This window comes from Malus sylvestris, chromosome 8, assembly GCF_916048215.2.
Source record: "Malus sylvestris chromosome 8, drMalSylv7.2, whole genome shotgun sequence".
NCBI lineage: Eukaryota > Viridiplantae > Streptophyta > Magnoliopsida > Rosales > Rosaceae > Malus > Malus sylvestris.
The window spans coordinates 9,573,770-9,717,948 of NC_062267.1; the positions used below are offsets into that span (position 1 = coordinate 9,573,770).

Here is a 144,179-nt window from a genome sequence, read left to right on the forward strand (position 1 = left end):
ATTCATCACATATACTAGCTTATAAGTCGGAGTCACCTCTAGTGACTTATACGGCACTACGCCTGCACACGAGTCGGAACCACTATAGTGGTCTGTACGACAGGACTGGGTGTAAATGAATACGCTCAAGTGCTACAATCACTTGAAGAGTCACCTACGAGTTAGAACCACCTATAGTGATCTGTATGACAGGCATGTGCACCTACCTTGAATTTAAGGTGAGCGTATGGTGCGGGAGATGAACATTACATGAATGACTATGCCCTGATGCCCCATTAGATGAACATTCACAATAATTAGGTTCAGGTAATACACATATGAATATGTCATGATGCAATCTAAAACTCAACTATAACATAGTATTTTCAAAGTATATATATATATAACATGGCGTGAAATGCATGATCTGTAACGTCCCATTTCCAAACTATTTATTTTCGGAAATAATTATCAGTGACAAGCCCAATAAAACACTAGTCTAAATTAATTATCACTACTTACGATTCTTTACTTCAATCACTAAATTTCTTACGTATTGATTCATGACCAACATTTAACCATCAAATTCATAAGGTTAAACCTTTCTTTTTCCACCAACCTTCTTCACATTGTTCAATTACCTAAATAAGGCTGTTGTCTCAATTATTTAGTTGCATTTATTGTATGGCTGCATCTAACGTCAAGTTAGATTACCTACGTACCCTAAACAGGGATCAAGTCATTCGTAGTTCACTATAATTATTTGTAGGTACGTACATAAATCACTTTAGAAACGCTTATGGAACTATCAATTATATACATATGATAAGGGGAAAAGATCCACTCACCTAGAGCCCACGCTATGATTCACTAGCACGTTCATCGAGGAGTCCCGAACAATTGGCGCCAGCTTGGAGTCCAAATGGTGGCCGGAGGTGGTCGGAAAATAGTCTGAAAGACGACTGTCCAATGGGAAAACTGGTAACTAGCTGGAATTTCTGGGCAACCTTACATGATGGCTAACTCGTCGTCATTTAGCCGGAAAACACCCCGAAAATGGAGGAGGTTGCCGGAAACTACTACTAAGGCCAATTGGGCCGAGAAACACCATGAACCGTACGAAACCCTTGAATTTGGGTGTGCTCCATTCGACCTCGAACGAACTCCGAGGCCCCAAAACTTGTATGGGCTTTATTCCAGACCTCATGAGGATGTTATAGGTGGTGGTAATTGGTGAAAATCGTTTCAATAATAGGAGAATCGACGGTAAAGGTTTCCTGCACCCACCAGTGCGGTTTTCATACCTTCATGGCTAAATTTCTACAATTTTGGGTTGTAATGGGTAGAGAGAAGGTCTTGGAACATTTTCCAGGGGGTTAGGTAACGTGGTTCGCCGGAAAAATCGACGAAAAACCACCGGAGAAGATGAAAATGACTGGGTAGACGGATCCCCCGCTCCCCTCTTCTCTCATTTTTCCTCCTTTCCTTTGTTTTTGATTGGGCCATCCTAACTCTCTCCTCTCCCTATTAGTCACACACTTCCTCTTTTTTTTTTTATCTTCTTTCCTTTACATCTCTACCATCCATTCCTCATTTCCTTTAATCTAGGCCACCCACATGGCACTCCAGATTTTCCCCTCAACAAAATATGAAATTAATTAATTTACTAAAATATCCTTAACTTTAAATATTAATAACTCTTTTGTTATAGCTCCAAATCACGTCCCGTTTGCACCCACACATCCGTAACGACGTGTAACATGAGAATACGCCAAGAAAATGAGTCTCACATGACACGATGCGGTAGTCAACACAAGTCAACACTTTGCCTCGAAGGGCATCTTCATAACTCACGTATTAAAATTGTTGATGCACAAAACCAGAGGGGTCTTGGAACAACGTAAATCCGACTGTAAATCTACAAGAAAGTAAATAACACAAGATGTATCGTGGTTCACCCCAATGTTTGGGCTACATCCACACTGATTATTGTATTTCTTTGAGAGTATTGTGAAGGAGAGAGCTCTGAATATGAGAGTGAGAGCTTTGAGAGAGCCTAGAGCTCAGAGGATGTGATGAGGCTTAAGGCCTAAGAATTGGCCTCCCTTAATGAGGAGAGTGAGGGGTCCTTTTATAGAATAAGGGCTCATCACTTATTACATATTTTCTCCTTTCTTTATTACATAATTACATTTAAGTCCCCCGAGTATTTATACGAGATCTAAATACAGAGGCCCTAAGTATGGTACAAACAGTAGTCCTCCAAGTCTTCAGTCAAGATAGTCTTTTGGCTGGAGACTTGAAATTCAGTCTATGTATGGGCCGAAGTAACTAGATGTCGTCTAAAACTGATATTCGATATGAGGCGGTGCCCAATCCGAAATAATGCTCAACCAGAAGTAGCACATGTTGCGAGGCTGCTCTTCTTGTGGCTTATGTTGCCTTAGTTGGCTCGGCTTGTGGCGTTGGAGGTGAGGGAGTCCCTTTTATAGAATAAGGGATCACTCCTCAATATATGAATGATGGGCTAAAGCTGATGCTCGTGGCGAGGCGGTTTGCTCAGTAGGCGGCGATGCTCTCTAATGATGGTGAGGGAGTCCCTTTTATAGAATAAGGGCCCGCTCCTCAATACATAAGTGATGGGTTAAGAGTGATGCTCCCGGTGATGCGGTTGCTCAGTAGGCGACGATGCTCTCTGATGATGGTGAGGGAGTCTTTTTTATAGAATAAGGGCTCACTTCTCAGTACATAAATAACGGGCTAAGTCCCCCAAGTATTTTTCATGAGTGCTCTCTAATGAAAGTGAGGGAGTCCTTTTTATAGAATAAGGGCTCGCTCCTCAATACATAAATAATGGGCTATGTCCCCCAAGTATTTTTCATGAGACCTAGTTGAGGCCCAATATATAGTGTATAGTGTAGTCCCCCAAGTCTTCGGTCAATAGAGTCTGTTGGCTGGAGACTTCAAATTGAATTCATGTATGGGCCGAAGTGGCGGTTGTTCGGAGGCGGTATTTGTATACCCTGCACTGAATCTTTGTAGGTGAAGCTTTGCAAGTGAAGCTTTGCAGCTGGAGCTTTTGTAAATGAAGCTTTTAAAGCTGGAGCTCTGTAAATGAAGCTTTTGAAGCTAGAGCTTTTGTAAATGAAGCTTTTGAAGCTAGAGCTATGTAAATAAAGCTTTTGAAGCTGATTGACATGAGTGATGCTCATAAATGTTTATGTTGATTGACATGAGTGATGCTCATGGATGTTGGCATGAGTGATGCCCATGAATGTTGACATGAGTGATGCTTATGAATGTTGACATGAATGAAGGTCATGAATGCTTATGTATGATTGACATGAGTGATGTTCATGAATGTTTATGTATGAATGACATGAGTGATGCTCATGTATAATTTTGGAGTACTGGGCGTACTTTTGATCACCTGGTGGGTGATAATAGCGGCAAGTTGCCGAATAATTTTAGAGTACTAGACGTACTTTTGATCACCTGGTGGGTGATAATAGCAGCAGACCGCCGAATAATTTTTGTAGTACTGGACGTACTTTTGATCACCTGGTTGGTGATAATAGAGGGTCTGGCTCTTTTGGGCATATGGGCCTTTGCCTTCCACATAACATTCCAGCCCATTATTTTGGGCTTGATGGTTTTTTTTTATTACCCTCTGATGGGGTTTTATATAGATGTCTCAGAAAGATAAGAAAAATAAATTACATCATTAAAAAATAAATCCAACCCTCTGCTCAATAGGTCACGCCCATAATTCTCTTTTCTGCATGCCATTACCACCACAATTATGTCTGCTTCTTTTTATCTTCTTTTGCTTTCTGCTTTTACTTTCGCTTTTCCCTTTTGCAGATGATAGACAAGGAAATCATGTGGAGTGTCTCTTTTCCCTTTCTGCTTTTGCCGACAAAAGCAGTGGAGACTTCATATTGCAGATGGTTTTTACTTTCTCAGGTGGAGTGAATACAGAGGCCTTTTTCAGCATCATCCCTCTGACCTGTAGAACCAATACTTCGATGAGACAGAGATGCTCCATGGGATGCTGGCATACCACTAAAACCGTGTCTTTTCATTCCACCCTAGAAACCTTTCCCTCGCGTGATTCCAGATGAAAATCGAGAAGAAGGTGAGGACCAGATTGTGGTGGAGTGGGGGCAGCAATGCCTGCAGGTTCAACTTTGTACGTGGCATGTGGTAGAAAGCCTGGGACAGGTGGGGTGGAAAATCTCTGCGTCGGAGCAGCCAACAGCTGCCTTGGAAAACATGGTGCTCCTGGAGTTGGTGCGTCCGGAGCACGCTGGTGGTGAGAGAGAGAGTGGTGCCAGTACGAAACGTCTGAAGGAGGTGGCGGACTAGGAGGCCATGCATGTGCATGAGCTGGTGGATGAGGTGGTAGTACTGGAGATGGAAAATGGTGGGGAAGATGATGCTTTGGCGGCCACATGTGCATCATGGATTGGTCCATGGTAGGGTGACCCCACACATGTAAGGGTCTGATCAACCGATGGTAGTGCTGAGCGTAATGCATGGGAGGAGGTGTAGTACTAGTTATCGAATGGAAACCCATGGTAGGTGCATTAAGCCAATTAGGGTTATTTATCATCATGATGTCCCTTCTACTCTTGGCTCTTGCTTCTTTTCTGGCAGCAGCTGTTGCCCCATACATTTGCCGTCTCTGGGTCTAGCTAGCTGCCTCTATCTCACAGGCTAGCAAATGTTTCCTGTGCGACCGATATTTTTGAAGGTGGCTAGCAATATTGTGGCAAGTGAGACAATCTATTCCCATAAGCTCTAGAATCCTAGAAGGGACTGCCTTATCCACCCCTAGCTAGCTGCCACTGCCTCACAAACAAATATCGCCTCGAATTGGTGCCCCGATTGGAGTTCCGGTCGTCTTTGCCTGCATTGCCGGAAAAATTATGGCTTTGCACATTCTGTTACGACGGTTGCTTCTGTTGGAAATTATTTCCATCGACGAACCGGTATTGGTTCAGATCTCGATTTACTCTGGACTCGGACGCGGATCTCCGGAGCTTAATCGGTTCAAGATTTGATTGTTGTATTGGTTCAAGTCTCATTAGCCTCGCAATAACACTAGACGATCAATGTTGCTTATCTCTATCGCTTCCTCCGTCGATGTTGGAGCTTCGACTCGTAGTTAGTATGGTGGCGTTTGTCCGGATCTCCCTCGGGTATAGGCTTCATTTGGCATCGACGGCGGCTCTGCTATCGAGTGAGAGCCTCGGGGCTTCTCTGGAAAACTTCCATGACGACCTCGTGCCTTCTTTGAACTCGAAAACTAGAAGCAGAATAGGAGATTTCGGATAAGGTTCCGGCGACGAAGGGGTGCGAGTTTTCAGTGACGGAGGTCGGAGATCCGTCATCAGAGATGGAGATTGCTTCGATCGGTCTGGAGACAGTGCCGTCTTGTTCTGCAGTTGTTTTTCCAATTCTTTGGATATCTCCGGCGATGTGGCCGACTCCGACTTGGCAACGACACCACCGTCGCCGAGGAAGGGAGGCGTTTGGCGTTGAGAAGCAAGCGGCGATCGAAGATCTAGAGGAAGTCAGCCGTGCACCTCATCTGTTTCTTTATGTGCTTCTCCAGGTTCTATTCTTGCACCATTCTTCCAATCGTCATTTTTTTTTATTTAGAAAATATAGCTGTCACTTTCCCTCTCTCCGAACAATACTTTTGTTTATTTCGTGGCTCTCCCTCTCTCACTCACTTAAGCTTAGATTTCTCCATAACTCTCTCTCTGTAGACTATATAGTCTTTGTGTTTTCAGAAATGTAGAGAGAGAAAAATGAGAGCTTTCTACAGAGAGAAAGAGAGAGAGATATATCTGAGAATTGTGAAGCTTGTTTGTAGCTGTTGCTGTGACAGGGAGCTGGAGCGGAAGGCATGGGTTTTGCGGTGACTATGTAGGTGTTTGGTTCTTGGGTTTCTGCAGATTCACTGTGGGGGTTGTGAAGTTTTCACGGTGGTGAGATGAAAAATTGAGAGAGAACCGACATAGTTTTTCGTGTCGTTTCCCACAGACGGCGCCAAATGTTGATGTACAAAACCGGAGGGGTCTTGGAACAACGTAAATCCGACCGTGAATCTACAAGAAAGTAAATATCACAAGATGTATCGTGGTTCATCCCAATGTTTAGGCTACATCCACACTGATTATTGTATTTCTCTGAGAGTATTGTGAAGGAGAAAGGGCTCTGAATATGAGAATGAGAGCTTTGAGAGAGCTTAGAGCTCAGAGGATGTGAGGAGGCTTAAGGCCTAAGAATTGGCCTCCCTTAATGAAGAGAGTGAGGGGTCCTTTTATAGACTAACTTATTACATATTTGCCCATTCCTTTATTACATAATTACATTTAAGTCCCCCAAGTATTTATACGATATCTAAATACGGAGGCCCTAAGTATGTACAAACAAAAATTATAAAATCATCATTTTTAGGAACAGACTGTTACATATAAGGGTCGACTTGATCAGCAATTACATGCATGAATTGATAGTCTGACCGAATAATACAATAACAGAATTATGTACCAAAAATGTTTAAGCAAAACTATGGGGATTACATATTCCCATAAGAATTGACTTGGTCTGTGATTTCCAATTGATGATCTCCAATATTGATAAAATAACAATTTGGTAGGAGCACAAGTCTGATAAGAGATTGTAAATTTGAACCACCAATCATGTTGATTCTTTTTTTTTATTTGAATGTTTATTTCTTACATTGCCACATATATAAGTCTGATAATTTTTTTATTTAAATTTTTATTTCTTACATTGCGACATATTCAAGTTTGTTAATTTTTTTATTTAAATGTTAATTTCTTACATTGCGACATATACAAGTCTAATAAGAGAACGCAAATGTAAAATTTACATTATTGTTATTTTCTCTGATGATTTAAGCTCTTGGTTGAGGAAACTTGATTCGACCCAACTACCGTGCAAGCAATTTATATTGGTGGGGTTGGGAGGTCCTTGTGGCTTTACTTAGCGGTTGATCAGTCGTATCAAGTCTCGTGTGAATTTAAAAGTTGCAGAATCAAGATGTTGATTTGTTTCTATATTTTGCATAGCATGCCATTTCAAGGGCTGGACTTTTGAGTGTATGCGCATACGAAAAGTAATGGATTTAGAGGAATAGACTCTATAAAAAGTTGTTTAGATGATTGATTAGATGATGGTTGTCACGTTGGGGTCACTTTCACCCCATGGTATATCTTAGCATACTAGTAATCAGTAACGAATCCAGAAGTTTAACAATGAGTGATTCTAATATAAAAGTTCTAAAAAAACTAGATGAAAATAACATTAAAAAATTAAACAATAAACTACCAACTTTTTATTTATGATCTTCTTTGTATAAACAAGTTACAAGTTACAAAGACTCAATTTTTCCATAATGGGCTTACATACTTTGAAACATGTAGTGATTCATTGCCAATACATGAAAATCATATTTATTAATGTAAACAACTAAGTTATCCCTCATTTTGTTGTGGAGTGGATACTTAATAATATTCATGGCAAAAAATGCTCTCTCCCTATTGAAACACTTGCAACTGGTATAACCAAAGCAAATTCAATAAGTAAATACACATATTGAAACACCAGATGCAACCCTTTTTCCATCATTTTTAGCAAGATCACAAATCCTTCGCAATTGAGAAAAATCACTGCTTGAACGCATAAAATGAAAATAAATATCAAGTTGATCAGAACACAAAACAATATCAACTGATGAAGCTAAAAAAATACATTGAACTAATGAACACATGATCCCAACAGTATAAAAAAATCATAACAAATAAATTACAACTAAAATCTATTATTAATTTAACATCCTCTATGATTAATTTATACTAAAATAGAAAACTTACTTAAATTTAGAAATTAGGGGATTAAGGTGGAGAGAAGTGAACCAGGTGGTAGTTGTGGAGAGAAGACGGGTGCTGGCCTGGTGATCAGTTGGGTGGGGATGAAAAAAATTTAGTTGTGACGGGAATACGGACGTTACACCACGTGTTTTTATGCAAGTGGTGGAAAATTTTAATTTTTAAGTTATTAACCTTTTAACATACATAACCCATCATTTATATAGAGACACGTGGTGTACCACCTCGTGTGACGGTCACACTGAAAAATCTCTCGGGTGGGGATAGCCAAGTAGCCAATTAGCAAATTGGAATTGGGAAAGTGAATGAAATTGGATTGGCTGAAGTGAAGTCTGGAGGTCTGGGGTAGAGATTAAAAATGATGAGGCTCCCACTTGGCTTAATAAGAAGCTGGGTTTTATGTTTTTTTTTTTTTAAATGGCTCACTCAAAACAACGTTTATTTTGGTCAAGTCATTAAAAAAATAATCTTCTTCTCCTTCTATAGAATCTGTAGTGCAGTCGTCCCCGTTCTTCCTTTTAACACATGACCAGACTTGAGTGATCATCGGAAGTCCTTATTGCCACTTATTCAGGCTTCCAGATGATGCCAAGACCATCCAGGTTGCTTAGTAGATCCTCCCATGCTAGCATTAGGAGTAGGTTCTCATTTCATTTCATAATCTTATAGAAAAATACATAGTTACCCATGCGTATTACTGATGGTATTTTGTGAACCTTACATGCATAAGCTATCAAGATCAATTCATTCTTCACGGAAGTGAGTGACCTTGATTACCGTGCTCATTCTTTAATTAGCTAGTTCTAAATGGCATTGTATGGCTTTCAAACAATCTTTTAGTTTTGTTCAGAAAAAAAAAAAATATATATATATATTAGCATACTAGAGTTATCAGTAGGTGTGGAGTTCATTTCTTACATGGTAAAACAATCTTTTAGCATAAGGTGGGTTCGAAAAACTTAAAGTCAAAAAAAAAAAAAAAACAAAAGAACTGAAGGCCAAACCAAAACTAAAAAAACCGAACCGAAAGAAAAAACTGAACTAAAATTAGAAAACCGAATCAAACTAAAAGTATATAAAATATCGTTTTTACCCCAAGGGTTGAGCGATGTCATTTTACCCCTGTAACCCTAATAAGGAAGGGAGTTTTAACAAAATACTTCTGATACTGTTCATTTTTAATGAAAAACCATACTTATACATTTCCCTGGTACTATTAACTATACCTTTAAAAATGGTTTTTCATTAAAAGAGAAGTTTTTTTGGACTTTTCGTTAATTTTCCTAATAAGGAAGCCTTTCCATTCATTCCCTTCCTTCTTCGTATTTTTATCCCCGCGTTGTCTCACATTCAGAGTCTACTCAAGCTCACCCAGCGGCTAGCCTCACTCACACCCGCAACCCTCGAGCTTCCTCTTATGAGGTGGAGCACGTGTAACTGCTTCACATATGAGATAACTTGCTCTGATATTATAAAGAAGTTAAGATTTCATTATAAAACTAATTAGTAATATAAGAAGCAACCCAACTTTTTATAAATCCTTGCAAAGTTTCTATTTTCATCAATGTAGGACTATTTTACCTTACATTCTCACAACATTGAGCGGTTGTACTTGGCTTAACTGCTATGAGGTTGTATATATATTATATGCAGCACTGTCATTGATTGTTCAGTAAGAAAATAACGTACAATTTTACTGTTTAAACACATAATTCTATGTGGGGAATTTAATTAGAATCTGGGAAAGTCCACAGCCGACTTGACGATGATGAATGATGAGAGAATAACGGATTCATATTTCAGGCACAAACAATAATAAACCCTTGTGAGAAATCAAATCAAATTAATGTTTACTAGTAGAACTTCATATCATCAAAACAAAACTGTCAGGTACTCTCAAAAGGACTAATGTATCTTGGCAAAGAATTGACCAGTTTCTACATGCAGGTAAGAAGTTAATGTGTCTTTAATTCTTTTGGTATCGAAACTAGGGCTGGGCAAACGGGTCCTGGACCCGCGGGTAGGGGCGGGTAATACGGGTACGGGGCGGGTACGGGCCGGTTCTTAGTTTTGTAAAAATAGATCGGGGCGGGGCGGGCCGGGTAATTGAAGGTTTAGGGGCGGGCCGGTTCCAAAATTATAGGATCTGCGGGTACCCGGACCGGCCCGTTTGTGTTAGATTGGACGGACAAGATTTAATAACATCTCTCCATCCAATCTCAACCGTCAGTTCAAGTTTTCAACTTTCAATTCAACCCTAGCCAACTTTCTCTAGTGGATTAAATTGCAAAATTTTAATTTAGGGAGCAAAGCATACAACTGGAAATCTTATTGTTATCATATTTATGGCAAGAAACCAATTGCTTTGTATTTCTTTGCCCTTTCCGTTTCCTCTAAGTTGTGAGAAAACCACATGGGTTGGTTTTTCGGGTTTTCGAAATTAAAGTCTTTTCGGGAGAGAAATATAATTCATAGTGAAGTGCAGGTAAAGTAAACTGTTAGTGAGATACCCATATGGTGAATTTGTGCAAAATCTGCACAAATGCAGTGTCACTGTGATTGTGCTGTTGCAAATTGCAATATGAGCAGTTTGCAATCTGTGCTGTTAAAATAAAAAAGAAAAAAAGAAAAGGGTACCCGTGGACCCGGCCCGAATCGGCCCGTTTCAACCGGGCCGGGTAATGTGCGGTTCCTATACTAGAAAATCCAATCCCCGCCCCGTCCCGGCCCGTTTCGTTTAAGCTCCGGTTCCTACAAACTTAGGTTTGGCCCGGCCCACCCCGGCCCGTGCCCAACCCTAATCGAAACACATATTAGTATGAACAAAAATCCCAACACTGTATCCGCGTTCTCTGCTGTTGGGGACTTTTTAGCTCATAATTTTTTCAAAGAACAAGAAAAAAAAAACCCTAGCTTTTTTATTTGTTTGTGCAAAAAATTCTAGCTAGCTAATGATTGCAATTTTACATCTGTTATGGCCAACTCTCATTCCACTGACCTGTATGATCTGTTGGATTTAAATGTGGACATGGGATGGGACTGAAGTGGGAAATGGGGGTTTTCTGCATCTTTGAAATCATGTGGCTTTAATTTTCATCTGTTATACGATTCCTTCACAAACCTCCCATAACTTGGATGGCATATTATAACTTGGTTCAATTCATTTCTATACATTATTCATTAATTACTTCATGTTTTTTTAATTTCTTACTATTATGTTTATTATTATTATTATTGAGAATTATTATTTGCCAAAATTATAGAATAGGATCAGTGACCCACAATTAATTATATAGATATTATTATAACTTAACCATTTACAAAACTATTAGGGTGCGTTTGTTGCACTGGACTATCTCGGACTGGACTAGCTTCAGGGACTAAGCTGGACTGGCTTAGACTAGACTAAGCTGGACTGATTTAGTGAAGCGTTTGGTGCAGTGTCGGATTAAAAAGCAGGACTAATATATTTTATTATTAAATTTATATTTACAATATTTTATCATTAATTTAATCTATATATACTAATATTTTATTATTAAATTATTATTTTCCTTTTATCTTCTCTTATTGTTTTGTCCGCCAGCTCTCCCCTCTCCTTTTCTCTGCCATTTCATCTCCTTTCTAGAACATCTTCCTCTCTCTTTTTTTTTTCCGCCCATTGCATCCCTCCCCTCTCCTCTTTCTCTACCATTTCATCTTCCTCTCTTTTTTTTTTGTCCACCCAAATCTTCCTCGGACTCCAAATCTGCCTTGCTCTGCACCAGCGACTCCACCTGCTGCTGGCAGAGAATTCAACGACTTGAGGATTTTTTGTGGGTGATGGTTGGTGGTGGGAAATTTGAGATGGGGGATTTTTTGTGGTTGATGTTGGTGGTGGAAGAACCCTCGCATGGAGGAGGAAGAAGCCCAGAACTCACAGAATGGCTCGCAGGGAGGTGAATCAAGCAGGATGAAGAGAGATGCCGTCGAAATCGAGGTCGATGAGGTGAATCAAGCATAACGAAGCGAAGTTCCTAGCTAATCCCGTGGTTTTTGGGGGGACTCGTGAAGACCGGCTAGCACGCCTCACAGGGACTCGTAGTCGAGGCGAGTCCCATTTATTTTAGTCCCACAACCTACCAAACGTAGGATTATAGTCCTACTTAAGGTAGTCCAAGCCATAGATGAAAATATCGATAATATCGGCGCGTTTTTTTCATATAACGATATTTCGCGAGTATTTCTTTAATTATCGCTATAATATCGCGATAATATCGATATTATCGATAATATCGCGAAAATATCGATAGTATCGCGATATTATAGATAATATCGCGAGATGAACTAAAAATATTTGAAAATTTCTTAAAAGTCTCAAACATGCACATAAAGGGATTCGAACTCCTCCCATCTAACTCCTTCAGCGCCTTGACCACTATACCACTTACGTTTTTGTGAAAACATGCTAAACTATTTATATATATGGTTTTGTTTTGAATTCTTTTTGCAAGAAACAAATTTGCACATATTCCAAATTTTTTGTGGTATTATATTTTAAATTGTGTCAATTAATTACTTAGTCAATGACATGTGTTTTTTAATTTTTCTATTTTTTATTTGGTCACTTACATGTATGGTTGGAAAAAATTCTCAAAAATCCCAAACCAAACCGAAAAAGTCCCAAACCAAAACCATCTCGAAAAATACCGAAATTTTCGATATGGGATTGGTTTCCAAATCCCATTTGTTTGGTAATCCCGAAATCCCGAAAAATACCGAAGTATTCGGTTTCCTATTGACTTTTGGGTTTCGGTTCTTGAAAGTCATTGTCATGGTTGCTGACTACTCTTCACAATACACTTACTCTACACATAGAGATGATGAAGATAGTGAAAATTTTGAACCTCATAGGAACTCTATGTGGTACTTAGTCACTCATGTATCTTACCATGCAATGTATAAAGTGTAAAATATTGTACTAATTCATTATATATAAATGATTATGGTGTGTTTAAACTTCTTTCATTAATTACTACATATTTTCTACACTCACAATATTTGACAGCTCGCTATATAATCAACTTAAATCAGTTAAATCCATCATGCAATGCATTTCATTCTAATTTTTTGTGATAAACTAATAGATAATTGACTAAATAAACATCCTGCAAAGTTTCAATAAAAATTTCCAAGTTTTTCTTACAATTTCCGTGGTTTCCATGTAATTTTTATCGATATCGATATTATCCCGATATTTCCATCGATATTTCCGTGTTTTCGGACTACCGATATTTCCGATATTACCGATATTTTCTTCCTTGGTCCAAGCCAATCCCTCCTAAGGAGGTGTAACAAACGTGCCCTTAAGGTTTACCACAAAAAATCTGTAGTCTAATTACGAGAAAAACCATCAAATATAAAGTATTATTACTTTGTTTTGTCAAGTTTCCGACTAGGATTGTATTCTCCAATATTAAATTATTATTACTATTATTATTATTATTATTATTATTATTAATCATCATCATCATTATCAATCTCTACACTAAATAATCTGGTACTTTCACGCTCTATTCACATGCAAATTGATGTGAAAGCGTGATCATGAATCTACACACATCAGACAAAAAATTAATCTCAAACATTGTGTGTGGGGCCTTATGATATTTTATTTTTACAAACTTTAACGAGAAGCTCTCGGTTCTATTCATTTTAATGAAAAAGTCACATTTTTACATTAAAAAATTAATTTTAGTACTATTCACTTTACTCTTTATTTTGTCTTTATTGTTAAAATTCAAAATTTTCAAATATTTTTCACTAGTTTTCTTTTTGTCTTTTTATAAACAGGGCCTGATGATATATATACACACACACATATATATATAAAGATTTCCAATTGGCTGATCATAGTTATTATCTATATATACAGATTTCCAATTGGTTGATAAAAAAAAATAATTGGTTGATCATATTTATTATTTTAGATAATAAAGAATATACGGTGAAGTGTCGATTTAGTCCCTGAATTAACACCTCAGTGAAAATTAGGTCTCTGAATTATTTTTTCTGTAAAATAAGTCTCTAAATTCATTAAAAATTATTAATTTCATCCCTACTATTATATTCAAAGCTATTTAATCCAATTTTTTGTCAACTTAAGTCACTTGAAACACTTTAGAGTGTAATACCGTCATTTTCTCATTTATAAACCTTTAACATTTCATATAGGTTACAAATTTAACGTCGAGTTTACCCTCCAAAGTTAATTTACACTATTTCTTATGAAAAACTACCAATTTACCCTCTAAAGTTAACTCCATACACTATTTTTTTATGAAAATGTGTATCACATATAAGTAACGTGACTTAAATTGATGGAAAATTGAATATAATAGTTTTGAATATAATATATTAGTGATGTAATTGGCAAATTTTTATAATTGAATGATTGAATTTTTCTGAAAAAAATAATTTAGGAATATAATTTTTACTAAAGTGATAATTTAGGAACTAGATTGACAGTTCACCCAAGAATATATGTACGTAGTTTCATGTTTAATTCACGTGCGGCTCAGCATACTAATCTGTCTTTGTGTTGATTTTAATTTACAGAAAATATGTATTGTATGACCATGCTGCTGCAGCTATGCACTGGTCTTCGATCACATTTAGAAGCATATATATATATATATATCATGCCCTTAACAAGAGGGATTCTTATTTTTCTTAAAAAATGGAGATACCATCTTGACCGTTGGATTGGCTTTAATGAAATTGCATGGTTGAGATTTAATCACATGTCACACAATCTCAACCACACAATTTCATGAAAGTCAAATCCAACGGTCAAGAGGGTGTCGTCATTTCTTTAGAAAAATGGAGATCCCTGTTATTAAAGGATTCTTATATATATATATATATATTTGGATCATCTCCTGAGCTTAGGAAGCTAAGCCTCTTGAGCAAAGCAAATGGGGCGTTCGATTTTGATCTAACAGCTACAAGCATGGGCCCTCTAAAAGTTATAATAATTATAACCGTTGAATCAAAATCCAACGACCCGTGTGCTTTGCTCAGGAGACTCAACCTCCAAAGACAAGAGATGATCCAAATCCTATGTATATAGCACTGACTGTGAATTAAAGACAGCCGATGGCAATGGGTGAGACTCCCCATGGGCCATGGCCATCAAAGCATGAACACAGTGACAGAGGACAGATAACATTACACACCCCTTATCGTCTTTGTAGTTGAAGATTAATTTTTAGCTCTTCTCGATTGTATATCTCATTGTTATCTTTTTCATATGTCATGTCACACAACACATGCATTACAGATCTCTCATATTAGTCGTTGATGCATGTAATATCAGTTTTGAGATTCTCGATCAACTATTTTTTGATGTATGCTCTTTTGTTTTATCTGTCATCACGTGATTAGTCATGAATAAAACTAATTCCTTCCAATCCCTAAAAGATGGTAGGATTAGAATGAGGATTGGAAGGGATAAATTTTAATTACTAATCATTCTTATACCTACAGAGCGAAACACATTTGGAAGTCAACATCCCTTAAAACCACAATTAATTTCCACTCTTGTTAGTTTAATCTTCATCTCTGTGAACTGAAATTAAATTGAAAAATGCCTCATAGCTAAGTTTACGAACAACCCTAACCCCTTGGCTTTCTCCAACAGGCAAGAACCAGAGGAGGTAGCCCTATTGGATACATGGAACAGAAAACAATGAATTTATACATCAGAGAGGTACACGGATCGGAAAAACTGCCAATCCGGTTATCCTTTGAGTGTTGGAATGGAAGCTTGAGATAAGTATCATAAGAGAGCTTAACAATAACATTAATTCTTCGGCTAATCAGCGTTTATGTAACACCGTTGATGAACTACTGACAAGTCGAAGAAATGAAACAGAAGTAAACTGAAAGTCTTTGCTTATTGTTTTCATAAGTTTGACAATAATAAAGAATGTAACTCTCTCACCTTGTCTGATATCTAAACAGTTCCCGCCTTTTTTTCCCGATCAAATAAGAAGCAATTCCTAAAAGTACACAGATAAGGGGTTCTTTTCATATTTTCGCTTACGCTCTCCTTCTCTTGGAACTTAAAATGAAATCATCGTCATCGTCACTCTCTTTGATAACTCTCTTCTTGGCTTTTACATCGCCATTCTTAGATGCCTGCTGTTGTGGCCTCTGTGAACTCTCAGGTTTACTTGCTGGTTTTGGTGTAGACTTAAGAGGAGTTCCCAAACGGAGTTGCTTTTGCTTTCTCTGCTTCTTCTCATATGCCTTTCTGGATCTTTCAGAGGACAATAGGCCATGCTCCATCATCCTGCAAATGAAACGGGCATATCCAATATTTAAAAGAAAATCCACGTAGCATCTAATTCACGGCGATAGAAATGAAAAGACTACCGATGCACATCAATCATTTACTAGCTTGCATCATCGATATCAACAAGACTGCTGTATATTTCCCCTTAAAAGAGACGGTTATTACAAGTTAGTCGGTTAGTTTTCGAATTTGTGTAGGGTACAAGTGTAAATAAGAAGTTCATTAACCACATAGTTTACCAGTGCAGCAAAGAAACAAAAAAAATCCAAAACATAAGAAACATCATCAGAAGTAAATGGCTTTCAGAGTTCAAATAAATATTTGAGGATAACATCCAAGAAGGATTCCTCTTGTATAAAAAAACTTGAGAGCATGTTTTGATCAGAGATTCAGAACTGTGATACGCACATTGCTCAGAAACGCTTGATCCACTAGCCCCAAAACATTCACACTCCCAGGAGAAGCAATGGAGATTGAAGAGAATATGAATTACTGTATTGGAGAACTGCAAATGCGTGGTGTCATGTTGAAGTGCACAGTTAAGGGACTGAGCACATTCTTTAGCAGCCAAATACAAAGTTGGCTGGTTCCACACTACGTAAGATTGGTCTACTTGTTCTTCTACAAATTACTATTGTTTTTCATGGCTCTAACTGATCAAACATGTTTTAAAGAAAAACTTAGAACGTAAGGCAATTTCAACAAAGACCGTTGTTAGATCAGACAAAAGTTATGCTACACAAAACCCATATAATCCATAGATAAATACGAGATCAGTCATGGTGCTTTACCGACATCCAGACAACTGACAACAACGTACTCAGGTTACACTGCTTTTCCTTACACCCAAACAAAAGTAATAATATGATGTGTAATGAATGATTAATCAGGTAAACCATAATGTTTTTAGAATCTAATTACACTGTCCAGGGTTCAGCCTAGTATCCATTCTCGTTAAGCTTCAAGAATAATCTGGCTGAGAAAAGTTTTGAAAAATTTTGACAAGAAAAAAAAAAAGAGAAAAGTTTTGAAAAATTATTATTTGGGTTGGCATTCAGTGCTTCAGTCGAATGGGGTCTGAATTGATCCTAACTCATAAGTTCATCAAACAAGAAAAGAGGGGGGTAGATCATCTGAAGCTAGCCAACCTACCAGGGTGCAGACTGGGGAAAAGCAGGGCTTGTACAAAATCACGAGTCATTAGCTGTTTTGTTGGTTCAATAAGAAAAAGATTATGCTACTTGGCCAAAGACCTCCGAAAATGCAAACAAAAGGACATAGCAGGCTGCTTCTCTGACTTTTCCTCACTTCCTAAAAGTTTAGACTCTTCACAATTCATTGAAACTCATATAATCAATCCCCACTACATATAGAATTGGAGGCCATCAAATACACAAATATAGACTAGTTTTGTTAGTGAACATATGTGGCTTAACTGGTAAAGTTGTTGTCCACATAACAATGTGTATAGGCAATTCTTCCAAATGGATATTTGGCTTAGGCATATCCAAGACAGTGAACAGGCACCATCGTTGGACAGTCGAAGTAAACTAAGTTTAAATTGTCTTTGAAGAATTGCTATTATCATTAGGAACTTTTGAATGGAAGTGGGCCTTGCGATACACAGTTTACTTCCAAGTTCCAATAATATAAACCTTGAAATCAAATTTAAGCATCTTACAAATTTGCCATATAATCAGATTGAAGGAGAAAGGCTTTCGTAACATAAGGAAAAATTTACCAGAATTCTGCCATTTCACTTGTTGGTATCTGTTTGGACAATGACTCGTAGAAGATCCGCAGAGGTTCTCTCTGGAAATTGGAAGCATAAAAAACTCAAGGATGAGTGAAACTTTATCCATATAGCCATTATTGTCTCAAACAATCATAGAAATAATCAAATAAATGTCATGGGGGAAGAAGTACCTCTTCAGGAGGATCAAATTTCTGGCCAGCCAAAGTGTACACTTTCTTCTCTCTCACTTTTGTGGTGGTTTTCTTTGTTATCGTCTTTGATGCCGAATTTGGTTTTGATTTTACCTTCACATTTGAACAAATAATACTGAATCCATCACATCTGGGGACGGGAACCCCTCAGAGAGGCATAGGTTGCACCGCAAATCAACTATGTCATTGCCAATTATCCAAAGGGTAGTGATTTTCACTCGCCTAGTTTCTCCTTCTGCACTCCTCCCTTGTTTCCGCCTCTTAATTCTCCGAAGATTTATTCAATCCTAAAACTATTAACAAGAGGCAGGGTGCAGAAGGAGAAAATAGGAGTGCGGAGATCACTTTGCTTGTCCAAATTAATTAAGAAACCCCCCAAACTAATATCACCTAATCCATTGGAAATAGATAAACCAATTCACCAAATTGAAAAACCTATCAAAAGACCATAACTTTAAGGTCAAAAAACTAAGAACAAGCAAATCAGAACCACAAATTTCACTATGTCATTGTCAATTATCCAAATTTAACATTCCAAATTAGAACATCCCCTAATTCATTAGAAACAGCTAAATCAATTCACAACCCCACAAACCCAATTCACCCAATTGAAAAACCAATCCAAAGATCACAACTTTAAGGTCAAAAAGTTCAAAAACCAATGAAATTTGACCTGGGTTTTACCTCAGTTTTTGTAACAGTTTGCACAGATTTCTGCTTGTAATCAGCTGCCTGCTTGCTTGAAGAGCTGTCAATCTTCTTCTTGGTAACAGAATATCCAATCTTTCCCTTTGAAGAACCATCCTGCAGGTTGCCGCCGCTCTTCACCTTCACCGAAGTAGCCATGGATTCCCACCACCAATCTCTGTAAATTAATTTAATTTAATCTCCTGCTGTTTGGTTTTGATCGGATAATAAGTGACTTTATCTGCTTTTTGTTTCCACCTACTCTTTTCATTGAAAATTCATCAATGTAATAAACTTTGATAAATTCAAAGGATTGAATTTTATTAAAATATCAAATAAAATAAAGGGAAAACTAATTGAAAAATCAAGGAAAGAAAATATGGATATTTGGATTTGGATATATCAGATTTGCAGGTTAATGTGTATCGTTTAACTGCTTTTTTCAGGTTTTGCAAACAGATGAAGAACAGCTTTTGTCCTCTTTTTTTTTTTTTTTTTTTTTATTATTTTATTTTTTGCTTGGTGACCTCATTCGTGCATCTTGAACGTATATCTGTGGACGTTGGATTAGTCTGAGTGCATTGTTCGTACAGAATCTTATGATCGAACGGTCATGATATAAAACTTGAGGATTTTAGACTGTCGAGGCAATGCACTAACTTTCACGTTAACGATGATCGGGCCACGTGTTGGAATGATAACTGAGCTTGCTTTGTAACTTCTAACGGTTGATTTAGGTTGTCCAAAACTCCAAAGAGATCAAACTATATGAGGTTGAGTTAATTCCATAATTAAATTGTTTAAATATAACACATGAAAAATTATCTACACTTTAATTATAAATGTAAAAAAAATTTGTATAAGAAAGTGTGCATGATGAAAATTTTTAAGCGACAACAACAACATCTGAAATATGATTGTAACAATATAAAAACTATTGAAACTACATAGTTTTATATTGTTTCCTATATACACATACTTGCTCCTAACCAAAATTTGTTTCCAAAATCGTGTGGATTTGTGTCTAGGATTTTCAACCCAAAATAGGATTTAGTGGTGTATTCATTTGAGATTCTAAAGAAATTTAAGAGTTTTGAATTTGGTATTCTACTAGAAAAGTTTCATTGGTTTTAAAAGTACTTTTTGGGACCATCTCTTACGAACGGTTTTTTATAAAGCTCAATTCAGTTTCTCAAAATAGTCCTACTAAACAAGAATTTTAGGCTTGAGTTGAGACTAAACAACTGTTTTTAAGTTAAAATAATTGAATTCGAGTTGAATACTAAACATGCCCTAAAGAATTTTACAGGAATCCGCCAAACTCTACTGGCGCTCAATTCAGATTTTATAAAGCTCTTCAAAGTATGGTGGTATTCAATTCAGACAAATTAGAGCCTTTCAAAATTTGGTGATCCAATATTGCAATAGCATAATATCCCAATAAAAAATACAATTAGTATTTCAATTACACATGATCGCTCAAGATCAAACCAATTGGAATTATTTACCAACTGAATAGTGGTTGAGCGCTATATCCCAATATACATGAGAGAACAAAGACCAGTTCTCTGCCTTGATATATACAACATACTTTAATAACAATTCATGTACCAAAAGTTTCTGAAATTTCAAATGCAACCTGCCACTACATTTGCTTGTTATTTCACTTTCTTCCAAAAATAAACAATAAAAAAAAATAATACAAAAACAGAATTTACATGACTAGAATGTTACTGTGTCAATTGGGTTTTATCTGATGGAGTCTATTGTACCAAATATTGTGCAGTGTCATATGAAAAATATCATACTTCTCAGGCTTAGCATGCCACAGAAAATGCTGTTGCACCCTTCTCACCCTCATTTGCATCTGTAGATATCTCTTCTTCGGGATCGAAAGGAGTATGTTCTTCAAATTCGGAATATCCTTCTCCAACACGAAAACAGCAAACGACTCCCACTGCAGAACTTCGAAAAATGGAGGCACGAAATTGTCTGAAATGATCACCGGAACACACTCGTAGAAAATGGCCTCTACCACTCGCGGACTGTTCACTTCGTAACCTTTTGCGCAAATACAGTACTTGCTGCTCTGCATATGACGGACGTAGTTCTTATTGCCCTTTCCCTCAGGCAATTGACCGAAGATCTGCATGTCAGGATCTTTGTTTTCCCAATGCTGCAACAGAATTGGCCTGACATAGCCATGCATGCTTCCAGCAAAGAAAGCGAGTATTGACCTCTTGGAAGGACGATTACCTCCGAGATCTCTGAGAGGCTTCTTATCATTCTTGATGTATGTTTCAGGAAGAGACACATCCTTGCCAACTACAAAACCTTCTTTGACATCAGCATTGCAGAGGGCTCTTATGCACTTAGCCATAATTTTCTTTGTTTCTGACGGGGCCTGAAGAAGTAGCTTTTATTAGAAAAATATAACGTTCTCAAAACTATCTGTAGTTTGAATTTGAAGGCTACTTAGAAATTAATTAAAAATAAATGCCCTTACGTAAATCGCAAAGCAAACTATACAGGAAACATGGAAAGCATACCCAGTCATGGCAAGCAACAAGAAAATGATCGGCTCCTCCAGTTCTGTTCCAGAAAGGATACTTCCCGGCAATCATGTCCACATAGTCCTTCAAATATTGTACAAGATTTTTATGATTGTGTGAATTGGGTACATACAAACTTTCCTCTAACCTTCGGGAGCTAAAAGGCAAGTAATACAGGTGGGCTTTCCGAGGGTTTTTAGTAACAAACCTCTTGTCAGCTTCCATCTGCTTCATGAACCATCCCTCGGAAGCATATATTCCCCTGAGAAATGGGGAGTGTAATATAGGTCTTTCTCCTTCCCGGTATATGTATACTTTAAGAGTGTTCTCCATTAGTTCATAGCTCCTGCAAATTAGATGAGAATTTACTTGAGCAGGAGTAACTACTTGAATAGTCACAACCCGCAGCTTATGAAATTTCTAGAATGAATTAAGATAATGCATATGCCAACATTTTCATTTGACTCTATCCACATAGGTTACCAGCTTGTGACAGATATCATCAACTGTTTTTCAGTAAGAACAGTGTCTTGTTCGCAATAACTTCTAAAAGTGACTCTACTGTAAGAGTTCATACATATAACGATTTCATCGACTGACCTTTTAAACATGGAAAGATTCCTGTATAGTGGAGCATAAAGAGTCTGATCACTCTTTAGAAGGGGTGCGTTTTCAATCTGTGATGCTGCATATAGCAACTCTCGGTCAACTGTTGAAGACCATCGTGGTTTCTGACCAAAAACAATACAAAACACGAAAAGTGAAAAATAAGAACAAGGAGTTGAAGCATTTTAAGAAAAACTTAATCAGATTCAAATAACATAAATCAAATCTTTAAAACGTACCACTGAATGGTACGAGGACCGACTCTTACGCAACAGCTGGTTCATATCAGATATTGAATATACATCCAAGGCTGGAACCTCTGGCTCTTTGTTCATTTCTGGGACCCTGGTCGGTGAAGAACTTTGTTCTGTTCGGCTGAGGTTACTATGCAATTGCTCAGAGCTTTTGGGTTTCTGGGACAAGGTTGTTTGATCTTTCTGAACCAAAGTCACATTTGAGCCAACGGCTATAGGGGGTGCTCCAACGTTTGATTCAATAATTGCTGGAGCTGCAATCGATGATGAATTTATCATTGGGGATGCAGGTGAAGCAGTTGGAAAACCAGCAGTAGAATTTACAACCTCATCTGTTGTATTACTTTCATTCCTAGTCCCACCTTCTGAAAAAGTAGCATCAGTGGTATTTTGCTTTTCAAAAGAGCTATGTCGCTGCTCTTGTTCAACGTCAGTCTCCAAGGGGTTGACATTTTCCACAATGAAAGTTCTATTTTGCTTTGCAAAATTATCAGATGGCTCCTCCTGATCATCACCTGTATCCTCATCGATTTCTAAAGTTCTGTTTGAGACTTCATTTCTTTCTAATACAAAACCAGAGGTCCTAGTATCGTTAGCTATCTTGTGAATTCCATATGTACCAGTGTAGTTCAAATCATTAGAAAGCGACACGTTACCAACAGCCTCAGAATCAGACGGCAAATCCACAGCTTGGAAGCGACTTTTCCCCTCTACTGGAACCTTTGCAGCAGAGAGCATAGATGATAAGACAGTACCATATGGAAGCTCAAGATGCTGGACAACTAAAATCACAGCAAACAACATTCCCACAATCCACAGCAATGTCCTTGTTTTGACTTGACACTGAGACAAAAGCTCCTGACCCATTTTGACAGACCGCTCTAGTGATTAGTGGGCAGTTTTCGACAAAATTATAAAAAAACATAATCCACCCTGCACATTTTCCAGTGCCACAATCACGAACTGTAATTATTAAGGAGGGAGCTATGTTCCTAATTGCCGAAAAAATTGAATACATTCTTCAATCAGTCCTCAAATGCACTTAATAAGATACCTTAAAAACAAACATATGCAACTGGTTGTTGGCAAATTACATCTAAACCAATCAAGAAATTTAAGTGCACCATCGGGAAACAGATGAGATTTAAGCTGCTCATCAGCAATTAAACAACAATCCTTGCATTTCTTAATTTCCAAGTGAATCAAATTACATTAAAAAAATTTGAATTATGTATTACAGCTGACATCTACAATTTCCCTCCAAGCAAACCACAAAGAACCCTTTTACTACCAAAAAAACAATAAGGTTGAATTTTCAATCAAAAATCTCAGCATGCAAGAACAAACCCATTAAACTATGATCATTTTGCAACTTGACTAAAACAGGAAAACATTCAAGAATCAAACTTTAAACTATAATCACAGCTGATTGTGTGAGAGAGAGAGAGGCAAAAATAAAGATTCCAAATTTATCCGGAACTCTACAAACTGGGTTTTGCTCGTACTCCAATTTCGGTTCTAACATTAAATTCCCAGCCTGGTACTTTCCTTCCATTTCCCACACTTTCTCAGCAACCAAACAGCTATTTTCTCGCTGTGAACAGAAAAAGGAAACGGAGTAGCTTAATGGGTTCAAGGAAATACCTTCGCTTTCAGAGAAAAGCTGCCGAGCTTCTTCGCTCCCCTTCTGCAATGGCCTTACCGAGACCAGGGAAGCTGTGAGATTTTCATTGACTTGTATTTCCAATTTGCCAAAGCCTCACACTTACTTGTCTAAATATTTACAAAAATGGCACCCCCTAATCGCCTTTGTTGACAGGAAAATGAGAGATTAGACCGACAAGACGGCGACTATTGTCTGATTGATTGGTTGCTTGCAACGTTGCATTGCAATATGTTAGTAAAGCCTGACCCTTTGGGCATTCCCTTTGAATTTTTATTTCGATAAAAGATAGGAGAATGAATGTAGCCTCACACTAAGTTAATAATAATATAATTTAAATTTATTTTTAATAATAATCGAACGTAAAATTACTCACACTTAAATGAGTATTTAGATAAATGCAGGGCCACATCTTTTGTCAACTTATGTCATTCTGCATTATATATAAATAGTTGGCAGACCAAAACAGAATGTCTAAAAGTTTAAAGGCATATTTTATTGCATATTTTAATGGGAACTTTAACGAAAAGCACCCGGTACTGTTCACTTTAACGAAAAACCACATTTTTACACTAAAAAGTCAATTCTGGTACTATTCACTTTACCTTTTATTTTGTCCTTATCATTAAAACTTAAAGTTTTCAAGCCCCTTTCATTAGTTTTCCTTATTTTAATTGAGTTTCTACTAAAATAATACATGCATGTAGATGTAGGTAAGGTTTCAATTTTCAAATTTTTATGTTGTCTTTTATCGTTATATTTAGACAAAGAAAGGAAGTCTAAATTCAGAAAGCAATAAGTTAAAAAAAAAATTCTAACTGTACTTACAAATTTTTATATTTTATGACAAGAGGCAGACTGATTGCATGCAAGACTAGGGGTGGGCACTTAGAATTGAAAACCGAAACCGAAACACAAACCAAATCTAACCGCACCGAACGGTTTGGTTTTGCGGTTTTGAAACGGTTTTGGTTTTGAAACCAAACCGCAACATAGAAAATGGCTTGGTTTCGACTTTGGTTTTTGAAAACCGCACCGAAACCGAACCGCACTGCAAATATTAATAAACATTTAATTAAATGTCCATATTATATTTCCTGTTTTAATTGATTGTTTGTTAGAATCCATATACTTAGTATGAGACTCAACCACACTAGAATATCATCATTCATCACTTTTTTTCATTCATTAACTTGAAGGACCTTTGTTATTTTATACCATCACACACACATATATGTACAAGGGTGGATTAATCTTGTTAACAAGAGTCGAACAATGATCTAATGAAGTCCACTCATTTGAAGCATGATATCACATATTCTAGTATCAAAGTTTCGCTCACGTTTAATGAATTCAAATTTATTCAACTTGTTTTATGATAAACATTGTAAGGGACATCCTTTTGTTGCACAAACATGTTTTAACATCACAACTGCATGCAACATGCTAATTGTTTACATAACAAATGTCTTTTTCCTATTGCAATTGGGAAATACTTATTAATATGTTAAATTGCAAATTGTACATTTTTTCTTAAAAACCAAACCGAAACCATTTGAAATCGTACCGAACTGAACCAAACAGTTTGGTTTCATTTCAGTTTTGGCTTCAAAACCGCATTGATCTGAACCACAAAACATTTTGGTTTCGGTTTCGGTTTCACTAAAAACCACACCGAACCAAACCGTGTCTATCCCTATGCAAGACTAGGCGTAAATTCATAAATAAATAAAAAAACTTGTAGTTTCACTTTATCTAAATACTTAAATTACGAGATTTGAACTCAGACGTAGAAAATAAATATATTATTATAGCCAACATAATCAGTTGATTTAACTAACGCCTGCAATGATTACGAGTAAAATTTAACAGATTCTTTCGTGACGAGCTGGGTGGAAGCATCGTTTTCAAGTCCTAGACAAAAAATTCCAGCCTACTTTACCTAAAAAGAAAAGATAAATATTCTTGGTTTGGCAGTGATGCAATAATTTGATTTGGTCCCTTATTGTGCGGTGGGACCTGTCACCTGTGACTTAGGCTTGATTGAGCATTTGATTAAACCTTTTTGGGCCGTTTGATTACGATCCTTTACAATGACATTCACGTGATGCGGCAGAATCATGACACGTGTAACGTGCACATGATGCATGCAACTGAAGCGTTTCAGGTCAGCTGGTAATAGTAATTCTCAATGGATTGCACAGTCACACTTTCCTTTTAATTTTTAACTGTAAATCGAATGAATTGAAGAAAATTAATTAATAAAATTTAATAAAAATGTGTAAGAAGTAAAAACGGAGGTATGAAAGCAACTAGGAGGATCCTCGTCGAATTTTCTTAGTGAGGATTTGAAGATTTTCCAATCACATCCGTTCATCGTACATTGTGCGGTTAGAAATTATTGTAATTTTTTTTTATTTAAAATTGAATATAAACAGTACCTGACAAAAACTGACCGTACGATATACGATGAACATATATGATTGGAGGATCCTAGGGATCCTCACAAAGAGGATCTTCTCTCTGAAAGCAATTTGCTTATTTAACTATGATATGATGTTACAAAATATTTAAGGAACTAACTACAATATTTAAATGTATTTAATACGGTTACTTAGTACTACAGTTCGATTCTCGTTAAAATTTAAATCATATTATTGCTAGTCCATTGTGAGACTAAGCGCATCCATTCCCTTTACTATAGACAATATTGTTTGTTAAAAAAATGTATTTAATACAATATCATCTAGCAGTCAAATATATTTTATGTATTTAAACATAAGTGTTTCGATTCTTTCGATTCTTGGCTTCATATATCTTTACTAATACATGAAATCACATCAACTAAGATCATAGACCCATTCATTCTTTCACTTGGGTGTGCTATTCAAACATTCATTTTTATTTCATTTACATTCTCTTAATTTGCGACCTTCGATCGACTGAATTAAGAAAATTAAAAGACAAATTAATGAAGAATGTGTGAGAAGTAAAAAGAGACGAATATAACACACCACTTTCCTGATTCCCAGCAAGTAATATTCCAGCAATTGCAATGCGACGGAGGTTCCTTCGTATGGACAAACAAATGGGCCTTGGACTTTGGGCTTCCTCTGGGCCCAATTGGTTCAAAGAAAGTGTATCAAATCCCTTCCTTTAGGCTCAAGTAAGAAAATGTAAAGAATATTTTACAAGTTGAATGTTTATATGTCATCTGGGTTTTATTTGATGGAGTCTATTGTGCCAAATAGAGTGCAGTATCATATGAAAAATATCATACTTCTCAGGCTTAGCATGCCACAGAAAATGTTGTTGCACCTTTCTCACCCTCATTTGCATCTGAAGATATCTGTTCTCCGGGATCGAAACGAGTATGTTCTTCAAATTCGGAATATCTTTCTCCAAAACAAATACGGCAAACGAGTCCCAATTCAGAACTTCGAAAAACGGAGGCACAAAGTTATCTGATATAATCACCGGAACACACTCATAGAAAATGGCTTCAACCACTCGCGGACTGTTCACTTCGTAACCTTTTGCGCAAATGCAGTACTTGCTGCTCTGCATATGATGCGCGTAGTTCTTATTACCCTTCCCCTTAGGCAACCGGCCAAAGATCTTCATGTCGGGGTCTTTGTTTTCCCAATGCCGCAACAGAATTGGCCTAACGTAACCATGGAGCTTCCCGGCAAAGAAAGCAAGTATTGGCCTCTTGGAAGGACGATTGCCTCCAATATTTCTGAGGGGATTCTTTGCTGTGTGGACGTAGGTTTCAGGAAGAGACACATCTTTGCCAAATACAAAACCTTGTTTGACATCAGCGTTGCAGAGGGCTCTGATACACCTAGCCATGTATTTCTTCGTTTCTGTTGGGGCCTGTGTAAGTAGCTTTTATTAGATAATATACTAATACATAATCTGAATTATCCCAGGTTTGTATATTTTTTATACAAGCGATATTCTACTTTAAACACTGCAGGGAGGATATTCTCTCAACAACGTCATGATAATGTCAGAAAAGTGGAAATCTGTTTTATTTTCTTGACAAATGAAACGCCTTGAAGTAATTCGGAAACTAACTATAGAGGAAGTATGAAAATCATACCCAATCATGGCAAGCAACAAGAAAATGATCAGCTCCTCCAGTTCGATTCCAGAAAAGATATTTAACCGCAATTGTTTCCACGTAGTTCTTCAAGTATTGCACAAGATTCGTATAACTGTGTGAATCGCGAACATATAAAGTTTCCTCTAACATTAGAGAGCTAAAAGGCAAGTAGTACAGGTGGGCTTTCCGAGGGTCTTTAGTAACAAATTTTTTGTCGGCCTCCATCTGCTTCATGAACCATCCCTCGGAAGCATATATCCCGGTTAATACTGGCTTGTGTAATATAGGTCTTTCTCCTTCACGGTAAACGTATACCTTAAGAGTGTCCTCCATTAATTCATAGCTCCTGCAGATTAGATGAGATTTTCACTTGAGCAGTACTAGTAAATTGTACGGTTGTCACACAAAGCTTATGAAATTAATTGAAATACATAGGAGCCTTAAACATACCTTTTAAACATGGAAAGATTCCGATAAAGTGGAGCATACAGAGTTGGATCATTCTTAATAATGGGTACATTTTCAATCTGGGAGGCTGCATATTGCAGCTCTTGGTCAACAGTCGAAGACCATTGTGGTATCTAGTACCCAAGCAAAAGAGAGGTGAAAATAAGAATGAGGAGTTGAAGCATTTTAATAATTTAATGACATTCCATGTAACGTAAACCAAAACTTTCAAGCGTACCACTGAATGATCCGATGCACGACTCTGAAGTAACAGATTCTTCATATCAGACATCGAATAGACATCCAAGACCGGGACCTCTGGCTCTTTGTTCACTTCAGGGGCTCTGATCAATGAAGAATTATGTTGTGTTTGCTTGAGGTCATTGTGCAATTGCTCAGAAGTTTTGGTTTTCTCGGAAGACGCTGTTCCATCTTTCTCGACCAAAGTCACATTTGAGTCGACAACTATAGTGGGAGCTCCAACTTTAGGCGATGAATTTACCATTGGGGACACAGGTGACAACAACAACAACAACAAAGCCTTTTCCCACTAAGTGGGGTCGGCTATATGAATCCTAGAACGCCATTGCGCTCGGTTTTGTGTCATGTCCTCCGTTAGAACCAAGTACTCTAAGTCTTTTCTTAGAGTCTCTTCCAAAGTTTTCCTAGGTCTTCCTCTACCCCTTTGGCCCTGAACCTCTGTCCCGTAGTCACATCTTCGAACCGGAGCGTCAGTAGGCCTTCTTTGCACATGTCCAAATCACCGGAACCGATTTTCTCTCATCTTTCCTTCAATTTCGACTACTCCTACTTTACCTCGAATATCCTCATTTCCAATCTTATCATTTCTTGTGTGCCCACACATCCCACGAAGCATCCTCGTCTCCGCCACACCCATTTTGTGTACGTGTTGATGCTTCACCGCCCAACATTCTGTGCCATACAACATCGCTGGCCTTATTGCCGTCCTATAAAATTTTCCCTTGAGCTTCAGTGGCCTACGACGGTCACACAACCCGCCGGATGCACTCTTACACTTCATCTATCCAACTTCTATTCTATGGTTGAGATCTCTCTCTAATTCTCCGTTCTCTTGCACGATATATCCTAGGTAGCGAAAACGGTCGCTTTTTGTGATCTTCGCTAGATTGCTCCGATCATTAGTGTGGATAAGTATATAAATGGATATAGATAGGAAAGCAAACACAAGATGTACGTGGTTCACCCAGATTGGCTACGTCCACGGAATAGAGGAGTTCTTATTAATTGTGAAGGGTTTACACAAGTACATAGGTTCAAGCTTTCCTTTAGTGAGTACAGGTGAATGATTTAGTACAAATGACATTAGGAAATATTGTGGGAGAATGATCTCGTAATCACGAAACTTCTAAGTATCGGAATGTGGTATCGTCTTGACTTGCCTTATCTGTCTCATAGGTAGATGTGGCATCTTCTCTGGAAGTACTCTTCCTCCATCCAGGGGTGGTATCTTTAACTGGTGGAGATGCACAAGGTAATGTATCAATTTCACTTGAAGCTTACTTGTAGTTTCAGGCTTGGTCAAGCGCGATACAAACCATGTAGTAGGAGTCCCTCAAGTTGCCGAGCTAGGGGATTTGCTGAAAGAGGTGACAGACAAGGTAAGCAATCAGAGCTCCGGCTGATTGTTCACATTCTCCCTATCTTGCAGGCAGCATGAAGGATAAAAAGAAGAAAAATGAGAAGAGATGATATGGGATACTTTTGCTTTTGAAGAAGTAACTTTCCACAGGCTTATTCTTGAACTGAGCTGGAGGGTTTTCTGGTTTCCTCCAGAGTATAAGGCCGACTGAAGAATTTGAGGGTCAAAACAAGTCCATCAAATCTAGAGTACGTTCGACCCTACTGATATGGGATACTTTTGCTTTGACAGAGTAATGGATGTATCGGCACGTGTGCTGTTACGCTTGTCTCCACATGCTTCCTTGTATCCTTCTCACTTGCCCTATCTGTTCCTCAGGCAGATGCGGTATCTTCCCTGGAAGCATAAGATGTTGAAGATGAGTACTCGAGAGCAATGCCAGGTAAGTAAGTTCCAGGCAGTCAGTTCCTGGCTGGAAGCTTGATTCCAAGTGCTGACTGATTGCTCTCTTTCTCCTTGTCTTGCAGGTAAGAACAAGGCCAAAGGAAAAGACAGGGAAAAAGCATGATATGGGATACTCTTGCTTTTAACCCTGATGATATGAGATATTCTTGCTCTAGTATAACTTGTTTGCAGAGGTATTATCGGGGGGAAAGAAAGCTGAATATTTCGAAAGGCTTCGTTGAGAGTGCCCTCTCATATATGAGGAAGGGTTGAGCATTTTTGCAGGTCTGTCTGTCCGTTGGGGATGGAGGTTAACATATATAGGAGTCTCCTTAACAACAAGTAGTAATGCTATTCCTTTACCCTGTCAGAGCACTTTGAAAAAGTGGTCTGTGGTATGTGGAAAGCTGATGTTGCGTGTGAAGATTACAGACAGCTTTATCCAAGGAGATCCGGCTCTTGTAGTTGGGAAAGTGTTGCCTCTTCGGTTTTCGAACAAGCAATCCTATCAGGGATCTGGCTCTCGAGATTCGGAGAACGATGTCTCTTCGATTTTTGAGAAAGCAATCATGCTGGGGGTCTGGCTCTCGAGATTCGGAGAGCGGTGTCTCTTCGATTTTTGAGAAAGTAATCATGTTGGGAGTCTGGCTCTCGAGATTCGGAGGGCGGTGCCTCTTCGATTTTGGAGCAAGCAATCTTGTTGGGAGTGTTTTCTCGAATGTGAGTAAAGGTTGGGCATGTTTGCTAGTCTACCTTGCCACGAAGCACAGAGGTTGACACACAGGGACTTTCCAATTATCCAGCAATGGTACTGTTCCTTTACCCTCTTTTCGATTTTTGAGAAAGTAGTCATGTTGGGAGTCTGGCTCTCGAGATTCGGAGGACGGTGCCTCTTCGATTTTGGAGCAAGCAATCTTGTTGGGAGTGTTTTCTCGAATGTGAGTAAAGGTTGGGCATGTTTGCTAGTCTACCTTGCCACGAAGCACAGAGGTTGACACACAGGGACTTTCCAATTATCCAGCAGTGATACTGTTCCTTTACCCTTGTGGGTAATAATATGGGGTAGCTAGACCTTCAAAATTTATGTGTCTAAACTTTGTTAGTGCTGTTTCTTTGCTATTCTTTTACCCGTCTTGGTCAGAACGATGTAGTGGAAGCTGCAAGCTTCACGTGCTCAACTTTGGCAGAGAACTTTGGCAAAGTTATCTGTGATACACATGAGCTACTATTGCGTGTGGGAAGTGGGTGATTGAACAGTAAGACTCATGTGCTTTCTACTTCACCAGAAGTCTTCGACAGAATGCCCATAATTTCCGCAAAGCTGAGTGTGCGTGTGACAGGTGCTGCCAAGGCTGGAAAAGTAGGTGCCTCTTCGATTTCTGAGATCGGCCCTCGTGGTCTCTGAGCAGCCCAACTTTTGAGAAAGCAAGCGCCTCTTCGATTTCTGAGATCGGCCTTCGTGGTCTTTGAGCAGCCCAACTTTTGAGAAAGCAGACGCCTCTTCGATTTCTGAGATCGACCCTCGTGGTCTCTGAGCAGCCCAGCTTTTGAGAAAGCAAACGCCTCTTCGATTTCTGAGCAGGCGCCTCTTCGATTTCTGAAGCTCCGTCGAGTGCAGATTTTTATAGGGGTTGGCATTAAGTTCCAAAGCACACTTGAATCTCCACCAGTAGAAGCTCCATTCTTACACTTCTAAGATCTTGATTTGTTCGACCTCTTCTCTCTTCAACACCTTTGAAAATGTCTGGCCCCTCCGACCGTCGTTTTGACTTGAACCTTGTTGAAGAGGCAGCCCCGCCTTCTCCAGACAACATATGGCGCCCATCCTTCGTCTCCCCTACTGGTCCTCTTACCGTTGGGGATTCCGTTATGAAGAATGATATGACCGCTGCGGTGGTGGCCAGGAACCTTCTCACTCCCAAAGATAACAGACTACTTTCCAAACGATCTGATGAGTTAGCTGTTAAGGATTCTCTGGCTCTCAGTGTTCAGTGTGCAGGTTCTGTGTCTAATATGGCCCAACGCCTATTTGCTCGAACCCGCCAAGTTGAATCATTGGCGGCTGAAGTGATGAGTCTCAAACAGGAGATTAGAGGGCTCAAGCATGAGAATAAACAGTTGCACCGTCTCGCACATGACTATGCTACAAACATGAAGAGGAAGCTGGACCAGATGAAGGAATCTGATGGTCAGGTTTTACTTGATCATCAGAGATTTGTGGGTTTGTTCCAAAGGCATTTATTGCCTTCGTCTTCTGGGGCTGTACCGCGTAATGAAGCTCCAAATGATCAACCTCTGATGCCTCCTCCTTCTAGGGTTCTGTCCAGTACTGAGGCTCCGAATGATCCCCCTCCGGTGCCTTCTCTTTCTGGGGCTCTACCGACTGCTGCGACTTCTCCTAAGCAACCTTTGTGAAGGCTCTCTCTTGTTTGTTTATTTTGACTCATGTATATGTACATATTTGTAGCTTATTGGGGATATCAATAAATAAGCTTTCCTTCATTTCAACGTATTGTGTTAAATACACCAAAGCCTTCTTCGCTAAGTTCTTTGAATTTTCTTTTGTTGGAGCTTTGTGAGTGGAGCATGTAGGTTGAGGTAGTGTTCCCTTAATTTCCTGAGTGAGGAAAACTTCTCGGTTGGAGACTTGGAAAATCCAAGTCACTGAGTGGGATCGGCTACATGAATCTTAGAACGCCATTGTGCTCGGTCCTGTGTCATGTCCTTCGTTAGATCCAAGTACTCTAAGTCTTTTCTTAGAGTCTCTTCCAAAGTTTTCCTAGGTCTTCCTCTACCCCTTCGGCCCTGAACCTCTGTCCCATAGTCGCATCTTCTAATCGGAGCATCAGTAGGCCTTCTTTGCACATGTCCAAACCACCGTAACCGATTTTCTCTCATCATTCCTAATCTTATCCTTTCTCGTGTGCCCACACATCCAACGAAGCATCCTCATCTCCGCTACACCCATTTTGTGTACGTGTTGATGCTTCACTGTCCAACATTCTGTGCCATACAGCATCGCCGGCCTTATTGCCGTCCTATAAAATTTTCCCTTGAGCTTCAGTGGCATACGGCGGTCACACAACACGCCGGATGCACTCTTCCACTTCATCCATCCAGCTTGTATTCTATGGTTGAGATCTCCATCTAATTCTCCGTTCTTTTGCAAGATAGATCCTAGGTAACGAAAACGATCGCTCTTTGGTATTTCTTGATCACTGATCCTCACCCCTAACTCGTTTTGGCCTCCATTTGCACTGAACTTGCACTCCATATATTCTGTCTTTGATCGGCTTAGGCGAAGACCTTTAGATTCCAACACTTCTTTCCAAAGGTTAAGCTTTGCATTTACCCCTTCCTGAGTTTCATCTATCAACACTATATCGTCTGCGAAAAGCATACACCAAGGAATATCATCTTGAATATGTCCTGTTAACTCATCCATTACCAACGCAAAAAGGTAAGGACTTAAGGATGAGCCTTGATGTAATCCTACAGTTATGGGAAAGCTTTCAGTTTGTCCTTCATGAGTTCTTACGGCAGTCTTTGCTCCTTCATACATATCCTTTATAGCTTGGATATATGCTACTCGTACTCCTTTCTTCTCTAAAATCCTTCAAAGAATGTCTCTTGGGACCCTATCGTACGCTTTCTCCAAATCTATAAAGACCATGTGTAAATCCTTTTTCCCATCTCTATATCTTTCCATCAATCTTCGTAAGAGATAGATTGCCTCCATGGTTGAGCGCCCTGGCATGAACCCGAATTGGTTGTCCGAAACCCATGTCTCTTGCCTCAATCTATGCTCAATGACTCTCTCCCAGAGCTTCATTGTATGACTCATTAGCTTAATACCCCTATAGTTCATGCAATTTTGTACGTCGCCCTTATTCTTGTAGATAGGCACTAAAGTGCTCGTTCGCCACTCATTTGGCATCTTCTTCGTTTTCAAAATCCTATTGAAAAGGTCAGTGAGCCATGTTATACCTGTCTCTCCCAAAACTTTCCACACTTCGATTGGTATCTCGTCTGGGCCTATTGCTTTTCTTTGCTTCATCTTCTTCAAAGCTACAACCACTTCTTCCTTCCGGATTCGACGATAAAAAGAGTAGTTTCTACACTCTTCTGAGTTACTCAACTCCCCTAAAGAAGCACTCCTTTCATGTCCTTCATTGAAAAGATTATGAAAATAACCTCTCCATCTGTCTTTAACCGCATTCTCTGTAGCAAGAACTTTTCCATCCTCATCCTTGATGCACCTCACTTGGTTTAGGTCTCTTGTCTTCTGTTCCCTTGCTCTAGCTAGTTTATAGATATCCAACTCTCCTTCTTTGGTATCTAGTCGTTTATACATATCGTCGTAAGCTCTTCATCTGTAGTATCCCTTTCATTCCTAGTCTTGCTATCTAAAAATGCATTATCTGTAGTGTTTTTCTTTCCTACAAAGCTCAGATCATTCAAAAGTGACACATTACCGACCATCTGAGAAGTAGACAGTGAAGTTAAGGGAACCTTTGCAGCAGAGAGTATAGATGATAAAAGATTACCGTACGGATGTTCAAGACGCTGGACAACTAAAACCAAAGCAAATATCATTCCCACAATCCACATCACTCTCCTCGGTTCGACTTGACATACAGATAAAAGCTCCATCCCCATTTGTGACACCACTCCAGTGATTCCTGGACAAAATCTCGACAGCCCTAACCTGTTAGACCAAGTCATAAAACAAGGCAGCTGCCAAATCAGTTACATTGGAACTCAAATAACTGTCGCAACCGATAGATTATAATCTGAGCTGATAAGTTTGTTATGTAATTCTGAACAGTTTTCGATTTCAGCTGCTTCCCTTTCCAGGAACAGCTTTTGCAACTCAAAATTTATCTTCTGTTCTTGGTTATTCAAATCCTCCCTATACAAATTCAACAACCACAAAATGCGATTACTGAGATTGAGAGGGCGATTTTCTGTTGTATAATTAATTATACGTTGGTTTACTTCACTCAGACCTCAAATGCACTTAATATATAGGAGAATCTAATTGTTGAAAAAATGACATCCAAATTAAGAAATCAAGAAATTCAAATGCACCAGATATCTATGAAAATAAAGAGTAAAAATTAAATTCACTTTCCATGAATAGCTGTGCACGCAGGAGCAGGAACAATTCCGAACTATGATAATGTAACAACTATTTTCAAATTAATAAACAAATTAATTCAGATGTAAATATTAAAATAGGAAAAGAATTCAACAATTTAAACTTCAGTAGTACTATAAACACAGCTTCTTAATTCCATTGCACCTGCTGAATAAATGGGGGAGGGGGGGGGGGAGAGAGAGAGAGAGAGAGAGAGAGAGAGAGAGGAAATGTGAAGGAAGAAAGATTTTAAAAACTGGGTTTGGCTTGTAAGTTTGAATTCTAACCTTGTATGCCAAGCTTTGTTTCTTTTTCCTTTAATTTCATCATTTTCCCACAGTTTCTTAGCAACCAAACAGTTCTTTTCTAGGCAAGGACATGGAAAGAAAGAAAATACCTTGTTGGGTTTAAGGAAATTAAAGTGCGTTGGTTTGAGAGAAAATCTGCTTGATTAGCTTCAACGTTCTTCTACCGTTACTGGTTTTGGCCTTTCCGAGAGAAACGTGGGAAGCTGTGTGATTTTTATGGCACTTCGGCCAATTTGCCAAAGACTACTCCTTATCTAAAACGGATTGTGGTCCAATTACTTTTTACGTAGACGCCACCACTACAGTTTAACCTTCAAAATACAGACAGAAAGAGTGCAACGACATAGAAGTCAAGTCACGTTACTGTTAGTGCGCAAATTGTGATCTGATGTAGCAGTTGTAATTCTAGCTCATATTGTTAGAATAATTAGCTAAGTGCTGATTTGGTTGTATCTTTCTTATTTGAGTCTCATCGGTCTTAAGTAAGTAAGGTGCCAAGTGTCTACATCTCATAGGGTGTAAGATGGAAGGCTGAGATTGCCTTGATGTATTTTGAATACTGCCAAAAGTGTATAACCATTAGAAGTAGAGTGATATTCCTTCATTCTCAAAGTCATATCACTACTAGAATTATGGCTATAGGACACCAATATTTGCACACTAAAGATAGCACTCTTGGCTTTGTTTTTTTGGTGTCTTTTTAGTTAATGCCACTAATACTAGTGACCTTCAAATTTGAGATTGGTGCCCTTTTATTTTTGGTGTCTTTTAAGCTGAGATTGGTGTCTTGCTTTTGCGTAAAAAGCTAAATCCTCTCTCTCCCCTTTAGAAATGTCCAACACCTCATTCGCTTCATTCTCTCTCCTCTCCCTCTTCTCTTCCCGTCCTCTTTCCAACTCCCAAGTTAGGGGGGGTGTAGTCAAACTAAGATTTTAGAGGATTTTAAAAGTGATCGATTTGATAGGATTTAGGAGGATTTAAGACTCCTACAAAATTCATATGGGTTTTAAAGAATTTGAATGGATTTAGTTTGTAGATTTTGGTGGATTGTGGTGAATTTTCATATAATTTTTTTATTGAAAAAAAAAAGGAAAAATCTTTCCCCTTGCCATACTGTACTCGATAGCCATTTTACCTCTCCCTTTTTGGGTCCCCTTTCACACAACCACGGCTCCATCTCTTTCTCAATTGATAGATCAATATAACTTTGGTGAGCTTTTGAGAATTACACCACCAACAACCATCACCACCGACTGCCCTTTTGCCACAGACGTACGCTGTGGTACTTCAGTAGTGCTTGTAGTACCACAGACATTAAAAAATTAGAATGGCAAGAGAGTAGTATTAACCAAAATCCTAGATCGATCATGTCCTTCGATGATTATACATGCCTAATTAAGGTCTAAGGGTCATAATAACACATGAAACTAGTATAAGAAACTGTTACCTGCACCCTTGACACCTTGCAGCCAACCAAGCCTGTCTCTAGCTTCATTTTTCCATTGTTGCAGACTACACATTTTGTACCACCTACCGGTCGCAAGTCTTAGTGATTGAAGTGGCAAAATGTTGAAAGAAATAAAAGAATTACTGAATGTTGAAATAAAGAAGCATAGCAAATGATGTACAAATTCGTATTTTACATGCACTACTAATATTTTTCGTTTGCAGCACTGTGATCCTAACCTATGCTTGATATATCCTTGAATGCTTCAAACTAATATTTTGTATAGTAGGGATCAACTATTATGTGTTGAACATTGGATTAAGTTCTAAACGTTGAGCATTAATGCGATTCCCCTCCGACTCGAGAATTCGTCCACCAACCTAGCTCAAACTATGTGCAATATTGTGAAATGCTTACAAAAAGAGGTTCCACCAAAGTATATGGTGGTTACCTGTGCGTGGTTGGGGTTGGTAGATACTTTAGGACTGCCCAGATGGAAAATGATTTGAAATCCTAAGGGGTGAGGTTTGATTCTTTTTAGTCTTGGTTATATATACTTCTTGCTCTCAAATCCCACAAAATTCACAACTTATTGAAATCCTCCAAAATCTTAATTTTTTTAAAACACTTAGATTTGGATGGATTTTAAAATCCTTTAAAATCTTTTAATTGACTGCATCTAGATTTGAATGGATTCTAAAATCCTTTAAAATCTTTTAAATGACTACACTAGGATTTTAAAGTCTTTTACAATCCTCTCAAATACGAGTTTGACTACAGCTCCCTTAGTTTCATCAAATTCGAAGCCGAATTTCCTCAATTTTAGATCTAAGAAACAGTAACCTCGAGTTTTCCGGCCAATTTACGGCCAAGCTTGCCGGAATTGAACCTCGACCTAGATAAAGATGATCCTCTTCTCGTGGGCTGTCCTTTAGTGTAAGTTCTTTTCCAAAATAAAAACGTTCAGTTTTTGGATTGATTCTAGATTTCAAATCTTAATTCCATTTTTTTGTATGCATGTCGAAGATTGGGGCACAAAACCGAGCGCAATGGCGTTCTAGGATTCATATAGCCGACCCCACTTAGTGGGAAAAGGCTTTGTTGTTGTTGATGTCGAAGATTGGGGATGAGGAAGGTGAATCAAGGTTGTTTGCGACCTGGGCCGAGAAGAATGGAAGGTTGTGGGTGAAATTAAGGTGAAATTCGAGAAACTTCTTATTCTATTTCGGTTTTAAGCTTTGGGTTTCACTGCACCTCGTAATCAGGTTAGTTATCAGCTTATGTCCTGTGATCTAGTATTTAAAAATATGGATGCTGTTTGTCGCAGAAGAAGTTTGGATCTACTTACTAGTTGTACAGCTACTTGTGTATGAAGTGGCTTTATAGTTTTACATTCAGTCTAATCTTGCAAGTGTAACTACTGTAAGCTTCATTTCTACTGCTACTACTGCATATGTGTCTGGTTTTAATAAGTTATTTTTGTAGGTATTAGTTGACAGTCTTGAGGTTTTGAATAGTTTGAAGCTTTCGTAATACGCCTGGTAAATTGCTTATTCTCAAAACTATGCTTGGTAGGATGCTGAACCAAATGACAGAAAGATTGGGAAACTTGTGAATATGCTTTGAAGAACCCATTGCGAATTCCCTAGGTAATGCTTTTGGTGAGCTTGATGTAAAGTTTAAAGTTCAAAGTCGATTCCACAGTGTGCTATGCATTTATAGAAAGTTGTTATCATCATGTAAGGAGCAAATGTAAGTCTTAAATAGGTTAATCTTGTAACAGAATTGTGATTTTAGCAAGGGAAGCTTTTGTCCTTTGGCCCTTCGTTGATTCTAACTTTTCAGTGTATTCGTCACCACTCATATGGGTTTCCCTATGGTCCATTTTTCTTTGAAGCAATTCAGTAATTATATTTGATGCTTACAGATCACAGAGAAGTTGATAGCAGATATGTTCTTAGTTGAAGTTGCAGAAGAGTTGCAGTGAATTTGTTGAGATTTTTGTATGGTAAATTATGATTGCAAACCCTTTGAAAATATACTTTTCCTGGGTATTTATATGATCATATCTCAGTGTTGTCCTCAACTCTAATCACTTTAATAGTTGGACTTGAGTTAACGTTATTCTTACGAAATTTGTGGGTTTGATTTTGGTTGCAGGCTGCAGCTGATGATCAGATTCAAGTTATTGAGATGATTAAGCTCTTGGAAACAAAGGGTTCGAAGACTTTTTAAAGTTTGTTTCCAACATTTGTACAGAATTGTATAAAATATCAGTTATGTGAATATATAGTGTATTCTTATATTTAATGATATTACAATTTGTTTTCTCACTAAAAACGGAAAAAGAAATATGATACTCCAATTTGGGTGCTCACACAGGGCATCCTTTTCTAAAAACACAATTTTCAACTTTGACACCAATGAATTAGGGTGGCATTGTTTTAGGTGGCACCGATTTATTAAGGGTAGCCATTGTTACAATAGAGACTTCTCTATAAGACATGTACACCTATTTAGTGGCTGCTTGGTGGCAATTAAGGTTTGCCACCAATGTTAGTGCCCACTCTTTATAATAGACACCAATGAAAAATGTGTCCTCTAGCCAAAATTCTAGTAGTGTATTCTCTGATGTTCTTTCTCTTTTCTCTCTATCATCATCCTTCATTCATGTACTGCTATTTCATCTAAATTATGTGTGAATTTGTGAAGTCATAACTCACATTGTACCATTTTCAGCTTACTTTAGCATGGCCTCAGAGCTATGTTGGGTCTGAATTTTTTGGGCGTCGATTATGTGAGTAGTAGTGAGTTCATTCTCGCAGCATCTCGTTGTAGAGAAACTAGTGAAAGAGAGGTCTGATCTTAGTTTGACATGGCTGGGTCTAGCGGAGGGGAGCTTTGAGCTCTGATATTCAACGGAGAGAACTTCGATTTCTGGAAAATTCGAATGAAGACAATTTTCCGATCTCACGAGTTATGAAGTATTGTTGAAACGGGTTTTACTTCTCCAGCGAAGGTGGAGAAAGAGATAACAAAGGCAGAGATGAAGCTACATCGTGAAAAGTTGGTCAAGGATGCAAGGGCTCTTGGAATCATTCAAGGAGCTATATCAGATTAGATTTTTCCACGCATTGCAACTCTAGAAACTGCAAAAGTAGCATGGGATATTCTGAAGCAAGAGTTTGTAGGAGACAAACAGGTACGACCTGTGAAATTACAGGGTATTCGTCGTGATTTTAAGTATACTTTTATGAGTGAAGGTGAGTCTCTAGCTGCGTATTTGGCTAGGTTGTTTGATCTGATAAATCAGATGAAGAGCTATGGAGAATACCTTAGTAATCAGAGAATTGTGCAAAAGTTATTGACCAGTTTACCAAAAACATATGATATTATAGTTTCTGTTATAGAGAATACTAAAGATATTGAAGTAATTGATGCTCAAGATGTGGTTGCTATATTGAAAAGGTATGAACTGAGGCCAACTAGACATGGAGAAAGTAGTACTGAGCGTGCATTTGCTAGTTTGAATATCTCACCTAAGAATGGTAAATTTGGTAATCAAAATAGCAATGTCGGTGGAACAAAATTTCAGAAGAATTTCAAGTTCAAAGGGAAACAGTGGAATAACAAGTCCACTCTAAGTGTAAGAAATGAAACTAGCAACACTGGTGGTGCTTGCAAATATTGTGATAGACTCCACTATGGAGAGTGTTGGATGAAAAGGAAGATTAAATGTCACAAATGTGGCAAGCTTAGTCATATTGCCAGGGTTTGTAATCTCAATAAGAATGTTCAGCAAGGGAATTTTGCAAACAAAGTGGAGGAACCTGGAAATCCATTTCTTGCTAAACAAACAACTGAAGTGAAAGCTGTGAGTGACATCTGGTATATAAATAGTGGATGCATCAATCATATGACCTCTAGAGAGGATTTGCTTGTGGACATTGATAGAAGTATTAAAGCAAAAGTGCAAGTTGGCATAAGGGTTCTAGTTGATGTGAAAGGCAAATGAACTCTTGTTATTGACACTGAGAAGGGAAAAAGGTATATAAGAGAAGTCATGCTAGTACCTGGACTTGTAGAGAATTTACTCAGTGTTTGACAGATGACTGAACATGGGTATTTTCTTGTGTTTGGTGATTACAAGGTGAATATCTTTGATGGCAGAACACTGACAAACTTAGTGATTAGGGTGGAGCAAAAGGAGAACATGTGATTTCCACTAGTATTCAAATCCAGTGATCAACTGGTATTAAAAGCTAATGTGCATCAGTGCGCTACAATGTGGCAAAAAGGTTTGGACACTTAAATTATAGGAGTTTGACGCAATTACAGGAACATAATATGGTTTTTGGATTACCTATGATGCATGACAATGAAGATGTATGTCAAGGATGTGCATTGGGAAAGAATCACATGGAGTATTTTTCAAAAGAATCAACATGGAGAGCAAAGATGCCACTTGAGCTAATACACTCAAATGTGTGTGGCTTTATGCAAACACCAACAATAGGTGGAAATAGGCACTTCATTACATTCATTGATGACTACTCAAGGATGTGTTGGATCTATTTCTTGAGACACAAGTCAGAAGTCTTCCATGTGTTCAAGAAGTTTAAGGCTATGGTAGAGCTTCAAATGGATATTCTGTGAGAAATTAAGAACTAATATAGGAGGAGAATTCACTTCAAATAAGTTTGAAAAGTTCTGTGAATCTTTGAGGTTAGAGAGGCAGCTCACTGTTGCATATTCTCCATAACAAAATAGAGTTGCAGAAAGGAAAAACATAACTTTAATGGAGATGGCTAAATGCATGCTTCATGAGAAAGACCTTTCATATAATCTCTAGGGTGAATCAGTGAACACATCTGTGTATCTACTAAACAGGCGTCCAACAAAAGCATTGGAGAATATTACACCCTTTGAGAAGTTCAGTGGAAGAAAACCTGGAATTAAACACCTGAGAGTGTTTGGCTCAGTGTGTTATTCCTTTATTCCAGGAAATTTGAGGCATAAACTAGAAGAAACTAGTGTCATTAGTATTGTCATTGGACATAGTACTTGTGAGAAAGGATATAGAGTGTTTAATCTTGAAACACAGAAGGTGATACTCTCAAAAGATGTGATTTTTGATCAGAATGGCAAATGGAACTGGGAGAAACATAAAGTCAATGAAGTGTGCATCCCATTTTCTACAAATGAATCTCTGGAAATGAATGAAGTTGATGAAGGTTCATACTTCATGGAACATGTTATATCTGAATGAGCTTAAATCCAAATTGAAGGTTTTCCAGCTACTGTCTCTGGTGATTCAACTAGTTCTGTCTCTATACCTCAGTATGATGATACTCCACTGAGATATAAAAACTTAAGTGAGATTTATGAAGGATGTCATTTGTGTATCATTGAACCAGAATGCTATGATAAGGCTGCACAGGATGAAACATGGAAGAAGGCAATGAAGGATGATATATGTATGATTGAGAAGAATCAGACATGGGAATTGGTAAGGAGACCATCTGATAAACCTGTGATTGGGGTAAAATGGGTGTAAACCTTTGCACATGTTGCAAGGTTAGACACAATAAGGACTCTGATTGCACTGGCTGCAAAGAACAAATGGAAGTTATTTCAGATGGATGTGAAATCAGCTTTCTTAAATGGTGTACTTGAAAAGGAGGTGTATGTAGATAAACCATATGGGTTCATTGTGTAAGGAGAGGAGGATAAGGTTTACAAACTGCACAAAGCTTTGTATGGTTTGAAGTAGGCACTTAGGGCCTGGTATGGAGAGATTGATTCATACTTTGCATAGTGTGGTTTCAAAAGGAGTACTAGCGAGGCAACATTGTATACCAAGTGTAGAGGAGACTCATATATGATTATAGTGTCCATTTATGTTGATGATATAATCTACACTGGAAGCTATCAAGATTTAATGGATGAATTCAAGGCTAATATGATGCTTAAATATGAGATGACTGATATGAGACTTCTACATCATTTTCTTGGTATAGGAGTAATGCAAACTAAAGAATGCATTTTCATACACCAGAGAAAGTATGCTTCATCTTTGTTGAAAAAATTTGGACTCCAGGATTGTAAACCTGTGAGAATACCTCTGGTACCAAGTGATAAATTGAGAAAGGAAGATGAAATGAAGCTGCAGATGAAGCTCAACATAGAAAAATTGTAGGTAGTTTGTTGTATCTCACATCAACTAGACCTGACATAATGTATGTTGCATGTTTGTTAGCAAGGTTCATGCATTGTCCCTCTAACAAGCACTACGGGACAACAAAGAGGGTTCTAAGATATGTTCAGGGGACTCTTGATTTTGGCTTGGAGTACAAGAAAGGCAAAGGAGCAATTCTGATAGAATTTTGTGACAGTGATTGGAGTGGTTCAGAAGAAAACATGAAAAACACATCTGGGTATGCTTTTACCTTTGGCAGTGAAGTTTTCTCTTGGGCTTTTGTTAAGCAACAATGTGTTGCTTTATTCACAGCTGAAGTAGAGTATATTAGTGCTTTTGAGGCAACAACACATGCTACTTGGCTAAGGTTTGTTATGGAAGACTTTGGTGAAGTGCAATCTGTTGCAACACCAATGAATTGTGACAATACTTCAGCCATAGCTATCACTAAGAATCATATTTTTCATCAGAAAACCAAGCATATAAACAAGAGGTATCATTTCACAAAGGAGGCATTGCATCAAAGAGTGATTGATTTGGTTCATTGTCCTACAAAGGAGCAAGTTGCTGATATCTTTACAAAGACATTAGCAAGAGAGCAATTCACCTATCTCAGAGAACTTCTTGGAGTGAAATCAGTTCACAATTTAAAGGGGGCTGTTAGTGTGTAAATTGTGATCTGATGTGGCAGTTATAATTCTAGCTCATATTGCTAGAATAATTAGCTAAGTGCTGATTTGGTTGTATCTTTCTTATTTGAGTCTCATTGGTCTTAAGTAAGTAAGGTGCCAAGTTTCTACATCTCATAGGGTGTATGATGGAAGGCTGAGATTGCCTTGATGTATTTTGAATACTGCCAAAGTGTATAACCGTTAGAAGTAGAGTGGTATTCCTTCACTCCATCTCTACCGAATGTCATGGTGAATGTGTGTGAATAAAAATCTCAGAGTCATATTCTTTGTTGCTATCTCTCTCTCTTCTCTCTATCATCATCCTTCATTCTCGTACTAGTATTTCATCTAAATTCTGTGTGAATCTGTGAAGTCATAGCTCACAGTGACCCATTTTTAGCTTACTCTAACAGTTATCACATTTGAATGCAGCATGAATTGTCATAGATTATGAGAGTTGGCCAAAAACAGGCCAGAATGGTGACTTTTTGCTACTAAACTTGCGTTATTATTTGGGACTAGATACTGTGTTAGTAGAGTGTGGCGGATTTTGTTATTTCCGTCTAAATTTGAAAAATTTGTTGTGTGATATAGGAAAAATGGAAAGGGAATATGAGATTGAAGAGGACCTTGCTAAGCATCTGCATTCTTGATCCAAATATCACAATCTTGGTTATTGTTCAGATGGGATGTTTTATTTATATGACAAAAATTATGTCTGAAATATATTAAGGCGGTGTAGGGCGCTTGAGATAATTGTAATGCAATGCATGTAGTCTGGATGCCTTTTGCGTTAGACACATATTTGTTTAATTGGAATTAAACCTTACAATGTACAAACATTTGTTTTGTCTTTCGACGCATATAACTTCGCAGAATCATGTATAGGATCACATTAAGAATATGTTGATGTTATTTTTGAAGCTGATGACTTTCAATGGGCTAGTGGTGGTAAATATGTTATGAATGTGTAGTTTGCAAGTGTTACAAAGACAGGTAAGAGTTTCTATGAAGTGTAGCTCTGGTTTTGCTTTTTAAGCCTATGCTTAGAATAGTCATGCCAATTTCAACCGCTAAGTTGTGTCTCATGGATTAAATTCATTTCCTTTATGTGTTAATAAAGTTCCATACTGCACAAGGGACAAGTAATTGTTTGTAGTGAATAACCTAGAGGCATATAAGTATATTGTTTGACGTTGCACATATCCAAATGAATAGGTTAGCTTCTTGCTTTCTTCTTTTTATCTTCTTTGCATGATGATATGAAAGTGTAATTAAGTTGGCTATTGCCTAGCAAATGTAAAGAGCCTGTAAGTTGGTTATTCCTAGTCTTAGGATTAATTGTAACATGCAAAGGTGGAGCTTGCGTGAAATGAGGAGCATGATTGACTAATGTTACACGGCAAAGCTCTTTTCTGGTAAGAATAATTTGCATTCATATATGATTTGTTTTCCTATTAAAGATTGATTTGGTGTGGGATTCTAGAAGTCTATACAAATCTGCATAGTGTCTTAAATAAGGAAGATGTTTAAATAAGGTAAATCTATTTGTTTATTAGGTAAAAGAGTTAACCTAGTATATAAAGGGTTGCGCTGGGAGTTTTACATGATACCTTTTGCACTCTAATCAAAATTGTGAGATTGTTTTATAAGGTCAAGGGGGAGAAACAAAAGGCTGTTAGGTTCTTAGATTTATATAGGTGATAGTCTGAGAGCATAACACATCATTCATTCATCATGGAACATTGTGTAAGCTTTGCCTGTGAGGAAGATCATCAACTTGCGTGAATTGGTATTCATCCAAGAGAAGGTGAAGATGGTGCATTCTACAAGACAATAATATTTGATCAAGCTTCTTTTGTGGTGTAAGAAAGTATCAATTGAGTCTTGTCGAAGTCCTTAAGTTTTTTAGTGAAATTGGTTGTGTGCCTTGAGGTTTTCCTCTCTTGTTTGGAGGGTTTTTTCCTCGTGCAAGATTTTGTACAAATACTCTGTCTTCGTTTATTTTTCTCAGTTTGTTGTGTTTTGATTTTTGTTGTGAAGAACCAGGATTGAATCACATATCAATCTTGCATATTGCATTTTAACATTGATCCATCAAGGTTTACAATTACATGATATAAGTAGAAGTGCCTTGACAACAACTTGTATAGCTTCTTCCATGAGCCATCAATGCAGCATGTGCTGCCCTTGTTGGGAGCAATTCCACCCCTAAAAAGCCCCCTACGCTATAAGCAATTCAATCCCCAAAGTGAACAGTAACTCCCTTTAGTAGGTTGGAGGGAGGGGGTGCGAGTTTCTTTACGAGCGACTTCTAACTCTAAATTGCACACAATTTTTAGTTCTTCGTTCAACGTACCCTTAAATTAGTAGTTTATCCATCCCAATTCAATCATCTACCAAACGAGGCCCATACTCTAAATGATAGCAGGTTTCACTTTGGCTTAATAGTTTCTTCCACTTTTCGCCGTACGTTTCCCTTTCATTATTTTACGCCAAGAGATAGTCGTATTCAAAACTGCATGTGAATGCACATATTCCCTTGCCTCCTTCAGCACCTATAATCATTTAACTAGTTCTGGACTGTTGTATATGTAACTCCATGTTCAAGTGGAGCTAGTTTCCGACTTCTGTAACTTGATATGTCTACTCCTGCTCAATATACGGCTCTTTAAATAGTCTTTCATTTAGAAGTCTCTACAGCTTCGTCAGGCTTGTTACTGATACTCGGCATTCATTTCATACGTTGGTTGTGCTCGTAACATTTCTGATACTTGATCTCTATATTTTTCTAGTGGACGGCTATCTTCACTGTTTAGAACAAGAGCGTGCTGCCGCTGCAACTCTCCGGATGAAGCTCGCAACCACAACCTCCGATTGATTAATCTAAAGCTGGGTGATTTCACATCTACTGACAGTAACCAACGTAAAGTCTCTGTAGCTAGATTTCATAGCTATACTTGATAATAATGAAACCTTTGTGTGGAAGGTTTCTTGTAATATCTTGAAAAAATGATCCCTCCACTAGATTTTAGAACACCCCAAGATCAATGTAATACAGTAACTTTCAATATAGCCCAACGAATAAATTTTGTGATCATAAAAATTAACTGTTGAGAATAACCTTCTCTTTTTCAAGATTTAGAATTATATCCACTGGTGGCCCTCTCAAGGACTGCACGCTCCCGAGTATACGCGAGTTCTGCTCAAGTGGTTTAATTTTCAGAAGTCTAAAAAATAAGATAAAGTTGTTCGAAAGTATTTTTAAGATAATTAGAAACACTTCCAAGTATTTTTTGAAAAAATAATTTTTTATTAAAAATAAAGTAGAAGCCCAAAGTTTTAACATGTCTACTTTTCAAAGTGTCCGTGTTTGTCTTACTGAAGATTACATAATTAAGAGCTTCATCATCTTTGTAATTTTCGTATAACTGGCACATCATCTTTGACTTCCCACCGTTCTCAGCCAGTTGGCTTATGTCTACAGCATATTCCAAAGCTTTCTAACCACTAATCAAGGGATTGGGATGTCTGGCCATTCGTAATAGATCATGAGGCCAGAATCAAGTTACAATTTTTTCTTCAACTTTGCACCAGAGAATTCTCTCTCCCGTTCCACGGTTCCATTCGTCTTTCTCTTCCCGTCTCCTTCCGTTCCACAGCTCCTTGGAATCAGCCGATTCTAAAACACTGAAACCTAGCTCGTTCCTCCAATCCCCAACTAAAAGGTACCCAACAAAGACAACAAGGAAGAGAACCAGATCAGATGGCGGAGATGGGGTTTACCAGTCGGCCATGGAAGTCATGAAAATATGGATTCGCGGGAAGCTGCATCAGTCCCTACGAATGAAAATAAGGAAACTAATGAAAATAGTTTAAAATTTTTGAGTTTGAAAAAATAAAAAGTAAAGTAAATAGTATCAGTATTGACTTTTTAACGTAAAAATGTAATTTTTCGTTAAAGTAAATAGTACCGAAAACTTTTCATTAAAGTTTTCTAAAAAAAATATTATATCAATTCATTTCCAACTTTTTTTAACCTTTTCATTTCAAGTTTATCATCAACGAGAAAAATTGTGAAAGAGAGAATGATGGAGAAAAGAAGCAGGTAGAATATACAAAGATTCAGAAAAGAGAGAGATAAGATGATCAGGAGAAGTCCAGAAAGAAGGGGCTGGGCTTCGTTAACAAAAACAAAATGAAAATTAATCCTCACCACACGATTTATTATGAAAGGATAGGATCGGTTGACCCCGGAATCCGGATAGATAATCCGACGAGGATTACCCCTAATCGATTAATTCATCCAGCTATGATAGAGATAAATGTCCAATAAGCAACACTAAACGAAAAGCATTAGACAAGGAAAGATTCTTTTAAGCTCAAACGAATCTTCATCTTTTTTACTTGGTACAATGAAAATGTTGCTAATTTATGATCCAAAGATTATGGGTTTAAGTTATAGAAAGTCTTTTTGCAAAGGATAAGACTGCGTACGATAAACATTTCTCCTTCCGACCTCGCAAAACAAGGAGCTTTGTTGGCTTGTGATCGCCCTTAATGCTATGACAGAGATTAATGTCCATTAAGTAATCACTAGATATTTTCTTTATACTTAATCCTTAACATTATTATTAAGATTGGTGTGCAGTTGATTAAGAGTACTGGTGTTGTTTTTAGCTTCTTCCTTAGGGGTGGTTTGGGAGTGAGGTGATTAAAAAAAAAGCACCCAGTGTTTGGTAAACTAAAAAAAAAGGGCTTATTTTGGAAGCTGCTGTGAGAATAAGCTGAAATCAAAGGAAAAAGCTGAAGCTGCTATTTGCAGCTTTGGAAAACTGGTTTTTTTTCAAAGCGCACGGAGCTACAGTGCTCCTTTAATGAAAAGACCCACTATCAGACTGCTTTTTTTTTTCCAAAAGCACTTTTACAAAAAAGTTTACCAAACACTCTACTGATTTATTTCACAGCCGCTTATTCTCACAGCAGCTTTTTTTCAAAGCACAGCAATACCAAACCAGCCCTTAATCTCCCCTCTATTTTTCCTCTCTAGTAAAATCATATGGATCACGTGGCATTTGTCTTGAGGCTCTGACGTCGTGTATCATGTGAATTTAGGGTTTCAAGGTTGTTTGCTTTGTATGTACTTGCTAAGAAGACCGAACGAATAACATTAGGGAATATATTAGATATATTATATTGAAAATATAACTTTAGCTCCTACACTTAATTTTCTTCACATAAAATCCGACATAAGTTTTTTACTCAAATAAAACCCATTTACTAGATTCCACATCAACAAATTATTAATTATGTTTGACTTAACACATTTAAAATTTTCTAAATGCCTAAAACACCCCTATTTGAATGTTTGATGTACACAATAACTAGTTTCTCACAAATTAATGTTGTATAAATTTCAATTTAATTAGTTTGTAACTTTCTTTGTTGATTAATGTAGAGCAACTTCAGGCCGGTTGTTGAGTTGGGAGGAGTAGTTGCTGTCACCAACAGCATCAGAGGGAAAATCCCAGATGATTTTCCAGAGGGTGTCTACATAAGAAGTGGTTAGTACCAGTAGGGGTGGAAAAAAATACCGAAAATCCCAAACCATACCGAAATTGAACCGAAATCAAACCGAGAAAAGCCCGAACCAAAAATCTCAAAAATTTTAGTACTGAAACTGAACCGATCCCGAATTATTCGGTATGGGATTCGATCTCACATCTTAACACCATTCGGTATCCAAGTCCCGAACCGAACTTTAATAAATATCTATAGGGGTGTGATATCCACACACCCCCTTTTACTTCTCTCACACCTTTTTGATTTTCGGCCGTCAGATCGAATGAATTGAAGAAGATCAACGGACATAAATTATCAAGGGGTGTGTGAGAAGTAAAATGAGGTGTGTGGATAGCACAACCCTTTCTATAATGGTGTAGAAAAGTGTGTATGAAAGTGCTTAAGCACATGATGTGTGCAGAAAACCCATGTCCTGAACCGAACTTTAATATATATTATATATTATTAAAATAAGCAAAGTGTACAGAAAAGCACATCAAGAGCTGTCTAAATTTCTATCAAACAAACTGCAAATTGCAAACATATCAAGAATAGCCTATTATATAATATTAAAATAAGTAGAGTGTGCAGAAAAACACATGGGTGTTGTCTAAAGACTCAAACTCTTTAGACAAAGTCTCTCCTATCTCACTCTCTCCCATCTCTACCTTCGCCAAAGTCTCAGTCTCTTTCTGTCTCTCCTCTCGAATTCAAAGCTCAAAGGCCACCCACCCACCAATCCTCTCACAATCTGACTTCGACCAACACTCTCCACCCCGGCCACCACAACACCTTACTACTTCATCCTCACCTCTAATTCTCTCCAGCGATTCTCTGTGTGTAGGGTTTCAAATTAAGGTTAGGGTTTCAAATTGGGGCTTAGGGTTTCGAATTAGGGGTACGGGTCAGGAGGAAGACGAAGGTCTGACTATCTCTTCACTCTGTCTCTTTCTCGACCTTCAATCTTGAACGATTCACTCACAGTCTCTGATTTTAAATTGGGGTTTTAATCCAGGTTCGGATGAGTTCAAGTTCGGTTTCGAGAAATCCCGAAATACTAAAAATATTTTGGGAATCCCAAACTTCAGGAATATCCAAATTTTGGTTTAGGATCGGTCGTCAGATTTTCATCCGAAAAATAATTGGTTTGGGACTTGATATGCAGTTTTCGGTTCGATATCCCATACCAAATCTGCCCTAAATATCCCATACCAAACCAGCCCTAATTACCAGTCCTGTTCTCAAGGAAACATTAACATATAACAAAATTATGCCGTACATCAACTTAATATTTAACACTTGCTTAGATTTTTTTCTGGTTTTATACATTTAATTATGTGTACACAATGTAGCGATGGTTAATACATGTCCTCCTCTCTTTAGGTTCTTATTTTGAGAGCATGTGAGGACTAAATGTATATTGACCACAAGATTATATTAGCTTAAATCTAAGGGAGTTTTAATGAAAAACTCGCGGTACTGTTCACTTTGACGAAAAATCACATTTTTACACTAAAAAGTCAATCCTGGTACTTTTCACTTTACCCTTTATTTTGTCCTTATCGTTAAAACTCAAAGTTTTCAAGCCATTTTCATTAGTTTTCCTTAGATCTAAATGCTTAAAATATTTCACAACTTGATAAAGGAAAACCAACTTAAAATCCATGAATTATTAAAAACCCATTTTCTTATTTTGCTTTATTAATTAAGTTGTTAAATATTTGAAGCCATTAGATATAAACCAATATAATCTTGTGGCTAATATGTATTTAGTCCTCATCTGTTCTCGAAATGAAGACCTTAGGAGAGTAGGACTAAGGTTAATACATGCACATAAAGCTAAGTTTGGAAGATTTTTTTTTTCACTGTGTTTATGAGATTTGAACTCGTGAACTTCTCAAACAAAGTCTAACGAATGAACTCGGCTGACTAATTAAGTTAAGTTTGGTATTATATTTATACTAATCAAACTAAGTTTTCATTTGGAGAAAAAAAATAATAAGATTTCAAATAGTGTTGTAGTCATATTTAGAATAGGAATGTGATTGTCTAAATTCTAGTGTATGTAGGGATATCTTTGAATACTCCCTTCAGTAGTTAATATCATATTACAGTTGTAATCCTAAAAGGGTAAGGATTTAACATATCCTACTACTATAAATAAATGCACAATGAAGTGATACAACATACACCTCACAATTAAATTTATCGCTTCTCTCTCTTATTGCCACCGGCCTCCCCCTTTCTATTCCCTTAGAATAGTTTAGTCAAATAGGCATACAACACGTTATCAGCACGCTCTTGTCAGAAGTTAAGAAACTGAAGGATCGTAGGAGGAGGCTATCTTCTACAAAATTCAAAGGCTTCTATTTGTTTTCTACTAATTAAGTACGCTTAAAATAAAGTAAGATTTTTGAAACGTCCATGAAGCATGAAAACATTCCCCATGATGCATGAACCCCTTATATTTATATTTTCCCTCCGATATATATATATATATATATATATATATATATATATATATATATTGCATATGATTCATAAATTTGTCAATATATATATATATATATGTATATATATACATGTTTCATGCATTACGCAATTATTTGTGCTATGTGGAATTTATGAGTCAAAGCATATAAATAAATTAGAAGCTATTTAGGGTTTTTTCAAACCCTAAAGATGTCAAAAAAGAACAAAAAAACAACAAATCTGGGATTCTACAACACTGCAGTCGCATTGCCGAACCATCGAACTGGCTTGCAACCCAGCCACGTGGAGCAAATCATGGAATTGTGTTGTTTTGAAACCTTAGACCACACGGTAACAACCCTTTGGGCCTTGCTTCTCATGCACATACACCCTAGACCTTCGACCTGGTAGGCTTACACCGGCTTGAAGCCCCCCAGCCCAAACCGAGAAGTCTGCAGCCTTTTTGGCTCTGTCCCACATGTCCCTAGCCCATCTCTAGCAGCCCAGAACTGTTGGGTTTCCCTTGACCCATGACAGGCCTGCCCGCAGCAGCCTATTGCTTATTGGGCTTCGCCCTAGCCGTTAGCCCACTCGCCCGTAGCTTTTTCTGTTGGGCTTGACTTGGCTTAACCCAAAGACCCAAATCCCAACTTCTACTGGGCTTCTCCGCACCAACCCGTAAGCCAGCACACGCTGGGCCTACACTCGTGCATGGTTTTCTGGCCCAAAGCCAGCAACTTTTGCTGCTAGGCTCACTAGACCACACGGCCCAGAGGCCTGTAGCCTTCCTCGATGCCTAATAATTCAGTAGCCGAACTGTAGAGCCTATTCTCGTGTTATTTTTTTTCGACCCAATGCCAATTTTTGGCATCCTTGCATTATAAATCATGCCCAAATATTTTTTTGGGGTACTTTGGTTTACGCTAATTAATTCTAATTTAATTATCACTTGGTTTATCACCAACTGAAGCTAGTATGACCCATTTGTCATTATTTTGCTTCCACAATCGACCTTGTTTGGTCCCAATTTATTGAATTAATTAAAAGTGACATGCAATCCATTAATTTGATAATTAATCCAAAATTATTGACCTGAAGATCACTTTTGGACATTAACGATTCAATAATTTATTTACATACTTTGAACCGTTGACATCCTTTCGTAGTCCTAAAGCTCTCACACTTGAGTTCCCGAAGCAACTTAAATCCACTACACTTCAATCAGTATATTGCATTTTATGTTCTTGTAGGAACCTCTCTTTTATGAACTAATCGTTCATAAAACTAAATTGAACTTGTAGTTTCATATTTAGTGCCTTTGAAACTTGAAGTTTTCATTCAAAATTTACCACATGAAACCTGTAGCTTTCATGCTTAAATTAAACCAATACATATATATATATAACCTGAATGTTCTACGATGTAAGTCTATAGATTACCATATGACTAACCACATTTTGTTGTACCCTCCATTTTAGGTACATGTTGAACTTGAACAAGCTTGATTTCACCGCTTTGTAAGTATTTGGAAGAAGCTACCTGAAGTGGGTTCAAGACTTGAATCTCCATCTTATTGCAAAGGGTATTAGAGCCACCATCGAGTCACCTACCGACGACAAACTCGTCGATGAAGCTCAGAAAGCTCCTGCAATTATCTTTATTCGAAGACATATCCATGATGCATTGCAGACCGAGTACCTTTCTGAGGAAGACCCACCCACCCTCTGACTTATTCTGGCCGATCGTTTCGATCACCAGAAAGACATTTACTTGCCAGAAACAAGACACGACCGGCAACATCTACGCTTCCAAGACTTTAAGTCCGTGAACGAATACAACTCTGAAGTTTGTAGAATCTGATCATTACTTAAGTTATGTAAAGTGAACTTAACTGAATCAGATCTCCTGAAAAAGACCTATTTGACCTTCCATGCCACTAATATTTGTCTTGCAGAACCAGCTTTTGATGAAAAATCATCAAGCTCGACCCACTGGCTCGAACGCTACGCCTGAAGCCCATGCAACCAATTATAGCAACCATAAACGACGAAAGAATCATCGTGGTCTTGACAATGGGCGGCAAGCCCAACCACATGCCTAAGGTTAATAGAGCCAAGGTCCATTTAAGGGAGCAAATTTGACCCAGAAGCCCCAACCCCTTGCCCTCAAGGCCCCAAACTTCAAGAATAAGGGAAAATCTGCCGTTCAATCGACTTCCACTGAAATGGACATATGCTACCGCTGTGGATCAAATGATCATTGGTCACACGTATGCAGAGCTACCCCCGAGGCTATTGCCAAGGATCATTCCGGTCGTGAGCCTAACTTTGCCCATGTGGAACATCCCGAAGATACTACTACATCCATGGAGATATTAGATTTTTAGGAGGCATCAACTCCTATGGACGATAATTTTTATTCTTCTAGACATGTTTTTAGGGTGTTTTTACCCCTAGTGGAACCACTAGGAGTGGCCGGACCCCCCATCCCCTAATTTTTAGATTTCTGGTTTAATTTTTCGACAATTTTTCTAAGTATTTGGAATAATTTGTTTGTTTTTGGTTTGTTTTGAATTATGGATAATTATTTTATGGATATTATTTCTCGAATTGATTAATTGAATGAATAAAATTATATTTATGCATGTGACCAATTCAATCAATTTATTTTTAGGTATATCTAGTGGGGAAGTTAATTGTTTGGCTGATAGTGCTACCACGCACACCATATTGCATGAGCGACACAATTTTACTAACTTTGTACCTAAGAAAGCACATCTGACAACTTTCTCAGGCTCATCCAACTTGATTGAAGGATATGGAAAGGCCCATATCATGTTGTCTAATGGTACTGTTTTAACCATTAAAGAGGCCCTCTATTCTCCACGTTCCAGAAAAATGTTGCTGAGTTTTAGAGATATTTGAGATAATCAATATCATATAGAAACCACTGAACGGAATGGTTCTGAATTTCTTTGTATCACTTCTTACAAGTATGGCCAGAAGCATATTCATGAGAAGTTGGAACATATCCCGAGTGGGTTGTACATCACAAATGTGGAGTAAAAAATAATCAAGAAAATTATGGAGGCGACACATGTACTTTTAGGTGAAAAATGACAATATTACCCTTGAGACACACCGGAACTTCTACGCATTTGTGGAGTAAAAAGTAATCAAGAAAATTATGGAGGCGACACGTGTACTTTTGGGTGAAAAAGAACTATATTACCCTCGAGGCACACCAAAACTTCTACGCCCAAGCAGCGGACAATTATGGCACAATCAAGGTTAAAAGTGATCAAAATAGGTATTGATTCAAAACCTATTTCATCCATCCTCATCAAATCCTCCCCACAAGGTAACCTTCAATTATTCATTCAAAATAGGATTAATTACCTAAATTAATTGATTAATTTCCTAATTAATTAATTAATGTTCTAATTAATTTCCTAATTGATTGCAAGATATTATTTTGACATAATATCTTGCAATTACACCCAAAAACCACCATAGGTGGCTGGTTCCCATCTCTCCAAAGGGGGTCGATCACACCCCTATAAATACCACCTCATTTCTCCAAAAACCTAATTTCAACTCTCTTGCAAAATTCTCCAAATTTCTCTAAACACTTTTCCCTCAAATTATAACTTTGGTATCAGAGTTTCTTCAACCAAAGTACCCCCATTCATCGTGAGCGCGTGAGGCTCTTGGCCTTGACCTAAGATGTTAATTGTTTTGCAGGTGCATTTTCGTCCAAGAAGAAAGAGGCAGAAATTTGCATCCACAAATTGGTGCTTTCATTGAGAGTTTGATTTACACGCTCGAAGAAGACTCTCACATCCAAGGTTTTCCATTTTTTTGTTCATTTGTAGATTTTTCGTACATTCTTATTCCTAGAATTTATTTTTATATAAAAATTCTTCAAATAAACATAAAAGAAAAGTACAATGACAAGAAATTTGAAAACCATGACGAGCGAAACTTCATACGTTCAAGGATTTGGACCATGGCAATCCATAAAGCTTAACGCGACAACTAGTGGAGCGGCACCATCCCCACGGGGCACCACCGTGGCAACCACCGTGGTAGCAACCACGACAACGACCCTTGGTGAGCCCAAGCCCATGCCACAAGGCAGCCAACCTATATTTAACGGGCCCAAGCAGTTGTGGCAATTGGAGCAACCCACACCTCGCAGGCCCAAGCTTGTGCTATAAGGCAGCCATCTCAGATTCAATAGGCCTAAGCAGCTGCGGGAATTGGAGCAGCCCACACCTTACGGGCCTAAGGCCAGTGAGAGCCTAGTACACCCCAAGGCCAAGCCAAGTTTCTCCAGCCCACACAGGCCCAAGCCTAAAGCGAGTCGTGATCCGATGTGAGCCCAGCGTGCTTTCGAGCTGAGCTAGGAGCAACACCCACATGCGCTGCATACAGAACAACCAACTTCTGTGGCATTCCAAGCAATCCAAACCTGTTCGACCGGTTCAATCATCTTGGCTTTAGATTTCTAGGTCAACGATTGAACTGGGGAGGTATTTTCACCCAATTTATTTGCAGATTTGACATTTCCCAACATAAATCTCGCACCCGGAGTCCACTATACTTTTACCACCTATGGAGATACCTACCATCCAAGCCCATCCATCCCACATGGCGAACAACACTTGTCCCGACAAATCATAGAGTTGACAAGCGCCCTCGCGCATCAGACAACCTTGGTGAATTAGCTTTTGCAGCATATAAAGATGTAGCGTGCCTCAAATAAGGTGTTGGCAGATGACGAACCTCTCTAATAGCGTCCCGACAAGAAGCCCCTTAACCAGCCACGATCCAAGTGTACTGGCAATTTATGCTCATCCTGGGCACTCGAGATAGCATATACTTTTGTCTTAGTGCGCGCAGGAGCGTGTACTTTTTATTAGGCCCATAGACGAGCATACATTCATGGTTGGGGCCACATTCCAATAATCAACATAAGCAACTTTCCAAGTGAAGTGTTCATTCGTGGCTAGGCCCACAAGAAGTATCGTCCACCTTACATCAGAATAGGCAACACGACAGACGGAGAGAAACAGTGACTCAATCCAGTTCAAGTTCAACCGGTAGTTTGTGAGGAATTTGCTCGCCTGCTAGGAACATACCACATGCACCGCAGCTACAACATAGACAAGTTGAGCAGATGGAAAAGAAACCTAGACCAACAGGTCACGGCTGCTGCCCCACTAAAGAAAAATTCAACAAGAAGTTGAGAGGCTCTTAACTGAATGATTGTGCGATTTCCAACGCAATGAAGTTACTGACGAGGCGCTTTAACAAGACATAACCAACATAAGTGAGACACCTTTCATTGACAAGATTGAGCAGACGAGACTATTCCACATAGATTGTCGAATACAAAGATTACTTTTACTCCGACAAACGCAGCAGCTTAGCCTAATGGCATGCTAAGGGCAGACGAGTACCATAAGGACACACCAGCCCAACTACCAAAAACCGGGGGCATACTTTATTGTCAACATTCCAGACGATTCAATGCTGAAGCACCATATAACTAGTAACTGAGCATCACATACCTAGTGGTCCAAATCTTCCTGCTATGCACAACTTGGCCCAAGTTACCCCAGCGCTGCTCTCATAGCCATGCCTACCTGCTCCATGGCTTATGGTAACCCTTGATCTATCATCATGGCTCATAACTGTGTCGATCGTGTACCACGACTCCCAGCCCTGTCGATCTCGCCATGTGGCTCATAATCGTGCTAACTAAGCTCATGGCACTCCAAACTTCAAAGAATTCCAACGATGGAACAGAAGACAAGGCTTTATTAACAGCCTCTGCTACCGAAAGACTTAGCGGTGAAGAAGTTTGCAATCGATCCAGATTCTTAGCTGATCACCAACCAAGCCTCAGAATGGCACACAACGAAACATTTAACAATGGCACAATACTTGAAGAAAGTTTGGGAGAAGCTCGATACCCTTCCCGCTTACACCCTTACACGGGTTCCACAAGAAGTTCGAAGTCTCAAGCAGATGGGCAAACAAGACCTCGTAGGCTGAAGATTATTTCAGTTGTCCAGCAGTCTAGCCTTCCTCAGCTGCACTCACGACAACGAATTCTATGCTCTCCAGTGCGAGAGGGTAAACCAATCCCCCGACATCCATCTGGGTCTACTTTCTAGTGCGAGATGATAAACTAATTACTCTCTAGTGCAAGAGGGTAAACCAATTCCTCGACACCCATATGAGTTTGCTCTCATGTGCGAAAAGATAAACTAATTGGTCTCCAGTGCGAAAGGGTAAACTAATCCCTTGACACCCATCTGGGTCTGCTCTCCAGTGCGAGAGGATAAACTAATTATTCTCCAGTGCAAGAGGGTGAACCAATTCCTTGACACCTATCTGGGTCTGTTCTCCAGTGCGAGATGATAAACTAATTGCTCTCCAATGCGAGAGGGTAAACTAATCCTTCGACACCCATCTGGGTCTGCTCTCCAGTGCGAGATGACAAACTAATTGTTTTCTAGTGTGATAGGGTAAACCAATTCCCTGACACCCACATGGGTAAGCTTTCCAGTGCGAGAAGGTAAACTAATTGTTCTTTAGTGCAAAATGGCAAAGTAATTCCCTGACACCCATCTGAGTAAGATCTCCAGTGCGAGAAGGCCACATAGCTTAAAAGATTGAATGCTTGAAGACCAACTAGGCAACGACTGGTCAGGGGGCAACAGCCACTTTGCACTCAACAGTTTGCTCATTTGAAACTTTATCTTTAATAGCTCTAATCTTGGCAGCTCTATCATTGACTGCTCCATCTACGGCAGTTAAGAAATCAAACTCAAACAGTTTCCTTATTTTTGGAAGTAGCCCAGACGAGGCAGGCTAAACCGTGGCCCATGCGACGCCACTTCCTCGGCCTATGCTAAGCCGAGCAGCATAAGCAATGACCTCTACCACACCACCTCTTTAGCCGATGCTAAGCATACTCCTAGCCTATGTTAGCCGACATTTTTCTTACATCGGTGTGGTACAGAGAAGACAAATATCCTCTAGTTTTCTCTCTCTCTTGTAGGGACAAATAATTGCCCTCCGAAGTTGATTTAATCCCCTACTTAAGGTAGGCTTAAATAGGCTTTGGAGGCTATTTATTTCCCTTTCCTAGAAGAATCTAATTCCAAGTCCAAGTGAGAATTTGCATGAAAGCTGGAGATCTCTACACCTGCTGCATTTTCCTACAAGCAGCCTAGCAGGTGTGGAGGCATTTGTGGAGTAAAAAGTAATCAAGAAAATTATGGAGGTGACACGTGTACTTTTGGGTGGAAAATGACTATATTACCCTCGAGGCACACCAAAACTTCTACGCCCAAGTAGCGGACAATTATGGCACAATCAAGGTTAAAAGTGATCAAAATAGGTATTTATTCAAAACCTATTTCATCCATCCTTATCAAATCCTCCCCACAAGGTAACCTTCAATTATTCATTCAAAATAGGATCAATTACCTAAATTAATTGATTAATTTCCTAATTGATTGCAAGATATTATTTTGGTATAACATCTTGCAATTACACTCAAAAACTACCATAGGTGGAAGGTTCCCATTTCTCCAAAGGGGGCCGACCACACCCCTATAAATACCACCTCATTTCTCCAAAAGCCTAATTCCAATTCTCTTGCAAAATTCTACAAATTTCTCTAAACACTTTTTCCCTCAAATTCTAACTTTGGCATCGTAGGTTCTTTGGCCAAAGCCCCCCTCCCATTCATCGTGGGCGCGTGAGGCTCTTGGCCTTGACCTAAGGTGTTAATTGTTTTACAGGTGCATTTTCATCCAAGAAGAAGGAGGCGGAAATTTGCATCCACAACAACCATGTGGCTGGCCCTATTCTTGAGTTCCAGAGCACTTTGCTACTTTGGCATGACCGTATGAGACATCCCAAACATGACATGATGTACCGTATCCTTAAATCATCACATGGGCATCTTTTACCTCCCTACATTGGATTCCTGCCATGCAAAACGTGTTCTTTGGAGAAGTTGAATACTCAACCCTCAATTACAAAGATTATTCACAACCTTCATAAGTTTCTTCAGAGGATTCAAAGGGATATTTGTGGACCTATCGAACCAACATACAGAACATTTAGATATTTTATAGTGTTGGTTGATGCATCGACACAATGGTCACATGTTTGCTTATTGTCCACACGCAACGCTGCATTTGCGAAACTCCTAGCATAAATTATTAAGCGAAGGACTCACCACCTTAATTATTCGATCAAGTGATTCGACTTGATACTGCTGAAGAGTTTACGTCACAGACTTTTGATGATTATTGCATGTCAGTTGGGATTGAAGTCAAACATCTTGTACCCTATGTTTACATCCAAAATGGCTTGGCAAAAGCTTTCATAAAGTGCCTTCAATTGATAGCTCGGACCTTGGTTATGCGAACCAAACTACTGGTATCTGTCTGGGGCTATGCAATATTGCACGTAACTATGTTACTCCGCCTGAGGCCCACTGCTATCCAACCTCATTCACTGTTACAGTTAGTTACTGGATACAAGCCTGACGTCTCGCATTTACATGTGATTGGGTGCGCAGTTTATGTGCTAATAATGTCGTCACTAAGTACCAAAATGGGTCTTCAAAGAAAAATGGGAATCTATGTCGGTTATGAGTCGCCATCAATTATTTGTTATTTAAAGCCCTTGACAGGAGATTTCTTTACCGTAAGTTTTATGGATTATCACTTTGACGAGACAGTCTTCTTGTTGTTAAGGAGAGATAAGCATGCTAAAGTTCCTGGAGAACGCCGTGAATTATCGTGGTATGCTCCCATTATTTCTCATTTAGATCCCCGCATTGCCCAATCTGAAATTGAGGTACGACGAATTATAAATCTTCAGAGCATTGCTGAAAGCAGGCCAGATGCTTTTACTGATCTAGTTAAGGTGACAAGTTCACATATACCTGCTGCAAATGCACCTGCAAAGATAGACGTACCCCTAGTATGCTGTAATACTGTCTGGGAAGGCCGAACCGTCCCTGAAGGTGGGGAAGCCGCACCCTCCACGCGGCTCGGTACATCTGCTCCGACCCTGAAGGTAGACCTCTTGGTTCAAAGGATTCACAACCCCGGAAAAGGAAACCGGCATAAATTAGTGACCCTAGTCTGAATTTGACCATCACTCACTTATCTATTCCAATGCATGAGATTATTTTAGATTACGGTGATGTTTTAAACGAGACAACTCAACCACTCAGGAATCGCAACATTTCAGTCCACTATGCAGTATTGGATGAGGTATGGAATCGAAATGAGATGATAATCTATGATGCATTTGCGTACACAATAGCTACTGACATTATGCTTAGCGATAACATTGAACCACATTTTGTTGATTAATGCCGACATAGAACATATTGGTCAAACTGGAAACAAGCAATCCAGGTCGAACTCGAGTCATTTGCGAAACGTATAGTATTTGGACCTATAACTCATACCCCATCATATGTGAAGCCTGTGGGCTATAAGTGGGTTTTCGTGAAGAAGCGTAATGAGAAGAATGAAATAGTGAAATACAAAGCGGGGATTTGGAACTAATTGGTGACCACTGGGGATTTGGAACTAATTGGTGACCACTCAATTGTTTGAATTATATTGTGCATGTGGATGTTTGGCGTTATATTTTCAATTTATATTTGTTTTTGGGTCTATTTTTCAAGTTATATATATGATATAGGGCCAAACCCTCTATTTGTAGGATTTTAATCGACAAGATCTGTGTTTGGAAGGTCAAGTCAAATATGGGTTGAAGGAGAAGGTATGCTATATGTTCGTCTGGAGGAATATCTAGTGGGGACGTTTCCTGGCCAACAGGCACACAGCTTCCCGAGAGGTTGGCGCCGGTTGATATCGAATGTCGGGCTTCTACTTATTGGCAAGCCGTATTAGAAGGACATAGTTAATTCTGAAAGGTGCCTTTGTAGGGCCTTAGGTGTAAGCCTTGAGGCTCGCAATCAAAATTAACTTCAAGTGTTCAAGCGTGCCACTGCCATCTTTAGCATGACAGATGCAAAACAAATGTTCAGTTGTTTGATTATATATGCCCGAGGGACTAAGTTAATTATGACAAGTGCTTTTGTGGGGCCTTAGGTGTAGGTCTTGAGGCTTCTAACTAGAACTAACCAAGTACTCGAACATATATTGGTTGTTTCATTGTTGCGAAAGTATCACAACCGTTATACTTTAATCGCCCGCAGAGCAGAACAAACTCAGATAGGTGCCTTTGTCGGGCCTTAGGTATAGGCCTTGAGGCTTCCCATTAGAATTAATTCTATACTCAAGCGTTCTGTGGTAATCATGATATAATAAAAGTAAAACTAAGAAATAGGCTAATTACTTGCGCCCTAAGTAACTTCGGATTTCTTGTTATCAAGGACTGTCGTAGATGGGTTAAGTCCACATAAAGTTCTTTTTTATGCCTTGAGACCAAGGACTTTTAATTGATCAATCTTGTATGCCCGAATGGTTAGAACTTAGAAGTCTTTTAATCATAAATTGGCTAGAAATAACTTGGATGCAGATGGAAATATACATCATATTACTAGATTTATGATTGAAAAAACTAAAACAAAGGAGGTCGGGTAAGGCTGATCGTCTTGCAACTTCCTCTTTTTGTGATTTACAAAGGGTTTGAGGGCTAGAAGGGAAGATTGGGAGATGAGTTTATAGGAGAAAATCGATACTATAGCAAGATTTAAACAGGGTAGCAGAGCTTTTACAAAGGCTTTTCTGGTGAAGGTTGATCCCAAAAAGGATGAAGGCTTGGGGGCTGACTACAGCTTCGTGAAAGCAAATCTGGTTTGAATAAAATTTGTGCTTGTATTTTTTTGTTTGATTGAGTGTCCTTATCTCTGATTTTTCTTCCTCTTTTTATAGACGATTTGGCTTAGCTGTCTGTAGCTTCAACTTGCTCGAATGCCTCTGAAGGGTAATGACTCATCAGCTTTTTACTTGTACTGCCATTGTAAAGTACTTTTGGGCTGATTAGCTGGCTAGTCTACACCACTTGACCTCTAGGTAGGTGAGCAAGTAGCTTGAGTGATCTGCACTTAGTCAGGAAAAAGGCTCATTCCTTCTTCTGGGCTTCGGCTGGGTCTTGGACTTTTCCTCATTCTGGACCTTCTTTTGGGTTAACCCCTTTTAAGCCCAAAGTTCAAGTTTTATCCCAAACAGTGCCCCCTTCAATTAATATTCAGGCTGGAATTCCAGGCGCCAATATTGACTTGGGACTCGCACCCTTTAAAAAACAACCGTCACTTACCTACAATCTTTCCACTAGCCCACGAATCATTAGTTATCCCTAATACGAAATTCCCCATTTTCAGAATTTCCTACCTTCCCAGATATTTTATTTCTTCCAAATCTTCAGACTCCCTTTTGCTTTTCATCCCATTTCTTCTGCCCTCATCATCTTCTTGTCGCGCCTCTTCTAAATCAAATGGCTTTAGGATCCGGCCAAGTCCAGCTATCATATGAATTTGGTGAAGACATCGCTACTTTACGTCATTTACTTAACGGATTACATCGTCCTCGGGCAAGTTTGTGTTCTGAACTTTTCTTTGAAGCACATGGGGTACAATCGTTGGGTCCTGCATGGATTTCTTGCATCCCTGCTGTGATAGAGAGTAACATGCCCAGAGGTAACTGGTTTACCCCAAATCCTTTCTTGGCCGAATCGGGCATTTCTTCCTCTAAGTGGTCATCATATCGTCGTGGCTTTCCTCTAATGAACGACCCATCTTGGGCTCGGTGGATTGATGAATTAGAGCCCACCTTCAAGAAGAAGTGGATGAACAATGGTATTTATGAACTAATAATCCTTTCAAAGACTACCATTATTGGCAAGCCCGAATTGCTTGCTACTTCTCTCATTTTCTGGAACTCGGGCACAAATACTTTTGATTTTCGCATGGGTCCCATGTTTCCAACTGTTCTAGACATGGCCCAGGTCTTCGGGCTAAGACCATCGGGCAGGATTGTAGATGTTACCCAAGATTAGGTTCACTCTTCCTTTTCAATTGCTGAAAGCTCCGGTTCTTCCTCCTCTTTTCTTCAATTAGAATACAACTCTGCGACCTTTAAGAGTTACGGGACTTCTTTCAAGGGATTCATCCCTTTTGTCAAGGAGAATTTTGGTGCAGATTCCTCTCATGCTAACAAAGATCAGGAACATATGTATTTCCTGTTACACCGGCTCAACAAGCATGGTTTCCCAAATAAATCTAAAAGGGTGAAGGTTGAATGGATCCCCTTAGTGGAAGCCCTTCATAACTTTGATGATGTAGCCACAGATCTATTTCTTCTTTCTCATCTTTATCATATCCTCTTTGAAATGACTCAATGTGAGCCATTTGAAACCAATCTAAATGGATCTATATGGATGATCCAAATATGGCTCCAATGGTATTTCCCAGAATTTCAGGCCAGCAACTTAGAATTCCCAGAAGGTGTGGCCCCTGCCCGAATCTTAGCTGAAACTACTCCCATAGATCACTCTACTTTTGCCTATTTTTATTTCTTCAAAGTTTATAGAACCCGATCTTACTTGGAGTGGGGCGCTTCAGTTTTGAGGAGATATCCTTGGTTCTCTGACCAAGCCTTCCAAGACGCTCTTGGGTTGTAGGGAGAAATTCATCAGTTATATTAAACCAAGAGACATAGCTTGGGGAGTTCGTGGTAACCGTTATGATTATGGGTTGGAAGTGTATCACCCTAATTCTTGTAACAGGCAATTAGGCTTTAGGCAAGCCACTCCTATCCCATTCTTTGATTCTGTCCACTGTGGCACTTCCTTCCGGTTGTCACCCCCTTCAGAGGTTACCTTTTGAGTTGCTCGACGAAGTCTTGAAGTTATGAATTAGGCTGCCCGAAAGTCCATAGTTCTTAACTTCGAATGTACTTCACTTTTCTTCACCTGGTGGGAAGCCAAATGGACCAAGAAATATGGAGGGGATTTGTGAGAAACTCACGACCGTCTTTTTAGTCAACTTTCCCTCAAGTCATACCCCAGCTCGGGCGAACTTGAAAACTGGAAGGAAATGATTCAGCAGAAGAACCGGTTACTTTTGATAGGTATTTCTTTTCCCAACTCGACTCTGCCTTCCTTTGAAGTTATTTAAGTCTTATTTTTCTTGATCCTGCAGCCCAAGTAGATGTTGAATCGGCATCCCTTGAATCAGAGGATGATTCAGTTGATACAGCAGTTCTTCATGGAGCCACAATAGAGGCTCAAATATGAGAAGCTGGAGAAGATGAAGATGTTTCAGAATCTTTTGGAGATTCAGAGGCTGAAGAAACACTTGAAGAAAACATCAGAGTGCTTAAGCGAAGAAAAGTAGTTGTGGTCGAGACCTCAGAATCCGAGCCTGCACCATCACCCAAACCCAAATGGCTAATTCCCACCAGAAAGAGTAAAAGAATGAAGAATATCCAAGCTTCTAAGTCTTCAGCCTCATCGGTTCCAGTTTCTAAGGCAGGCGTAAAGAAGCAAAAGTCTTCAAGTAAGTTTTTACCCTCTTTTATCAGACTGCCATCATTCTTCCTTATCTAATTGTCCCGGTTCACTTTGAAATCAGGGCCTCGGGCTTCCAAGAAACCAACTATCGCATCCAGGGAGGATCCACTGGGAGCTGAAATGCATCAAAAGCTGAAGATCTGCAGAAGGCCACCTTCAGGGAGTTTGAGGTATTTGCTTGTATTTTTATCTGCATGATTTCCCTTGCTTTTCTTTAAATTTTGAACATGATTGTTTGATTAGGCCGTAAGGGAAGAAAAGATTCTTCCGCCCGAGGTCTCTGGAACTAATGACCGAACTTTTGTTTTCCTTTCTTTTTATCCACGTTGGGGTATTTGCCTCCTTGCCTAGCCAAGGTTCACCTCCAAAGTCTTCTATTTCTCATTTTGCTCTGGAGGCAATGATGCGAGAATTACTTGACACACAAATTAAACCCTCTTTTTGACAATTGTAGTATAGATGTAAGTAGGGTATCGTTCTAGGCCGGGGATTAGGAGGGATTGCTAATCTATTCTAAATTAATTTAAAAATATTAAACAAGACTCAAGGACACAAAACTAGGCTAAAAACTCTAATAACTCGAAACACACTTAGAATGACTCAACATAATGAAAACAATCAATTTAGACACTAGGAACTGAAATGGACGGAAATTGAATTAAAAGACTAACAACAATGAAAACTAACTAAATAATATAATTTAATAATGGGGGGGGGGGTTTGGTTTTGACGAGAAGTAAATTAAACTTAAATAAATTACAGAATTGACAAAAGCATGAATTAAGGTGAAAGGATAGGTGACGGACTAGCTAGAGGGTTCTTCTCCACACATGACACATATGCAACCTAAATTGATTTTCAGTTGTTCTTCCAATAAATTGTGAATGACAATGTTCCAAGTTAATTAGGTCCGCTTAAATTAACTCTTAGATTTCCCTAGATTCATTGGATTGAATGGAATACGCATTACAACCAAATTATTCCTCATCAAAGTCCCTAACTATGGAATACGCATGATAGAGACATTCAACAAAGATCATTAAGTTCAACGGAAATCATAACATTGACTAGGCATTCATAACTATGGAATACGCATGTTAATCCAGCCTAGAGTTCACTTAACACGATTGTGGATAACAACCTTCACTACTTGTGAATATAAGTTCATAACGATTAGGTGAAATTCACTTATATTCTAGCATCAAATTCATGCATGTAAATTAAGTATGCATTCTTAATCGACATACAAAAATAAGTTATCAATCAAGCAGTTAAGCAAATTAAATCACAACTCAGAAATCACAACTGAAGGTAATCAATTCATATTACAAATATATTCATGGCTTTGAACTTCCCCCTAGCTAAGTAGGGGATTAGTTCCTCATACTTGCAATTAAACAAAAACAATTGATATTAAACATAGAAAAACAAAGTAGAATACACCTAGAATGCTCCAACAACTCCAATGGAATGGCTAGCACAACTCCAAGCACTCCTCCTTCTTTGCAAGCCTTGGAACTAATGTAAATGTGTATGAATTTCTGTGTGTTTTTAATGAGGTTGCCGCCATGGTATTTATAGGAAAAGGATGGACTTGTTTAACACAAAATTCTGGTGGAATTGAGCAGGTGAGCAAGGCAAAGAGTGGGAATTGTTGGTGGGTTAGGTATTGAGTCATCCATTCACATGTCATGGTGAGTTAAGCATTGCATCATCCACTCACATGTCATGGTGATTTAAGCATTGCATCATCACTCAAATTTCTGGTGAAAGTGAATCAATGCCCACGGCATTGAAGAATTTCTTGGTTTTGAGTGAAGTTTTGGTCAATCCTTCTAGAAATTTATCCCTTCTTGCAACTTGTATTTGTTTCACCAGATTTTTAGCATGTTCATAGCCTCTTTTGTCTTCAAATTCATCCATCCTCATGCCTCCATGCTTGCACAATCCAATCTTGGCCCAAAAATGCTCTAGAATGTTCCAAATTGCTTCTTTTTGCATACTTTGACACTAAAACCTGAAATTGCACGAAAATAACTTTAAACACTATAATTATCATAGTTTAGCTAATTAAAAGCAAGAAAACAAGCTAACTAAGTCGTATAAATATGCTCCTATCAGGCAACTCCATCTTCTCAATTTAATCCAGCAACAGGAGTTATGTTGCATTTTGTGAATGAGGATAGCAGTTTGGTGAGCAGTTGTCTTGATATTGAACTTCTATACATTGTGCCCGTATTAACTTTCCATTTACATTTCCTCCAGCCATCTCTAATACATGAATCACGATGACCATCAGTGGTAACACTTGAAATTCCTGTGACCCCAAGGGTAGCTATTTTGCAGGTGTTTCCTTACCCAATAGCTACTGCCGATGAACCTCTTTCTTCTCCTCACACTCAAATATGGATATATTTTTCTTTCTGTTTTCTTTTCATAACCTGTTTACTAACAATTTTTGTAATCCCTAGATGCTCCTAGGGCATTGGTGAAGGTCCGGGCACAGTTTTTTCTTCCCCTGTTGGTGGTAGTGATTCTCCTCCTCAAACAGGAACTGATACTCTTCCTTTTAAAACCCCAGGGCCCATTCAGGCATTGATGCGTAAAATATAAGCAGACAAATTAAACCCTATTTTTATCAAATGTAGTAAAGTATGTAAGTAGGGATCGTTCTAGGCCGGGGATTAGGAGGGATTGCTAAATCACTTGAAAACTGACTCAAATACGTAAAAACAAGTTTAAAACACTAAACTAGACTCAAAGAATGAAAAACTAAACTTTAAAACACCACAACAAACCAAAAGACTCAAAACAGCAAACAAACACTCAAAACTGTCTTAAAAACACTTTCTAGGCAGTTTTGAACACTAAGGAAGAATTTGAACGAAAATTGGTTTTAACTTGACTCAAGACACTTAAAAACACAAACTAAATTGATTTCTAACTAATATGACACTTGAAAATAAAGGGGGGTTTGGTTTTGACGAATTTGAAAACAGAACAAAACTTTGTAAACTAAAACAGATTTTAAAACGAATTGGGTTGAATTGAATGGATGGAAGGCTAGCTAAGGGGTTCATCTCCACACATGTCACACTTGCATATAAAACGATTTCCAATTGCTTTTCAATAAACCATGAATTCTCAATGCCACAAGTTAATTAGGTCCGCTTAAATTAACCTTCAGATTTTCCTAACGTTATTGAATTGGATGATTGCATACGACAACCCAAAGCATTCCCCACAAGCCCCCTACATGATTGCAGAATAGAGATACAAGCAAGAATCATTAAGTTCTATGAAAACCATAAGCATTGACGAAGCACTTGTTACTATGATTGCATGAAACTTATGCCAAGAATTTACTTAACGCGATTGAGATCATCAACCTTTACTACTTGTGAATGTAAGTCCATAACGATTAGGTGAAATTTCCTTATATCCTAGCATTCAATTTATGCATGATAATTAAGCGTGCACTCTCAACCAACACACACAAATCAATGTAATTCACATAGATAAGTAAATTGAATTCACAACTTATGAAACGCAATTAGAAGTAATCAAATCATATAACAAGCATAAGCATGGTTTTGAATCCCCCCTAGCCAAGGGGGGTTTAGTTCCTCATACTTGCAAAACAAAGATACATAAAATTAGACATTGAAATCAAAGATAGAAAACACCTAGAAACGCTCCAACACTCCCAAGGCTTGGGCTTAGGCACGGCACAAGATGTTCCTTCTCCTTCCTTACTTGCAAGCTGCGGCACTAGAGGTTTTGGACGGTTTTGGGTGGTTTTTATGGTGTAGAATGGATGGGGAATGGTATGGAAAGGTTTAGGATTGATGGGTGGTGTGGCTAGGGGTGGTTTTTGGCTGAAATTAGAGAGAATGGTGGTGGGAAATTTCGGCCAAAGCAAGGAGAAAATCTGTTATGACTTTGATGAATATGGAAGGTGGTATTTATAGGCTTGAGATAGGACCACTCCATTTCCTTTGCATGTGAGCTTGTGTGGGTGTGTGTTGGCATGTTTCCCCTTTACATTTACACACACATGCTTCATCATTTCAACCACAAAACACACACAATTCCTTCCACTTTGCCGTGAGTTTTGTATGTGTATGCTTCAATGCTCTTCTCTTTGCCATGTGTTTGCTTTCTTTGCCATGTGTTTGCTGCCATGTTTTCCCCTTTACATTTACACACACATGCTTCATCATTTCAATCACAAAACACACACAATTCCTTTACCTTTGCCATGAGTTTTGTCTTCACTTTGCATGTGGGCTTCTTTGCATGTGTTTTCTCCCTCTCTTGCCTTGAGTTTGCATGTGGGCTTCTTTGCATGTGTTTATCCTTGCAATTACACACACACACTTGCACACACATATGCCCAAAACGTCCATCCTCATGCATGTAATCCATTTGAGCCCAATATTGATCCAATATGCACCAAAATGCACTTTTCTTGCCAAGGTTGTTATTAAGACCTACAAACAAACAAAAATGACTTAAAACACTAAAATAACTAAGGAAACACAACGTAAACGCACGAGAACAAGCTAATTAAGTCGCATAAATATGCTCCTATCAGGCATATTTCTTCATCCCAAAGTTTATTTCAACTTTAAATTGCTTAAGTGTTTTTCTTGCCTTAATCTAGTCTTCTTTGGTTCTTGCAGCATGCCCTAGGAGAGGCTTCGGGCAAATCTCCCCCACATGTGGTGTATAAAACAGAGTTCCCCCGGCCTCCTTCAACTTCTGGAGATACAGGGATTTCCCTCCCTGGAATGAAGAGGACTGGGGTTGAAGTTGCCTCATCAGTGGTTACTACTCCATCAGAAGAAATTGGAGTACGAACCCCTCCCCCTTCTTTTTCATTTTCAACAACTGCTGATTTGCTCAAACTTTTTAAAGAATTCGGGCAACTTGAGACAAGGCTGAAATCTTCAAAGCGTTCTTCTGAACCTTCCGGCTTTCAAGAGTAACATCGAGCTTTCCAAGAATGGGTGAGGAAGGACTTCTTAGCTTCGTTCAGCCTTAAGGTTCTTCATGACATAGAGAAGGTTACGATAGAGCTCTTCAAGGCCGGCTAACTATCTAAAACCCAACATGATTCCTTTCTCTCTTTCTTCGAGAACCTGATGACTCTCAAGGATCAACATCAGAGAGCTGAGAGACAAGCTAATCGTGTAAAATGCTTAAAGGAGAAGGAATCGAGTACTTCTGCTCAGGTCGAATAGTTGATGGATGAGGGCTTGCTGACAAAAGAAAAGATTGGAGTGGTAACTTCTAAAATCCAGAAGTTGGAAGAACAACTTGTTGTTCTTAAGGCTGAGCAAACAACTCTTCTTGGCACCCTTAAACATCAAATTGAAGAAGTGAAGAAGTCAAACTTAGAGCTAGAACACACTAGATCTCAACTCGCTAGTAGCAACGCTGTTCTGGCCGAATCTGGTAGAATTTTTGCAATCATGCAGACTTATCATTCCTGAATAATTACTCTGAGTGAAGATGTAAATTTGTTAGACTAGGATCACTTGTAACCCTTCTTTTTATCAAAATGAACATGTGTTTTGCTTCTACTTGCCTTGCTCATGGCCCTATCCAAATTAAAATTTTAAATCCCATGTTCTATATCCGGGCAACTCTTTGCCCCCTCTTTATTTTCTTTTCTGCTTCCCTTACTAATACCAATTTCAGGACCTGATCATGATCAATTGGTCATTCTTCTGGTGCTATTATTATTGATGTGGGGGTGTTGGGGCAACATGGGATCTATCTTCCTCTTCTTTCGCAACAAATGATGACCCCGGCTTCTTTACCCAAACCAGGTTGATCGTGTTGATAGGGGCCTCCTGGAAAGGGTTTGTGTTAACCATCATACTAGCTTAGGGTTTGTCAAGCAACAACTTTCCCTTCACTATAAGGTCTTGTATCTAATCTCTGAACTGGACACAATTGGCTATAGAATGGTTGAAGGTATAGTGCAACTTGCAATACTTCTTCCCCCTTAGCTCTTCTGGCTTAGGCATCTTTTTAGTACTATCGGGCAAAATTATTCTTGCCCCAACCGGCTCTTCATAGATCTCAGGTGCTTTGGCCAAGTCAAATGAATAACTCTGGTACTTGGGAGGTTTCATAGGGACGAACCCTCCATCGTTCATTACGATTTTCTGGTCTTTGATGGGTTGAACCAACCCTTTCACTATCAATGGTTTGAACGGCGTGGTCATGTCAGCAGCACAAACATCAATTTCTTCTTTACCATGGTCATCTTCATGCTCTGGCCTTACTTCTTCTACCTCCACACAATGAATTGCAGCTTTGTTTTTGTAAAAGGGAAGAACCTTGGAAGTATGCTTCACTTATTATTCTTCTAGCAGCAACCTTTCATACTTTGTAGCGGCGATTACCAACTCATGTAACTCGTTAAATTGCGTATCATAGAACCTTTTCCTCAAAGGTAATCTCAAAGCCTTTTAAGCAATCAATATAAGCTGAGCTTGGTTAACAGGGAATTGAGATCTCATTCTTGTCTTTCTGAACCTCATCATGAAATCCTCTGTGGACTCGTGATCATATTGTTTGACTTCAACCAGGTCATTGATAGTCATTTCTGGTTCTATTCTGTAAAATTGTTTATAGAAGGCCATCTCCATCTGCCCCCTGTTGGCAATAGAGTTAAGGGGTAATAGAGAGTACCACTGAGATGCTAGCCCCGCCAATGAATTTCCAAACAATCTCAACTTGTAGTTCGGGTTGTCTTCATATGCCACACAATGATTGGAGAACTTGAAAATATGATCTCTAGAAGACACACTGTCATCTTCTCCTGTGAATGTTGGGAATGCGGGCATTTTGAAGTTAAGAGGAAATGGGGTTTGCTCATCAATATATTCAGGATAAGGTTTTTAATAGGTAACCCTGAATACTGGAAGAGCTCGTGGCTAAGCATTATAAGCCACCGTCTTCCTTAATTCAGCCAACTCCTCCCTCAATTGTTGAGTAGCTGTATTATTATTATGAAAGATAAGAGCAGCCTCATTCTTTGGGCTTCGGTCATTGCCCGCACCTGCTTCCTTTTTTTATTCGGGCTTTCTCCAGTTGACTCCTTCTCCCTTATTAGCCAACGGAGGTGGCCTATAAGGAGGAGGCTTATCTGAGGTGACGAAGCCTTCTTTTCCGCTAGATTCTCCGATTATTATGGGCATCCCATACCTCGTTCTTTCTTGTTCGCTCTGCTTCCTATTATTAAATGATAATAATGGGAAGCTAGGGAATTCTTTTTCTAGAACCGGTTCAATTATGGGTTAACTTCCTTCAAGAACTTCCTTTTCCTTTCCCCTATCCTTTTTTTTCTTCCAATAATGGAAATAGGGGGATAACTGGTTCACTTTCGGAGGTAGCCTGGCTCATCACACTTCCTTAAGCACCTTTTGGGGTAGAAAACTCCAGATGTAGTTTCCTCTGTAGATTCCCCATTAAGGTACAAAGTCTACTTACTTCTCCCTTAGTTTCCAAAGAAATCATTTCCATGCTCTTCAACACTTGTATCATAGTAGCCTGCAGTTCTTCATTAGTTCATTTTCCTTCAGACCTTCCAGATGAAGTTGGGCTTTCCAAGACCACCTGTCCTAATGGAGAAGAAGGATTTCCTAATTGATTTGTCATTTGTAGCAAATGTTTAGATGATTTGTACTTTGTACTCTTTCTGTAAGGTTTATGGCTTTTCTTCTTTGACATGCGAGATTGAAAAGTGGATCCCACCGGGCATGCCAAAACTATGTTCGTCTGGAGGAATATCTAGTGGGGACTTTTCCTGGCCAACAAGCATACAGCTCCCCGAGAGGTTGACGTCAGTTGATATCGACTGTCGGGCTTCTACTTATTGGTGGACTATAAGAGAAGGACAAAGTTAATTCTGAAAGGTGCCTTTGTAGGGTCTTAGGTGTAGGCCTTGAGGCTCGCAATCAAAATTAACTTTAAGTGTTCAGGCATGCCATTGCCATCTTTAGCATGACAGATGTAAACAGATGTTCAATTGTTTGATTATATATGCCCGAGAGACCAAGTTAATTCTGACACCTTGTGGGGCCTTAGGTGTAGGCCTTGAGGCTTCTAACCAGAACTAACCAAGTACTCGAATATATATTGGTTGTTTCATTGTTACGGAAGTATCACAACCGTTATACTTTAATCGCCCAAGCCCGCAGAGCAGAACAAACTCAGATAGGTGCCTTTGTCGGGCCTTAGGTATAGGCCTTGAGGCTTCCCATCAGAATTAATTCTATACTCAAGCGTTCTATGGTAATCATGATATAACAGAAGTAAAACTAAGAAATAGGCTAATTACTTGCACCCCAAGTAACTTCAGACTTCTTGTTATCAAGGACTGTCGTGGATGGGTTAAGTCCACATAAAGTTCTTTTTTATGCCTTGAGACCAAGGACTTTTAATTGATCAATCTTGTCTGCCCGAATGGTTAGAACTTAGAAGTCTTTTAATCATAAACTGGCTATAAATAACTTGGATGCAAATGGAAATATACATCATATTACTAGATTTATGAATGAAAAGACTAAAACAAAGGACGTCGGGCAAGGTTTCACCTTGTCGGGCATGACTGATCATCTTGCAACTTCCTCTCTTTGTGATTTACAAAGGGTTTGAGGGCTAGAATGGGAGATTGGGAGATGAGTTTATAAGAGACAATCGATACTACATCAAGATTTAAATAGGGTAGCAGAGCTTTTACAAAGGCTTTTCTGGTGAAGGTTAATCATAAAAAGGATGAAGGCTTGGGGGCTGACTATAGCTTCGTGAAGGCAAATCTGGTTTGAGCAGAGTTTGTGCTTGTATTTGTTTGTTTGATTGAGTGTCCTTATCTCTGATTTTTCTTCCTCTTTTTATAGACGATTTGGCTTGGCTGCCTGTAGCTTCAATCTTGCCCGATTGCCTCTGAAGGGTAGTGACTCATCAACTTTTTACTTGTACTGCCATTGTAAAGTACTTTTGGGCTGATTAGCTGGCTAGTCTACACCACTTGACCTCTAGGTAGATGAGCAAGTAGCTTGAGTGATCTGCACTTAGTCGGGAAAAAGGCTCCTTCCTTCTTCTGGGCTTCGGCTGGGTCTTGGACTTTTCCTCCTTCTAGACCTTCTTTTGGGCTAACCCCTTTTAAGCCCAAAGTTCAAGTTTTATCCCAAACACTACATGCTTTATATTTTAGTAGGGATGGCGATGTCAGTGATGGAGGCTGGACTGTCCGGTACAACAACAGACACGTTGAAACGGAAACGTTCAAGCTTGAAAAACAGTGAAACAAGCCGTCTTTTCTTCCCACCATAGGCGGCAACTCGCCGGCTATTTTGGCCGCTTACCTCCTCAATTTGGTAGGCATGTTAACTTAATAACGTAGTTTATTTCGGAACCAGTACCTTCATATATCTCTTTCATATAAATTATTAGGGTTTTTCACATCTATCAACTTAAAGTAGATATCTATATAACCCCGATAATTTTAAGTTTCCCCTTAATAGTTCGTGATGCTTCTTCGAGTTGAGCTTTGGCAAAGTGAACAAGTATTATAGCAACACCAATGTTTTCGAGCATTCGGGGAAGTTCTACTCCGTAGCAGAAAATCACATACCTCAAGAGATTCACATCATTACATTAGAAACTTTAGGCAACTGGGATTTCTCTGGAGCTTGGAAGAGACCTTTTACCAGCCACGCTAAGGTGTGTGTATATATATATATATATATATATATATATATATATATATATATATATATATTTGTTGCTTTCTATTTTATTCTTCCAATTATATGGGAAGAGATCCTCTCTGGATCTCTCCCACCAAATCATAGGGATCCGGAGATCAGGGATTTTGAAATTTGATCAAACGGCTACAAACAGAGAGCCCCTTTAAAAGTTATAATAATTGTAGCTATTGTATCAAATTTCAAGGGTCCAGATCTCCGGATCCCTAGGATTTGGTGGGAGAGATCCGGAGGGGATCTCTTCCCCGATTATATACTATTTTATGGATGTTTGTATTGAAAACGGATTTTTTTTTTTCTGTTAACAATCATAGACATCATTATTATAGCTTATGTGCAATTTTATTTGAATCCATAATAACCTTTTACAACACCTAATTTAAACTTTAAGCGTGAATTGTCTTTTTCCTATTGCATATACCATCAAGTACAAGATGGAAGTAACAATAAAACTAGAACTTGTTAATCAACCCACACTCAATAATTAACCCCTACCATCACACAAATTTTATTTTATCGATGGCAGGTGGTTTTGAAGTTTTGAAACCTCTAACTTAGGTATGAATGGATTTATGCAAATTTTTTATTTCGCTGATCTCTAGCTACGCGACCCACAAAATTTAAAGAACCTAAAGGAGCATGAGTCATACATTCCGCTTAAAATCATTCTTGCCAGGACCGATCCTGAGATTCTAGGGGCCCAAGGCGAGCCACTAAAAATGGGTCCTCGAGTTCTTAGGCACTATAATACTTTATACATTCATATAGGTTTTTTTTTGGGTGAATAATTTCTAATTACTAATTAATTATTATATCAATATCACCAGGTTTCGAACTACAAATACGTAGAAACATTACACGTTCTATTTGCACCACAATAGCAACTCATTTGCTAATTAATATGCCTTACTCTTATTAATATATATCATATCTATATCATATATAAAAAAAATAAAAAATTTTGAAGCCCCCTAGGCGGCCACCTTATCCGGCTACCATCAAGGCTGCCTGGCCGTAGTTCTTGCCAAGGTTGTATGTCTTTTTTCAACGTACTCAACTCCAAACTATTAGGGCCTCTTAAGGGTTCTAATTAGGGAGTGCGCAGTTTTTCTTTTGATTTCAATTGTTTAGAGTTGAGAAGATAGGTTTTAAGGTTTCAATTAAAGGCCAACAACGCTCGAAGTTGAGAAGATGGGTTTCTAGCCGGTCTCGCAGTGTACATGGTGGTGAAGCCTCCCCAGCCAATTGTGTTTCTTGGAAGGTTTAGGCAAATATTATACTTCCATGTTTCTCTCATCCTTTCATACAGTTTGGTTTCGCCTGCCAATTTGGTTTCCTCGAAGGTTTAGGCAAATATGACTTGCCCCAGCTCTTTCATGCATTTTTGACAAATATTATAATTCCACGTTCCACGTCTTTCTCATCCTTTCATGCAGTTTCAGCAAATATTATAAAGGGAATATTATTATTTTCTTCTTCCTGTTTTCTCTTTTTTTTTACTAGATATGGAGAAGTGTACAGAGGAGTAACAATGGCATTGTGTAGATGAGGATGGAGGCTGAAAGATTTTCAAAGCTGTTTGTCAAGTTCAAGCCATATAATTTGAAGAGGAAACTAAAAAAATATTATTATTAGTATATGGACGATTCATAAACAAGTAGAAACTTCACCAAATATTCAACTTGTCCATAGAAATCGAACTCCAGGAAGCTTTCATTCCTATAAACAAGTACAAACTTCACCAAATTATTAAATTTGGGATTTTATTATCTAAATGAGTACCGTTTATAGAAGAATTTACATTTTCAATTGGATTTGTGTTGATAGTGTAGGTAGTAAATTCAGGTTTAAAGGGATATTAATTTTTTAATAAAAAATAATATAGGTGTTAGAGAGTAAGTTATGCAGAAAAATGTTATATGGGTTCATATAAAATTTGCTATATTCTCATTCAAATTGATTTTATTCCATATTCTCACTAGCAATTTGTAATTTATTTTCTAATGTTAAGAGGACCATGTATAAAATTTTCATGCGATCACTTTTTTCGATCATGAGAAGTTTTTTTAAACTAAAAAAAAATGCATTAATTAGATATGAATATTTAGATGCATAAGTTATGATTTAGGTTTATTCAAATAGGTATATAATTTAGGTGCACTCAAGTAGGTACTAAGATTTAGCTGCTTTCAAATAGATACCATAATCACATATTTAGTTACATTCGGCTAGATACTATGATTATATATTTAGGTGCATTCAACTAGATACTGTGATTTAAGTGCATTATAGTAGGTATCATGGTTTAGATGCATTTGACTTGGTATATAAATGACACACCTCGACCTGCAATGTCCACTAGGACCTCGAATCGAGCCGTGCTGGCCGACACCTAGAAGGTGACGAAGCCATAAAGTGTGATAATGTATAAAATGTGAATAAATTAAAATCTAAAAGTGCCTAAGTACACGAGTGCGCAGTGAGCAAGTCTGGACCCATTTCACACGTGATACAGAGCATAAGTAAAGTACAGTAAGGTAAGATAATGACTATACCATCAAAAGAAGCCACCTGTACTGGGAAGTGCCACGAATCCTCGTCGATATGGAAACCTTGCTGCTAGAACCTGGAGGGGTGCATAAATAGAAAATATGAGTGGTCAAAACAAAGATTTTCAAAATCATTTCCATTATCAAAGGTTACCCCTCGCTGTAAAATCTGTATAGTTTCCAGCATGTCATACTACGTAGAAGCATGAAATCAAAAGTATACCAACAATAAACCCAGAAGTATACTACTACTCAGCATCTCATTAGCAATATAAATAATCATGTGCTTAATAAACCATATTAGCACTCAAGTCGGAGTCACTTGTAGTGACATGTACGACTTATCCATATCTCATCACATATCTCATCAATCATTGCTAGCATATAAGTTGGAGTCACCTATAGTGACCTGTACGACTTATCCATATCTCATCACATATCTCATCAATCATGGCTAGCATATAAGTCGGAGTCACCTATAGTGACCTGTACACTTATCCATATCTCATCACATATCTCATCAATCATTGCTAGCATATAAGTCGGAGTCACCTATAGTGACTTGTACGACTTATGTATATCTCGTCAATATCTCATCAATCATTGCTATCATATAAGTCGAAGTCACCTATAGTGACCTGTACGACTTATCCATATCTCGTCAATATCTCATCAATCATTGCTAGCATGTAAGTCGGAGTCATCTATAGTGACTTGTACGACTTATCCATATCTCATCGCATATCTCATCAATATACTAGCCGAAGTCACCTCACGTGACCTGTACGACTAAATCAATATCTCATCAACATGCTAGCCAATCAATAACTCATCAACATACTCACTACCATCACTATCATCAACATGTACTCACCTGAAGCTTACATGGGCATCCGCATCATCATTTGGCACTTTGAAGCATTCACAATAATTAGGTTTAGGTAATACACATATGAATATGTCATGATGCAATCTAAAACTCAACTATAACATAGTATTTTCAAGTATATATATAACATGGCGTGAAATGCATAATCTGTAACGTCCCATTTCCAAACTATTTATTTTCGAGAATAATTATTGGTGATAAGCCCAATTAGACACTAGTTTAATTAACTAACATTACTTACGTTTCCTTACTTCAATTCCTTGGTTCTTCACACATTGATTTATGAACAACAATTAACTACCAAATCATAAGGATAATTCTCACATTTTCGACCAATGTCCCTCACATTGGTCAATTCCCCAAACAAGGCTATTGTCCCAATTATTTAGTCTCATTTATTATATGGCTGCATCTAACGTCTTGTTAGACTGCCTACGTACCCTAAACAGGAATCAAGCCATTCGCAGTTCACATTAGTACTTCAAAGCATTGACAGTAATTATATGAAATATTCAATTTATAAACGTTTGAGGAGATGTCTATCTTATATATATAGGCATTTTATATTAACACCCCACAAAATGTTGAATGCACCCCACATTAAAATTTAATATTAAATGACTTATTTACCCTATTATGCATTGACAATTTTGACCTTATCAAGTTAAAAAATAAATAAAAATTCCAAATACACTCAAAATCACTTTTAACTATCAAAATTTCTCCGACCCTCCATTGTTGAACAAAAATCTAACCAATGAAACTACAAACACGTTGATTGAGAAAAATTATTTTTTACGAATGAAACACGAAATCGATGTTTCGGAAGCTTCACATGAGGTAAGACTTCATTTTTTTATTGTTTTAGTGATTTTGACAACATCAATAATTATTTAATCTTACTTTTGCTACGTTATTCAAGTTTCTATGTTCGTATTCATCTTGTGGGGATCACATGGATTACATGAAGAATTCAACATCTAAAATGACCACCAAATATTAAAAGCAAACGACATTGGTTTTAATGGTGGAATTGAAAACAATCCACATATGCTTTAAATCCCAAGCAGCATATTTTGTCAAAATTTCAGCGGCATTTTTTGTCCAAATCAAAAGCTTTATAAGATTTGAGAAATGTGGAATGTATAGAAAACATGGGGTGCATGTGGAAAATGTAAAGTATATATTGAGAATGTGAGGTGTTAGGGTATTATAGGGAAGTATGTGGGGTGTATTAAGATAATTTTTCATTGAAAAAGCAAATGTGGGGTGTATTAAGTATGTGGAGTTTATTCAACAATTTGTGGGGTGTTAATATAATAAGCCTATATATACACACACACACACACACGATAGAAGAGAAAAGACCTACTCACCTTAGGTCTGCGCTACGACTCCCTCACACGAATATCGAGACATCACGAACTATCGTCGTCTGTGGCCAAGGCCAATTTGACCGGGAAACACCTCAATTTCATGAAAATTCGACGGAAACCCTATAAAGGGTGTGCTTCGATTCTTCCTCCTTAACATTCCGCCGCCCCTAAAACCTATTGAGTTTTGTTCATGAGTTCAAGGGAAGTCTATTGGTAGTGATAATTGAATGAAATTGTTTCAGGTTTGGTGGATCTCGAGCAACCTTTCCCGCACCCATGGTGGTTTTTCCACCGAACTTCAACCAAATTCCTTCTAATTTTTGGTGAAAATGGAAGATGGGAGGTTATGAAAGAGGTTATGGGTAATGGATGGGTGAATTTCGCTTGAAAATATGGTGGAAATGGCTGGAATTTCACAATGGTTCGAAACCAGGTTGTCGTGGGTGTACGGGTCGAATTGGTTGGTTAGGTGCTCTGCACCTCCCTCCTTTCCCCTCTTTTCCTGCTCTCCCATTGGTCATCTCCACACCTCCTTCTTCTTGATTGGGCAAAAGCCCCTTCTTTTTCTCTTTTCTAATTGGGCAGTAGCCCTCATTTTCCTTTGTTTCGTTTTTCCTTCTTCTTCCCCGATTCCTTTTTTTTTCTTTCCAACCACCCCTTAAAATAATCGCAATAATAATTCATACGTGTCATGAACTAGTGATCAACGGAAATCAATATCCTCGCCTCTAGGGTATTCTCGTAATTTCACATTTTAAAATTTATAAAATAATAAAATTTTGGACGGGTTGTCACAATAAACCAATTAATAACTATTTAAAAAACAAAAGATTTCTTAGATTAGGAAGCCAACCTGGTTCGAACCCACGCCATGGTGCAAGGGTAACACTCATCTCCACTACTGTGGTAGAGGGCCACTTGCACCAATTAAGAATTTAAAAACAAACAAATATGAAGTTCAATATTTATGATGACGTAGAAATATAATCAAGGAATTATAATCGATATATAATCCAACACAAAATTTTAATAGAATTTCAATCTTTGTTAAGGATTAAAATGAAGAAACATACATATTTAGTGCTCTATATAGCCCTTAATTTTCACTTTAAATTATATACTAATTATTGGTACGTATCGTCACATACTTAGTTCTCTTTTGTTTTCTTTTCAGTGTTCCAGAGAGCTCCCGGCTCAGAGGAGCTAGTCATTCACGGATTTGACGCAGTAAACCATATATATGGAAATTGGAATAATTTCAGGTATTGTGTTGCTTACACTCTCTAACAGCCATAGACCTATGACTGTATGTAAGACTCACCTATATTAGAAATTGTGAATACGGTGTGAACAGTTAGCATTGCACATTTCATAAATATCATTTAGAAATAATCTAGGACTTCAAAATAACATAATAGACATTAGAAAATTTGATGTGTCGCATATTTTCCCCTTGCTCAGCTGATGGAAAGGAGCTAATTCACAAAGTAGATCTCAAACTCAGCAGGAGCAGCTTTTTCCATGAATTAGGGAGGGATCACAGAGAGGTATTCAAAGCAAGCGGTAATAATTTTTTGTTAATCTCTAAGCAAACTTTTGCCACTTAATTAACTCAAAATCATGCATACTTTGCTTGCAGGTATAATGTACTCATGGATTTTCCTCTAACTTTTGACATAAACAGACTCGCTAACTGAGGCCCGTAAGTGACGCATCCTTCATAGTTCCACTCTACACTTTCTGATTATATCCCCATGAAAACATGCATACAATGTTCTTAAATATATTGGTTGATGTGCTGGTTTTGATATGCAGATTATTAGAGTACAATCATGAAGGATATGCACGAATCAGTGCGATGCCACACTACGGCAATGCAGATTCAATACACTGGTTTAAAGTTGAACCCAATTGCACATTTCACATAATCAATAGTTTTGAAGATGGTGATGAGGTAACTTAAACAAATTGGCAATTTTATTTGAACTTTCACTATTTTGGAGGAATAATAATCCAGTAATTACTATTTGTATACATAAAACTGAGATGCATTTTTTGACATGCTGTTTAATAGAGGTGGGTCGTTCCGTTGTATGTGAGACCACTTATATTAGAGTGTATATCAGCAAATGAGTCATTTTTGTGAGTCTAAAGCTTTGCTCGTAATAATCAGTAGACTTCTCTAATTAACTTGGAAGCCAAACCGCATTTGGTATCTAATTTTTGTTTGTTGGATGAGCAGGTTGTAGTGTGGGGTTGTAAAGCTCTGGACTCAATTATACCAGGACCTGACATGGCATCGACACAATTTGGGTGGTTGCCAAGAAAATTTAAGCCTACAAGTCCAAGTAAAGAAAATGATCATGATACTATCTCATCAGTCGACGATGGAAACTTATTTTCTCATGCTTATGAATGGAGATTAAACATGCAAAGTGGGGAAGTCAATGAGATATATCTCACTGGAAAAAGGTTTTGTATGGATTTTTCCATGATCAATGGAGCTTTCTCCGGCGTTAAAAATAGATATGGCTACGCCCAAGTGATTGATTCCGTCGTAAGCTCTGCCTCAGGTAATTAGGGTTAATCTTTCCCAAACAATAACTTAACTGCACTCTCTAATTAAATTGCTCTTTCTCAGACCATTAGGGTGCGTTTGTTGCACCGAACTGGACTAGCTGCAGAGACTAAGCTGGACTGGCTTAGACTAGACTAAGCTGGACTAGTTTAGTGAGGCGTTTGGTGCAGTGTCGGACTAAAAAACAGAATAATAAAAATTAATTCACTTTTTATTTTTTATTTTTTATTTTTTTCGTTTTCTAGAATCTCCCTATTTTGGTCAAACTATTTCCTTCTTTTTCTCCCCTGTCTCTTCCCTTTTCCTTATCCTGTCCGACTCTCTCTCCCTTTTTCTCCCTTGTCTCTTCCCTTTTCCTTATCCTGTCCGACTCTCTCTCCCTCCCTCCCTCCCTCCCTCCCTCCCTCCTCACTTCCTCTCACAACTTCATAATCTACTGCAAACCTTCAAAATCAAACCACATAGCAAGAAATACAACAACAACAACAACAAAGCCTTTTCCCACTAAGTGGGGTCGGCTATATGAATCCTAGAACGCCATTGCGCTCGGTTTTGTGTCATGTCCTCCGTTAGATCCAAGTACTCAAGTCTTTTCTTAGGGTCTTTTCCAAAGTTTTCCTAGGTCTTCCTCTACCCCTTCGGCCTTGAACCTCTGTCCCGTAGTCACATTTTCGAACCGGAGCGTCAGTAGGCCTTCTTTGCACATGTCCAAACCACCGGAACCGATTTTCTCTCATATTTCCTTCAATTTTGGCTACTCCTACTTTACCTCGGATATCCTCATTCCCAATCTTATCCTTTATCGTGTGCCCATACATCCCACGAAGCATCCTCATCTCCGCTACACCCATTTTGTGTACGTGTTGATGCTTCACCGCCCAACATTCTGTGCCATACAACATCGCTGGCCTTATTGCCGTCCTATAAAATTTTCCCTTGAGCTTCAGTGGCCTACGACGGTCACACAACACGCCGGATGCACTCTTACACTTCATCCATCCAGCTTGTATTCTATGGTTGAGATCTCCATCTAATTCTCCGTTCTCTTGCAAGATAGATCCTAGGTAGCGAAAACGGTCACTTTTTGTGATCTTCGCTAGATTGCTCCGGTCATTAGTGTGGATAAGTATATAAATGGATAGAGATAGGAAAGCAAACACAAGATGAACGTGGTTCACCCAGATTGGCTACGTCCACGGAATAGAGGAGTTCTCATTAATTGTGAAGGGTTTACACAAGTACATAGGTTCAAGCTCTCCTTTAGTGAGTACAAGTGAATGATTTAGTACAAATGACATTAGGAAATATTGTGGGAGAATGATCTCGTAACCACGAAACTTCTAAGTACCGGAGTGTGGTATCGTCTTGACTTGCCTTATCTGTCTCATAGGTAGATGTGGCATCTTCTCTGGAAGTACTTCCTCCATCCAGGGGTGGTATCTGTAACTGGTGGAGATGCACAAGGTAATGTATCAATTTCACTTGAAGCTTACTTGTAGTTTCAGGCTTGGTCAAGCGCGATACAAACCATGTAGTAGGAGTCCCCCAAGTCGCTGGGCTAGGGGATCTGCTGAAAGAGGTGACAGACAAGGTAAGCAATCAGAGCTCCGGCTGATTGTTCACATTCTCCCTATCTTGCAGGCAGCATGAAGGATAAAGAGAAGAAAAATGAGAAGAGATGATATGGGATACTTTTGCTTTTGAAGAAGTAACTTTCCACAGGCTTATTCTTGAACCGGGCTGGAGGGTTTTCTGGTTTCCTCCAGAGTATAAGGCCGACTGAAGAATTTGAGGGTCAAAACAAGTCCATCAAATCTAGAGTACGTTCGACCCTGCTGATATGAGATACTTTTGCTTTTGACAGAGTAATGGATGTATCGGCACGTGTGCTGTTACGCTTGTCTCCACATGCTTCCTTGTATCCTTCTCACTTGCCCTATATGTTCCTCAGGCAGATGCGGTATCTTCCCTGGAAGCATAAGATGTTGAAGATGAGTACTCGAGAGCAATGCCAGGTAAGTAATCAGGTAAGGGGTTCCAGGCAGTCAGTTCCTGGCTGGAAGCTTGGTTCCAAGTGCTGACTGATTGCTCTCTTTCTCCTTGTCTTGCAGGTAAGAACATGGCCAAAGGAAAAGACAGGGAAAAAGCATGATATGGGATACTCTTGCTTTTAACCCTGATGATATGAGATATTTTTGCTCTAGTATAGCTTGTTTACAGAGGTATTATCGGGGGGAAAGAAAGCTGAATATTTCGAAAGGCTTCGTTGGGAGTGCCCTCTCAAATAAGAGAAAGGGTTGAGCATTTTTACAGGTCTGCCTGTCCGTTAGGGATGGAGGTCGACATATATAGGAGTCTCCCTAACATCAAGTAATAATGCTATTCCTTTACCCTGCTTGGTCATAGCACGGTAGTGGGAGCTCCCAGCTTCACATGTTTTAACTCTGTCAAAGCACTTTGAAAAAGTGGTCTGTGGTATCTGGAAAGCTGATGTTGCGTGTGAAGATTACAGACAAGCTTTATCCAAGGAGATCCAGCTCTTGAAGTTGGGAAAGTGGTGCCTCTTCGGTTTTCGAACAAGCAATCCTGTCGGGGATCTGGCTCTCGAGATTCGGAGAACAATGCCTCTTCGATTTTTGAGAAAGCAATCCTGCTGGGGGTCTGGCTCTCGAGATTCGGAGAGTGGTGTCTCTTCGATTTTTGAGAAAGTAATCATGTTGGGAGTCTGGCTATCGAGATTCGGAGGGCGGTGCCTTTTCGATTTTGGAGCAAGCAATCTTGTTGGGAGTGTTTTCTCGAATGTGAGTAAAGGTTGGGCATGTTTGCTAGTCTACCTTGCCACGAAGCATAGAGGTTGACACACAGGGACTTTCCAATTATCCAGCAATGGTACTGTTCCTTTACCCTCTCTTCGATTTTTGAGAAAGTAATCATTTTGGGAGTCTGGCTCTCGAGATTCGGAGGGCGGTGCCTCTTCGATTTTGGAGCAAGCAATCTTGTTGGGAGTGTTTTCTCGAATGTGAGTAAAGGTTGGGCATGTTTGCTAGTCTACCTTGCCACGAAGCACAAAGGTTGACACACAGGGACTTTCCAATTATCCAGCAGTGGTACTGTTCCTTTACCCTCTCTTCGATTTTTTAGAAAGTAATCATGTTGGGAGTCTGGCTCTCGAGATTCGGAGGGCGGTGCCTCTTCGATTTTGGAGCAAGCAATCCTGTTGGGTGTGTTTTCTCGAATGTAAGTAAAGGTTGGGCATGTTTGCTAGTCTACCTTGCCACGAAGCACAGAGGTTGACACACCAGGACTTTCCAATTATCCAGCAGTGGTACTGTTCCTTTACCCTTGTGGGTAATAATATGGTAGCTAGACCTTCAAAATTTATGTGTCTAAACTTTGTTAGTGTTGTTTCTTTGCAATTCTTTTACCCTTCTTGGTCAGAGCAATGTAGCGGGAGCTGCAAGCTTCATGTGTCTCAACTTTGTCAAAGAACTTTGGCAAAGTTATCTATGGTACCCATGAGTTACTATTGCGTGTGGGAAGTGGGTGATTGAACAATACGATTCATGTGCTTTCTACTTCGCCAGAAATCTTCGATAGAATGCCCATAATTTCCGCAAAGCTGAGTGTGCGTGTGACAGGTGCTGACAAGGCTGGAAAAGTAGGTGCCTCTTTGATTTCTGAGATCGGCCCTCGTGGTCTCTTAGCAGCTCAGCTTTTGAGAAAGCAAGCCTCTTCGATTTCTGAGATCGGCCTTCGTGGTCTTTGAGCAGCCCAGCTTTTGAGAAAGCAAACGCCTCTTCGATTTCTGAGATCGACCCTCGTGGTCTCTGAGCAGCCCAGCTTTTGAGAAAGCAAACGCCTCTTCGATTTCTGAGCAGGCGCCTCTTCGATTTCTGAAGCTTCGTCGAGTGCAGATTTTTATAGGGGCTGACATTAAGTTCCAAAGCACACTTGAATATCCACCAGTAGAAGCTCCATTCTTGCACTTCTAAGATCTTGATTTGTCTGACCTCTTCTCTCTTCAACACCTTTGAAAATGTCTGGCCCCTCTGACCGTCGTTTTGACTTGAACCTTGTTGAAGAGGCAGCCCCGCCTTCTCCAGACAACATATGGCGCCCATCCTTCGTCTCCCCTACTGGTCCTCTTACCGTTGGGGATTCCGTGATGAAGAATGATATGACCGCTGCGGTAGTGGCTAGGAACCTTCTCACTCCCAAACCACATAGCAAGAAATAAAGTGAAAATTTAGGAGTTGGGGTTGGGGTGCATGTGTGATTGCCTTGAAGGTGGGAGATGGATAAGGTTTGCAATCAGGGAGTTTCATGTTTTCTGGGTTTGGTTTTCCTTCAGTCAATCCCATCATTGATTTAAGCTTATACCCACTGCAGATTTTGTGTGTGTGTGTGTTTTATAGGTTTCTGGGTTCTATTTTGCAGGTTGGATCTGGATTTGAAAAATGGAACGATTGCATATTTTTTTTTGTTTTGAATTTTGCGGGATATGGGTTTGAAAATAGTTGTGGAAGCAAGGAAGAAGCAGATGGGAGGGGCGAAGTGAGGAGAGGCGAACCGGACAGAGGTGGTCTTAGCAGTCCGCCCGATTTTGGGGGGCCTCGCGAAGCCCCTCTAGCGAATCGTTTAGTCGGGGTTAGTGTAGGCGAGTCTCATTAACGCTAGTCCGTGTGTGCAACAAACACAGGATTACAGTGATAGTTAGTCCAGTCTAAGCTAGCAAGCTCAAACAAACACGCCCTTAATGGTTATCTATGGCGGTATGTCTCTCAGGCATGCTCAAATATAATGGTCTAGCCAAGCTACACTTTGAAGAACCAGCTGATGTTTCTTTGGTATAATCAATTAGGCGTTTTCATTATAATTTTTCTCCTGCAATTTTATGCATGAATATGTGACTAACATTCTTTATTACTTTATTTCATGGATTACTAGAGAAGTGAAGGCCAATTAGAAGAGGCAATAAAGGTGGAAACTCACATGTTTGAGGAGAACAGCTTTTGCACTGGAGCTTGTTTGTCCCAAAACAAGGGGGGTTTTGAAGAAGATGATGGATGGCTTATCACTTTTGTTCACAATGAAGATACCAACATATCTCAAGTAAGTATATCTATCTATAATAATATTTAAAGTCTTGTTTTCAGAAATTTTGTTATTTTGTTTAGATTGATTCACACTTATATGCGTTGAAGTGCTAACTAGTTAGTAAATTTAATATATTTTCCTTTTAGGTTTATGTGATCGAGACAAAAAAAATTTCCAATGAGCGTGTTGCCAAAATTACATTGCCCTGTAGAGTTCCATACGAATTTCATGGAGCTTTCATGCCAATCTCATCACCCACTTAGGATTAGTTTGGTATTGTTATGCTTTTTAAAAATGTGTTTTTATTGTGTTGTCATAATAAACTGATGTAAAATAAAGCAGTTGTTTGATTACTCTAGTTGTGAAGTGCTTGTAACAACAACAACAATAAAAAAGAAAAGAAAACCGGTGTGAGTTTTGGTAAATTTGTTATAAAGGTGTTGTGGTTGTGTGAAGTGATTGAAATAAATATGATCGTGAATATTAGATTATTGTTGCCGAGGAAAATAATTTGATAGAGAATGACAGAATTCTATTAGAGAAATTCTTGGTGTGTTACAATGTGATGCATACTGTAACTATCTTGACAAATTATACAAATACTCCTAATTTAATAAGGAGAGTCAACTGAAGAATGAATTGTCTAACGGTTACAATAGATAATTGAGGACTGAATGGCCTTCGCACTTATACGTATGAACTCGACTATCAGACTATGGGCTCAACAATCTCATGGAGGGTCTTAAGGTGAAATTAAAGTTCTTATCTACAAATATAAGATACATGTGATGCCTCAGGTCTAAGAACTATATGCATACTACAACCATAAGCTTTGTAACACTTAACATGTGGTAAGCTTCCATACGTTTAACCTTCTTGGACAGTCAGTGTTCAGTGAACTTGTCCAACAGATAAGCACCTGTATATCCATCACGTGTCCAGCATGTAGGGGTGGAAAAAAATCCCGAAAATCTCAAACCGTATTGAATTGAAAAAATCCCAATCCCAAATCAAAAAATGTCCCAAACCGAAATTCTCAAATTTTTTTGGATGATCCGAACCGATCCCGAAATTTTAGTACGAGATTCGGGATTGTCTCCTCAATATTTCCGGAATGCCATATCGAACCGAAAATATATATTATTTATATATATAGATATACATATATTTTTTTATATACTATATATATATATATATATATATATATTTAATTATAGTTAGAGTTAATTTCAACCATTGGATTGATTCAAAATGATATGTGCCATCCATTCATTGTTAAGGTTCTCCAACCTTCTCTCTCCATCGCTTGTTCATAACTTTCAATTCAATTGAAGCCAACCTCCATCCTTCAGCCACCAAGCCCTTTCTTCTCTGTCTCGAATTTGAAGCTCAACTCCAGCCAGTCACTGGCCCACCACCACACCATACTATTACTATCGTCTCCGACTGTGGAGCCTTCTTTCACCACACAGAGCCACCGCTTTCTCTCTCGCGATTCTCTCTCAGGATTCTCTCTATCAGACACTCAAAGTCTGAGAGTTATCTTCGTCTAGTGCACTGTGCACCGATTCTCCCCCAAATCAGGTCAATTTTGGAATTAATTTAGGGTTTGAAATTTAATTTAGGGTTCGAATTCTAGATTAGGGTTTGTGAAATTTGTTCATGTTTTGGATTGGATGTTCATGATTCCAGCCCTTATATAATTTCTATATTTATGTTTGGGTGAACTGCTGATTTGGTCCTTGAATTATCACCTAAGTGAAAATTAAGTCCCTGAATTATTTTTTCAGAAAAATAGGTCCTTAAACTCATTACAAATAGCCAATTTCATCCTTGCTATTAGATTTCAAGCTTTTCCATCCAATTTTCTGTTAACTTAGGTCATGTGACTTCCACATGACACAATTTGAAGGATAAAATCATCATTTCATCGCTTATGAAACACAAGAAACATCCATCTCCTCACTTTTCCCACTCAAATTTTCCCAAAATTTGAAATTATAAAGCCTAATTTGCAACTTTTTAAGCTGGGAATCTTATACAAACATTAAGGGCTTTCGATTTGACCATCCCAAAGCAAATTTCAAGAAAATAATTTCAACTCTCAACAACAAATTTCATTAAAATAATTCCATACTATATTTTCTCTATTTTCAATCCAAAAATAAAGTCTAAGGCACCAATTCGACTTCATGCCAATAACATAACAAAACAAGGTTAGGCAAGCAAAGCAAGTCATGAACTGCCTTTCTTAAGTCCTAGGCAATGTTTTACAAAACACTGATTTGTACCTTCTTGGTTCTCCAGTTATAACTAATTGGCCTTGTAGCACTTCTTCACTTCCTCTTGGATGCATCATAGATTGGTGCTGGGATCCCCCTTCACTTGTAGTCCTTGTAGTCTGGACAACATGACCTCCTCTTTTAACTAAACTTTCTCTACGACCCTATATGCAAATATCAAACATATATTCTTGGGTAAATTACCCCTTAGGTTTGAGGTCTATTACAACCCCATACAACATCTTTAAAACATTTCACTTTCATACCTCATGTACCATTTTATTTCAAAATAATACCTCCATTAGATTTTCCATCCATTTCTCTGTTAAATGCTGACGTGGCTGCCATGTGGCAAAAAAATATTTTTTAAAAAAAAAAGCCAAAACAAAAACCCAACTGAAAGCCGCAACCCCCAACAAGCCCATAAACCCTCACCTCCCTTCCCCCTTACATGCACCTCCCTCCTCCAAGCCCAGAAACCCCCACCTCCCCTTACCCGCACCTCCATTCCCCCTTACCTCCCTCATCCCTCCCCCCCCCCGAGGCCGCACCTCTCTTTCCCCGGTCACCGGCACATGCTCGCCTCGTTGCAGACCCATACCTTCGTCCCTACATGACCCACCTCACCCTCGCACCCACACCCACCTATTCTCTCCTCTACACACCCCAGGTACAGGGGTCGGAGGAAAAAGATGAAGATGGGGGAGAAGAGAGAAGGAGGGGGGAAGACGGAGTCTGTTTTAGGGGGGGTGGGGTGGGGAGGGTCGCCGGGATGAGGTTTTCTTTCTAGGTTTTTTCTGGTTTGGGGGTTCAATGGGGTGTTTCAGCTCTCTTTTTTTTAAGAAGATTCAAGTTTTTTTTTTTTTAAATAATTATTTTTGCCACGTGACACACATTTGGCAGCCACGTGGCACAAATGTGGCAGCCACGTCAGCATTTAAAATCTAACGAAGGTATTATTTTGAAATATAATGGTATGCGAGGTATGAAAGTGAAATGTTTTAAAGATGTTGTATGGGGTTGTAATAGACCTCAAGGCTGAGGTGTTACTATGTAATTTACCCTATATTCTTACTGCCATGCACATTGAATATTAATATCACTGATTCAATTTCATGAAAAGAGAAAGAAAAAAAAAGAAAAGAAGAAACAGATGTGCTTACAACTTGTAACTTGGCCTTCCTCAATGGTCTAGTTTGGGATGCATCATTAGAGGTTGTATTTGTCTCTGATGGTTGCCTTGGATTAGCATTTGTGGGCTATATCAAATGAAAAAAAAATTAAAAGAAGATATTCACAAACACCTCATGCAATTAATTTCTCTCATTTCAAAATCAAACTGATTGCAAGTATACTACAAAAAAATCATACCCTTCCCTTTGTCCTTCTAGCTCTACCTTTTCCTTGCATGTAAGAATTTGTTTCCATTAGTTGAATATATCAATAGAAGGAATACATGGGTTACAATATTAAATACTTACTTGTCCATTGTTGCTGCCTTCTCCTTGTTTTAAAGGACATTTGGAAAAATTATGTGCATCTGAGCCATATCATACATCTTCAATTTAGTAGCACCTTTTAGTATCTCATCTTGCTCTTTATTCCTACTATTTTTTTTGGTCTTCCAGTTTGCTTTCGGTAATAAGGGGGCTTAATGGGTCTATTAACAGTTTTTTCCCACAAATCTTGGCCAGGTATTGGGGAGATAAAATTCCATAAGCTCTGTCATATGCCTCTCTTTTGTATGTTGGGTTTACATAGTCGATTGGACTCCTTTGTTGTCTATTAATTGCGGCCACAACATGACAACAAGGAATACCACATAGGTCCCATTTTCTGCATGAACATGAGTGTCTATTTAAATCCATTACATATTGCGCCCCATACATGTGTGTCACTTGAAACTTGCCTCCCCCAACATTTTGAGCAATGCAGGATCCACTATCTTGAGCAATCTTTTCCAAAATCTTAACAATTTTAGGTCCAACCTATAAATGCCATTTCTCCTCTTTTTATTTCCATTCTTAACATCAAGTAACTATGAAGAAGTGTTAAGAATGAAAGTGTAAGTTTCAGGTGACACACTTCTCTGTAACATCAAGTAACCTACAATATAGGGAGCCTTAACATCAAGTAACCTACAATTTTAGGTTACACTTCTCTGTAGTATTATCAATATAGGCTTGTCCCTTGCTTCTAGAATTTTAGAATTGAAGCACTCACACAAATTATTTAGTGAAATATCACACTTAGAACCAATGGAGAAGTGTAACCTTCTCCAATTTTTAGTTGGCCATTTTACCAACCAGTCATATGCACTTTCAGATAGCACCAAGATCTTATCCATCTCTGTTTGCCATGTAGGAATAGTAGTGGCCCTAGCTGCAGCCTCTAGCCTTTGTTTTAGTGCCAAACTACCATAACCATTTGACCTGAATTGATATGAAGGTGCCTAATACAATGTCTATGCTCTACATCAGGTATTAAGTTCTCAATAGCTAGTCCTAAGCCCCTTTGCTTGTTTGTAATAAATATCCATCCATTTCCATTCAGTATGCCAACATCTTTAAAAAAAATATCAAGAAACCAAGTTCAGGTCTCTTTATGCTCAATTTCAACTATACCGAATGCTATTGGGAACATGCCATTATTAGCATCAATCCCAATAGCACTAAGAAGTTAACCTGGATGGTTTCCCTTGATGTGGCAGCCAACAAACCCAACCATAGTCCTACACCCTTCTATGAATCCCTTCTTGCAAGCATTGTAGCATATATACATCCTCTCAAAAAATAGGATTATCATCTCTCAATTTTGTCTTCACTAGCACTACTCCCTGGATTCTGAACCTTAACCTCATGACAATAATCCCATAATTTACCATACTGCTCCTCAATGTTTCCTTGTATTTTTGCAGCGGCAAATGACTTAGCTGTGTAAACTTGATCCTTAGTCACATCAATGTTGTAGTGCTTTCTCACCATTTCCATGAAATTTGAAACAGACATGTTAGGATTTCTGCTAAGATCCTTATCAAACCTTTCACCCAACCAAGTTGAGGTTGCAAACTTTGCCTTTTACTCTCTACCACAAGTATAACCTTCGATGAATGTCTTAATCCTAAAAGTCAGCCCTCTTTTAACTCTGCTTGCATACAACTTCCAAGGACAAGGTTCTTCTTCAGATTCACCATCATAGACCATCTTAACTCTAACAGTGTCATTTTTCTCAAGTCTAACCATCATTGCACAACTATTTGCATAGTAATTTAAAGCTTCTCTACACTCTCCAACACTAGGAAATTCTAAGCCCAAACAAAGTTTTGAATCTCTTAAGTCATGATCTCTATTATATTGTTTAAATCTTGGGGCTTTTAAACTTTTCGACAATTTCAACTTATTTTCTTGCTCAGATTCAGACCCATGCAGACTATTAAGCTCCTTGGTATCATACTCATATGTTTCCTCCTCACTTGGTTCTTTATACTGCTATTCAATATCTTCTAGTACAACAAATCTATGAAACTTATTGTCATCTTCATCCTCACTTTGCTCATAATCACTGTCCCTGAAATCTTCATCATCTTCATCAGGTTCTTCTACTTCATCAACAACATCATCAACTTCTAGCTCAGCATCCACCAAGGCGCCACCATTAACTACATATTCTTCTCTATCATCCTCTTCATCACACTCATCATCTGCAACATACTCTCCTTCATGGTCTACATAACCAACTTCTTGAGCAACATGTGAACCCTCAATCAGAATAACATCTTCAACATTGATCTCAGTTATAGCATTTTGCAATGATGCTTGAATCTTTATATTATGCACTTCTTGTGACTTATCTGTGAGGTAAATCACTATTATGCTTCTTTTGGTTACACATTTTGCACATTGAAAGTAATCTGCATCACAAGCAATAGGAACCCATCCTTTCCTTTTCTTCATATAAAAGAACTTTGTAGTCTTTTTATTTTACCCAAGATACTCTACTAACTCCCATAAGTCCCACATGGTTATACAATCTTTACTAATATTGTCCTTCCAATGCACTTTTTCCCCCAAGTAAAAGTCATCTACTAAATAACCCCCATGGTGAATTTCAAGGGAGAATAAGTTTATTGCAGCTGCATAGTCAGTAAAAGGATAGTCAAATACCACAACTTAGTGAGCCATTATTGGATGTGGACATGCCTAAACTAATATCACCGCAAGGTTTATTTCTCTAAAACAATGAAGGAATGGTTATGCCAAATGAATATGCAAAAATGGTATATGCCAAATGAATAAGCAGAATATGTATGAATTTGTTTCAATCACTAAGTCAGCAAAACCCCAAATCCCAAAGATTCAACCACAAACCAAAAAAATCAATTTTTTTTTTTTTGTCAAACAGATGTCTTTCTAACTCATACACCAATTTAATTTGATAGTATCAAAATCCCTAAAACCTAGTACAACAAGGGAATCTATGCAAACATAAAAAGAGACAACATAACTTAATTTTTATTGAACCAAATTAAGTACTCAATAAAAATTCATTTGATGAACCAAATGAAATACACTTACTGTAACGTGGAGGCTCCCCACCATCTCTGAGTTGGAAAGGCATTTGTTCATTCAACCAACGTTGAAAATTCGTCAAGATTAGTCTCTGTTTGAGATTTTTTTGAGCAAAGGTTTGAAAATCGTCTTAAAGTGCAACGCACCTAGATAATCAACCAAGCGCAAGAAAAGCCGAGGAGCGAAGCAGGCGCTGTCTCTCTTCTCTCTTGAAAGAGTCCTAATTACCTTAAAGACCAACACCAGAGTATAGGCATAGAAAATGATGATTTTACACTTTTACATATGTCATGTGCAAGTCACATGACCTAAGTTAACAGAAAATTGGATGGAAAAACTTGAAATCTAACGGCAAGGATGAAATTGGCTGTTTGTAATGAGTTTAGGGACCTATTTTTCCGAAAAAATAATTCAGGGACTTAATTTTCACTTGGGTGATAATTCAAGGACTAAATCGGCATTTCACCCTTTATGTTTACCATTGGGTTAAGGTTTATGAAAAAAAAAATCGATTTAGGAGTTTGGCTATGATTTGCTATGATTTGTTATGGTTTTTTTTTTTGTTAGGCAGCTTAAAGACTTTTAAAATTTTCAATTGGCAACTATAATTTATGGTTGTTCTTGAATTTTTTGATGTTAAGCTGAAGTAAATGCAGAGATGTGAATAATTTTCTTGCCCGTAGGTTCCCGATAGGTATATATGTTGTGCAGACAAACCTGCATTTTGTAATGCGATGTTCCTCTTAAATGTGTTGTGTTTCTCCATTTTTTGTTTACTTCCATTCCACGGAGAAGTCACAATTAAGTTGTATATTATCAGTATGATTTTAAAGTTTGCATTGTCCTCTCTTTAAGAGCACCGTGGTTGAATTATGTGCTTTAATTTACACAGATTTCAGAAATTTAATCATGTATGTTTCATTGTTTTGTCCATTTGTAGGTTACTCTTCTTACCCAAAACTCAAAAACTTCATCACACAATGGAATGCAGCAGCAACAATAGGAATTATAAAGGTGTAAATTTTAAGTCATGTTTTCTCCACAATTTTTTGCTTATTTAATTATACTTTTCAACTTTCTAATTTGTCTTTAATGCTTTAATAGGTTTTCTTCAATTTTTCTCTACTAATTTGTCTTGAATATTTTAATAGGTTTTGTTCAATCTTAAGATTTATAGCACTGACTGCATCATTCCGTTACCCGATGTAATTGACAAGTGTATTAGATTTGCTCCAATTGACACTAGGAGGTCTTTGTATAAGGTGAAGTTGGCTGTGAATTGAGCTTAAGGAGATAGGTCCTCGGTTTGAATTGAGGCTTTTTAAGGTTAGTACTGTATCTTCATTGTTGAGAAATTTGTGCTTCTTGCAAGGATATAGCACGGGTTTCATTTAGCAATCACATGTTTGTGTTGTTTATGTCGTATGGACATTAGTTAGATATGAATTCTCTTTAATTGTTTCCTTTTTATGAAGAGTACCAACAAAAAGGGGAAGGGGTCAACAATCAACAATAATAAGCATGGTAAGGGAGCAACCACAACTATCAACAAGATCAAGGGGCCAACAATCTTCATGAACTTTAAGTTTTTCTTTTTGCTTTTGGTTTGTAACTTAATTTATTTTGAAACTTTGGCTTGTAACTATTTTTTTTTTTTGCTTTTGGGTTTGTTACTTAATTTATTTTTGTTACATGCATGTGGAATATTGAATTTAAATAGTTTGATAGTAGAATATATTTGAAGAACAATTCATAATTTCATATTTCAATTAGGTCTCTATGATTGCATAGATTGGTATGTATAAAGTAAAAGGCTAAAATAGATTGCATTGGTGGCTCCAAATAGTTTGCACAAACACACATATAACATATTTGTACGTATAACAGATTAGTATTTATGAAATTGGGCTGACAATTTCAATCTAAAAGGCTAAATTTTAGCACAAAAGCCCAATATGTCAAGTTTCATCCCAATAGCCCAAAATAAAAATTTAATCCGGATTTATCCTGAAATACCGAAAATATTTTGGGATTCCTGAAATTTAGGATTCCCAAAATTTTGGTTTGGGATTGGTCTTCAAATTTCCATCCTGAAAAATTTCGATTTGGGATTTGGGATACTAGTTTCGGTTCGATATCTCATACCGAACCAGCTCTACCAACACACATAGCACAAGACTATGCTAACCTTGATGCAGAATACACCGACTTTTCGGATAATTAATGTCCAATTGATTTTCCAAACAACTAGGAACTTTAAGAACTAAGTGACTATGGAATACAAGTCCCCTTGTCCGGTTGATTTTCGGATAATTAATGCTCAAGTTGGCTCAATGTTAGAACTCAACCTATTACTCTTTCTTATGAAGTATGTTAAGAGAATAGTGTTTTCAACTTAACTTAGTTCGTAACATGCAATCTAAAATGGCGTGTTCAAAGATTTAACAAGTAGAAATCATTAAGAAAAATAGTTTGAGTCATCACAAGGCATCGTAAATACTAGCGTTGTCTTACTTATCCTAGAAATCGGTTCACATGTTAATCGCAATTAACAAGTACTACTCTAGAACATATGTAGGTCCTCATTTGACAAGGGCAGGCACACACATATTCATAGCGTTAGAATCCTAGATATGCTTACTAAGTATGCATCCATAGAAAACAAATAAAGAATTCATCAATGAGACAAGTAGTGAACCTTCATCCATTCATAAAAGTAATTCAAACGAAATGTCATAACAAATTTGCAATCATATTAGGGGCTTCAAAACAGCCCCTAACTACTAAGAATTTAGTTACACATTATTATCAAATAAAACCAAAAGAAAGACATGAGTTTGAGAAGATAAAACAGAAAGAAGAGAATGCCAAGATTTCCTCCTTCCTTTCATTCCTTCCCCAACGCTGCTGCCTTACCTTTTCATCCTATTCTATTTTTTTTTCTCCTTCTCTTCTTTTTTTTTGTTGCAACCTGCATCCTTTCGCCTTTTTAACTTGCTGCTCCATTTTCTTCTCCTTAACTCACCCACTAACAGCCATTTAGTGATGGTAATAAGTGAGAGGAAATGGTAAAACAATTATAACTCTTTGGGTAACCTTTATGCCAATTACTCCCACTTAATCCTCATCTTTATTTCCATTTCCTCTGATATTTGAATAGGTGTCAACTGGCTTGTTCTTGGCTGCATCAGTTTTGGCTACTAGATTTAATGGATTTATTGCTTTTAGTTACAAACTGCTTAGCCTTTTAGGAACCTTTCAGTGTTAAAACGGTCATAACTTCTTCTAAAAATAGACATCCGTAGCTTTCCACGCATATAAGTCTCATTCTCTAATTCATTCTGAGTTGTTCACAACTTGCTTTCAAAGTCAGCTGATCTGCACAGGCAGTTTTGACGAATTTGTTACTTAAAATCCCACTTGTGCTATTTTTCTTTTCTTTGCTTGAAAAATCCCACAAAATACAAAAACAAAGTAAATAGCTCAAAAATATAAGGAACTAACTAAGAAAAGATAAGTGAATTTGATGTAAAATATATATAAATGTGAGCTTATCAATGCTCAATATGCAAGCTGGTACAATAGGTCCTACCTACATTCTTCATCTCAAATTCCATCTTCAGGTGGGTAGCAATCATTGGCATCTCTTCTGAAGTTCCAATAAGGTTCATGTCATCTACATATATTGCAATTATCGCAAAATCAGAAATGGTGGTCTTAATGAACACGCATGGGCACAATTTTGTTGTTTACATATCGTATTCCGATCAAGTACTCACTTAGACGTTTGTACCAAATCCGTCCATATTGTTTCAAACCATATAGCGAACACTTCAACTTAATTGAAAACATGTTCCATGGTTGAGCATGCATTGATTCTGGTATTACTAGTCCTACTGGGATTTTCATATAAATCTCGGTATCTAGATCCCTATATAGATATATAGATACCACATCCATAAGTTGTATACTCGGTCTTTCGGAAACTACTAAATCTCGGTATCTAGATTCCTATATAGATATATAGATACCACGTCCTACTGGGACTTTATTTTAATATGGTAGTTTAATTCTATTAACCAAATTAATTCAATTAAAATAATAAATTATTGAGGGGGCTAAAAAATAGGCTCATTCGGTTGGAGATGAGTTTTTTGTCAAACGGCTATGTTTTGACCTATAGCCTTTGGCCCCCTAGGTTGGAGATGGTATAAAATATGGCATGGCACTGTTCATAAAAAAATAATTTCTTGCAAGGCTATAAGGCTAAACATGGCCATTTGGCCTCTTACGGTTCATATTACCCGTTAATATTAACGAGTCGAGTTCGGGTCAGCTCATATTACCTGTTCATTTTAAAAGGTGTTACACGACACGACCCGTTAAGATATCGGATATGACACAAATGTCAGGTCTAGAAGGGTCCTCGCATCAAAGTTTATTAGTTTTTTTTCTTGTTTTATTTTTATTTTTATTTTTTGACAAATGATAGATTTTGTTAGATTATATGTTAGATTAGCCACTGACGGAGTTTGAACCCACGTTGTCGTGTAAGGGCTCAACATCATTCTACCATTGTAGTAAAGGGCCACTTGCAGTTTTTTTTCTTATCATATTAAACTTTTTATTGTGTTTATTAATGTTATAGTCATCTTCATTAAATAAGCTATTAGGTTGTTTATTGTTAAGAAAAAAATTTGGAAAACCGTTAAAGGTCCCTCATAATTTTTGTGTGAAGAAAGCCCACCCTTGTCGGCCAGTGGGCTTATTTAATTCTACAGCATACTCCAAGGCTTTCAACCACTAATCGAGACGCATTAGACACGGAAAGATGCTTTTAAGCTCAAACGAATCTTCATGTTTTTTTTTTTACTTAAACAATTAATTAAAGGGTTTGATATCCACACACTCTTTTTTACTTCTCACACACCGTTTTAATTTTCGGCCGGCGGATCGAATGAATTGAAGAAAATCAACGGACAGAAATTAACAAAGATGTGTGAGAAGTAAAAAAAAATGTATGGATAACACACCCCTTAATTAATCCAATGTTATGATAGAGATTAATGTCCAATAAGATACTTTCTTCATACTTATCCTTACGATTATTAATTTATTATTTCTCCAATTATACTCTCTCCAGTTACATCATGTCTAGTTACGCCCTGTCCAGTAAAATCATATTGAGACCGTAACATTTTGTCTTGAGGCTCAAACGTCGTGTATCATGTGAATTTAAGATTATGTATGTACTTGTTTGCTTTGTATGTACTTGCTAATAGGACCAAACCAAAGACATTATGGAATCTATTCGATATATTATATATGTATGTATGTATATAGTTGTAAGCCGTGGCTCTTAGAGAGAAGGACGCAGAAAGAGAGATATGGCTTCATGTATTCCATTTCAACTGAACTGCTCTTCTCTTAAGAAGAAGCCTTCTGCCTCTGAAAATCTTTATCACTTGAAGAGCACCCTCTCCTCAGCTTTCATGGTGACTAGTGTACTTGATCTCATTCAATTGTTCAAATGCATATGTGTGTGTGTGTGTCTTATAAACATTTGGGTTCTCTAGAGAAGCCCTTACAACACTTATTTCCTTCACAAAAACCCATGTCGTTTTAAATATCCAAATAGAACCCAAAATTTAAACAAAGTATTTTTTAGGATCAACTATTACATTTCTTTTATTTGTTGACAACCAATTATTTTGCATGTATATATGTATTAGGCACATTTTCTTATTATTTTTTATGCAAAATGTAGGTAATTAATTAGTTTTTAATCAAGAAAATTGTTTTTTAGACTCCAAATGTCTCATTTGGCACTAAACTTTCTATAATTAGAAAGAAAAATACACTTGTGAGGAATGTAGAATGAGATTTTTGAAATGCTAATGACAGTTCTCATAATTAATTAACTAAAAATATTCTTTTATTTTGCAGATAAATTATTTTTCGCGTATTTACATATATTAGGCATGTTTTGTTATTAGAGGTGCCTTGTTATTAATACTGAAAATGTGATTTTACCCCTTTAAATTCAATTTTTTTTTACATAAAACCCACAATAATATGTTTTTATAACAAAAACCTAATGATTGGGCTTCACCTAAGCGAATTACCCAATCAAGATTGTGTATAATATTTAATATTTTTCGGATTCCCCAAATTACCCTCAATTAAGTCATTATAGCATTTTATGTTGATATCAAAATTAAAATGGAAAGCTTGTTTATTTGTTTGTAACGTGTGTAATGGCTTTGAAATTTTAATTGATGAATGGAAATTCAAAACGTTTTTTATTCAACAATAAATTTTCAGACTAATGTACCCTATTGATTTAATAAAAATACCATGCTTCTTTTTTCTTTAAAATATGTGTCTAGTATGTTTTGTTTTATTTTTCGAATATCAATGTACCCTCTTTTTTTTTGAAAAGATTAGTGTACCTATATTTTAAGTAAATTATTTTGAATGCTACTAGACTCATCTCATTGTTTTATTTTCCCATCCACATTATTATTTCACCCACTATAAAATTTTAAAAAATTAAAATGCTGTTTTCCCACCCACTATTATTCCTAAAATAACCTTTAATATATTTAAAAAAAAAACCTCGATGTCCATCCTTAATCACATCACCGCACCTTCATTATACTCTAGCCGCACCAACACATGACTTTCAATGAAACTTTGGATTTGGGTGGTGGGTCAGGGTCCGGCTATTGTGGTCTAGTTGGTGGTTTGCCTTTTCCATGCAGGTTGTTGGTTCTCTAAAACTTTGGATTCAAAACAACCTACCAATGACTTTCAATGAGGTTGTGAGCTTCTTGGTGTTGGAAAGATGGAAGCATTTTAGGGAAAATCATGAGCTGGTGCTTTGATGCTGCCTTTCTTAAGCTTGAGTGCATCTTGTCGTTCCAGCCCCAGTTGACACCCAAACCCCTCACACCTGCCTTAAATTCAGGCCTTACCAATATCCACTTTTGCAGATCGGTGTCGCCGAGAACGATGGGAGGTGATTACTTGTTAGTGGCAGGTCACCACGTTTTCTCTTTTCCCCCCTCTCTTATTTCGCCAGCCGTACAATCAAATCCACTCAATCGTGGCCGTTACAAAAATAGTAGTGTTGATTACTACGTAGGACCACATAGGGGTTTAAAAGTCTTTTGATAAAAGGATAAATATGTCATTAAAATTTTCATTAACAAGTGGGTGGGGAAATAGTTCAATGGGGTGGGTTTAACAGCACTCATTATTTTGCATGTATTACTACATATATTAGGTACATTTTGTTATTATTATATGGTGTGTGCAGTCAAACAACATTCTTCTATTTTGCAGGTAAATTAGTTTGCATGTATTATTACATATTTAGGCACATTCACTTCTAAAAATCTCCGCCTAGTGCAACTTAGGTCCCGCCTAGGTACTAGTCAGTTGGCCATCATCCCGATTAATTCCTAGGCAATTGAAAATTAAAAAATGGCCCTTGGACTGCCTAGGCACCCACTAGCTAGCCTGAACCCTGCAATCCCCCGCTTAGCTCTTGACTCTTAGTTAGACAGAAAATAGATAATTTTCATTTTGCATATTATTTTTCAATAAATTGTAAAGACTTGTTGAATACTTGGAAAAGCAATCATGATATGCTTGTTTCCCATGTTTTCATGTTCTAATGCTTTATAATGTATATGTCATATTGCAATTTAAAAACTCCAATATAATTATATAATTTTTAAGTACAAGTAGACATTTATTTATATGTTATATAATAAATTTAATTAAAATTAAAGAAAAAACTACATAAGCCCCTGACTAGATGCATAGGTGCATGACCCTACCAGCCTAGGCCATATCAAGATGCCTAGGCGTCTAGCATCTTTTAGAACCTCTGACACGTTTTGATATTAGGGATCTTTTAGACATCCAATTTCTTTTTTTTTTTTTTTTGCATATTTCATATTGTAAACTCAGTAATATTTAACAAATGAGAATTTTGTTTCATATGCGTGTTATTTGAACTGAATTAAATTTGTGAAAAAGATATGATTAAGATTTCATATAAAAAAGACTACAAAGTCAAACTTAATTATGGATATTGCTTTAGCGGTAGCCTAGCCATTGAGTTTTTGTTAAGTCTAGCTTAATTATGGATATTGCTTTAGTTGTAATTTAGTCATTGAGTTTTTGTTAGAACAATTTATCATGGGGGTTTAGCAAGTGAAAGAAAAGTAAATTTCAAGGGTATAATTTTCAGTAAACGGTTCTTATACCCGACTTGATCAACTATATATGTAGAACAAGATTCAGCCATTTATGATGGGAAAAATGGAACAAGTCATTCCCATGCAAATAGATGTCTCCAAAACTTTCAAGAGCACTTCTGACAAAGTGTTGGACTTCTTGGTAGATTCAATGTTCGAATTCGTCGATCAAGAGTATCTTCCATCTCAGGTAGCTTACTCATCACTTTCAGGCACTACAATAACTAGTTTCTCACAAATTAATGCTGTCCAAAATTTCAATTTAATTAGTTTGTAACATTCTTTGTTGATTAATGTAGAGCAACTTCAGGCCGGTTGATGAGTTGGGAGGAGTAGTTGCTGTCACCAGCAGCATCAGAGGGAAAATCCCAGATGATTTTCCAGAGGGTGTCTACATAAGAAATGGTCAGTGCCAGTCCTGTTCTCAAGGAAAACATTAACCTATAACAAAATTCTGCCGTACGTCATCTTAATATTTAACGCTTGCTTAGATTTTTTTTGGTTTTATACATTTAATTATGTGTACACAATGTAGCAAAGGTTAATACCTGTCCTGCTCTCTTAATTAAGGTTCTTATTTTGAGAACCTGTGAGGACTAAATGCATATTGACCACAAGATTATATTAGCTTAGATTAAAATGCTTAAAATATTTCACAACTTAATAAATCAAAACCAACTTAAAATCCATGAATCATTAAAAACCCATTTTCTCATTTTGCTTTATTAATTAAGTTGTTAAATATTTGAAGCCATTGCATATAAACTAATATAATCTTGTGGCTAATAGGCATTTAGTTCTCATCTATCCTCAAAATAAGAACCTTAGGAGAGTAGGACTAAGGTTAATATACATGCACATAAAGCTAGTTTGGAAGATTTTTTATCACGGTGTTGATGAGATTTGAACTCATGAACTTCTCAAACAAAGTCTAACGAATGAACTCGGCTGACTAGTTAAGCTTGGTATTATATTTATACTAAACCAACTAAGTTTTCATTTGGAGAAAAAAAAAACTAAGTTTTCAAATAGGAGTTTTTTTCGTAACGTTTCTTTATTTGGAATTATACATTATTGTGTTAATTATCAGTTCAACACAATACTGGTCAAAATTGTATTTTCGCAGAAAAACTTTGCTACCAATATGATTTACAAATCAGAAAGGAATTATATTACTAGATGCTCCCTACAACTTCAGCACTAAAAACAACTGGGGATTCAGAACTAATTGGTGACCACTCAGTTGTTTGAATTATTTTGTGCATGTGGATGTATGGCGTTTTATTTTCAATTTATATTTGTTTTTGTGTCAAATTTTCAAGTTATATATATTATGTAGGGCCAAACCCTCTATTTGGAGGATTTAAATCGACAAGATCTGTGTTTGGAAGGTCAAGTCACATATGGGTTGAAGGAGAAGGTATGCTACATGCTTTATATTTTAGTAGGGACGGCGACGTCAATGATGGAGGCTGGACTGTCCGGTACAACAACAGACACGTTGAAACGGAAACGTTCAAGCTTGAAAAACAACGAAACAAGCCATCTTTTCTTCCCGCCATAGGCGGGGACTCGCCGGCTATTTTGGCCGCTTACCTCCTCAATTTGGTAGGCATGTTAACTTATTAACGTAGTTTATTTCGGAACCAGCACCTTCATATATCTCTTTCATATACATTATTAGGGTTTTTCACATCTATCAACTTAAAGTACATAATATATAACCCCGATAATTATAAGTTTCCTCTTATTAGTTCGTGATGCTTTTTTCCAGTTGAGGTTTGGCAAAGTGAACAAGTATTATAGCAACACCAATGTTTTCGAGCATTCGGGGAAGTTCTACTCCGTAGCAGAAAATCACATACCTCAAGAGATTGACATCATTACATTAGAAACTTTAGGTAACTGGGATTTCTCTGGAGCTTGGAACAGACCTTTTACCAGCCACGCTAAGGTATATCTACACACACACACACACACACACACACACACACACACACACATATATATATATATATATATATATATATATATATATATATATATATATATTTGTTGGTTTCTATTTTATTCTTCCAATTATATACCCTTTTATGGATGTTTGTATTGAAAACCGATTTTGTTTTTTTCTGTTAACAATCATAGACATCATCATTATAGCTTATGTGCAATTTTATTTGAACCTATTATAACTTCTTTCTACACCTAATTTAAACTTTAAGCATGAATTGACTTTTTTTTATTGCATATACCATCAAGTACAAGATGGAAGTAACAATAAAACTAAAATTTGTTAATAAACTCACACTCAATAATTAACCACTACCATCACGCATATTTTATTTTATCGATAGAAGGTGGTTTTGGAGTTTTGAAACCTCTAACTAAGGCATGAATCAATTTATGCAAATTTTTTACTGCACTGATCTCGGTAGCTATATGCTACGCAAGTTTAAAGAACCTAAAGAAGCATGAGTCATACAATCCGCATAAAATTGTTCTTGCCAGGGCCGACCTTGAGATTTTAGGGGCCCAAGGTGAGCCACTGAAAATGGACCCTCGAGTTCTTAGGCACTATAATACGTTATACATTCATATAGTTTCTTTTTTGGGTGAATAATTTCTAATTATTAATTAATTATTATATCAATATCACCAGGTTTCGAACTACAAACACCTAGAAACATTACACATTCTATTTGCACGGTTGAACCACACTAGCAACTCATTTGGTAATTATTATGCCTTACTCTTATTAATTTATATCATATCTACATCATATATACAAAAAAAATTTGAGGCCCCCTATGCGGCCGCCTTATCCGGCTACCTTCAAGGCTGGCTGGCTCTAGTTCTTGCCGAGGTTGTATGTCTTTTTTCAATGTATTCAAGTCCAAACTATTAGGGCCTCTTAAGGGTTCTAATCGGGAGTGCGCAGTTTTTTATTTGATTTCAATTGTTTAGAGTTGAGAATATAGGTTTATACGTTTCAAGTAAAGGCTAGCAATAGAAGCTGAGAAGATGAGTTTCTGGCCGGTCTCGCAATGTAGATGGTGGTGAAGCCTCCCCAGCCAATTGGGTTTCTTGGAAGGTTTAGGCAAATATTATAGTTCAACTTCCATGTTTCCCTCATCCTTTCATACAGTTTGGTTTCCCCTGCCAATTTGGTTTCCTCGAAGGTTTAGGTAAATACTACTTGCGCCAACTCTTTCATGCATTTTTAACAAATATTATAATTCCACGTTCCACGTCTTTCTCATCCTTTCATGCGGTTTCAGCAAATATTATAAAGGGAATATTATTATTTTCTTCTTCATGTTTTCTCTTTTTTGTTCTATACTAGATATGGAGAAGTGTAGTAACAATGGGATTGAGTAGATGAGGATGGAGGCTTAAAGATTTTCATAGCAGTATGTCAAGTTCAAGCCATATAATCCGAAGGGAAACTAAAAAAAATATTATTATTAGTATATGGAAGATTCTTAAACAAGTAGAAACTTCACCAAATATTCAACTTGTCCACAGAAATCGAATTCCAAAAAGCTTTCATTCCTATAAACAAGTAGCAACTTCACCAAATTATTGAATTTGGGATTTTATTTTCTAAATGAGTACCGTGTGTAGAAGAATTTACATTTTCAATTGGATTTGTGTTGATAGTTTAGGTAGTAAATTCGGATTTAAAGAGATATTAATTTTTTAATAAAAAATAATATAGATGTAAAGAGTAAGTTGTGTAGACAAAGGTTATATGGGTTCATATAAAATTTGCTATAGCTTATTTTTAGGTTGTATATGATATTTTGTTGTAGTGTTTTTATTCTTATTCAAATTTCACCTCACTAGCAATTTGTAATTCATTTTCTAAAGTTAAGAGGGTCATGTTTAAAATTTTCGTGCGATCATTTTTTTCGATCATGAGAACTTTTTATAAACTAAAAAAAGGTATTAACTAGATATGGTTATTTAGATGCATAAGTTATGATTTAGGTTTATTCAAATAGGTATATGGTGCACTCAAGTAGGTAGTAAGATTTAGCTGCTTTCAAATAGATACTACACTATTAGAATTTTGGCTTAAGGACATCCTTTTCATTGGTGTCTATTATCAAGAATGGACACTGACACTGGTGGCAAACCTCAATTGCCACCAAACAACCACTAAATAGAAGTCCATGACCTATATAGAAATCTCTATTGTTACAATCACCACCAATAAGATAACAGTGGCATAATGAATAGTTACACCTTTGAAATTTATACATCGGTGGCCATGTTGTAATATGTTTTTTTTAAGGGCCCATTAATCTGGGCACCCAAATATATATATATATATATATATATATATATATATATATATATATATATAGTTAGTTAGTTAGTTAGTTAGTTAATAGACTACATAGAATTGCATGTTTGCTGTAATCTTCCATAACTAATCACATATTCAAGAAATCAGGTCTAAAAACAATGAGCTATACTAAAAAACTAAGAAACTATTCGTCAAAGTACGAAACAGGAACCAAATTTGAAGGAAATTGCCACTTAAAATTATTTCACATTTTCTTGAACACCTCCAAACATGTTTTTTAATTGTGACATGCTCCTCGTAATGCTTGAGCCTCAGTAATTGCTATCTCTACTTGCAAACACATAAGCACATGGATCAAATGACTAAAATATACATAGAAGTATATATGCCCTTACAGTTTTATTGTTTCCGACAACCTGCATAAAAAGCATATGCTTGCGAGTATGAGTCTCTAACATTCCACACGAAAAACTGAAAACTAATGTGGCAAGTACATCAATTTTTCAGCAGATAAATTTATGAGTCTCAACATTTCACAAGTGATATACTTGCGAGTAGATAAATTTTCAATCAATGGATATGGTTATCAATTATGACATCCCAAAAACATTCTAAAGGTAAAACTCACTGTTTTGAACTAGTGGCTTGATGTTATCAATTTACATCAAAGTGAATCATTTATTTAATTTTTGGGTCTTAATATATTACAAATTCAACATCAACACAAGCACCAACAAATTTCAATTTGTTCTCATTTCTTTTTATTCCTTTTTGTTCAACCCAATCAACTTCCTTGAGAAATAAAACAAAGGGTAAAGAGAGAAGGAGAGAGTTCCCAGAGTTCCCAACCTGGCTCAACTTCGCCTTTGGAAACTAGGCACTAGAAATAGAGATGGACTTGGTGAATATAGATAGACTTGGTGGCTCTGAAAACTAAGTAATAAGATAAATTTGTTAAGATAAATTTGGTATTCCAGCACCAATGTATTGTTTAAGCAGTCGCTGAAAAAGGTCACGCTCGTAACCAGTTGAACTACTAGGTAACCAAATGCATTCCTGAATCGGGACAAATGCGAGTTTTTCAAATCCCAGGTAGCCAATTCCTCCAAAACGATTTGGCGTGTCGACTTCTTTCAAAACAAGGAGATTCTGTATGAAGATGAACATGTGGAATATTATGAACAAGAGTGGAAGATAAATGAGATTGCCTAACATTGTTGAGCAACAAATAATGTGCGAGAGGGAGGGGGAGTGGGGGCGCATACCTCAATCTGAATGCCAAAGGTATGGTCTTCATAATAGCCAGGTTCATCTAACAATCATGCCCTTCTGCAACGGAGTCATATTACCAAATCGAAAGCTAAAACCTTGAGTTCCCTCGTGAATATTTAATGCAGCTCCCACACCATGCCCAGTTCCTACCACAATTAAAGACAAAAGTAAAAATAACCGAGGGGTATGAATTCTGTGTCTCTCAGGTTTTCAACACTTAAAAAATTAGAGGGCATAATTAAGTATAAATTTAACTGAGATCAGCTCAAATACATCCAAGCTTATCATACAACTCTACAGCTAGCTAACAAAAATATAGACTATCCAATTTTGAAATTCCAGTTGATCGATCACAAGGCATCAAAGGTAAAAAACAAACCCCTTAACCATCTAAACCCTTTTGCCTCCAAAAATCCCTAAACTACAAATTTTACACAATTTGCTCCAAAGTCATAAAAATAATACTGTGGAATCCCAAAAAATATCGATAAATCTGAGAAATTAAACAAAAAAAAAAGAGGAAAACTTCATTGCGAAATAGGAAAAATATAAAACAACTACCTTCTTATAGCATTGATCTGAGGAACAGTGAAGACGATGGTGCTTCCTTAGAATCTCAGATCCGATCTCAGACTTCACCGACTCGACGAGTTTGAACTCCTTCAGCTTCTTCAACTCCATCTGAAGCTTGTCTTGCTCTTGGCCCTTTGTTTGGAGCTCTTTCTTCTTGAAAATTAGGTTTGTCTAACTTTGTATTTATATGGGCGGGGTGAAAGTACTGTAGAATAGGATTATTAAATGAAAAAAAAATTATCTTTGACAGAAAAAAAAAGAGAAGAAGACTGAAAAGGAAATAAAAAAAGGTCCCAAAGTTGAAAAAACATGTAAAAAATCTTTGGTGTTAAAATTTTTATAGTTTGACACTAATGAGTGGTGTTTACAAAGGTTAAACCCACCATAATCGGTGTTAGGTTAAAGACACCAAATTTTGACAATGGTGACAGTCCAATTTACAAAGCCACTGATGAAGAAGGATGTCCTCAAAACGGTGCCCTATAGCACATTTTCTAGTAGTGCTATAATCACATATTTAGGTGCATTAGGCTAGGTATTACGATTAGGTACTATGATTTAAGTGCATTTGATTATGTACATTATTTAATTTTGGTATTTTTATTTTCTCCATGTTTTGGATGATGATGTTGAATATTTTGAATTTATATATTTTTTAAGTTTTTGATGTATTACTGATATTGTTTTTGGAAGGTATGTTTAGTGTTTGAGAAAGTCAACCAATAATCAATGCCAAAAATTGTGCAGCAGAATAAACCAATTAAGATTTTTTTTTTTTTTAAAAACATAGATTTGTTAGATTAGATGTTAGATTAGAAGCTAACATAGTTCGAACCCATACCGTGGTGCAATGGTAACACTCCTCTCCAACACTATGGTAAAGGGCCACTTGCACCAATTAAGAATTTAAAAACAAACAAATATGAAGTTCAATATTTATGAAGATGTAGAAATATAATCAAGGGACTATAACGATATATTCTCCAACACAAGATCTTAATAGAATTTTAATCTTTGTTAAGGATTAAAATGAAGAAACGTATACATTTAGTGCTCTCTATAGCCCTTAATTTTCACTTTAAATTATATACTAATTATTGGTACGTATCGTCACATACTTGGTTCTCTTTTGTTTTCTTTTCAATGTTCCAGAGAGCTCCCGGCTCAGAGGAGCTAGTCATTCACGGATTTGACGCAGTAAAACCATATATGGAAATTGGAATAATTTCAGGTATTGTCTTGCTTACACTCTCTAAGACCAACTTCAATGATGAGCTAAAAGCCAAATTACCTTCCAAAATTTCTCCTCAAACCCAATCCAACCCAAAGGGAAATTTTGGGCTAAATACTAAATGCTAAATACTAAATACTAAACCAAGGTCAGATTATCCCCAAAATTTAGCCAAGAAATCGGAATTTAAATTTTTCAATATTTATCGGAATTTAAATTTTTTTAGATTTAAATGTTCATAAAATTAATTTATGATAGTCTACATATTTATTTAAAAAAAAATTAATTTTTACAAAAAAAAAAAAGCCTAAGTTCATTCTTTAATAATCCCCGGCTAAAATTTTAGGCTAGAACGATTGGAGCAGAAAAACTGTTTCTGGGCTAAAAGCTAAATTTTCCAGGCTAAAATATTTGGCTTTTAGTCCAACCATTGGAGATAGTCTAACAGGCATAAATCTATCACTGTATGTAAGACTCACTTACTTTAAAAATTGTGAATGCGAGTGTACGGTTAGCATTGCACATTTCATAAATATCATTTAGAAATAATCTAGTACTTCAAAATAACAAAGTAGACATTAGAAATTTTGATGTCTCACATATTTCCCCCTTGCTCAGCTGATGGAAAGGAGCTAATTCACAAAGTAGATCTCAAACTCAGCAGGAGCAGCTTTTTCCATGAATTAGGGATCACAGAGAGGTATTCAAGCAAGCGGTAATAATTTTTGGTTAATCTCTAAGCAAACTTTTGCCACTTAATTAACTCAAAATCATGCATACTTTGCTTGCAGGTATAATGTACTCATGGATTTTCCTCTAACTTTTGACATAAACAGACTCGTTAACGGACGCCCGTAAGCGATGCATCCTTCATAGTTCCACCCTACACATTCTGATTATATCCCCATGAAAACATGCATGCAATGTTTTATGTATATTGCTTGATGTGCTGGTTTGGATATGCAGATTATTAGAGTACAATCATGAAGGATATGCACGAATCGGTGTGATGCCACGCTACGGCGATGCAGATTCAATCCGCTGGTTTAAAGTTGAACCCAATTGCACATTTCACATAATCAATAGTTTTGAAGATGGTGATGAGGTAACTTAAACAAATTGGCAATTTTATTTGCAATTTCAGTATTTTGGAGGAATATAATCCAGTAATTACTATTTGTGTACATAAAACTGAGATGCATTTGTTGAAATGCTGTTTAATAGAGGTGGGTCGTTCCATTGTATGTGAGACCACTTATATTAGAATGTCTATCAGCAAATGAGTCATTTTTGTGAGTCTAAAGCTTTGCTCGGAATAATCAGTAGACTTCTAATTAACTTGTAAGCCAAACCGCATTTGGCATCTAATTTTTGTTTGTTGGATGAGCAGGTTGTAGTGTGGGGTTGTAAAGCTCTGGACTCAATTATACCAGGACCTGACATGGCATCGACTCAATTTGGGTGGTTGCCAAGAAATTTTAAGCCTACAAGTCCAAGTAAAGAAAATGATCATGATACTATCTCATCAGTCGACGATGGAAACTTATTTTCTCATGCTTATGAATGGAGATTAAACATGCAAAGTGGGGAAGTCAGTGAGACATATCTCACTGGAAAAAGGTTTTGTATGGATTTTCCCACGATCAATGGAGCTTTCTCCGGCGTTAAAAATAGATATGGCTACGCCCAAGTGGTTGATTCCGGCGCAAGCTCTGCCTCAGGTAATTAGGGTTAATCTTTCCCAAACAATAACTTAACTCCACTCTCTAATTAAATTGCTCTTTCTCAGACCATTAATGGTTATCCATGGCGGTATGTCTCTCAGGCATGCTCAAATATAATGGTCTAGCCAAGCTACACTTTGAAGAACCAGCTGATGTTTCTTTGGTATAATCAATTAGGCCTGGACATGTTTTCATTATAATTTTTCTCCTGCAATTTTATGCATGAATATGTAACTAACATTCTTTATTATTTTATTTCATGGATTACTAGAGAAGTGAAGGCCAATTAGAAGAGGCAATAAAGGTGGAAACTCACATGTTTGAGGAGAACAGCTTTTGCACTGGAGCTTCTTTTGTCCCAAAACAAGGGGGTTTTGAAGAAGATGATGGATGGCTTATCACTTTTGTTCACAATGAAGATACCAACATATCTCAAGTAAGTCGATCAGTATATAATAATATTTGAATTCTTGTTTTGAGAAAATTTGTTATTTTGTTTAGATTGATTCACACTTATATGCGTTGAAGTGCTAACTAGTTAGTATAATTTAATATATTTTCCTTTTAGGTTTATGTGATCGAGACAAAGAAGTTTTCCAATGAGCCTGTTGCCAAAATTACATTGTCCTGTAGAGTTCCATACGGATTTCATGGAGCCTTCATGCCAATCTCATCACCCACTTAGGATTAGTTTGGTACTGTTATGCTTTTTAAAAATGTGTTTTTATTGTGTTGTCATAATAAACTGTTGTAAAATAAAGCAGTTGTTTGATTGGTAAATTCTAGTTGTAAAGTGCTTGTAATAACAAAAAAAAAAAAAAACAGTGTGAGTTTTGGTAATTTTTTTATAAAAGTGTTGTGGTTGTGTGAAGTGATTGAAATACATACGATCGTGAATATTATATTATTGCTGTAGAGGAAAATAATTTGATAGAGAATGATAGAATTCTATTAGAAAAATTCTTGGTATGTTACACTGTGATGCATAATGTGGCTATGTTGACAAATTACACAAATACTCCTAATTTAATGAGAGTCAACTGAATAATTGAGGAATGAATTGAAGGAATTATTTTGTGAAAACATGTTCATTTGAGCAACATCATATAGCATGCAATTAACAATTAAAGGCGGAATCATGCTTGTATGCACTCAAAAACAAAACATTACCATGAAATTCAAAGCCTAGTAGATTGGTGAACCAATAATCAACTCAAAACAAAGTGAGTAGAAATTAATACCTTTGTAGATTCCTCTTTGCATAAGTAAAGGCTAATCACCCAAAGAGATAGGGCCTTCATTCCTTGCTTCTTAGATCCATGGATTTGGATGGAAGAATAGGTTCTCCAAGTTCCCAAAATTGAGAACCTCTAAGTCTCTTCACCAAGGTTAGATTGTAGAAGAAATGAGTGACCTTGGAGTAGTAGGATTGCTAGATGTACCCTCCAAGGTGTTGGCCTTTTTAGAGAGAAAATGGAGAGACAATTCTCACCAATTTTCCCCAAAAATAAACCCCTTTTATCACTTAATGAATATTTAGTTATAAAGTCATTTATATAGTCACTTCTTTAAGTGACCTAAATAACCAAAACCCTAATTCATCACACTATGGCCGGCCATTTAGGGGATTTTGGGCTTTTGGGCTTTAATGAATCTTCATTCATTAAATTGTCATACAACTTAAGTTAATGGGCTTGACGTTCGAAGCCCATTGGGCCTTAAGGTCCAAAACTATCCCGAAGTCTTTAACGAACTTATTCGTTTGATTAATTAACATATTAATTAATCCTTGCCATAAATAAATGATTAAACCATTTAATCATTCTTACTCATTTCAGTTTAATCTTCAATCTCCACCTTTTATGGTGTGCGATCCATTAGGTTCCTTTTAGCGAGGTAGTGGGCGATTAAAACCATTTTACATCGATTGTGAATTGAAACTATTTTCAATTCTCCCTTTAGTGATTACACACGTTTAGGGCTTCCACAAACCATGAGTGACACCTAGCAGCATATCATGGTTACCCAAGCTAATCAGAAGAGGATAGAGAACCTATTCAGTTTGGGATTACAAATGCAATACGGTCCTTCTCTAATCTAATACTCTTGACCACATTGTTTGGTATGATAGTTTATTTATTCATGTCTACTATCCAATGTGATTCATGTGCTTATATGATTTCCTTGAATGTGATTTGGAACGCATTCCCTAATCTCATTCATACTCTGGCCAGAGATTCCAAATCATATCATAGAGTATTCTCCCTCAACTGTTTGAAGGTTAGAGATCCCTTGTTGCGCATTCACTTGTCTCCATAGCTAAGTGGCTTAACCCCAACGATGCCGTGGACACCCCGAGGGGGTGACTTTGACATAATCAAAGATCAAGGACTTAACCACAAGACAACTGTGATGCCTCAGGTCAAAGGACTACTTTGCATTATCCCAACCATGAGTTCTCATGTGACATGGAATATAAGAACTCTTCGTTGATCACGTTCAGTGAACTCATTCTCTATTGAGCACCTACGTACTTGTCTTGATGTCACACACACCAATGACTCGAGACTAATCACTCTCCCTGAGAGAAGACATAGTACGTAGTGATCTTAACGGACTGTCAACGCCCAATTGACAATCCTATGATCAGGAACGTTTAGGATGTGTCTACGAAAGAATGGTCTCATGAATCTAACTTCATTAGATTACATTCTCCCAATCACATATTCCTTGGACTTTATCGTTTAAGCATATAACATTTATATGAGACGGCTCAAACAATAATGTATGCCCTTTATATGTAAAACTAGATTAGTTTAACATGTGAAATGTCCGTAAAGTATCATCACATGATTGGCTTTAGGGCACATTTCCAACATGAATGACCTTCACACTTATACATATGAACCTGACTATCACACTATCGAGCTAGGCAATCTCACTGAGGGTCTTAAGGTGAAATTTAAGTTCTTATCTACAAATATAAGATACATGTGATGCCTCAGGTCTAAGAACTATTTGCATGTATACTACAACCACAAGCTTTGTAACACTTAACATTTGGTAAGCTTCCAAACATTTAACCTTCTTGGACAGTTAGTGTTTAGTGAACTTGTCCAACAGACAATCACTTGTAGCTCCATCACGTGTCCAGCACGTAGGGGTGGAAAAAATTCCCGAAAATCTTGAACTGAACTGAACCAAAAAAATATTGATCCCAAATAAAAAATGTCCCAAACCGAAATTCTTGAAATTTTTGGGATGCTATCGTGAATTGATCCTGAAATTTCGATACAGGATTTAAGATTATCTCCTTAATATTACGAGAATCCCATACCAAACCGAAAATATATATTATTAATTTATATATATATATATATATATATATATATATATTAATTATAGTTAGAGTTAATTTCAACCATGAGATTGTTTCAAATTGATTTGTGCTGTCCATTCATTATTAGGGTTCTCCATCCTTCTCTCTCCATCGTTCTTTCATACCTTTCATTTCAATTGAAGCCAACCTCCCTCCCTCAGCCATCAAGCCTCTTATCTCTGTCTCGAATTTGAAGCTCAACTCCAGCCAGTCACCAGCCTACCACCACACCATGCTATTACTACTGTCTCCGACTGTGGAGCCTTCCTTCACTACACAGAGCCACTTCTCTCTCTCTCTCTCTCTCTCTCTCTCTCTCTCTCTCATGATTCTCTTTCTCATGCGATTCTCTTTATCAGACACTTAAAGTCTAAGAGTTTTCTTCATCCAGTGCACTGTGCACCAATTCTCCCCCAAATCAGGTAAAGTTTGGAATTAATTTATGGTTTGAAATTTAATTTAAGGTTCAAATTCTAGATTAGGGTTTGTGAAATTTGCTCATGTTTTGGATTGGATGTTCTTGATTCCAGCCCTAATTGAATTTCTATATTTATGTTTACCATTAGGTTAGGGTTTATGAATTTATTTTTTCGATTTAGGAGTTTGACTATGATTTTCTATGATTTGTTATGTTTTGTTTTTGTTAGGCAGCTTAAAGACTTTTAAAAATTTCAATTGGCGACTATACTTTTTGGTTGTTTTGGAATTTTCTGATGTTAAACTGAAATAAATGTAGAGATGTGAATAATTTTCTTGCCCGTAGGTTCCCGATAGGTATATATGTTGTGCAGACAAACCTGCTTTTTGTAATGCGTTGCTCCTCTCAAATGTGTTGTGTTTCTCCATTTTTGTTTACTTCCATTCCACGGAGAAGTCACAATTAAGTTCTATATTATCAGTATGGTTTTAAAGTTTGTGTTGTACTCTCTTTAGGAGCACCGTGGTTGAATTATGTGCTTTAATTTACACAGATTTGAGAAATTTAATCATGTATGTTTCATTGTTTTGTCCATTTATAGGTTACTCTTCTTTACCAAAACTCAAAAACTTCATCACACAATGGTATGCAGCCGTAACTATAGAAATTATAAAGGTGTAGATTTTATATCTTGTTTTCTCCACAATTTTTTGCTTCTTTATATTTACTTTTCAACTTTCTAATTTGTCTTTAATGATTTAATTGGTTTTCTTCAATCCTTTTCTTTGCTAATTTGTCTTGGATATTTTAATACGTCTTCTTCAAGCCTGAGATTAATAGCACCAACTGCACCGACTGCACCACTCCATTACCCGCTGTAATTGACAAGTGTATTCGGTCTGCTCCAATTGATACTAGGAGGTCTTTGTATAAGGTGAAGTTGGCCTTGAATTGAGCTTAAGGAGATCGGTCCTCGGTTTGAATTGAGACTTTTTAAGGTTAGTACTGTATCTTCGTTGTTAAGAAATTTGTGCTTCTTGCAAGGATATAGCATGTGTTTCATTTTGCTTTCACATGTTTGTGTTGTTTATGTCGTATGGACATTAGTTACACTATGTTTGGATGAGGGAAATAAACTTGAAATTTGGGTAAAAGTCATAAATTTATAAATTGACATGCACCAATTCCTTTGTTTGGATTCATAAACATAGAAATTTAGAATTTCTGCGTGGAAAAAAAACTTGGAATTTGGGACCTTCAATTCCCAAGTTTAAATTCCATATAAATAGGTGTCATTTTCCAATTTCTATGACTGAGAGTTTAAAAATAAAAAATTCCATATTCAATTACATTTTTCTTTTAGGTTAACCAAAAAAGGAAATTCACAAATTCTAGAAAATAAAATCCTGTCATTTTAATTACCGTCATTTTAAAATTCCTTAGTAATCTTAAATTTCTTCATCCAAACATAGTGTAATAAGAATAAATATGAATTCTCTTTTATGAATAGATATGAATTCTCTTTAGTTGTTTCCTCTTTATGAGGAGTACGAACAAGAAGGGGAAGGGGTCAACAATCAACAACAATAAGCATGGTAAGGGAGCAACCACAACCATCAACAAGATCAAGGGGCCGAAGGGGCCAACAATCTTCATGAACTTTAAGCTTTTCTTTTTGCTTTTGGTTTGTAACTTAATTTATTTTGAAACTTTGGCTTGTAACTAATTTTTTTTTTCTTTTGGGTTAGTTACGTAACTTAGTTTATTTTTGTTGCATGCATGTAGAATGTTGAATTTAAATAATTTGATAGTAGAATATATTTGAAGAACAATTCATAATTTCATATTTCAATTAGGGCTATAAATCTATGATTGCACATATTGGTATGTATGAAGTAAAAAGCTCAAAACAAATTGCATTGGTAGCTCAAAATAGTTTGCACAAACGCGCATATGACATATTTGCATGTATGACATATTGGTATTTATGAAATTGGGCTGACAATTTCAATCTAAAAAGCTAAATTTTAGCCCTAAAAGCCCAATATGTCAAGTTTCAGCCTAATAGCCCAAAAGCTCAAAAGCCCAAAAGCTCAAAAGCCCAAAATCAAAATTTAATCTCGATTTGTCCCGAAATACCGAAAATATTTTGGGATTCCCGAAATTTTGGTTTGGGATTGGTCTTCAAATTTTCGTCCCAAAAAATTTCGGTTTGGGATTTGGAATACTAGTTTTGGTTCGGTATCCCATACCGAACCAACCTTACCAACACGTGTAACACAAGACTATGCTAACCTTGATGCGGAATACACCGACTTTTTAGATAGTTAATGTCCAATTGATTTTTAAAACGGCTAGGAACTTTATTTAAGAACTAAGTGACTATGGAATACAAATCTCCTTGCCCTAAATTTGTTTAGAACATTGCTTCCATACCAAACATACACATCTCAACCTAGTATGTCCACGTGTCTATCTGAATCATGATGTGCTAGCTGACACCTGGAGAGTGACGGAGCCATTAATTATGCTTGACGTGTAAAAGTGTGAATAAATTTAAACTTTAATTAAATAAAGCAGAGTGCACAACGTGATTGCGTGGAAACCCTTATTACAAAACACGAAGTTCAGAGCATAGCGCAGAAAATAAAGGTACCTGATGAGCTAATTTCATATTATATATTTCATCCTATTCTTAGTATGTTTTGGTAGAATTTTGATACTTTGCTTTATATTTTCAATATAGGACATTTGACTTCCCTTAGAGCGAAACATGATCAAACGGAAGGATTTTGGAGTGATTCAAATTGAAGGACGTTTGTGTGTCTCTTGGCGAAATTTCGGCAATTTCTACCAAGCAGTTATTTTCTGGCGATGGTATAAAAGAGCAATGTGCGGTGCTGGAAAGCTACGTTTTTGGACGAATTTACCAAGTCAATTTAGGATTATGTTTCCTAATTTATTTCAATTTATTTGGTTTCCTAGTCTTATTCTAAGAACTTTTACTAGGAGGATTTAATTAGAGTAGTATAAATAAGCTTTTTGGCCGGCCCTAGATTTTTCTTTTTTGGATGCGATTTTTGGAGAGAAGATTTTGGGGCAAAGCTTAGAGAATTCAAGACTTATACTTTTAAGGTGTTTTCATTCTTTTTCAATAAAGACTTTGTGATTTTTATTATGAATATGCTTAATTGATCCTCTTTGCTAGGCTGAGGTCATGATCCTTAGCAAGAATATGTAGTCTCTTTTTTAATTGCTTATGAATTTATGCATGCAAGTTTTGAATTGTTAATCACCGGTTTAAACTATTTATTTGTCTTAGCGATTCGCGATCATTATAATATTTAGAAAAGTGATTTGATGCAATTTTGGCGGAGGGATGTCCCTAAGGCTTCTTGTGGTTAATATATGTAACTTCTTAGGATAGACGACACGTTTTAATGGTTATATGGTTTTTCAAAAGGTTTCCATGAAACTTAATGAGTCTTGCATGTTCACATTTGATCTGGACACCATATACGGGTAGGATAGACGACACGTCTTAAGGGTTATATGGTTTTTCAAAAGGTTTTCATGAAACTTAATGAGTCTTGCATGTTCACAATTGATCTGGACTCCACATATGGGTGGCATGTTAGATATATGTTCTATGTTGGAGGTTCCAAGTAGGATATACTTTAAGAAAACTTAACCTTCAAAATATGCATGTGAAATTCATAAGTAATTAGAATAATTACATAGGATTGTTAGGGTGACGGTGGAACCCTAGTACATTTTCACTTTGAATTCTAAAAAATTGTTTCCTTCTTCCTTCTTTAAAATTGAAGATTTTAGTTAACCTATTAATTAAATTCGTTTTTCTTAATTTAGATCATTAAATCACCTTTTTCCAAACTTTGTTCTAAGTAATTAGTTGAGAATTGATTTCGCGTGAATCTATTTAAATTAATCCTTGTGAAGAGCGACGTTGCTTGAGTCAACTATACTATAATAATCTTGTTTCTCTTGCAAGTACTTTAGGTGTTTTTAACTTTTTTTGCGCAGGTGGTAAAACTCCTATCAAGAAAATGATGCCCATGCCGGGGATTGATTTTAAATAGATTTTTGTTTATCTTATTCTCAATAATTATTTCTGTTTATAATTAAAAAAAAATTAATTTTCGTTTATTTTTTATATTGTCTACAGATTGTGCACTGCATGGTCTGTACCAAATCACAAAAACAACAACTTGCATATTTTGATCCAAAAATTGAACGAACAGCTAGACAGAGACGTAAAGAGCAGAATCTGCAGTGGGAACCCTGATTGCAGGGAACAATTTTGCATAATCTGTTTACTGGGGTTTTGGACAACAAAGAAGCTATGGCTTTTGTTATACTAACAGCAGGACAACCATTGAGAGAATCTTTGGCAGCTCATGCCACAAAGGTCCCAAGCTACATTAACTAACCTGAAGTTGAAGATGGGTCTACATTTAAGATATGCCATCATATGTTGGAGATTTTACCATCTTTTCACGGTTTATCAACAGATGATCCTAACATGCATCTAACTGAATTTCTGATGGGATGCAAGAATATCTTGGTGAAAGGATTTAAGCCGAATCTATCAAACTCAGACTTTTCCCTTACACTTTGAAAGATAGGGCAAGGAGATGGTTAGTTACACTTCCATCTGGAAGAATTACTTTGTGGAACCAACTCAGTCCCGCGTTTTTAAGCAAATATTACCCAACATAAAAAACACAAGATATGAGCAATCAAATTTTAACATTTGCTCAGAAACCTAATGAAGCAATTCATAAAGCATGGGAACGTTACAAGGATTTTCTTAGGAAATGTCCGCATTCAGGCATTAATGGTGACATTCAAATGAATTTATTTTACAGAAGGCTGAATTTGACAACAAAGACTCTTGTTAATGCTTCATGTGGAGGAACATATTCAGACAGAAATGCACTGCAAGCGTATCAATTGTTTGAGAAAATGGCGACAGAATCTCAACAATGAGTAGTTGATCTACCTCGGACCAGAGGTGTTTTTGAGATGTTTAATGGCTCTCCTCAAGTATTTGCACAAATAGAAAAGATAGGGAAAAAGTTAGAAAATTTTGATGCAAAATTTGACATGATTTTACAAAGAATGGCAGCACATGTGCAGTAAGTTGCTATCCAGTAGCCTACTGCAGCAGCTTGTACAATTTATGGCATCACAACGCATGAATTTACTAGCTGCTCGCATAGGATGCATACCCGAAGCATGTTACCAAATAGATTAATCCATTTAATAATTATTAGAGGCCTAGGAATGATCCGTATTCAAATTTTACAGCCCGGGATGGAGAGATCACCTAAATTTCAAGTGGGATAGAGACCAACAGGCTAAACCACAGTTTCAAAAACTAGTACAGCAACATGTTGCACCAGCTAAAGCTTCTTGGGAAGTCACAATTGAAAATTAGCATAACATACTTGGGTGAATTTTGATGCAACAAAACAGGACATTCAAAAGACAAACTAGAGTATAAAAAATATGCAGGCAACCATGAAAGACATACAACAACAAATTTGACAGATTGCACTTCAACGTTCAGATAGAGAACCAGGAAAATTTCCTAGCCAAACTGTTCAAAACCCACGAGGAAACGCTGATTGTAATGCTGTTAGAACATTGTGTTATGGTAAAACTTATCACAACAGAAATGTAGCAAATGAAAAAAATAATGCAAAAAATTCAAGGGCAGCAACTACCCAACCAAAGACAAATTTTAATATTTCGACAGAATCTGAACTTTTTACAAAATTTCCACAGCCTTTAGACAGATCTGCCAACAGTGCAAAAATTGCTGCAAAAACTGCAGACCGTGTTTATGTGCCACCAATGCCATATCCCGAAAGATTGAAGCCTCATGCCAAAGATCAACAATTAACAAATTTCATGAAGACATTGGCTAAAGTTCAGATTAATCTACAATTAATTGATGCAATCAAGAACATTCCCTCATGCCAAGTTTTTTAAAGATGTGTGCACAAAGAAAAAGAAGATTGTGGATTTTGAAAAAGTGATTATCATAGAACAGTGTAGTGTAGTTTTATTACAAAAATTGCCATCAAGGAAAAAAATCCTGGGAGTTTTACAATTTCATACACAATTGGAAATTCAGATTTTAAACATGCTTTAATTGATTTGGGTGTTAGTATTATTTTATTGTCTTTTTCTGTTTTTAAGAGGCTAGGACAAAGAGAAATCAAACCAACATCAAATATTTTACAGTTAGCGGATCGTTCAGTTACTTATCCTAGGGGCATTATTGAATATCTTATTATCAAAGTGGATAATCTCTACCTTCTAGTAGATTTTGTGGTTTTGGATATGAATGAAGATATGCGAACACTTATTTTGGGGCGCCCATTCATGGCAACTGCTAGAACTTTCATAGATGTGGAAATAAAACATTGACACTTAGAGTACAAGAACAACATGTTGTTTTCAATTTATTTGTAGCAACTGAGAGGCCCAGTGATGTGCAGGATTGTATGTGAGTCATGTTAGAAGGCATCATGCATGTAGATATTGTGCCTCGTTTGACAGCGAATCCATTGTTAAACATTTTACATGGTTTTGAAGACACAAAAACTGAAGATGAAGAGGCTTTTGAGTATGTTACAGCTTTGGAAAGTGTACCCTTACACTAGCCAAAGTGGAGACACGTTTTTTAGAGTTTCGGGGAACCGAAAACACCATTACAGCCTTCAAAAGTATAGCCACCTAAGTTAGAATTGAAGTCGTTACCCAAACACTTAAAATATACTTATTTGGATGCTAATTCATCCATGCCAATTATTGTTTCTGCATATTTATCTCTAATTGAGGAAGACAAATTGCTATGCATTTTGAGAAATTTTTAAGATGCCATTGGGTGGACAATTGTAGATTTTAAAGGGATCAGCCCAACACTTTGAATGCATAGAATTTTAATGGAGGAGGATGTCAAACCCACCATTGATGCTCAATGCTAGGCCTGGCAATTCCTGACACGACCCGATAACCCGACACGACACGACACGAAATTAACAGGTGTTCGGGTCGACACGATAACGAAACGGGTCGTTATCGGGTAACACAATAAGCACCTGTTAAGATAACGGGTTTGTTCTGGTATACACGTGGGTAACACGATACACGATAAGCAGAATATTAATTTAATAATTTATAACCCTAAAAAAATACTATAATAATTATATATATATATATATATATATTAATTTAACAATTTTATACCCCTAAAAACTATAATAATTATATAGATATATATTAAATTAACTATAATAATTATAATAATTATATATACTATAATAATTATACCCAAAATATTAACTATAATAATTATATATATATATATATATTAAATTTTATACCCCTAAAAACTATAATAATTATACATACAAAATAAATAGATTTGAATCTACTTAATAAATAAATATATATATACACACACACACAATTGAACTTCATGGGATACGAATTATACGAAACTAATTTCAACGATCCAACCGTCAAACATGTTTGTATATACTTCGAGATCACATACGCCAAAAATTGCAAAAAACAAACATTCAGAGAGCAAGTAACGGGACAAAACTTTTTTACGGTTATAAACGAAAAATCACGATTTAATGGTCATTTTAACTCCGATTTTGATGATTTTTTACAACCACACTCCTTGACCCTATATGAATACAATGATTGAATTCGATCTTCAATTTAAAATATTTACACAAGTGGATACCACAAAATCTTATGTTACACTTAATAAAAGTATGAATAAACTCTTAAGTATTAGTGAATCTATTGTTTTGATGGGATGCTCATTCTACAAAACTAGTTTCAATGATCCAACCGTCAAACATGTTTGTATATACTTCGAGATCGCATACGCCAAAAATTGCAAAAAACAAACATTCAGAGATCAAGTAATGGGACAAAAGTTTTCGATGGTTATAAATGAAAAATCACGATTTAACGGTTATTTTAACTCCGATTTTGATGATTTTTTACAACTACACTCCTTGACCCTATATGAATTCGATCTTCAATTTAAAATATTTACACTAGTGGATACCACAAAATATTATGTTATACTTAATAAAAGTATGAATAAACTATTAAGTATTAGTGAATCTATTGTTTTGATGGGATACTCATTCTACGAAACTAGTTTCAAAGATCCAACCGTCAAACATGTTTGTATATACTTCGAGATCTCATACGTCAAAAATTACAAAAAACAAACATTCAGAGATCAATTAACGGGACAAAACTTTTCGACGGTTATAAAAAGAAAAATCACGATTTAACGGTCATTTTAACTCCGATTTTGATGATTTTTTACAACCACACTCCTTGACCCTATATGAATACAATGATTGAATTCGATCTTCAATTTAAAATATTCACACTAGTGGATACCACAAAATCTTATATTATACTTAATAAAAGTATGAATAAACTATTAAGTATTAGTGAATCTATTGTTTTGATGGGATACTCATTCTACGAAACTAGTTTCAATGATCCAACCGTCAAACATGTTTATATATACTTCGAGATCCCATACGCCAAAAATTGCAAAAAAAAAAACACTCAGAGATCAAGTAACGGGACAAAACTTTTCGACGGTTATAAACGAAAAATCACGATTTAACGGTCATTTTAACTCTGATTTTGATGATTTTTTACAACTACACTCCTTGACCCTATATGAATACAATGATTGAATTCGATCTTCAATTTAAAATAGTGGATACCACAAAATCTTATGTTATACTTAATAAAAGTATGAATAAACTCTTAAGTATTAGTGAATCTATTGTTTTGATGTAATACTCATTCTACGAAACTAGTTTCAATGATCCAACCGTCAAACATGTTTTTATATATTTTGAGATCGCATACACCAAAAATTTCAAAAAACAAACATTCAGAGAGCAAGTAACGGGACAAAACTTTTCGACGGTTATAAACGAAAAATCACGATTTAACGGTTAATTTAACTCCGATTTTGATGATTTTTTACAACTACACTCCTTGACCTTATATGAATACAATGATTAAATTCGATCTTCAATTTAAAATAGTGGATACCACAAAATCTTATGTTATACTTAATAAAAGTATGAATAAACTCTTAAGTATTAGTGAATCTATTGTTTTAATGGGATACTCATTCTACGAAACTAGTTTCAATGATCCAACCGTCAAACATGTTTGTATATATTTCGAGATCGCATACGCCAAAAATTGCAAAAAAAAAAACATTCAGAGAACAAGTAACGGGACAAAACTTTTCGACGGTTATAAACGAAAAATCACGATTTAACGGTTAATTTAACTCCGATTTTGATGATTTTTTACAACTACACTCTTTGACCTTATATGAATACAATGATTGAATTCGATCTTCAATTTAAAATATTTACACTAGTGGATACCACAAAATCTTATGTTATACTTAATAAAAGTATGAATAAACTCTTAAGTATTAGTGAATCTATTGTTTTAATGGGATACTCATTCTACGAAACTAGTTTCAATGATCCAACCGTCAAACATGTTTGTATATATTTCGAGATCGCATACGCCAAAAATTGCAAAAAAAAAAACATTCAGAGAACAAGTAATGGGACAAAACTTTTCGACGGTTATAAACGAAAAATAACGATTTAACGGTTAATTTAACTCCGATTTTGATGATTTTTTACAACTACACTCTTTGACCTTATATGAATACAATGATTGAATTCGATCTTCAATTTAAAATATTTACACTAGTGGATACCACAAAATCTTATGTTATACTTAATAAAAGTATGAATAAACTATTAAGTATTAGTGAATCTATTGTTTTAATGAGATACTCATTCTACGAAACTAGTTTCAAAGATCCAACCGTCAAACATGTTTGTATATACTTCGAGATCGCATACATCAAAAATTACAAAAAACAAACATTCAGAGATCAATTAACGGGACAAAACTTTTCGACGGTTATAAAAAGAAAAATCACGATTTAACGGTCATTTTAACTCTGATTTTGATGATTTTTTGCAGCTACACTTCTTGGCCTTATATGAATACAATGATTGAATTCGATCTTCAATTTAAAATATTTACACTAGTGGAAACCACAAAATCTTATATTATACTTAATAAAAGTATGAATAAACTATTACGTATTAGTGAATCTATTGTTTTGATGGGATACTCATTATACGAAACTAGTTTCAAAGATCCAACCGTCAAACATGTTTGTATATACTTCAAGATCGCATACGTCAAAAATTACAAAAAACAAACATTCAGAGATCAAGTAACGGGACAAAACGTTTCGACGATTATAAACGAAAAATCACGATTTAACGGTCATTTTAACTCTGATTTTGATGGTTTTTTACAACCACACTCCTTAACCCTATATGAATACAATGATTGAATTCGATCTTCAATTTAAAATATTTACACTAGTGGATACCACAAAATCTTATACTATACTTAATAAAAGTATGAATAAACTATTAAGTATTAGTGAATCTATTGTTTTGATGGGATATTCATTCTACGAAACTAGTTTCAAAGATCCAACCATCAAACATGTTTATATATACTTCGAGATTGCATACGCCAAAAATTGCAAAAAACAAACATTCAGAGATCAAGTAACGGGACAAAACTTTTCGACGGTTATAAACGAAAAATCACGATTTAACGGTCATTTTAACTCCGATTTTGATGATTTTTTACAACTACACTGCTTGACCCTATATGAATACAATGATTGAATTCGATCTTCAATTTAAAATATTTACACTAGTGGAAACCACAAAATCTTATGTTATACTTAATAAAAGTATGAATAAACTCTCAAGTATTAGTGAATCTATTGTTTTGATGGGATACTCATTATACGAAACTAGTTTCAAAGATCTAACCGTCAAACATGTTTGTATATATTTCGAGATCGCATACGCCAAAAATTGCAAAAAACAAACATTCAGAGAGCACGTAACGGGACAAAACTTTTCGACGATTATAAACGAAAAATCACGATTTAACGGTTAATTTAACTCCGATTTTGATAATTTTTTACAAATACACTCCTTGACCTTATATGAATACAATGATTGAATTCGATCTTCAATTTAAAATATTTACACTAGTGGATACCACAAAATCTTATGTTTATACTTAATAAAAGTATGGTATAATACTATTGTTTTATTTTTTTTCATAATTATTTCGGTAAACTTTTCATAATTTGAATGATTTTTAATGGTTGATTTTTCTATGCTTAGTTTATGCAGAAGATAGTTATGACGTGGAAAACCTTACTGAAAACATCATCAACATAACTCTTGAAGGCAATAGATCAAGCCAAAGTTCCAATGCAATTTCATGATGATCGATGTAAATCGAGGATTTTGTAAATTGAGGTTTAAACTTTTGAGAAAGATTTCACAACCTTGGAAACAAAAACTGTTTCATTTTGCATATCCTTGCACATTTAAAATTTGTAATAGATTAGTAGTGTATGTATTATTTTTTTATTAGGCTCTTATTTTCGAGTGTAGATGTAGTACTTAAACGACAAATGTGTTTTAATGTTTTGAAGTAATATTTATGTGGCAATGTGTGGTATGTGCAAATTTAAGAAAAAATATATATTTTTCTTAACGGGTCATAACGGGTCATAACGGGTCGGGTCACTTTACCCGTTGGGTAAAGTGACACGACCTGTTAAGGACCCGTTAAGATAACGGGTGTGACACGACACGACCCGTTAAGATAACAGGTGTTACACGAAAACGACACGAACACGACTGACACGACCCGTTTGCCAGGCCTACTCAATGCCGGTTGAATCCGATTATGAAGGAAGTTGTTCGCAATGAGGTTATGAACATTTTAGACGTTGGAATGATTTATCCCATTTCATATAGTAAATGGGTTAGTCCAACTCAAGTGGTACCTAAACGCACTGAAATTATAGTTGTGAAAATTGACAACAATGAACTTGTACCTACACGTTTAACTATTAGGTGGCGAATGTGCGTTGACCACAGGAAGATCAATACAAATACTATAAAGGATCACTTTCCATTACCATTTACTAATCAAATGTTGGAGAGATTGGCGAGTCAAGCTTTCTATTGTTTTTGAGATGGGTATTCAAGATACAATCAAATTCCAATTGCACCAGAAGATCAGCAAAAGACCACATTCACCTGACTTTTTGGTACATTTGCTTACAAAAAAATGCCTTTTGGATTATGCAATGCACCAGCAATATTCCAAAACTGCATGATGAGCATATTCTCAGGTTTGGTTGCACAAGTTGTTAAGGTATTTATGGATGATTTTTCTATTTTTGGGGATTCTTTTGATCATTGTTTGCATAATTTATATTTGGTTTTTGAATGTTGCAAAGAAACTAATTTGGTTTTGAATTGGGAGAAGTGTTGTTCTATGATTAAACAAGGCATTGTTTTAGGGCACTTAGTATCTAGCAAAGGTATTGAAGTTGATAAAGCTAAGATTGATGTTATTGCTAAGTTGCCACCTCTTACCATTGTGAAAAGCATTCGTTCTTTTCTTGGACATGCTGGATTTTATAGAGGGTTTATCAAGGATTTTTCTAAGATTAGCCGAACCTTGTGGAACTTATTGGCTAAGGATGCACAGTTTGTTTTTTATGATGCATGCTTGGAGGCCTTTAACAAGTTGAAAACATTACTCACTTCAACACAGATAATTGCAGCTATGGACTAGAACTTACTATTTGAATTAATGTGTGATGCATTAGATTATGCAGTTGGGGCAATTCTTGGACAACAAAAAGACAAGCTTCCTCAAGTCATTTCTTATGCCAGCAAAACTCTCAATGATGCACAACTAAAATATGCAACCATTGAAAAAGAATTGTTGGCAGTAGTTTTTGAATTAGAAAATTTTCGTTCTTATTCAATTGGAGTTAAGGTAATTGTCTACAAAGATCATGCATCATTGAAGTATCTATTATCTAAAAAGGATGCAAAGCCTCGACTAATTCTATGGATTCTTTTACTTCAAGAGTTTGATTTGTAAATTAGGGACAAAAAGAGCAGTGAAAAGGTGGTGGCTGATCATTTATCAAGATTAATTACTCATGCTATTGGACAAGAGAACACAGTGCCTCTCAATGAAAGTTTTCTTGATGAACAATTGTTGGCTGTCCAGCACAATAAACCATGGTTTGCAGATCTGGTTAATTATTTGGTTAGGGGAGTTATTCATCCAAATTTTAGTTATCAGTAGAAAAGAAACTTTTGGCAAATGCAAAATTTTATTTTTGGGATGATCCGTATCTATACAAATACTACCCAAATCAGATTATTCGCAGATGTATTCCAGAACAGCGTTTTAAAGTTTATACATCATTATGCTTTGTGGTGGACATTTTGGGCATACAAGGACAGCAGCTAAAATTCTACAAAGTGGGCTGTTTTGGCTTTCACTTTTTAAGGATGCTAATAATTGATGTAAATCTTATGATTGTTGTCAATGAGTGGGAAATCAATCCAAATGGAATGAGATGCCATAACATGGTATTTTGGTTGTTGAATTATTCAATGTATGGGGTATTGATTTTATGGGATCATTCCCATCGTCACATGGCAATCAATATATTTTGGTGGCGGTTGAGTATGTTTCTAAGTGGGTCGAGGCAATTGCAGCACTGACTAATCAGGGATCAGTGGTTCTGAAATTCCTCCAGTGGGTCATTCTTCCACGGTTTAGAATCCCGTGAGTTATACTTAGGGCTGGTTTGGTATTACTGTGCTTTGAAAAAAAAAACTGCTTCTGCTGTGTTGTGAGAATAAGCGGCTGTGAAAAAAAGTTGTAGAGTGTTTGGTAAACTTTTTTGTAAAAATGTGAAACAGATGTGAAAAAAGCTGGTTTTTCAAAGCTGGGTTTTGTAGCTTCTTGTTTTTGGCCTTTTTCACCCAAAATTGTGAAAAAAAGCTGAAGCTGAATGTTTACCAAACACAAAAAAGCTCCTAGCTTTTTTTTATACCACCTTTTTTTTCATAATCATCTCAGTACCAAACTAGGCCTTAGTGATGAGGGAAAGCATTTTATTAATAAACCATTTGCTACGTTACTTGCAAAATATGGGATAAATCATCATGTTGCCACTCCTTATCATTCATAAGCATCAGGGTAGGTTGAAGTTTCAAATAGAGAAATTAAGCGTATTTTGGAAAAAACAGTTGGCTCCACTCACAAAGATTGGAGTTTGAAATTAAACAATGCACTTTAGGCATACAAAACAACATTTAAAACACCAATTGGGATGTCCCCATTTCGACTTGTGGACGGCAAGGCTTGTCATTTACTTATGGAGCTAGAGCATAAGGCGTTTTGGGCTATTAAAGAGTTAAATTTTGCTTACGATTCAGTAGGGGAAAAGCGTAAGCTACAACTTAATGAGCTTGATGAAATTCTTCGTGAGGCTTATGAAAATGCACGCATATACAAGGACAATACAAAAGCATTCCATGACAAACAAATTCTCATAAAAGATTTCTAGCCAGGGCAGAAAATGTTGTTATTCAGTTCTAGAATAGAGTTATTTCCAGGGAAATTGAAATCTTGTTGGAATGGGCCTTACTTGGTTACTAAGATTTATCTGAATGGGGTAGTTGACATTACAAGCGAGATTAATGGCAACACATTCAAGGTGAATGGTCACGTGCTGAAACCATACTTGGAGTCACATTTTGACAGTGCAATCGAGTCATTGACTTTGAAGGAACCAGTGATCTAACTAGACCTGACATTCGTGTTGTGTTTTTCGTGTTCTTGTCATACCCGATATTTTAACGGGTCGTGTCGTGTAACACCTGTTAAAATAAACGGGTAAAATGACCCGACCCGAAATCGACCCGATATATTAACAAGTAATATGACCCGACCCGTTACCCATTAAGGAAAATAGATTTTAAACCAATAAATAATCAAATGAAAAACATAATACTAAATAAGTATATACATACAATATCGTCACATCCAAAACATAAAAACTCATTTCTTTTAAGTATATTTTTACTTACCTAAAGTCTTTAATAGTTTTTTAATTAATGTAGAAGTGTAAAAAAATATAGAAAAAAATATAGAAACGCTCGTAATGACAAACTTTACAACTTTTATGAAGAGCTTAACTTTTAAATTCGCCATTATAATCATATAAATCATAGATCAAAATTGAACCGTTGATTGTTGTTTACATTTACACTTCATTGTTCTCATCAAATTTTGTTTCTTTTAGATTTTCTTTTTTGAAAACTTGATCTATTAGATGATGCAGGAAGATGAACGGTTTGGATCGTTGATATTATATTCAGAGTTTTACGGTTAGTGAAAATATTGCTTGATGTTTATAACGTTTCTACAAACTATATGACATCGACTCATATTTCAGTGAACCGTAAATATCGAAACGTGATATCAAAGATCTGAACCGTTCATCTTCTTACATCCGCCAGATGATCATATTTTCAAAAATGAAATTCAGTAAGAAGAATAAAGTATAAATGGCAATCGACGGTTAAATATAAATTTAAGGTTTATGATTTATAGTGTTGGATTTCGAAGCTGACCCCTTCATGAAAGTTGTAAAGTTTGTTACTATGAGTGGTTGTATATTTTTTTTTACATTTTTTACACTTATACAATAATAATTATTAATTTTATAAATTTTTCCCTCAAATAAAAAACATTATTCATGAAGGTTTGGATGATTTTAAAATTTTAAACGATAATATAAGTGTAACCATTATCTAATCGTGGAGGAATAATGATGAATCACAAGTGTTCATATATTCTTTCACATTTTTCATACTTGAATGTATGTCTTCTTAGTTCTTGCCTATACAAATACTATATTAGTTTAAGGGTGTGCTATCCACACACCCCAAATTACTTCTCACACACCCTTATTAATTTCTATCCATTGATCTTCTTCAATTCATCCGATCCGACGGCCGAAAATTAGAAGGGTGTGTGAGAAGTAAAATGGGGTGTGTGGATATCACACCCCTTAGTTTATTTTAATTTTGGACAACAACATGTTAAGTAAAATTTATCTTAGTAATGATAATAAAGAACTCTCATAATAAAAATAAATAATGACGAAAACTTTTTTTTTTAAACTTATATAGGATAATAATACAAAACTATATATTTAATATAGAATATATTGTATATATTAACATGGCTATTGTATTTTATAATAAATCTTTTAGTAATTAAACTTTAAAATTATCAAAATAAATTTTTTCTTAACGGGTCGAAACGGGTTACCCACGTGTTACCTGTGTGTATACCCATTAAGAACCCGTTATTAACGGGTTCTTAACGGGTAACCCGATAATGACCCAATAAGTTATTGTGTTGACCCGAAATCCGTTATTTTCGTGTTGTTTTCGTGTCGTGCCAGAAACTACCGGGTCTAGATCTAACCACCAGGCTTCTGCAATGTCTAGCTACAGACTTAAAATAAAGTGCTTATTAGGAGGCAACCCAATTTTTCTAACTTCTTTCCTTATTTTATTTTTTGTTTGATTTTCAATTTCATTATTAGTTTAAATTTCTAGATCCATACCTAAGTTTTTCAATTAAAAACAAACAGACAAACAAACAACAAAATAATAATAATAATAATAATAACAAAAACTTTGAAAAATCCAAAAATATGTTGCTTTCTTTATTTACCTAGTTTATTTTAGCTCTGTTTTAATTTTCGCGAATATTGGTTAATAGGTTGCAAAAGGAAACTAGCGGCAGATTATCCTATACTGGAATCATGCACCCAGTAGCAAGTCTACATTCACATCAACCACACATACTATGCTGGAATTTAAAGCAATTAATTGGAGCTAATTTAAAGATGCAAGTTTTGGGGTAGTTGTTGCAAATCCAGTACCCAAGCATAATTTTGAGCAGTTATTTTATGCATCTTAGTTTTGCGATGCATGGATGAACACAGTTACACTCAGAGGTCCATACACCACAGAATTGAGTATAGCTCTTCTTACCAAATCTTCAATAAATAAACTTGCAAGGATATGGAATTTTACCTCCCAGATGCACAGATCTGGGCCCTCGAAAGCTTTTGCTGTTTTTGTCCATTCCAGGTCGGCTGTTGTTCTTTTGTCCCTCGGCTCGCAAATGGATATGCACGCAAACCATCAAAATGAATATACGAAGATCTCTAACTTTTACAGTCGAAGATGCCATGTATGCCACTATTTGAGTTTGGGGGTTGGTTATTTATCTGTCCACCGCACGGTTCAAGTCCAAATGGTCCACATATACGTTCAGGGTTGATCCAGATAATACATGCATGCCACACTCATTTACAAAAGTTTACAAATCCAGCAAAATCCAGCATAGATGAGTGGATACCTTTCAGATCCGAGGATGTATCAGTTGCTACTTTGTTTGCCTTTGGATCTGTCACATTCCTTTCTCCCGGATATATCCTAGGTCCAAGTGTCCTACCTGAACAATGTAGAAATATGAGACATGCAGTGCTCCGTAGCAATATTTTTGAAGCTAAAACCTAAAGCATGTACAAACAAGCGTTCTTACCTTTTGTTTGCTTGGAACTGTGCTTTACACAAACCATTCTTTGTCATTCCCATTGTGAATGCTCAGATCAACCATTATTCTGCTCACAACCAGAAATAAAGGACTCACATTCATATATGGACAGATCTAGTGCATGCTGAGCTCACACCAGTAAAGGGAACCACACAAAAATAAAAAAAACATCTATTACCTTTCTTGTAGATCAGCTGAGATTGGACGGTTGGGGACGAGCACCGTGACTGTTGAACCTCTACATTCTTTTTGGAGGAATCTGCAGCCATTGTACATGTATCAAGAGACAGATTTTTCGACTCCAGACAAGCACATGCAGGGTAAATTTTATCTAAGACATGTAGTTTTAGATCAGCTGTGGGGTCTAGAAATTTTACCTTTTTTGTTTCGGATCTGAGATGTTCGAGAGTTGTTCTTCATTTTCCCATTATTTCTTCCGCAGATCCAAAACCTTGTACACAAATCAGACAAACTTGTGTTAGTTTTTTAGTTTTTTTTTTTTTTTTTTTTGTCTCAATATCACCAAATGGAGACCTATTCAAGAATGTTTGGGGCGATGTTTACCTCTATGGGCAGATTGGAGCTTCAATGTGCCACCATTTCCATGGTAGGGCCTCGTTGGTTTGGGTTATGTCGAGAAGAAAGAGTATTGAGGTGCGGCTGGGTTTCTGCTATTCGAAAGAGAAATGGCTAAGAGAAATGAGGCTTTTCTTATATTCTAGATATACGGAGGCTTAGGGTTTCTAAAATGTATAGAGAGAGAGAGGGAGAGAGAGAAAGGCCTCGGATTTCTACATATAATCAGAAATGAGAAAGAAGGCTGTTTTGAAATAGAGAGAGGGAGAGTCGTTTGCCTCTGAGCTCAAGGTTAGAGCAAGTCCACCCCTAAGGACTTTGCGCCAACATCCAGCGCATTTATCCACTCAAGTGAACAATGATAGACTGGAGTGAACAGTAATAGGCTAAAGCATCTCCACCCCTAAAAAAATGCGCTGGCACCCAGCGCATTTATTTGGTATGTTTTTTTTTTTTTTAGTTTATTTCGAAAAAGATTTTTAACCAATTTCGGATAAAATTTCAAATAAACTTAAAAAAAAATACACACTAAAATAAAATTACATACTCATCAAATAAACTTTAAAAAAAAACACACTAAAATAAAATTACATAAACTCATCAAATAAACTATAAAAAAAACACACTAAAATGAAACTACATAAACTCATCAAATACTCTTTATTCTTCAACCACAAGTTTTTTGGTATTTTTTTTCACACAAAAAGTATATGAAAGCTTTGGTAGAAAGTGTAGAAAATATTGAAATGTGGTGTAAGGTGGAAGATGAGGGTTAGGTATTTATAGAAAAAAAATTTTAATTTTCTGTATTTTTTAATAATTTTTCTATATTTTTTAATAAATTTTAATTTAGTTAATTAACGTGGACCGTTGATCTATGATCGAACAGTCCATTTTAAAAGTCAAATTTAAATTTTTTTTACCGTTGGAAATCCAACGGTCTAGAAAAACTAGTCGTTGGAAATCCAATGGCTATAAGCATGCCGCGTCACTCCGGAGCACAAGTGGGCTGACAGCCCTCTGCAAGCTTGTCAGCTACTCGCCCTGGGCGCGAGTGTCGTGCACGCGCCAGCCAAATAGGCCGGCTCTTGGGTCTGTCAAAATTAGGCTGGTCTGTTGCCTGGCATGGGTTGGGTGCCAGGCAACTTTGTGGGCTGGAGCAAATTGACTGAGGGCCAATCTGTTTTTTGTGTTGGGTCCTGGGCAAAGCAAGCCCCGGTGGACTTGCTCTTAGAGCAGTTCCACATGGGAACTGATAGGCTGGCACCCAGCCAAAATAATGGCCTGGCACCCAACCCAAGCTGGTCTCTAGGCTAGCCCAAAATAGACAGAGGCATGGACCGGCCCGTATGACGCCATGTTGACGCCAGTGTGGCATCAAAGGGAAGTTCAAATTTTTTTTGAACTGGAGGTCGTCTCCCGTCGACCTCGTGAACCCCACCAACCACTTTGTCTTCCTGTACTCCATCCACAGCAGCGAGTTCGTGTGCTCCAACGCCATCCGGATCTTGTCCGGGTCCCACTTCGGAAATCCGACGGCCACGAACACCTTGTTGAGGTGGTTGGTTGGTACTTAGGGAGTGGCACGACATGGTGAGGTTTTGAGGGGGAGCGGTGGATTAAATGGGGTTTAAAAAAATTGATAATATTTTAATAAATCAAATTATTATTTTATAATAAAAATTAATAATATTTAATAAAATTGACTAGGCTATTTAGTTTTAGGAGTAGAGATGCATTTGTCCTATTACTGTTCATTGGGTTCTATCACTGTTCACTGAATGGATAAATGCGTTGAGTGCTTACGCATTTGTGTTAGGGGTGGAACTGCTCTTAGAAGTGAGACATAGGGAATCCAAAGTTTTTCACACGCCGGTGCTAGGGTTTTGGTGTGTGTGTGAGGTGCACGTGCTACGTGCATGGGCTTCTAGCAGGTCATGGTTTCAACCCCAGCGCCTCTCTCATGGCTCCAGGTCCTGCTTTCGAATCCAGGTGATCCCTTTCCTTTTTTTTTCCTCTTCTCTTTTTGTTTTATTATTTATTTATTTTAATTTATTTGTTACTTTTACGCTTTTCCTTTCTTCTAGTTTTTTTATCTTAGGCTTTCGTTTTCTCTTTTACAATTTTTCTTTTTGTTATTCAGTTTCTATTTATTTTCCACACTTTGAGGACAATGTGTGATTTAAGTTTGGGGATGGAAAAGTAAAATTTTAGGATTTTAATTTTTGTGTCAAGTTAAAAATTTTCATTCTTTTTAAGTTAATGTCCATAGTCTATTTTAAATGTTAGAACAAATGGACATGGTGAAGGTTAATCCCACATTAGAGTATTTTATATTTATCGTTGCTTAGACACTAATTCATAAGTTATACTTTGAAACTTTGCACATTCACATCAACACGGTTTGTGGGGAATGAGATTGAAACAATTACGTTTCGTCTAAGTTAATTTTTAATTTTTGTTCTAAATAAAGTAAAGTTTAGTTCTTGTTACAAATAAAGTAATAATTGTCCCACCAAAGCCTTTACTTAGTAACCAGGCCAGTCCTGCCTAATCAGCAGTGATTCTCGCGTCAAATGGTAGAGTTTGGCATGGGGCAGGGTGGTTAGTTGGTTTCGTAGCCTTTTCAGCTCGAGTTAGTAAGTCCTTAGGGGTGTTCTACACCTAGTGCCCTAAAGCCCCTGTGGTTTGGGGGTCATGGACTTAAAGCTCGCTACATGGGTTGGATCGAAAACTTAAGTGAATCGACATTGCACGACCACTACTGTTACTGAAAAAGGAAAAAAAGAAAAGAAAAAGAAATCGAAAAGAAAAAGAAATCGAAAAGAAGAAGAAACAATATGATAGTTATGTTTCAAGTTAGTATGTGTGAATTGTTGAATAAAAAGGATGAGAAGTAAGAGTTTTAGTCAAGTATCCTTAACTACGCTGGTTCACTTTACACTAAAGGACGTTTGTGAATTCTTTTCTAATTGATTCTAAATGTCTTAGACTCTATGGTGGGATTAGTTGGAACTGTTGGAAAGATGTTCTAATTTTTAACGTGTTCTATGGATTGCAACATTGAAGGTGAAAATTTTAGTCATTTCGTTAAATTTCATTTTAGTTTTTAGTTCGTTAGCTTTTATTTTTGTTTTCTAGTTTTATTTTGCTTGAGGACAAGTAAAAAGCTAAGTTTGGGGTATTTTGATGAGCTAATTTCATATTATATATTTCATCCATTCTTAGTATGTTTTGGTAATTATTTTGGTAGAATTTTGATACTTTGCTTTATATTTTCAATATAGGACATTCAACTTCTCCTGGAGCGAAACATGATCAAACAAATGGATTTTGGAGTCATTCAATATCAAGACGTTCGTGTGTCTCTTGGCGTGTTCGTGTCAAAATTTCAGCAATTTCTACCAAGCGGTTATTTTCTGGTGATGGAATAAAAAAGCAATGCGCAGTGCTAGAAAGCTACGTTTTTCGGCGAATTTACCAAGTCAATTTAGGATTATGTTTCCTAATTTATTTCAATTTATTTGGTTTCCGAGTCTTATTATAAGACCTTTTACTAGGAGGATTTAATTAGAGTAGTATAAATAAGCTTTTTGGCCCTAGATTTTTCTTTTTTGGATGTGATTTTTGGAGAGAAGATTTTGGGGCAAAGCTTAGAGATTTCAAGACTTGTACTTTCAAGGTGTTTTCATTCTTTTTCAATAAAGACTTTGTGATTTTTATTATGAATATGCTTAACTAATCCTCTTTGCTAGGGTGAGGCTATGATCCTTAGCAAGAATATGTCTCTTTTTTAATTGCTTATGAATTTATGCATGCAAGTTTTGAATTGTTAATCACCGGTTTAAACTATTTATTTGTCTTAGTGATTCGCGACCATTAGGATATTTAGAAAAGTGATTTGATGCAATTTTGGCAGATGACTGTCCCTAAAATTAACTAAGGCTTCTTGTGGTTAATATGTGTAACTTCTTAGGATAGACGACATGTCTTAAGGGTTATATGGTTTTTCAAAAGGTTTTCACAAAACTTAATGAGTCTTGCATATTCACATTCGATCTAGACACCACAGGCGGGTTGCTTGTTAAATATACGTTCTATGTTGGAGGTTCCAAGTAGGATATACTTTAGGAAAACCTAACTTTCAAAATATGCATGTGAAATTCATAAGTAAATAGAAGAACTACATAGGATTGTTAGAGTGATGACGGAACCCTAGTACTTTCTCACTTTGAATTCTAAAAAATTGTTTCCTTCTTCCTTCTTTAAAATTGAAGATTTTAGTTAACCTTTTTAATTACATTCGTTTTTCTTAATTTAGGTCATTAAACCACCTTTTTCCAAACTTTGTTCTAAGTAATTAGTTGAGAATTGATTCGTGTGAATCTATTTAAATTAATCCATGTGGAGAACAACCTTACTTGAGTCAACTTTATTACAATAATCTTGTTTCTCTTGCAAGTACTTTAGGTGTTTTCAACCCTTTTTGCGTAGGAGGGCAAAATCCTATCAGTACCATAAAAGATGATTATTATTACAGAGATAATCCACTTTGACTGTATTATTGTCAGCTATTTCCACTGAATCCTCGTTCTCCCACGAGCTCAATTTCTATGTCCTGAAAGGGAGAAAAACAAGACTAAGTGGGCCTATAAAATAAAGTTTTTTGAAAACCTTATCAAAAACATGTAACCCCTCGATATAAAACAAGTACATAGTTCCTTAAAGTAATAATATAATAACAGATAGTAGGAACCCTGCAACACAAATGAGTTAAAAGGATATAGGGTGCTACTATGAAATATCTCAAATCACAGTCATAGAAAAATCCATGCTCATTAGCTAATGAAGGCACACAAGTCATGTAGAAAGTAACTATGTGAACAGGCTCAGTGTAAAAGTTTCACATTCTAGTACTACACCATGTAAAGTTGTGCTAGTCCCCTCACATACATGTATGTCAACACCCTAAGGTATTTGTACCACTTCCTAAGGGGGAACAAGCTGGCACGTACTATGTATCCAAAACAAATGTGAACTACACGTGAGCACATCTTGCGCTCGAACTAGTACAATAAAAGGCACCAGTGCAATCATGTAATAATGAGCATATATGATATAAAGATGTTAGGCCTTAGGTTTATGTTCACAATAAATATAATAAATGTAAAGTGTATGAAATCTAATTGTAAGCTAAAAATGGCTATCTCATCATGGTATGTAAAAGCAGTTAACGAGAAAACCATAAACATAATATCTATATATATATATATATATATATATATATATACATATATATAACAGGGCTGTAGCCGCCCAACCTATTTTGCCCGCAGTACAATTCTGGATGATCCTCTCCTATATGGGAAATTACAACGATAATCATTAAGCTAATTATAATTAATGTAATAAACCTTAGTTCCTTCTAGTTTGCTCAAAGATGGAATTTGGAAACAATTGAAATTGAATTTGAAAAAACAGAACGTTTGAATTTTTCCCCAAAAATCTGGCGAAATCTATAAAAACCAGTGACCTCGAACCATATCGACCCGACCTGAATCCATCTGGATCTGATCTGAATCCACTTCAAAATTTGGAAGGAATATTTTAAGGTATATTCCATTAACTTTCAGTTAAATTTAACAGAATATTCCATCACTGATGGAATATTTCGTTAAAATTAACTGTTCACTGTTAGTTTACCAAAGTTGAATTTTTCAAAAAAAATGCTCGGGATCCCTCTTAGTGTATTTCGATTAAATCTCATGGACTCATTCATAACATATTAACACTACAATATAAAGACAAACTCATGAATGAATAAAATTACCAATAGTAATTATTTAATTTGGAGTTCTTACATAATATCCAATATTACATAAATTGGCTTTTAGGGTATAACTCCAACATAAGAAAGCTCCAATCACACTAAGATAGGGATTTTTTATCCCAGGATCTCTTCGTCATCTTCCATAGGACAAAAATGGTCTTTCTTATGATTCAAAGATTGGACGACCGTCAGATTACGAGATGAACACACATGGGCATAATTTCGTTCTTTACATATCTCATTCCGATCAAGTACTCACTTAGGCGTTTGTACCAAATCCGTCCATATTGTTTCAAACCATATAGCGAACGCTTCAACCTAATTGAAAACGTGTTCCATGGTCGAGCATACATTGATTATGGTATTACTAGTCCTACTAGGACTTTCATATAAATCTCGGTATCTAGATCCCTATATAGATACATAGAGACCACGTCCATAAGTTGTATACTCAATCTTTTGGAAACTACTAAACTAATTAAGTAATGGCACGTAATAACATCTATTACAGGAAAAATACGTCTTCTCGTAATCAATTCTAGGGCGTTGTGAGAAACTTTGCACCACGAGGCGGGCCTTATACCTTACAACCTCATTATTCTCATTATGATTCCTAACAGATACCCATTTGAGGCCTACGGGTTTTACGTCTAAGGGTGTTGGAACGACTAGTCTAAACATGCAACGTTTTGCTAAGGAATCAATTTGAACATGGATTGCCTCTTCCCATTTTGGCTAGTCGGATTAGCATTGTGCTTCAACAGATCGTTGTCCAATGTCATCGCTCATTACTATTTTGGTGGCCACCGCATAAGCAAATACGTTATCAACGATGATCTCGTTATGTTTCCACATGTCTTCCAAACAAGTGTAGTTGGCATAGATCTCAAAGTTCTCGGAATCGGGATTCTTAGGTATTGTGTCCAAGACACTTCCGTGATCCAAGACAATGTCAAGTTGTGGGACGGATGAGGTAGCGACAGAAAGACCAACACTCGGGATGTGTCTTCATGTGCCGTTGCTCTTTTTTTTGGAATCTTGTCCTTCGAACCAAAGGATCTGCCTTGCTTCAAGAAGGTGACATTAGACTGGTCGTTACAAACATGATGTTCGACATGGACGATTTTAAGAACATCAATCCTTGCAGAGACATTTGCTATAGGAATAAGTGTGCAACAAAGAGTTTTTAAAAAGTGTACCTCTGCTTTCGCTTTTTAAGCCTGTGCTTGGAAAAGCATCTGCTAATTTCTAAGTTGTGTAGACCATTTATATATGTAGTTTCTCCAACCGATAAGATGAATAGTGCCAAATTTAAGGAAGGAAAATAAGTAATTGAATGTACATTACCCTGGTAGGCACGATCAAGTACATATAGTGTTGAATACCTACACTAAATGCTGATTTTGTTTGACTTTATGTATCTGGTAACTAAGTCACCAAATAATTCTTCAGTTTCTACGGTATGTAGGTTGTCAGTGATAATAGTGTTGCATCCTCAAAGGGTTTACATTTATGTTACATTAGAATTTTAACAGGTTTAATAGGTATGTAGGAGCTCCATTTTGACATTTGTTGAACTTCCGTTTTGCAAGTTTATTCTTTCTCTGTGTGTGTGCCTTCATGATGCAGGATTTTCTCCCTGCGTATCTTCTTTTCTTCTCTGTCAGATTCATCTAAATTCTCTTAGGCCTATCTCTTTTATGTCATCTAGCTCAAAATCCTAATTTCTGGTTACTCGTTCTGTTAGAATCAATTAGCCAAGATCAAGATTTAAGCCACATAAAACACAATCAAGAAAGCATAAAACCTTTGAAATATGAACTGATGTATTCACACTAACCTGATGAACCTCCATTCGAATATGCCATTGCAGCAGCTGTCCAAATTCTGTATGCTGCAACTCTTCTCCTCTCTGGTAGAACTCTTAATGCTCTAACTAAGAATAGGACTTAGTTCTTGACTGAGCGCGTCCTTGAGAGCAGAGATTACAGCATATATATACATACATATACCTCTCCTAAACCAATGAGGATTTCCTATTACAATCCGATTAGGAAACAACTCATGTTTCCTCGTGTATGTTGGTTCTTCTCCATGACAGATTCCTCTATCAACAAGAACTCACATTCATCTTCCTATAAGGCTTTCTTATACTAATTGGACCAAATAACTGACACTTGTTCACCGTATACTCATGTATACTCATGTTCATATCTTTACATTCTCCCACTTGAACATGAGACATGAACAAGCACAGCCTTTACCAATTATAAGAAGTGATCACATAGCCTTATTCAAGATTTTATCATCATGACCAACGTCCCATTGCATTTCAAAATACAGAAGCCAAGAATCTCAGATTACTACCAAAACAATCATTGATTCAAGACTCACATGTATCCAATCTGCAATTATGACACATGATTAACAACACTAATCCAGAACATGCTCCCACTTTTCAAAAGATCACAATCTATATCAATCTTCAATGAAAAACAGCATTTCATTAACTGAATAAAATTCATGAAACATATAAACTTTTAAAACAAACAAATTGTCCTTGCAAAGTACCATATGAATCCAACAAGTCTATTATCAAAACCACAATACTCCAAAACAGAAGCCTTAGGTTTCGAAGCAAAGACTCTTATTATAATATAAAACAAACTAACAAACTAAACATAACTAAGTAAGCTAGCTCAGACTAAAATGTAAACAAGGTCCCAAATTGAATTACTCACATAGCAGCAACCTTCAAACTTTCTGAAACAGATCAATTACTCCCACTGATCTAGAGTTTCTAACACTCCCATCCGAGATACATGTTTCTGAAATTCTCCAATAGGCAGTGCTTTAGTCAGAGGATCTGCAACCATCAAAACAGTGCTGATGTGCTGAACTTCAATCATCCCCTTCTTCACTTCCTCTCTTACTTTAAGAAATTTTACATCCATTAACCTTGAGGCAGAAGTTCTTCTATTATTCTTGGCAAAGAACACAGCAGAATTGTTATCACAAAACATCCTTACTGGTTTCTGAATCGATTTTACAATTTTTAAATCAGTCAGAAAATTCTTCAACCACACAGCTTGTTTCATCCCTTCAAAACAAGCTACGAACTCAGCCTCCATAGTGGATGTGGCTATCACAGTTTGCTTAGCACTCTTCCAAGAAACTGCACCACCATTTAACATGAAGATATAGCCACCGGTCGATTTTCTTTCATCTATATCACCAGCCAAATCAGAGTCAGTATATCCTTCAAGTTCCAAAGATTCGCCATTTCCATAAACCAACATGAAATTCTTGGTTCTTTGTAAATATCTTAGAACCTTTTTGGCAGATATCCAATGTGCTTCACCTGGATTTGATTGAAACCTTCCCAACATTCCAGTTATAAAAGCAAGGTCAGGCCGTGTACATATAGTTGCATACATGAGACTTCCCACCAGAGAAGCATAAGGCTTACCCTGCATTTTCTCTGTCTCCAAGTCAGTCCTCGGACACTGACTCTTGGAGAACTTATCCCCTTTATTAACTGGAACTTGTCCACAACTACAATTCTCCATATTGAACCGGTGTAATACTCTATCAATGTAACCCTTTTGCGATAAGCCAAGTAGTCTTTTCTGTCTATTGCGTACAATCTCAATCCCCAACACATAGTGTGCCTCTCCTAGATCCTTCATATCAAAACTTTCACTGAGCATCCTCTTAGTTCTTTGTAATAACTGTGGACAAGAACTTGCTAGAAGAATGTCATCAACGTAAAGTACCAAAAAAATGAACTGAGAACCAGAAAATT

At 37.0% G+C, this 144,179-nt stretch overlaps 6 protein-coding genes, 5 long non-coding RNA genes, 1 other non-coding gene and 1 pseudogene across 14 annotated transcripts; 3 read left to right on the top strand and 10 right to left on the bottom strand.

Moving 5' to 3' along the window:
- Positions 1-3,859: 3,859 nt before the first annotated feature.
- LOC126631333 (probable transcription factor GLK1) lies at positions 3,860-4,657 on the bottom strand. The gene is made up of 2 exons (XM_050301496.1): positions 4,079-4,657; positions 3,860-3,988 (listed from the first exon to the last, which is right to left on the bottom strand). Exons 1-2 carry the CDS (start codon positions 4,655-4,657, stop codon positions 3,860-3,862), a joined length of 708 nt encoding a protein of 235 aa, XP_050157453.1.
- An 11,168-nt stretch (positions 4,658-15,825) lies between these two features.
- LOC126633393 (uncharacterized) lies at positions 15,826-19,352 on the bottom strand. Its single transcript, XM_050303978.1, has 4 exons — positions 18,877-19,352; positions 18,172-18,285; positions 17,987-18,057; positions 15,826-16,242 (listed from the first exon to the last, which is right to left on the bottom strand). Exons 1-4 carry the CDS (start codon positions 19,036-19,038, stop codon positions 15,990-15,992), a joined length of 600 nt encoding a protein of 199 aa, XP_050159935.1. The 5' UTR covers positions 19,039-19,352; the 3' UTR covers positions 15,826-15,989.
- Positions 19,353-20,487: 1,135 nt separating this feature from the next.
- LOC126632122 (probable glycosyltransferase At5g03795) lies at positions 20,488-24,130 on the bottom strand. Of its 2 annotated transcripts, none has more exons than XM_050302362.1 (5): positions 23,936-24,130; positions 22,277-23,149; positions 22,032-22,162; positions 21,429-21,777; positions 20,488-21,283 (listed from the first exon to the last, which is right to left on the bottom strand). In XM_050302362.1, the coding sequence occupies exons 2-5, from the start codon at positions 23,093-23,095 to the stop codon at positions 20,618-20,620; spliced, it is 1,965 nt and encodes a 654-aa protein (XP_050158319.1). In that variant the 5' UTR covers positions 23,096-23,149; positions 23,936-24,130; the 3' UTR covers positions 20,488-20,617. The 2 variants fall into 2 exon arrangements, with proteins under 2 accessions (XP_050158319.1, XP_050158318.1); XM_050302361.1 differs by having other exon boundaries at positions 22,277-23,224; positions 23,936-24,129.
- Positions 24,131-26,971: 2,841 nt separating this feature from the next.
- Positions 26,972-30,858, bottom strand: LOC126632123 (probable glycosyltransferase At5g03795). The gene is made up of 4 exons (XM_050302363.1): positions 28,748-30,858; positions 28,513-28,643; positions 28,060-28,408; positions 26,972-27,830 (listed from the first exon to the last, which is right to left on the bottom strand). The coding sequence occupies exons 1-4, from the start codon at positions 29,012-29,014 to the stop codon at positions 27,165-27,167; spliced, it is 1,413 nt and encodes a 470-aa protein (XP_050158320.1). The 5' UTR covers positions 29,015-30,858; the 3' UTR covers positions 26,972-27,164.
- A 3,758-nt stretch (positions 30,859-34,616) lies between these two features.
- Positions 34,617-36,234, bottom strand: LOC126632124 (uncharacterized). The gene is made up of 2 exons (XR_007626576.1): positions 36,002-36,234; positions 34,617-35,282 (listed from the first exon to the last, which is right to left on the bottom strand). It is a non-coding gene; the product is annotated as an uncharacterized LOC126632124 (long non-coding RNA).
- A 1,998-nt stretch (positions 36,235-38,232) lies between these two features.
- LOC126632125 (uncharacterized) lies at positions 38,233-39,746 on the top strand. Of its 2 annotated transcripts, none has more exons than XR_007626577.1 (3): positions 38,233-38,405; positions 38,589-39,118; positions 39,397-39,746. It is a non-coding gene; the product is annotated as an uncharacterized LOC126632125 (long non-coding RNA). The 2 variants fall into 2 exon arrangements; XR_007626578.1 differs by having other exon boundaries at positions 38,589-38,734; positions 39,045-39,746.
- Positions 39,747-43,706: 3,960 nt separating this feature from the next.
- Positions 43,707-88,502, top strand: LOC126631334 (carotenoid 9,10(9',10')-cleavage dioxygenase-like; annotated as a pseudogene).
- A 2,025-nt stretch (positions 88,503-90,527) lies between these two features.
- On the bottom strand, positions 90,528-92,560 carry LOC126632126 (uncharacterized). The gene is made up of 3 exons (XR_007626579.1): positions 91,893-92,560; positions 91,685-91,780; positions 90,528-90,685 (listed from the first exon to the last, which is right to left on the bottom strand). It is a non-coding gene; the product is annotated as an uncharacterized LOC126632126 (long non-coding RNA).
- Positions 92,561-92,684: 124 nt separating this feature from the next.
- On the bottom strand, positions 92,685-95,147 carry LOC126632936 (uncharacterized). Its single transcript, XM_050303475.1, has 2 exons — positions 95,096-95,147; positions 92,685-94,653 (listed from the first exon to the last, which is right to left on the bottom strand). Exon 2 carries the CDS (start codon positions 94,472-94,474, stop codon positions 94,010-94,012), a length of 465 nt encoding a protein of 154 aa, XP_050159432.1. The 5' UTR covers positions 94,475-94,653; positions 95,096-95,147; the 3' UTR covers positions 92,685-94,009.
- Positions 95,148-100,512: 5,365 nt separating this feature from the next.
- LOC126633585 (carotenoid 9,10(9',10')-cleavage dioxygenase 1-like) lies at positions 100,513-113,293 on the top strand. The gene is made up of 13 exons (XM_050304254.1): positions 100,513-100,584; positions 103,394-103,549; positions 103,659-103,764; positions 104,699-104,967; positions 105,134-105,313; positions 110,669-110,747; positions 111,366-111,447; positions 111,539-111,601; positions 111,714-111,852; positions 112,138-112,468; positions 112,573-112,634; positions 112,743-112,907; positions 113,040-113,293. Exons 1-13 carry the CDS (start codon positions 100,582-100,584, stop codon positions 113,154-113,156), a joined length of 1,752 nt encoding a protein of 583 aa, XP_050160211.1. The 5' UTR covers positions 100,513-100,581; the 3' UTR covers positions 113,157-113,293.
- LOC126633586 (uncharacterized) lies at positions 108,622-109,638 on the bottom strand. Its single transcript, XR_007627093.1, has 3 exons — positions 109,505-109,638; positions 108,937-109,089; positions 108,622-108,820 (listed from the first exon to the last, which is right to left on the bottom strand). It is a non-coding gene; the product is annotated as an uncharacterized LOC126633586 (long non-coding RNA).
- A 7,724-nt stretch (positions 113,294-121,017) lies between the features above and the next one.
- Positions 121,018-121,122, bottom strand: LOC126633627 (small nucleolar RNA R71). Its single transcript, XR_007627114.1, has one exon. It is a non-coding gene; the product is annotated as a small nucleolar RNA R71 (small nucleolar RNA).
- A 12,689-nt stretch (positions 121,123-133,811) lies between these two features.
- LOC126633587 (uncharacterized) lies at positions 133,812-134,639 on the bottom strand. Its single transcript, XR_007627094.1, has 5 exons — positions 134,533-134,639; positions 134,346-134,419; positions 134,147-134,227; positions 133,957-134,035; positions 133,812-133,866 (listed from the first exon to the last, which is right to left on the bottom strand). It is a non-coding gene; the product is annotated as an uncharacterized LOC126633587 (long non-coding RNA).
- Positions 134,640-144,179: the final 9,540 nt, after the last annotated feature.

Coding starts and splice junctions, on each gene's coding strand:
- LOC126633585 (XM_050304254.1), top strand. Junction 103,765..104,698: donor GGGTGTCTACATAAGAAATG/GTCAGTGCCAGT, acceptor TATATTATGTAG/GGCCAAACCCTCTATTTGGA. Junction 112,908..113,039: donor AAGATACCAACATATCTCAA/GTAAGTCGATCA, acceptor TTTTCCTTTTAG/GTTTATGTGATCGAGACAAA.
- LOC126633393 (XM_050303978.1), bottom strand. CDS start 19,038: ATGGCTACTTCGGTGAAGGTGAAGAGCGGCGGCAACCTGCAGGATGGT. Junction 18,058..18,171: donor AATTTGATCCTCCTGAAGAG/GTACTTCTTCCC, acceptor TCCAATTTCCAG/AGAGAACCTCTGCGGATCTT. Junction 16,243..17,986: donor AGTGAAATGGCAGAATTCTG/GTAAATTTTTCC, acceptor TTTCATTTGCAG/GATGATGGAGCATGGCCTAT.
- LOC126632123 (XM_050302363.1), bottom strand. CDS start 29,014: ATGGTAAATTCATCGCCTAAAGTTGGAGCTCCCACTATAGTTGTCGAC. Junction 28,644..28,747: donor GTGCATCGGATCATTCAGTG/GTACGCTTGAAA, acceptor CTTGGGTACTAG/ATACCACAATGGTCTTCGAC. Junction 28,409..28,512: donor AATCTTTCCATGTTTAAAAG/GTATGTTTAAGG, acceptor TCTAATCTGCAG/GAGCTATGAATTAATGGAGG.
- LOC126631333 (XM_050301496.1), bottom strand. CDS start 4,657: ATGTATGGGGCAACAGCTGCTGCCAGAAAAGAAGCAAGAGCCAAGAGT. Junction 3,989..4,078: donor TGGAATCACGCGAGGGAAAG/GTTTCTAGGGTG, acceptor TTGGTTCTACAG/GTCAGAGGGATGATGCTGAA.
- LOC126632936 (XM_050303475.1), bottom strand. CDS start 94,474: ATGAAGAAAAGGAAAGGATGGGTTCCTATTGCTTGTGATGCAGATTAC.
- LOC126632122 (XM_050302361.1), bottom strand. CDS start 23,158: ATGGGTCAGGAGCTTTTGTCTCAGTGTCAAGTCAAAACAAGGACATTG. Junction 22,163..22,276: donor GGTCCTCGTACCATTCAGTG/GTACGTTTTAAA, acceptor GTTTTTGGTCAG/AAACCACGATGGTCTTCAAC. Junction 21,284..21,428: donor TTGTTGCTTGCCATGACTGG/GTATGCTTTCCA, acceptor CTACTTCTTCAG/GCCCCGTCAGAAACAAAGAA.